Here is a 144,179-nt window from a genome sequence, read left to right on the forward strand (position 1 = left end):
AATTTTATTTTCTTAAGTGATAAAAACATAGAAGAAGCTATTTATACTAGACAGTTAAGTATTTACCAGGAGGTTTTTCGTCAGTATGTTAAAAAACAAGATAGTTTGTGAAATACTGTGTCCGACAGGGTCCATTTGTATCTAGTATAATTATTACTATACCACGAGATTGAGAATTTGTATATTGCCTCCATCTTCTTCTATGAGTTTTCCGGCGCTAATCGCCGCTTGATACGACGACGACGGATTCTTAAATAAAACAACATTCGGCTTCCGAATAAACTTTTATTGGACAAACGCCTTCCGAGGAAGTACCAGTACAATTTACATCAACGTCTCTAATAAAATACAATTAATTTATTAATTAATTCAACTAACTAGCTCAATATTACATATTACGCCTGCCTAACAGCGTGTATATCAAAGATCGTAAAAATAATTTATACGTTTCCTACTAGCTAAGGCCGCGTTTTGAAGAGATGCAGCGCGTAACGCGGGGCGTCAAGCAGAGCGGGGAGTAGTCGCGAGTGCTTGGAGCACATACATAGCCAGCCTTCTTTCCACACTATCAGCGCTAATAATAATTGAATCTTTTTATGGGTGATAAATTGTGACCTGAAAATACAATGTTTTCAACTGGTTTCTGTATGTAGGTATTTCTATTATGTAGCTGGTGCACTTATGATAAGAAAGCATTGCATTCACTTCACATTTGTTCGCCTTACGCTTGACGCTTCACGATAAGCGCGTGTCTCAATGTAACTCGGCCTTAGGAAATAGATTATTCTAGAAGGTGACATAGTTCGTAGAGCTATATTTGTACGTAATCTCAAAGGGATAGTAATATACATGTATATAGAAAAATACGATAACTGAAGTACTAGGAACTCAGGTCGTCGACTAATGCTTTCCACTGGTTGGGAGTGAAAAGAATTAGTCACCTTTAGGGTTAACATGGGGATATGACAAATAATGTTGTTCGAAGCGGACAGAGAGTATTGTTCCTACATGTAGATATGACTGTGGTGGCTAAGTATCTTAGTTATAATACAGTTTCCAGTTGTCTAGGCTTCATCCCGCGGCGCGCTGTTTTCTGTAAAACAAATACAAACATTTTAATACATACGAGTAGTGTTCTTTGGGTAAAGCTGATATACGCTCTCTGGCGACATACTTTATCACAGTTATTACGTTTCGTCGAAAGATTGAAGTGTAGTACTCCACACAATTAGTGACATCAATTATATTATTAACCTTCCTCTGTAGAGGGACATGTACAAAATAATGTGATCAGAGACAAAAACAATAAATAATGTCACTGGAAATCAATTATTTATGTCACTAACTCAGTACCTAATAACTAATCAATACCTAATACAGTAAGTATTTAGTTAAAAATCGTAAAAGTTCCATGCGAATACTAACTCTACAAGAGAGCGGCTATTAAGCATTAAAAATTTGAATTGTCTTTCTGATTCTTGATTTATATTGAAAACTTGTTTAAAGACAGTTCGGCATAAACATGCTATTATTTTAATACATTTGTAAAAGTTAAATTCAGATGTATTTTTAATTAACTTTGTCACTTGGTTGTATCCATATTCATTTTTGATGATCATGCCTTACGAGTAGAGTGGATAATTCCAATTGAATAAGTTTGTTTGAGCTGGCTCCGCGCGGTGCGGATTGCGGCCCAAATAATTAGCCGACGAACTTTGTCTTAATTAATTTCAATCGGCAAAACACTTCACTCTGAGGAGATGAAATATTTGTGGGCTCAACTTTGCATTGCAATGTTTTTGCCATTGATTTTCCTGTTGAGCCTGCGCTTCTGGAAGTACCTACCTCATTACGAAGTTGAGACAATTAATTTATCATTTTTAAGAATCAAATTGGATTTCAAGCTTGTTATTAATTATATTTCTTTGGAGAGAAAGTACAAAATTTAATGAAGACAGATATTGAAATGATGCATAGGTATTCTTTGGCTAAGTAGTAAAAGTTGAATTAATCTATTTACTTATTACAGAATGAGAGAACGCACTTAATTCATATACTTAAAATTACTTTCAATTTTAGTAGGTACCTATTAAGAATAATGGCAGGCTTGATTCTTGACTTAACATCGAGAGTTTTAAACGTCGATTCAGAATACGAGCCTTAAGATTTGAAAACACACGCAATATTACGATTTTAGCCAGTTACCCCAAATACTAAGTAAACAACGGTTCGGAAGGAAGCACTTGAATTAAAACAATGCTCATCTCGGCTGCTGACTTTGAGTTTTTATTGTTCCATCCTTTGGGAAAGTACAAAGTAAATGCTCAAAAGCTGGTGGATGAAGAGCGGCAGAGTTTATCGGAGATTAATATCCTCGATGAAGTCAGCTTCTTCGTTAATAAGAGGCCTAAACGGCCTTTGTTTCGTTTTGCGGCGAATTGATGCGTAGGCCGCCAACTTGCGAGACCGGGTATGTGTACTCGTAATAATTAACTCTACCAATGTATCAATAAAACGTTTGGTTTGCTTAGGAACGAAATAAGATAGCTAAGCACTTGATGTAAACGTGGAATAATATGTTCGAGTTAGACAACAGGGTTTTGGGGCTTAAGGGGAAAGGGGAATAATATAATCTACTCGTAAAACAGTGACTATTGTAAATGTGGCCAGCACACTTGTCATGATGATATTAAATGTGAAGCTATGTTATTTCATTTACAGCTAAATCGTCTCTAGAGATATTTTTTTAAACAAAGAAAGTGAATCGATGAATATTATTTTTTAAACAAATATATTTTTTTAAATCTGAAAAAAATATATCGTGGAAGATTTGTCTAATGTAGCGTATCAATAACTTATTTATTTTGATCAGTAGAGCTGACTCTACCTCACGTTTTACTAATCGTACGATGAAACGGTTTAGTAATTCGTAGTTACGTAGTAAGTATAGGTATAATATACCTATAGACTGAAAACTTACTTCAGCACGTTTTACACGCCGTAAAATGATCGTAAAAGTATAATATCACAGCCACGAAGAGTGTTCGGCGGCAGTAACAGTTACATTCGCACAGCGATATCTAGCCACAGCCCGGGAAGATAATACTTAGGTCAGACATTTTTGAAATGGACAGATTTTGGAATTTTATTACATTCAGTTTTTCTTAAATTTTCTTCTAATATTTTTTATAATATATTTCAATATATTTTCTTCTAATATATTCCAATGTATTTTTATTTGTTTACGTGATAGGAATATTTATATTCTATAAATTTTAATCCAACTACGCTAACAGATTCTAAATTATCGAAACTTGATTTAATATGAAAATTGATAATAATAATATGTTTTCCACTAACACGCTCGAAAATTGAGCTTGGGTAATTTGTATCTTTTGAGCTAGTGTCTGACAGATTACGGTCTCAGTCAGGTCGCGCCATTTTGTGGCTCGTCAGCTAGCCGCGATGGATTCTGGGATCCAGTAACATCATTGATAATCACCATTCATTCACGACATGACGACAGTCGATATAGTTGTAAGTTTCATTGAGTTAAGTAAAAATTACAAAAAGGGCATTGCGACAATCGCTGATACGCAGCCACTGATCTGATGCACAGGAGTTACATTGACTTGTTGTTAAGCATTCCAATTTTCACTGCTCAATGAACTTAAGCATTCAACGAGTTATTCTGTTAAGGAAATAGGTCGGCATAGAACTTTTCTTTGTATTTTTATTTTATTAACTCTTTCGAAGTTTAGACTAACTGGTATCTTATACATTGTTACAAAATAACTACTTGTATGATAGGGTTACCTGTATTCAATTTGGAAAATATTATTCCTTTCACATAGGGGGACGATGGTGGGCATTATTTACATTATCTATCATATTATTATACATTTAATATCTATACAAACCTTTTCACCGAAACACCAATACGCCAAACATGGAGAATAATGATATGATGACAGAAGATGTGAGAAGAAGATTTGGAAGAGGACTAGCTACTAGCATAGATCTAACTACACAGATAACAGAGATTCTACAGCGTTTGGAGAAATGGACAGTGGACACAGGTAGAGTGCTTTCGAATGTTGCTACGGAGTGAACATCAAGAGGGTGATCAGAGGACAGTGAGAACTAAACAAGGAAGACACTAGAAGATTGTAGAGTGATCTGTTGTATTATTATTGGCTGAGCTACATTACTTGTTTTATGCGCGTTTTACGAGTAATATATGTAGTTTTGTTACCAGAATTTGACCACAAAAAGTCAAAACACAAGTTAATAATAATTGTGTGTCTCACTAGCAGACTCTTTAAAAAACTATAAAAATTAAAAAAATGTTCACGTTAAATCAGACAAAAATCTTCTATAATATACCTACTATAGATAGGATAGTTATAGTCTTTATAAGATAGACAGCTAATTGCGTTTACATCTCAAAGGCAAATGTCAATTCATGATGGATAACGCTATCCATCTTGATGGGAGAAAGTGTCTTTAGTGTACTCATTCACATACAGGCACTTTCTTCAAATCGCTTCCTATCCCGAATGTGTCAGCCAAGCACTACAACAGACCCCCACAGAAGGCTAAGACGCAGCAGAAGGTTACCGTGTTCCTCGGGCCTGTCTAGCGGGTCCTCGGGTGGCGACCGCTTGCCCCACATGCCTCTTAGATTCGTCCAGGCTGGCTCCCGCTTCCAGTAATACGCTCCTGTAGGGTCACACAGCTCTTTTATTTTTGTTCTGTTTGTAATCGGTTTGTGTGTCACATCTTTCTGGGTTGCCTCGAGAGTGAGGCGTAGTATTCAATGAAAGATCGGCGTTAAGGTACGTGTTTTGAATAACCAAGTGATCATGTTTTTCTTCTTGAAATAATTTGTGTATTGGTAAGGTGTGAGATGTCTTGAGCTATTGTTTGCTGCATAAAGGTATAAGTATAAATGTACATATTTTATGTTTAAAGATACACATGATAGACAAAGGCCAGCCACTGGCCTTTAACTAAAATGCAATCAATAAACAGAAGTGACTCATACAATTTTTAAAACAAAATTGCATGTTTGATACTTTTAATTATACTCGTATCATTATTTGTTCTGAGCGAAATTTTAATTTAAATCTTGAAATATTAAAGAGGACTGGCCCGCACCGGTGTCATAAAATATCCTGGGGACATTGGTAAGATCACGAAAATATACGTCTACGTCCTTGTAATTTTTCATTAAACGTTCACGGTCAGATTGATGCGGAATTGAGGCCCTCAGTCACGAGACGAGTCGCCATACTTGGGTTTAATTTAAAAGGCGCGGAATGAACATTATCTAATTCTGTGTCCGGAGTGACAATTTACGACTTCTCCCCGCAAACAGCCGCCTGTAAGCACTGTTTGAACTCGACTTTTTGAAGATCTTATTTGAAGATATTCTTATAGCCCACTTTAATATCTACTGTTTTACTAGTAACAAAATTCATGGTTTTACATATACATAGGTGACTCCAGATTTTAAATATAAATTTTAAAGTGATTTTGTTTGAATAAAAAATAGAATGCGGAGGGCAACCAGTAAAATTTCTGCGCGCACCTTAAACAAATTAATCCGACAGTTCTGAAAATAGATGATGTTACAAGCTCGCTGGATTGTCCAAAATAGGCTTCGATTGAAAAGTCAAGGTTAACAAAATAAGGTACAAAATTAAAAAATAATTATACCGATTATTTGTTTTCAAATGTTTCTCGCGAGAAGTAGATTCATAATATGGATTGATCAACGCCGTCAATCGCATCAATATAGCGCGGCCACGCGGGAGTAATTCCACCCTACTTCTCGTTACGTGAAAAAATTCGCACAGATGAACAGTTAGTTTATTATACAACTTTTATAAAACCGTTCGATTTATTCAGTTTAGATTAACTACTCCATTTTTGGTATTGTTCTTTCAATTTGAAGCGTTAGATACATATCCCGCATGGCCGTCGTTGATTCTTGACCGTGAGCGGGCTGCTGCGATTTAATGCGGAAAGGCCAAACATTTGTTGTCTAAATTCGATAAGATTTTATTATGGCTTGCATCCTAGCCCGGCTGAACGCGGTAATCAGGGATGAGAGTAGTATTTGTTACAGTAGCAGGTGTTGTCGAATATTGTAGATCAATAAAAAGAGGAGAAGAGCCCCAGCATGAAGGAATATAGTGGATAATAGTCCTTTGTTATTTACATAAAATTACCTTACTCGGTTTCTCCCACTCAGTGTACAATGTACATACGTGTTAGCTTGAGTGACGTGTTCAGGCTTCCAATGAAAATTCCGTCGGAATTTAATCTGCTCAGTCACTTAAGCTCTGTTAGCTAATAGGTGTTGGCGGCGAGTAGCCGCGCGGGGCGGGAGTAGGTCCGACAGGTGCCATCGTTCAGCGAGGGTGCTGAAGGGCTACTTCGGGCTTATCCGAAGTTTCGAATGTTGCCATTCCTCTCATGCAAAGCGAGATGCCAGCATGAGCGACGGTGATAGATAGACTCAAAACTACATAAAGAGCGTTTCGGAGTAGCCCTGCTGGAACCGCGTGATGGAGTGACGAGCGATCGGTTCGGACGTTCGGGCCCGGATACGGCGGGCAGCGACGCGTACATAAACTAGTCAGCTTTGAGACTTACCAAACCAGGTTTGAGCCAGTTTTAGAATTTAATTTGAGGAGGCGGGCCTACTCTACACTACGTTTATTCGTGGGCTCTATTTTGACGCTATTGTGAAGTCTGTCTGGATGTGTTAGACTTTGAGTAGGTACGGCTGTACAACAATCGATTTAGATGGGCTCAATATTTTGATTCCTCGTTGGGGATAAAAAAAAATCATGCCTTCTTCGTAACGCTGCTCACAGATTGATTGTGTAATTTTTTTAAGGTATTTTATCAGAAATTTCTCATTAAAAAAACAAGTTTTGTAGCGTGATATAGGATAGAAAAAGTGTTTAAATTGTTCTAATAGAAAATAGTCTCCAAGTGAGTTATTCTAAATTTCTACTGATGCTGCAAAAGGTTTGTGTAGAGGTAATGATCTATTAGAAAATAGACACAAAATAAATGCCAATTCTACTAATTAGTGAGAGAGAAACATTACAGCATTTAAGGCTAAAATAGATTAATTTGCAAACTTCCAAGAGATTTATGCGAAAAGGGGATACTTGCGAAGGTTATTTCGACTATAAGTAATGTAAAATGTGTCTAGTGTCTACTTTGGAGTAGGTTCACTGAAAAGTTTAGGTGTTAAGACGTCGCGTTGATGTTTTCGATTGAGACGCATAATAGAGGTTGGAGGTATTCAACTGACTTGACGTTTCATTTAAAAATCTGTAATAGATTACATTACTGTTAATGATCATGGTATTTGTTACATTATTTATACAAAAACCAATCATCTGTTTTGCAACTGTTTTAGTAAGTAATATTTTAAAGAAGGTCTATTCTTGGTTAGCGTCTAAATCGATAACTCCGCGTTATTCCCAGCATTGTAGTGATATTTACCGCTGTTGATGTGCTGCTTGACGGGGCGCTTGCCCCAGGCGCCGTGCAGCGCGGACCATGCGCGCTTCTCCGGTGATTCCGCGATCTGCTCCGGCTCGTCCAGCTGAAATAGGGTCTAATGTAGCGACAGCAATGGGAGTTAGTTTCACGAGTGTAACGTGGGCGAAGTGATTTGATAGCTAAGTTCTTTGGAAGAGTTTGTCATCATTATAGATCTCTTAATTTTCGATCTTGTTCGTAAAATAAGAAAGGTACCTATCAATTTTCTACTTCGACGGACACGTCAATTCATCGATCACGCACCCATACCGTACTACATATCTCCTATTTAATGCTGAAAATATGTTAAAAACTAAAGACCGACATGACAGACTTCAGAACTATCATGACCTACGAGTATGTAAATGATTACTAATTATAGTTTATTCGTAACCGGGTCCTTTAAAACCTGCTTAATTAAAGATCTTAACTCTTCGCTCCAATTCAAACTAAATAATCAGCTTAATAAAAAAAGAGCACATATAATTCCAGTGAAATGGCAAACGTTATTCATTAATCTATATAAAATAAATGCTGCAAGCCGAAGTTTCGAAGTGATTGGCGCTAAAGCAAACTGAGCCGACACTGGGATTATTTCCCGCGGAAATTGCATTCGATTATTGTATTAAAATCTGAGCGAAGATTGATCTTATTCGTATCTGCATTTGTACTTGACGATTTATTTAATTTACGCGTATTTCTTCTTTATAGTAATTAAAATAACAAAATAATTAACAAGTAATTTTTCATGGTATGACACAGCATACGTATTTTGAGGGACTCAGGCAATTTTCACCTGTAGTATAAATATCAATTTGAATAATGAACTAAGCCCTCAAACTATGTTTCAAAGCCTACGTGTGCGCAACCCTTGTCTAATTTCACGGGACAAACACGTAAACAAGGCATCAGACCGCCGAGTGTTATTGCTCCTTGATAGGCGACACAGCTCGCTACTTGTACAGCACCTTGATGTTTGCGTTGCTCTGTTTACGGGCACGGTTACATTTCAAATATTATGTCAATTGTAGATATCATTAAGAGTGGGTGCGTTTATCTATCATCTATCAGCAATGTAACGAGTAGTTTGGTAGAGTTGGGATTTAAATAACAGTGGTGTTGCTTAAATTTTAAAGAATTCGCGCATTCTTTTGCTTCTTTGGTTTACGGTCAAATAATTTTAGTTTACGTTACATTATTATTTAACTTAGAAAAAATCTAATTTTTAAATCGTGCGTAACATTTTACCATCTGTGAAATCTCCGTAGGCGACCCTTTAATTCCCAAATGGGGCTACACAAAGGCGTTACGGACGATACTGCCTTTTGTAGCGCGGAATGATTCATAATAACCTTGCGTAAATTATAACAAAACTTCGGAGATTTGCGCAGAGCCCGAAATACGCGAAGAATGAATTCGACCCACGCAGGTTTTATTAGTGTTTTCGCCGAACTCAAATGGATTGTGTAGTTTAAGCTCGCAGTGAATAATAGAGCAGCAGACGGCGCGGCGTTTACCAGACAATACTGGTTAGTTATAATGCAGATTAGAACTGTTTACTATCCGAGAATGAAAATTATTTAAAATTCTATTAAGTACATTTATCACTCGTAGATCAAACTAGAAGTTGTTTCGTGCCGATATGCGCTATTATTGCTAAAAGCTTATTTGAAATTTATGCCGCTAGCTGTATGTTTTGTTTGCAAGTTATTAACGGATGTTATACACACAGTTTTAGACAAGTTAATGGGAATACAAATTGTGTATGTCAACCCTACATGGTTCAGCCTAGATTACGTGTGTAACGGCGGGCGGGCGGGCGCTAATAGACGCCCTATTCTTAGCCGATCACTTCCGCTGCGCGCTCATTTAAACGGATTAGGAAACTTCGAATTTAGTCCAATTTGAATTAAACGAAATAGAAATGTGGGTTTGCGAATTAAAGCAGATAAAAAATGAAAGTATTTTGTATGGGTAATATTTTATTAGAACTAATTTTGCATTATTGTTTGCGCCGAATTGGACCCAAAAAGCGTCAAGTTACTCGTGACTACGTTTGGAGGTTTGACGATAGTTAGTTCTATTTTTAGACTCTACCAGGTACAGTATGTTCCTTTTGTAGGGTTACCATTTAACTTATTCTACAAATAAGGCACATTTTTACAGACTTAAGAAAAAAAAAGAATATTGCATTGTCATTTCACATAAGTATCAAAAAGATTCATGTTTCAAAAATTAGGTACTACACCTGGCTAAAAGGCATGTGATCCAGTGACACCGTGAACACGTACGTTCACGGTCGGAGTCACGCGCCGGGTAGCCTCGGATAACGTAATACGTCTAATGCTGGCTTGAGTGGGAGTGAGCCTAAGGCCGAGAGTTCACGCACGCCCGGCACGAAAACGCCGTTTTCAATCGTACGGGAATAGAGACGTTGATTGAACTAAGTAAAGGCTTTTGGAAAATTTAGGTATTGATTATGCAATCGCTAACAGCTTGCTAACCATCACGAAAAGAGACCGAGAGGTACTTTATTATGACATACACACAGTCATTGTGTTTATTTACGTTATTTATTTAGAGTTAGTTCTATACCTTGTGCAAATAAAATAAAAGTGATGTGTTCCCTGTGCCTAATTGTAATGGAAGCGGTAGAAACACTCGCGCGTAACGTATCGTATCGTGTGTCGTCACTCAGCAGTCAGCGAGTTGGTCCAAGTCAATTGAAAGAAAAGAAAAGAAAGAAAGAAACATTTATTGCTATGGACATCACAAAAGACAGAGGAGGTAANAAATATTATTTTTATAATACCTGATATTCATATCATGTTAAAGACCTCGATGAATTAAAGTCGCTCCCAGAAAGGATACATCTAAAAAGGTTTATGACGGGGAAATGTTGGCACTGTTAGCAGTGTGTGCACCAGACCAATTACCATAGTAATTGGTAAATTCATCACACGTCCATTTCTCAACACTCACAGACAGACGTTTATGTGTTTTTAATTTATTCATATCGTTAACTGACGTTAAACACATTGTACACAGTTATTAGGATGTCTGTCTGTAGTCTGCCAAGATTAATAATGATTAGGGATTGTAATATTAGAATTTGATTATTGGCTTATTGGATTCAAATTGCAACATGATTGATCATTGATTTGTATTACCTGTTGGATCGGAATCAGTTGGTCAATGGTTTCAACATCTTCGTAGTCGGTCTCGGGTCCTGATCGCTTGCCCCATGATCCGTGGAAGTTCGCCCATTTTTCCTATTACAAATTAAATAGATATAGTGCCATTTTTCAAGCGGTATGCGAGGCATTTAAAGAGAGACATTTAAAAGATACGTATAATATAACTTTTCACTATACTATTCATATACTCTTCAACTTTGCTTATATCTGAGTTATTTTACTTCAATTGTGCTACATTTTGGAACTTACCGGTGCTCTCTTGCCCCAAGCCGAGCTCATGTCCTGCCAGCCGCGTTTTCCCCAAGCTGAGCTCATGTCATTCCAACCCCTTTTACCCCAAGCAGAGCTCATGTCGTTCCATCCCCTCTTTCCCCAGGCAGAGCTCATATCGTTCCAGCCCCGCTTGCCCCAGGCAGAGCTCATGTCTTGCCATCCCCTCTTGCCCCAAGGCATCTGGGACATGTCCCTCCAGGCGCGTTTGCCCCATGCGGAGTTAAGGTCTTGCCAGCCTCTTTTGCCCCACGCGGAGTTGAGGTCCTGCCAGCCCCTCTTGCCCCAAGCAGAGTTGAGATCCTGCCAGGCTCTCTTGCCCCAGGCGGAGTTGAGGTCCTGCCAGGCTCGCTTGCCCCACGCGGAGCTCATGTCTTGCCACCCGCGTTTGCCCCAGCCTCCATGTAGATTTTGCCACGCTTGTTTTTCTTCTTCTGTTAGTTCTAATTCGTTGTCATTCTGTAATAGAAGATTAATTTTAATTCACATCCTTTTTAGAGAATAAAGTTGTTGTGCATTTAGCTTGTATTTTCATTTAATGTTAGTTCAAAAGAACGAAGTGATGGTAACTTATATGACTCAATTTAGATACCAAGGCTACTTATTAATTACTATAGACATACATAAAACAAAAAATCAATCTCAAGTTCTCGGTTTTACCGGGAACAAACAAGCATGAAGCCTGCATCTAACGGCGCCTTCCCACTTCGGCAGTGAGCGGGAGCCATTGTTCAGTGATGAATGAGTGAGCGTCCCAGATGTGGATATAATTAGGTCATTTCCCGCAACAGACCTGCTTATGCGGCTCTGTTTGGTATATTTCCCACAAGTACAATAAAATTATAATTCGTAACATCACTTTTTTTTTTCTTATCATATATCAGTCTTAGTTTCAGCCAACTAATGAGAAAGATAGTGGGATTCGGTCCCAGGACTGTGTCAACTAGCGATGTAGACTGCTACAAGATCAACCAGCCAGGTGGCCGCAAAAGTTAAAGCCAAGTTGCTCGCAAAGTTCGTGGCAACATTAGTAACGAGTCGGCAATTGGCAGGCACATTACCAGGCCTAGTTCTGCCAAGTAATCTCAAATTTATTTAATGAGATTTTAATGATGCTTTTACAAACTCTACGTATTTGTTTACTTTGGAACTGAGGGTACCTTTATTATTTGATAAAAATGTTTACTTACTTATATATGAAAAATGTATTTTTTATGATTTTCATGTTCTAGTTTATTTGATTTAAAACATACATTATTGCAGATAGTATAAAGTTTTCCTATAACACAAAAGCGTTATGGTGCCATTATTAATTCGTGGCGAAGGCTAATCTTGTGGCAGCGGTCTCTAAAGCCAAGGACTATAAAGCGTTTCTATTTTCTATTATAAGCGAATTAGTTTTAATAATTCGCTTAAGTTGAGCCCAAACAACATGCCGGTGAAATCCCCGGCGTTTTGCGACTTTTATTAGGGTTGTCACACACCTATTTTTTCACATTATTCCATAGTACATTTCCTCATGATTTTTTCTACAGTATTTATTATGTCATACTAGTCTTTCCATAAACAGTTTAGTTTTTAAACAATATGAGGATCTATGCCATCATAACAAGTGTTAAGAACATAAATAAGTTGTTGCAATTCACGCAGAGACTGCAATGTATTTCTAATTTTGCTAAGAACTATGTAGGTACCTACAGACTTTGACTTTGACTAATTTAGGCCTTTTTGATTCACTTCAATGTATTTCAAATAAATTAAATATTGATATCTACGAGGCATCAGTACGATTCAGTAGCGAACTGATGCCAGCCGTTTTTGGAAACTATCTTATTGAATTGGTTACTCTCGCATTATCTTATTCCATTTCAGTGATTACAGATAGGTATTATACCTAATATGTACCTACGTAATATCCCTTATGTCTATTGTAATTGATACAATCTTTGATTCTACTTAGTAAAAGAGTAAATTAATTTATTTTTAATAATAATAATTATGTTTAATACATAATATGTATTTACTAGAAAAAATGGCGAGAGTCTTTTTGTTGGTGATACTTACTCGTAGGCTGGGTTACACCATCTTACTTTAACTTTGAAAAAAGTCAAAAATCTGTCAAAATCCATACAAAAAGCACCGGTTATCGTCAAAGTTACGGTCAAGGTTAGGTGGTGCATCTTAGCCTTAGTAATTTTATGGTGCACTTTTGTAGATTTAATTGGATTTACTAATGCTGCTCATCTACTTGCACGTCTATAACCAAAGGAAATGTAGCACCCACACATTAATTACTGATGAAAATGAGCTCAAATAGCGTTGCATTATACTCGTAATTTCACTAAGGCAAGTTGAGGTTATCGCGCGGCGCAAAAGTCAGTAACGAAGTTGAATATGTTCCGAAGTTAGTTGCAAGGAGCGGCGGGTGCAACCAACTAGTGCTACTGTGTTTGCAACTTGACGGTGTTAACATTGTTATGTGGTTATGTCTGCCTTATGCCAGGTACGGGAATGGCAGAAGACTTTGCTTTTGGTTTAGGTATCTAAATAATATTGTGCATATTATGACTGCAATGTCTCTATTAACAACTTTGGAGAAACAATTAAACACTATTATTCATGACATCATCAAAGTCCTTAATCACGAACAATAAAAAAAAATCTGTCACTTAGTAAGTCTCCTCAGTTTTATATTTAACTAATAGGTATTTGTTTGAAACGACAATATATTTGGATCATTTATTTACTAGACGTAGTTTTATATACTTGTTGCGCCTTAACGAGCATTCCCGCTGCCAGTGGCGCCCCGAGTTAAAAGCTCGCAAAGTTTTCGTGGTCGGGTCCGCGCCTTTTTGCGCCTTGTCGGCCGATTGTTCTTTCAGCGCTCCACGCGGCTTAGAAAAGTTTGCTCCTGGATTAAACATTCATAAATTGGAATTTTATGGACATTATTTGGAACAAACCAATATTGTTAGCTCAGAATGGTTCCGAGCCAGAAACAGAGTAGGTAAGGCTAGTTGACTAGATATCGAGAAGTGTACTGATCGGCCTTCCATAATAATGAAGCTTTTTTTAAACTTTGGTGCCATTTAGGCAAGTTCTATTTATTTGCCAATTATCTGCCGGCAGTTCAGTTGGACCGGTGAATGATAATCGATTTCTTCACGACGCATTAGATAGGAATTGAATCGTTCTTGATCGTAGAGCCACCGGCGACTAAAAAGCACTCTTGTTGTGCTTAATGATATAAGTAAAACAACAGTTAGAAAGTAATTACTATTTTAAATTGTAACTTCTGGGGACTTTGGTATTTTTGAAGCGGCTATTGAGGATGCTCTTAATAAAACTTGTAACAGCAACAAAAAGGTCTTAGTTTGTGGAGATTTTAACGTCAATTTACTAGATAGCTCATCATCATATTCTGTAAGACTACTTTCCCTTTTTCAGTCATTTAACTTGTTTAGTCAATTTAAGGAAGCAACTAGAATTACGGAAACCACAACTACTTGTCTAGATNGAAAAAAGTACAAATCAACTGTATTTACGTTATCGAGAGAGACAGACAGAAATTAGTTCATAGAAACGCGCTAGAGGCGAGCGAGTCATCCAATAACAAAACGCTTCGACGTTTTGTTTCTTTTCTTTACACGTAGGTTTATGTTCATATTCCAATACTTAACATTACAAGAAAAAGAACAGAAGAAGTTTATCGTTATGTATTTTAGTAAGCGATGGTAATTGAGGAATTTATGAATGTTGAATAAACCACGGATACTCTCGGCGCACTTAAGGGACTCTTATCTAGGTTTAAATAAGACGTCAATATATAGGTGACAATTTAATGCTTGACAAAGGTTGTCAAAGGTTCATTCACAAGTGTTAAAATACTCCAGGTATATAAAGCCTTAAGTTAAGCCGTGTGGTGACGGCAGAGTAGAATACATTTGTCACCAACCCCTACTCTTCCCGCGGGTGTCGTAAGAGGCGACTTAGGGACTACACATCAAACAGAGAATGGGCAGCAGCGCTCTCTGAAAAACATCAATCTTTTAAACTGCGATCTCCAACCCGCCTGCCTAGCGTGGAGATTATGGCAAAACCCTCCACTATAGTGGAGGAGGCTCATAGTCCAGCAGTGGACTGTAAAGGGCTGTTGATGATGATATAAAGCCAGGGAAAAAAATCTGGACACCGCGGTACAGCTTTACGTGTCTCAAAGAGCAGTGACATCTCTCGGCAAATAACACAAACAAGTTTCATGGAAGGTTTATACAAATGTATTGATTGTCATGTGGTTTACTTGTCAAAAATAAAGCTTCCGTAAATTGTTCATTCACCGCTAGCAAGCTTAACAATCTTAAAAAGTGCTTTTTTGAAGCCAAGTGTTTTGATATTTAGTAGTCCCTGTGCTCTCCATTGTGACGGGGTCCAGTGCAAGCTAATTAGCAACTCGCGTACTAAGTCGCTTGCGCATTAATATTTAGAATTCACAAACAAAACCGCGCCCAAAGCTTTCAGATGAAAAATACTTTCCTGAGTTGTGGAACTTTGTTCGTTAATTATTCTCTCGTCTACTTTTAAATTTGCTTCACAATGGTACATTTCCTGCTGTATTTTTATTTCAAATGAGATTTAAAACTACATACTGGCAATTATTTCACGTTTTTATTGAACTACATATATTTTTGTCTTCCAAAGCTTTTGAGAAACAATAGATATAATTTTTCGTTTTGAGCTGACGATATAATTTGTCATTGTCATCAATAAAGTTGTGACAACCCCGTTATCAAGCGAAGACTATTTTTCTTCATCATCATCATTATTTCAGCCAAATGACGTCCACTGCTGTACACAGGCCTCCCCCAGTGATACTGACCGGTCGGTAGCGGCTTGCATCCAGTGCCTTCCTGCTACCTTTATGAGGTCGTTGGTCCAACTTGTGGGTAGACACGCTGTTTTAGGTGTTTTTGCATAGCATAACACACATAATATCCATTTCGGAATATGTACAAATAAAGCTGATAAAATAATGAGTGGGCATTTACCTGCGCGGGAGCAAGGTCGTGCGGCGCGGGCTCCGCGGCCGCGGCGGCCAGCGTGGACAGCGCTGACAAGCACAGCGCTACTACGCAGCAACGCATCTGTCAACAATGATACATATTTCATCAATGATATGGGTAAAAACATTCTACACTGCATCTCATTTAACAGGGTGAATNTGTGTTTGGGAAATCGACCCAACAACAGGTGTGATCGCAGTAAAATTGCTACTTCGTGCTGCATAAAAAAAGAAGAAGTAAGAGTACCGATCGCCATCATTTTCAAAAAGATCTCGTAAAAGCGCTACGTAATTTAATAGTACCTACATATTCATTTCAAATATCGTCATCAGTCTCTCCTAACTCTGTCATAGTCTCATCTCTCAAGTCTCTATCGTTAAATGTTCTCAAAGCCCTTGCATCATCATACGTTTCAGTGTACGCAAATAGGGATATTTATAAAACAAAATAATATTATAGCGCATTGCCGGCAAAATGACAAGTGTTTAGTTAAGGGAGCAGAATGGGCGGCGCGATGACAAACAGACCATTTAGCGCCCGGGCGGCCATGTGTTTTAATTTCGATATAGTGGCACGCGCGAAATGCCAGCCCTCATATAGGGCATAGGTCAGGTAGAGCGGACGTGCGGCCTGCCTGCCTAGCAGTGTCTTCAAACTTTGTGTAGTCAAGATCATGACGTTTAGTCGTTTGTAACATATTTGTATATGCATGTATGAAAGGGTAACATATTTACCTGTTAACATAAACTTTCAAGTTATATCCAGACACACGATCCTAATTTTAGCTATAGCAAAAGCTAAATATAGAAAGGATCTAAAATAATATTTTAACCAGCTCACAATTTTAGGCGAGGATATAATATCGTTTCTGCATTTGTACGGATTTGTAAAGATTATAGTAGATGTGTCTATATTTCCCATTTTCCAGAACATCACTGTCTTCATAGCATTGTCTTTGTGTCTTGTCCCCTTGGTTTTGCGTTCACCCATGAATATTTGTAAGTTGTTAATTTTAGGATGCTTTTCAAAATAAAACAGTATCATCCGAGTATCAGAACATTAGTTACGGAACATTCATTTCATGAAACCCACAATTCGTACATGAATTGAATTGTGTGGTTAGTTTACGATCGCTTTAAAACAAATTCGTTTAATTTGAACTTTGCTTGAAATGTCCAAGTGTTTGAAATCGCCAATTTACTTATGAAAACACCAATTCAAATTTTGTGGAGCGCATAGTAGAGTACTTGAAAGGAATAGAAAGTAGGTACCTAACTGTTATTTAAAAGGTCACCCCATCTATGGGGAAAGGGACTATTATATGCGATGATAGGTCAGCTCAAGCTCAAGTTTTAGCTCGTGTTTATTTTTGCTTTGAGCGGTCAGCGCCCATTCAATATAATGAATAGGTACTAAGCAAGCATTAAACCGAGGCCAACTCTATCAAATGTCTTTTTTTCAAATCAAATCAAATCATTTATTTTGCGAAAATGGATTTACATCAGTAGGTGTTAAATTCTCAGGTGTTACAGTCTCAAAATAAAAGATTACCCACATTTCCATTTAAACTAGATAGGTACTTTAAAATTATCACTTTACGGGATTTATTGCAACAATATCTATTTTAACGGTAAATAAAATATTTCGTCCATTTGCGACGACAACGTGACATCTTCTGTGTTAATCTAATTGACGATGTCACACTGTCGTCGCAAATGGACGATTTACCCTCCCGAAGTTTCCCGTAAAGTGATAATTTTATAGTAAAAATGCAACATAATAGTTTAAAATATTAGATAGGTACTTAATTTGAACGAGCTGACCCGGCGAACTTTGTTCCGCCTTTTAATGGCAATAAATAACGGGATAAAAAGTATCCTATGTCCTTCTCCTGGCTCTAAACTACCTCCCTGTCAATTTTAAGCTAAATCGGTTCAGCCGTTCTTGAGTTATAAGTGGAGTAACTAACACGACTTTTTCTTTTATATAATAGACTAGCTGACCCGGCGAACTTTGTTCCGCCTTAATGGCAATAAATAAGCAGACTTTTTTTTATTTCGAACGGGATAAAAAGTATCCTATGTCCTTCTCCTGGCTCTAAACTACCTCCCTGACAATTTTCAGCTAAATCGGTTCAGCCGTTCTTGAGTTATAAGTGGAGTAACTAACACGACTTTCTTTTATATATATAGATATAGATATATAGATTTTATGTAAGTGATACTTATAGAACCATAAAATATTCCAGATATCGTAGCAAGTATCAAAGTAATAAATTTTCATTTTAGTAGGTCACATGTACGTACCTACTTACAATTGTCAAAATTCTTAATAATCGGGGCACGTTTGAGCTGCCACGTGCCAGCCCCGAGGCTCCTCAATGAGTCACATGTTCAAAGAGCCGCCTTCACAATGGAATCCTTGATTGATACAAGACGATCGCGAAATGATTCATTGTGTATATGTGTATGTCATCTGCTTATGACGTAAGACTTTTTAGATTACACCTATCAACAAAGGAAGGTATCAATTCATTGCTAATACGTACGTGCAAGTCTAAAAAAAGTTTTTGAACACATTACAAAAGGGTAATTATTAAGTACTCGTATAAATTATGATGCTGTTAGCGGTCTCAAAAAGAACAGAAATGAAAGAGCAGTGTTTATTGTCTAATCCTCAAACTAAGTAGAGCTTGAGCTATGGATTTCACTTTCATGCGCTATTTTAAAAGATTATTATTTACGTAATGCTTTGTGAAAATACTCCATTATTTTAAATTGTCGTCTGGCTGGATCGGGTTCTGAAAAATAAACTAAATTCCAGGAAAATTTACAGCGTCGACGCAAGCTGACTGAAGCGGCGAGGATCTCTGAATATCGAAAATATTTTACGGTTTCAGTATGATCCATCTCTTTCATTTACACCAGTATACCGAGGTGGGGTGAAAGAGACGAACAAGCGTGAAATATCAATGTTTTTTTAGGGTAGGCCCCTAGACTCGCTGCCGCTGCAATCCGACCAGCTGAATTATATTAGCGCTTAGTGCCTTAGGATATTACTGAGGGGACACTTATTTAGCTTCGTGGAAACTCATTGGGTCTCTTATAACCTCATATTTATTGGTAAATTGTTTCTCATCAATGAATCGTTATTTCATGCTAAGCATGGACTTGGACACTACATGTCTATGAAATCCATCATCAGCTCACAGACAACATTCTAAATAGTTTAAATGTTTTATACCTACTTAAAACATGGAAAAAAGTATATTAATAAGTTTCATTGACCTCACCTTTAAGCATTAGTTATATGGTATTTAAACGGGTGCTTATTAAAACAGATTTCCTCCGTGGTTGGGGATTCCGGATGAAGCTCGCTTCCACCTTCGGCCTGATCATCACTTACCATCAGGTTAGATACAGGTCAAGAGCTTCCTCGTTGTGGTTAAAAATAATAATTAACAAAGCATATAATAATATTGTTAGAAATACTAGCTTTTGCACATTATCGAATTTCCTGTTTTTTTTTTCATAAAGTCTCAGAAACACTAGAGTGGGCATTATTCATTTCGTGCACAATAACAAGCAGTGAATACAAAACCTTTCACACTAGTGATTTTCAGCGGAAACGATCCTAACTATTAGGCCTCTACTGGCAGGCCTGTATTAGAAACATCTCGGAGGCATTCTTACGACGTAAGCCTTAAAAAGGAATTCTTGATTGAGTGTAGGAAGTGATTTAGCCTAAGTAGAGACAACATTCGTATGGGACTTATACACACGTCCCGAGGGAGAGGGAAAAAAAATTCAGGAGTTTAAAGTTAGGAGCAGCTTCTAACTTCGTTGGGGTTGTTATCAATCTTTTAAGATAATTATGTTTTAAACGATGAAGGTTGTGAATCGATATAGGTTTTCAGTTCTGGGGTCACCTTAGGTTTCTGGGATAGATTATTGTTCAATTGGCCAGCCGCCAACACTTATTAATAATTCACTCCCTATCTGGAGAGTGAAAATAATGAATACATGTCAGTACATAATTATGTTTCGACCAATAACTTCGACCACAGAAAGATTGTTTATTATGGAAACCTTGCGATCTTTGCATATACATAGGTAATTTAAATAAGATTTTCTTTGTATGTGTAATTGTGTATGTATCGGGTATGTAAAGTAGGTAGGTACAGTTTTTGTGCCTGTGTTGATGTATCAGCATCCTAAATCGTACGAATTTTTTGGCTCTGGCTGTACACGTAGGCCCTGACAGACGGGGGTTACATATCAATCAGCCGTAAACACGCGGCTTATGGAATATTTTAGTGGAGTTACAGGGTAATCCCCCTCAATATCTATTAGCAATCGGGTCGGTAACATCTGAGCAGTCGGAAGTGGGTCAGTTAACCGCGAACTGGGGGCAACTGGGACAAACTAAACTTTACAAGGGCTATGAATGTTGCGATTTGTTACTAAAGAATGCAGGGTGAATGCAGGGTGGCTCAAGTAAAGATAAAAGGCAAAACAAGATGCCATCAACGGTATTTGGCTTCAGAGTTTGGCCTCCTACTCGTGGCATATTTTCTGTATTTTTTTTAGTGAAATAGTATGGGCGTGCTCTAAATTACAGTTTCTTCCTCCGAAAACATTTTCTAGAGGAAGTTATTGGATTTTCTTTTTGACGTCACATGAAGTTATTGTAAAGGCTCATTATTGAAAGTGAATTAGGAAAATAAAAGTGAAATAATTTGACTCCTGTGCGAATGTCGCGGACCGGACCCCGAACCTTTGGATCTAGAGGCAACTTCATCACGTCAGTCAAACAAGGAGGAAAACAAAGTCACTGAAATTAATATTTGTAACTGGAGCTGACGCCAATTCGGGGCGATGTATTGCGGATCCATAATGAATTAAATTGATCCCGACAGATCCAACAATTACGGAGGATTAGCCCATTGGAATAACCTTCCGTGTTTGTATTCGTACACTGTGTTCGCAGATAACTTGCAGTTATAAATAGATAAAGCTATTTTTGTACTGGTGCAAAAAGATTCAAAGTGGTTCTGAATCTACTTTTTCTGAATTACAGAAAAGGTAAAGACATTTTAAAAGCTCTGATTTTATATCAAAAGATAAGATTTAAAGTTCGAACAATTTATCACCACCATCTTATAAAGTACAGTTGGTCAGCAAGCGAAAGTTCTTGTGATCGCAACAAACGGGACCTGTGGCTTATTTCAAATGAAATTCAAGAATCAGTTTTTTCTTCTTTGGCAATGTAAATACGTGGAATCCTATTCGCGAGCAGTTTCCGCGCGTTTAAGCAGGCATTGCGCGCAGCGTGCAGGCGGGTGCAGTCCGCACGCGTGGCTACACGCGCGGCATTCCGCCCGGCCGGCTGCTCGATACATGGGAATTATCGACAACAACTATCGATTACAGACGGAAAATGTATTTTATTATTATAGTAAGTAGATGAAGTTGTATGACGTAGGTAACTACGTCTTGGTAATTATGAGTGAATGATTGCTGAAATTATGTTGTTTGTATGTTAAAAAGTATTACATTGCAATACACATGATAGCAATGTAATGTTTTAATCGAGAATCACGCGATGTAAGGTTGGGTTCGATGTCAAACAGAACAAACATCGATGTTAGTTCAGATTTGTCGATATCCGCTGAAAGCTTTAAAACTTACTTCCCTAGTGGAGCTGAACCGAACTTGTGTTGTAGTTCGCGCAGTAATTAGCGAACTTTGTTTGTTTGCACGTTTAATTAAATGAGCACATCGGATACAATGTCTTTGAAGTTGAATGAAGGAGGTAGGTTGTGCGGTAACCTCGTAGTTTGGTGGAGTTACTTGAAAAAGGTTGGCAAATCTCGTTTAAAGAAGTTCAACGGAATGAGGTCTACAAACATTTACTTCGAAGCGAAATCTTGTGGTCTAATTACAGCTTGAATAATTTGATTTCATTGAAACTTGAGATGTATTCAAGAGTTGAAAAATCGAAAGTATAATTATCTTTCCAAAAGAATGATAGATATAAACGTTAAGCTCGTAAATCTATATAGAAAAGAACATGGATGAAAATATCACATGTTCAAACAAAGTTTTATACTTTTTGTGATTAGAAACCAAGTTGAGACAGCAAAACTTTCCCGTAGTCATTAGTCGTAGGGCCTACTCGGCTCGCAAGTTCCCACTCGAGTGTCAAACCGCACTGGTGTCATCGGTTGTGAGACATGCAAACTATTTACAGCTAGAGCGAGATCAAAAAGCAAGTTTCCGTAGTCGGGTTAGTCCGTGATCGAACTTGGTGTAAAACGGCTACAGTCCCTAGAAATACGGTCGAAAGTTTCACTGTATTAATAGTTTGATTTCCTTGTGGCCTTTGTACATAACTAGCGGCTCTAATTAACTAAAGCGGCTAAAATTATACAATGTTAGGCAGTTAACCCTCCGAGCATAACAAACACTGGAGGATCCGAGTATTGACACGGCAGTATTCTAATCGTTGGTGCGACTGTTTGCACAAGTGTGTCCTTTCAAATGCTTGCACCTTCACCCAGTTTGGATAAGTAGGCCAATTAATAAATATGCCGAAACTAATTGAACACAATGACGATTTCGTTCATCAACAAAAAAGTGAAATATATAGGTAGGTAGGTATGTTATGATTTTTTCAGATTCTAATTTTAGAGTCTCTCATCCCACTTTGATATATTCAATTTTGGATTGTTACAAAACCGTTAGTACTTCCAAAGACACTAATTGGTAAATAATAATAATCAAATTGATTGGATTTACTCTCTTTGAACGGGTGCACTAGTCACTTTATCCAAGTTTTTCCAAATTGTTTCCCCCTGCTCATAAAGGATCTTAGTGAAAGGAATGCTCATGAACAACGAGGATCTATCACTCCTAACACCCAAATCGGAATGAGCAGCTCGATTGCCTCCAACGGCTTTATGTTTGGTTACTGAACGGATCTCGCTTGATTGAGAGGCCGACCGCGTGCGATTGGCCAGTTAAACAGTTTGAAAGAAGCATTCAAATGGACGATCGGAAAAGTTTCGATGAATAACTACCTAGCTATTGTATTAAGTAGTTTCCATTGAAAAGTTTTAAATAGGAAACCCTTTCTTATTAAATGAAAGAAACTCCTCTTTGTGGTAGAGTGTAATTATAAAGAGAATATAGCATTTTCAATCAATCAAGAATCAGTCATAAATTATTTGGCAAAATAAATTTCCTAAGCCAGTAAAACGTTTCTCTTTCTAAATAGGCATCATAAATAAGACCCACATTTTTCTACAAAAACTCACGTGTTTAGAAACTCACTATTGAACGAAATAGTGAGGGTCGATTATAACCACTTAAAATGTCTAGAGTCAGCGGTTCTAGCTAGTCTTCAACAAAATATAGGCTTCAAACTGCCTTGGGAATTTCCGAGAATCAGAACCTGTTTCCAATAAAGACATTTAAAAAATATGACACAACTCGTTAGTTCGTCACTCGTTTCCACGTACTTCAGCCGCTCATCCAATTAGCTGTGACAAACTAGGCTCTTGATAGATCGATAATGCAGTATAAATAGGCTATTGATGCGGTGACCTGGCCTGCGCTAGTCCTCCCGGACCCGTCACCCCTCCCTCCTCAACTATAATAACAGCATTACGAGGACATTTCATTGAAGTTGGACAGCTCTACTTTCACTGGCCGATAAGCTACAACGTGGCTACAACGTTTGATTAGGCATTTATACGTAGTTTGCGTCATTGTAGGGTCTTGGTGTCCACTTTTAGGTGGATATTCTTGGCGGGCTAAATGTAGAAAGACATTTAAATAGTAAAAGAATGATCGGGGTTATTTCATGTCAGTTGGATATTATTGAGTGTCAACTTTGATGTATGACGGGACATTTTTCGTTTATGAAAGGGTATTTTTATGCTTCAGAGTCTTTGTTGTCTCGAATTTATATGTGGGTAGGTAGGTATGGGTGTGCTCTTAAATCTCGTTTTGTTTTTGCTCTTAGCATGTCTCTATTTTTTTTAAACTGTCATCGTAATTATTCTAAACCATCATTCTTTTGCATTTTATATCTAAAAATCATATCAATTTTGTCGTAGGTTTGTTAGACTCGGTATTCGACTACAAAATAAAGAAAATCCTATCTGGCTTTACAGCCCTTCCATTTCGCCGCGCTCCGGAGTCGATAAAGAGGACAAAGCTAATGCAGGTGCAGCTCAGCGCCGCGCAATCAGCAGTAAAGATGGCAGCCGAATGATGGCCGCGCTGACTCGGCATCCTGCGGGACCCATTCCACTCTACTGACGACAGCGTCTATTGTTGATCCCTATCCTGAATTGCATCGTTGCAAAAGACTTCTACTTGTTACATAAAATTCATCGACTAAACTAACTAATGCCATTCTGCGGTTCGACAAAATACAGTCAATAGATATTTATTTCTCACATTTACTGACTTCTCCCACAATCCTACAAAATGCGCGAAACTTCAGGTTCACTAAGGGCTCCGATATATCAATATTAATGACGATTGAGGCCAGTACAAATAATGCGCGCTCTAGGAGTTACACCATTATAAGTTTTGAGACCACAACAACAAGCTTTTGAGATTTGATGGTAACCGCTAGTTAGTTTGAGTTTAAATGTCAGTGACGTCAGAAAAAAGGTTCGGTTCTAAACAAGTGAAAGTGTCGTGTACGAGTAGCTAGGTACTATGAGAGAAAAAAAAACACTCTACACAGTCTGTAATCTAACACAGCTGTAAAATTATAACTTTGATAGAGTAATGAATTCGGTTATTATACTGGTAGCTCTCCTGATTGGCAGGGTTAAAGTAATACTGGGACGTGTTATTCGCTTTTTAAAGGCCTATTTGCTGGAATTAAATTACTTTTTTGACTTTAATTATAATTACCCATACGAGTATACGCTACCTAGTATACCCACTAATAATAATCATGCCTTTTATTTTATGAATAGCTAAAGGAATTTTATTATAATGTTACGAGTTTACCCAACAATAAAATTAGGGATGATATGTTGATTCAATTGGGCTGTAGACTGATTCAGCGATCTTCATATAAAGTGTGAAATTAACAAAGGACAGAACGCGACCAAAAGCTGGATGAGGATAACCATTTACCATAATCTGGCAGATTATGTAGATCCAGGGTCACTCGATTAATTCAGATCTCAACTCACCTTCGCTGCTTATCCTCGGATAATTGCTTTATGTCTAATTAATTGGGATACGAATATCACTCGGGTATAGCAAACATTTTGTGTAATATGAAGCTTAAGACCACTTATTTTTATTACAATCTATGATCGGTAACTTAGATAAAATAAAAAAATATTTGCAAGATGTTTAGATATGGCTATGACCTATGTCCACCAGTATTTAAAGTCATAAAGGTAATTAAGTTATATAAAATTTTATTTACTACTGCGTTATCGAACCAAAACGTTTTTTGGACAATGCAAACTGACTACCTAACTGATGAGGGAATTATAATAACTTGGTCTTACATGATATAATACATTCCTGTATCGTTCTCTGATTCACTGACAAAAGACACCCGCTGAGACATCAAATCAACCCCGATCAGTTCAGTTCCACCTCGCCAAAGAGTCCCTCATACGATGAGCGTAATCAACGCGATTATCCGAGTGTGATTATCAATCGATCGAGGTACGATTGACAAAATGAGGGATGTGTAGTGTAATGATATTATCTAGTCAATGAGAGTTAGGGAGCATTTGCTAAAATTTCAGGAATTCCCAGAAAAGATTTGTACAATAATTATGCCCATTATAAAATTATCACTTCACGGGATTTATTGCAACAATATCTATTTTAACGGTAAATAATATTTACCCTCCCGACGTTACCGTTAAAATAGATAATGTTGCAATAAATCCCGTGAAGTGATAATTTTATAGTAAAAAATGCAACATAATAGTTTAAAAAATTATGCCCATTTTCACCATCAATCCCTAATTTTTAAGTGACCCATATGAAAACAAAATGCCTGTTATGTGTTACCATAGGGGTCACTTAAAAATCCCAGAAAAGATGCGTTAATTAGGTACAATTACGAGTAGTAACTTTAGATGATAAAATATTTAGGCCTTATACCTACTTGTTTTCTCTGTAAAATGATGTTACATGTGACATTATATTCTGTTGATGAAAGTCAACTAAGTATTATTTATTGAATACGTTGAACATCTGTCTTAACTTGTCTGTCTAAAGCTGATTTATTGTTTAGACCTTATATTGTAGTGGATATTGATTCTGTCGCGGAGTTTCGCTTACCTAAAAAGAAGTAAAACCGTATTAATTTTATTTTGTAAAAAATTACATCTAAATTATTTAAGTTATAGTTTTAAAATTAACTATTGTGGTTATTCTACAGACAAAATAGTTTCATCAAAATGTAGAGCATGGATGAATTTAGTTAGAACCATATCGATGTAACTGCAATTTAAATGCAACTTTTAGGAGCTGCCGTTTACGTGCCAGAACTCCAAATGAGCGTGTAATTCTAAAAAAAATAATAGTTGAGGCTTTAGTTAGAGCCTAAACTATTGGCAAAGACAACAACTACTGTAGGTAGGTTAGTATTTTAAAACCTTGACCTAAAACTTTTTTTAGTATCAATACTTAAGTGTTTCCGAGAACTTTGCAAAATTTTATCAAGAATTGCGAAGGAAGGGTGTCGTAGCATGGAGCAGCGATCGAAGCATATCTTTTATTCACAATGCACATTTGTATTATATACTGCTTGTATTTGCAACTTGCAAATATTCACATATGAACGATTTATTGAATTTTGCGAGGAAACTAACATGGTTACACATTACAATACAATACTACCGTGATTACAAGTATTTTATTAATTTATGGTTATTGGATTTTATCCGACATTCATGTTTACAGATTGATGAACTGCGATGAGGTGAAGTTGTAACATTTTGTGGTGATTTTATACCATTGAGATACTATTATTTAATTTCTTGATTATGTGTTATTAATACAAGTATATTATTTTAACAAACTCGATAAAGATTATGATATTATCAAGTTTATAAGATATCTCAGCAAAGTAATTCGCGAATCGTGTAATCGCCGACCAAACCAGCCACCGTTATATTCGGGACGCCCACGCGGGATAAGCGCGGGAACGAACCCGCGGCCCGTGTTAATATGCTCAGTAGAGTGTGCGGGCCAACTAGCAAACATTATCATTGTAATTGGAGCCAGTAAATTGATATTGTTACCATTTCAAATCGCCAGTTGCAGGAAGTTAAACAGTACACTTACTTCAATTAAACAGATTTAAGTATGTTTTTCGTCATATTGTTAATTTTATATGGAATATTCTATGTATATTGGAAGCTATTGATGCATATTGTCATGACGTCAAATTTTAACAGTTGGTTTTGAAGTTAATTATTTCGTCGTAAAATAATTGCTATATTGTGTAATGCCTATGTGCCAGCCTTTGTCCCATTGCCATTGCCGTGTTTTTGTTTTGTCCCTTGGATGTCTTTGCGGGGTAAATAACGAATTCTATTGTATTTCTAGTGGCCTCAAGTCAGGGCTGAGTTTAATTGTATTTTCGAGACTAATTATGTTAGGTTAATTAGTTTCAAACCGATACTTATGTATTTAGGTTGTCGTGGCATCTGTGCAAACTGTGTTGTAAGTTGAAACATACGAGACAGTGACAACATATAAATAGTATATTGTCGTCCTTGATATAGTGTGAACGTTTGTGAGTTAAAAAAATAAGATAAAATACGAATTCAGGAATTGTGAATAAACAATTTTATACCGTGAAACCAAACGTGAAAGAGTCTGTGCTAATGTTACTGTGTACATAAAATATAGCTCTACAGTTTCTAAAATGGACTGAAAAACGTTTCTTTGAAAGTTGGGTAGAATAGATTTATTCCATTTCCATCAAAACAGCTAATCAAACGAATATATTTGGGAAATTCTTAACAAATATAAAAGGCGTGTGAAAGTTGGTTCCAAAATGAGGCCCTTTTGAAGCCCAATGTTAATTAAACCCACAGAACTAAACAACTATCTTACAGGCCATTGAAATTGTAAATGAAATTGAAATTTTGTCTCGAATTGCGCGAAAGTGGTCGATAGGCATTTAGCTTAAGCCTGAGGTTTTCAAACTTCGTAGATACCTAATATTTGTTTTGACGGTCACATCCAAACATTCGTATTCATCTCATCTTTCCAAATTCATTTAATTAAACAATCTTTCAAATAAAATAAAATGTGCTGTGTTATATAAAATAAAATATTACTGTGCATAGCATTACTCTTTGTGTACATGTTTTCCGAAGTTTGAATAGCACTGGCTGAGGCGCCTATAATCTGCCTACTGTAGTAGATTGCTGCTAATACCGTAGAGTTCTGTTTGAGTTGCGCACCTCGATATTACGCCGCCCGGCTTTAAATTTAATTACGACGGGAAATAGTTATAACTCCCTTTCAGGAGATAAATAAAACGCAGCATTTTGATAAGTTTTAGTTTTAGTATCAGCAATTTCAGTAACAATTTCTAATTGAGTTGAACATTGTTAGTTTGTTTAGGACGTGGATAGTAAGTAGTGCACATTAATACGAAACGACACGGAACTATAAATATTTTTTGATTGTGAATAAAGTTCATACATAAATAAATAAAGTGATAAAAATAAGTAACCAATCACAAGTTGAAAAAAATACGAATCGTGAAACTGTGTAAAAGAAATGTTGGCAAAATATTGCTTATTTCTTCTCATCGCTATAAATAAAGGTAAGAAACATAATTTAGTGCTTGCAAGTTTTAAATAGTGTCAATATTTAACTAGTCCAAAAAGTTCAGAGTTAATCCAAGCTGTATGTTCATTTCAAGATGTGTCAAATTACTAATTTTAGAACATCTTGAAATGAACATTGCTTTAAAGACCTATAAAGGGAATGTTACAGAAATCCTACAAATATGATACAGGATAGTCATTTTGGCAGTTCAATTGATTCTGTCACTTTCACATCTCATGTTAACGATGTTATAATGTGCCAACTGTACGTTGAGATACGAGTATGTTGCTGGCACAATTTGCAAAATTAATTAATGCGATAGTAGCTAGCTAATTAAGCCTAAATATAGGTTTGGTTTAGCTTTGATGCGATTCAACTATCACTCGACAAAAGCAGTAATTACAAATTCGTATTAAGTACGGACAATGAAATTTCCGGGCCTTTTATTAATGTTCGATTCAATGAAATCAAATGTAAATCTATCTATATTAATTAGTTTATAGAGGCAAGCAGTAGTTAGCACTATTACTAGCCACCTACATTAGAAATTGATATAAGTAATTTAGTTTTTAGGTTTTTAGTATTTATATGTTGTCTTTTCTTCTATTCTATTTTATTAATTTTTTTCAAAGGAAGCAAGCATTCACCGTGGAATTTCGTACAACTCAGATAAAAGTTCAAATTAGGCTGTCAACAATTTTATTTGCTTTTTGTTTGTCGCGAAGTAAACAGGAAAATGTATGATTCCACGTTCCGTGTGAGCCCAAATCGTGACTCATTATTATCCCTTTCATGAAACCCGGCACATGTGTGTGCATTCAAATGTTTGCTACATTATTTATAAAGTACCACGAATATGGGCCTGTAAGTAGAAGTTTAGCTCTTGCTTTTGGTAAATATAAAGGTAATCAGGAAATCATTTACTTACTCAAGAGACGTTTGATTTCAACAGAAAATATGTATAAAGAAAGAAATTAATGTAACGTTTCCGTATTTAATAAACTTAGTTGAAACAGAAGCAGATTATGTATAAAACCAAAAAAGTTTTTCAAGTAGTTAATGTATTTCAAATTCAGCCCTGTCTAGTATTTCACCGAGCAACCAAATAAATTTTAAACGATTTACTTATTTTATGTTACCTTTATAATTCACTGAAACGCTAGGATTGATATCTTTTCAAAGGGTGACTTGAACGAGTAATAAAATGGGATACTTTAAGCGAATGGCGTGGTACAGAGCCTCTATGCGGAAAGCTCCGGAAGTAGCGCATATAAATAAAGCGTACGGACAATCTTATTTAACTAAAGGATTTGTAAAACGGCGCACTCGAGGATACGTGCGCTGGTTTTCTGCTTTTGTTTGTATTTCTGCTGCTTACTAGAATCTGAACTTTATCTGCAGAATGAAATAACTTAACTTTAGAAACTCAGCGTGTCAAACTTTTTTCGGGAACTAGAAAAACTTATAACCATAAAACGTTTGTTCATTCCCAATCGAATCCACAAATATTGTGTGTTTTATTGTCATCCCTTTGAATGCCGACAGGAACGTAAAAGTGCAAATAAACAAACAGATTGTAACGTCTGTGTCCACGGAAATGCACGATTACATAACAACAGCAGTATAATCCGCCTCGAAGTTGACTACTGTAGAGATCACACATTGGCAGTGCCAGCTGTGACAGTATCGTAAATGAATGTAACATAAATTTTGAAACTTGATTTTTATCTTATCGTTTCGTATTTTAAGACGTAAACCGAGCAAATCCTCGAGTAAATGTAGACACATTCTCCATCAGTGGCGTAAGAAATGCATATTACTTTCTTGTGAGACTCCAATATCGGTGCACCGCCGAGAGCTTGGGAGGGGAGGGCTGGCTAGCGAGGCCTGATTGAGCTGTCAGCGGTCGCGGTGAGCCGGGAGACGGTCACGTTCTAGCCCATCTTGTCGGGTGGAATGTTTGTGAAAGAATTCAGAAGGAATCTCATTGAACACACGAAAGTAATGCCACGTTAAATAAAATTATCTAAGCTTTAGGACATTTATTTTTCAAGTACTTAATTTGAGTTATTCAGGTAGACAGTCTTTTTGTGTTAGCAGCGATGGAATATTCAGTCACGAACAAGGTTATTTATAGCCTGCTGGTTTACAATAATCTGTTATTAATAATACTTTGACGAACAAAAAGAGGAAGGCATGCACATTTACAGTACATGATGATGTTTGGCAGCTGTCATTGATCTCGTTTCTCAAGACAAAATGATTTTAGTGCGACGACTTAGTTCGAACAGACAGCAAACTGTTGAAAATCAAAAGAGTTGTCGTCAGAGTAATCAGCATTCAGCGCGGATGATCGATGGCTGCCATCCCCAACTTTGGAGATTATTCTCGGAATTTCCAGATAAAGCTTCGGACACTCGCCGGTTAGGTTCCGAGGACTCAGCAGTAATAGAGAGTGATTTATAACTTGCAGTTCGTTCAAACATAACTCCAGTCAATCCTTTGACATTGGCTTAAAAACCAAAATGAATATTGTTTGTTAGCTATGTTTCAGGATGAATGAATATTTCATTTTCTTAGAGCATTTTTAATAATCCGAGTTGGTAAAAAAATATATCATGCAAGATAATAATAATTATAACTGTTTCACATATTTTATCCTTATGGTGATATTTACTTTTTGGGCAGGAGACTGTATAGTGCAAGTAAATATTATTTGGTGGTGCAGAACCTTGAGGCTATGCGCTGGCATCGGCAGGAATATTAAAAATATGAGTTGGTGCGACGCGCGTCTATTTTCAGGGAGAGAGCTTCCGCCCAGGGCTGCCACATATTAAAGTGCAACTTCCGGAAATGCACTCTTATAACGTAAAATCCTTTATTTGTATAGCTCACGAATATTTTTTATAAGTTCAAAGTTAATTTGGTTTTTACACAAAGTATTAGGTTCTGAAAATCTGAATAATAAATTAAGGTTTTAAATCTGATATTTATTTAATTATAAGACAATACATATTTAAGGTCATTTTTAATTTTAATATAATTTATGGAGCGAAATCTTTCTGAAAATTATAGCTATCAATGAATAGAAATTATATTGAACTACAATTTTAGTTTGGTGGTACTAAGTTAGTAATCAATTTAACCATTTCGACAACAATTCAACTTGCCACCCTAGTTATTTTATTCAAAACCTCTCAACATACAAAATGGCTCCGTCATATTGCAAATAAATGAAAGTTAAAAAAGCGAGGTGGCAGCCCTCGCGGACCTAATGAGCTGGTAATGAGGTCGGCAGATTGCGCCGCTCTAAACGAACCTACGTACAAATATACAGCTTTTAACTCAGCGACACGCCGGGGCCGAATACCTGGGGAATATAAACTTAAATCGAGCGAGATGTTTCTAACATTTTATTTTATTAAATTGCCAAACTGTTGAATACCTATATCTAAAAAAATTCACTCGTGAAATCAGCACAAAAGGAAATCACGTGATTTGGCTTTAATATGTTATTTCTCAAGGAAATTGGGGTACTTTTATACCAATAAGTAGAGCACGTGAAAAATAACTCTAAAGAACGAAATCCATATTGAGGACATAATAATAAACTACAATTTGGACTTCGTAGAGTGAGTTAGGTACAATGTGATTTTTCTTTCAACGTCGGTACAAACTATGAAAGACAGAAAAAATACTAGTGTACCTAAATCAAGTAGGTACGAGTAATTCAATGTGTATTTGGAAGATTTTCCATATTAATCCAGAGTTTTCAATATAAACTGCTTTTCATCAGAGCAACTGAGTTGCGCTGGCAGATGTTATTTAACTATGTTCTCGTACCTACTACGTAGCTTAGTCGCGAAACATTTTAACGATTTCTGAAATCATGAAATAAAAATGCAATATAAATAATTATGACAGACTTCTATTAAAGGGATATTTATGATACAAATAGCGAAATTAATATTTTAATTACTGGCTGTTTTAAGTTGAACTATCTTTGCTAAAATAAAAAAAAAAACATTACCCAATGTCCAAAAAAACTTATACATTTTGAGATTAGCTGTTATCTAGGCCTAACTTCTCATTAATATCATCTGTCTCCAATCTCCATATTACTTGGCCACTTCACACTTAACGTCCGATTATTCCCAACAACAGTGATTAGGCATCGAGCGAGCCCTTACATTAGCCTACTGCACAGTAAAATGGTAATAGTGCATAATAACATGTTGAGGATTTTCTTGAAACGTAGGAATGGAATCATTGTTTCTTGAAACGTAGGAATGGAATCATTGTTTCTTGAAACGTAGGAATGGAATCATTGTTTCTTGAAACGTAGGAATGGAATCACCTACATATAACATCAGCTATGGTTTCAATTAATTTAAGCCTAGTGCTGTAAAACCATGCAAACTCTGTGCAGTGTAACTAGCATTGCCATTTGCCACAGTTACAACATGGATCATTGTGTATCAATCATCTATGAATATCAATAATTCTATAGATTAGGTACAGTTATTAGTGCAAAATATAGCGCCTCATGTGTAGAGATGGGTTTCCACCCGGGTAAAAACCCAATAAAAACCCGTTTCATTCCACCCGTGGGTGTTTACACCGGGTGAAAACAAATAACTTTATAATTATTTCAATTGGTATCTTTTCTTTATTTTTATTACATTTTTCTCATTTAAGTTTATTGATTAATAAGTTATAAGTCAAATTTAACACTAATATGCATTTATATCGTGGCCAAATCGTAAAATGGATCACGTTATGATGATGTGACCAATTATTTTATAAAATGGTGTTATTTCAAGAATCGTTGAACCGATTTAGAAGTAACACAATAATTTGTGATCATGGCAAGGNTTCTGCTTAAACACTTGAAATCGAACCGCCCTTCCGCCACTGTAACGCATTGTAACGTTTTTCAAGACCTCCTCTCCCCCCAGATGCATTACGTAACACTAGAACACCCCCTTAGCAACAAATACCACTTCTCACTTAAAAAAAAACGTTATTTGTTTTCACCCACCAGAATGGGTGATAATGGGTAAAAACCGGGTTTTTACCCAAATCACCCAGTTTTAACCCAATCGGGTGAAATGGGTTTTTACCCACTACCCATCTCTACTCATGTGTCGATGTATTTCTGTTCTCTTTTACTATGCTCAGTCGAGATAAGAGGCATGTCACTCGATGTTAATAGTCTCTTGAACAGCTGTCTGTAGAGAAATTATTTCATATCTAGAGTGACAATATTAACTCTTATGTAGCTAAGCTAATTAAATAAACCTACATAAAATGTTAAATAAAACGGGCAAACATTTTTTTAATTAACATTTTATGTAGGTTTTATTAGACATACTTGATTAATAATTAGACAGCATAATTTTCTCAGAATTGTAGCTCCAATTGATTAACATGTAATGTAATGTAGGTCTGTTACCTTTGAATCTTGCACAAAACATAAATTGTTCAAGTTTAGCTTGCTAATGCGACTGTCATCCCAAAATTATCTGATCTTATAAAGGCGAAAAGCTACTTTATGAGAGAGGACATCACTGCCGTGTTTATATCGGAGATCAATAGCGGAAGGGACATGTTGACCGACAAGCCAGCGGAATGGACCGAGGAACACGCGGCTTTTAGCAACACTCTCGTGTGGACCGATTATGTTTCTGGCAACAAATCGTAAAAAGATATACAGTTACCTACTAATGTTCCTAGTAGGTAGAGAATAAATATACAAATTATAGATTTTACTCTCGGACTTAAAAAATCGCATAATTAGTAAATATTAGACATTTCGAAACTAATAATTTAGGTATTTACCGTACCTATCCCAAAAACTTTCAAAACAAAGATTAAGTTTATAGTTTGTTTTAGCATCGAATCTATTAACGTTTTTGAGTTCTCATTCAATGAATTAGCGAGAAACTTAAGCAATTTAACTAGTTTCGGCAACACATTCCTCGCATCATCAGATTTAGGCTTTAGAAATAGCATTAAGTAGGTAATCTTAGAATCGTTTGAAGATCCCAAAACGAGTTACACTCGTACTTATTCAAGAAATATGTGGTCTAAGTAGGCATTTAATGTGTGTTGAATGTTTGAAACGTACTTATAAATATATTCTAGATGTGCCAGGTGCTTTTGAGGGTAAACTATAAACCTCATTTGTAACGTAGATACGAGTATAAACTACTAACATAAACGTGTGACGTTGGTAAGGGAAATTGTAAAACGAGGTTGCTTTATCGTTTGAAACCCTATGAAATCAATTGTAATTAACCTTTACATTATCGCAAATGTCGTATTAAAAATTGAGTTAACTGTTTCATGTAAACACGTTGCAGATTATGTAAAAATATTGATTTACCGCGACCAACACGTTATTTGTCGAGTTTTCAATTTGTGTACACAACGCGACGCATAGCAATGGCGACGGCTCCGACGGGTTCACAATTCACTTCGAGAGTTATGCTAACTCGCTTTGTTGCGATTAACGATTGTAATTTGTGCAAATTGTTACGATTATTTATGCTCGTAAAATTTGGTTTAAAAAGTTAAACAATTTTCAGAAGAAATAAAAAGCTATTCATTTGAACCATTTCACTGCCCCACTGGAAATTTAAAAACATACAAATACTTATGCTGAAATACATGCACCGTTTTTAAAATACTGATAGAGGAATAGTGAACTGGTGAAATTAATTTAAAACCGACAAGGTATGAAAGATATCGGAATATGTAATGAAAGTGCAATTTCTGCTAAAGCTTGATCACCGCCCACCGTAATCACGCGCTTCCCCCGAGTTTAGAGAGCCTTCATAAAAATCGAGGTTTATTAAAAAGATGCGGCCATCTAAGTATTACAATATTGCACAAGCTTATAAAGATAGAGCCGAGGTAGTTTTATGGAAATGTGTATAAACAGACAAGCACTCCCGATCCCGAATCTATTTTTATTCTTTTTTGGTTTGTTATTTCTGTTTGATTTATTCTTAAAGTTATTTATTGTTCAAATTTAAAATTTCCTCGGTCGAGAATCGAGTCCATTGCACCAATGTATCACTGTACCAATGTGTTATTAGCATTACGCAGATAAGTGAACGGATTAAGTGCATTTCTGTGATTCTTGGAAGCCATGCGAGTCGGGCTGGTCTATCATTATAATATGCTACGTGCTGTTTATGTTTACATCTACCGTAACGTTTAAAAGATTATCCTCAATTAACATTGTGTGATGAGCTCGTTACAAAAACGTGTTACTATGCGGCCAATATAGGCTTTATTTGTAGGTTTGGCCTAGTAGAGCACACTCTACACTTTAAAATTATTTTCAGTCTTCAAGCCCCACAAGTGGATTCCCTTATTAGTTACAAGAAAATACATTATTTTATTTATTCATTATAATACCACTTGAAATTATAATTGTCAAAGTTATCGTACACTTATTTTGTTATCTCAATTTGTTGATTTTCTCTAGCATGTGTGGATCTTTAAACACATGTAGCCTGTGATTAACTTCGCCACATTACAATCTAGATAGTTAGCCAGCGTACACACCGTAACGCGGCGCAACCGCGGCGCGTGTCGCGGGCCGCGTGCGTGCCCGCGCCGGCTCCGTGCGGATCACGAACGGCAATCGTAATACGCAAATAGCAGCTTTTGCTTAATCCTGCGCAAACATGTTTTAGTAATATTTGAGCCTGAAATCTTGCTTGCTCTGCTGCTGATATAAAGAAGGGGTGAATAACACCTTTGCAAGTACGCTACATAAAGTTGTAAAAAGTTTATGTCCGTTTTCGTGCGGGCTTTTATTGTAACTGAAAAATATAGGTCATTTAAAGTGTAAAAGGTGGAGCGTACCAAAAATGCCGTTACACAATTTGTGATTATGTCGGAACATCCGAATATTGCCCCCAAATTGGTGAAATACGCCGCGAGCACCCGCGGGACGACCTCTGCCGCGAAAATTAAAAAAATCAATCCTGACCCGATTTTTACAGAGTTTTAGACTTATCGTTTCACGTACAAAGGCTGCACGTGATGTACGAGCGCCAGGGGAACCGACTAATTGTAGGAAATTGGCAGGATACTTGATTTGTTGTAGATTTTCGTGAATTGTAGATTAGAACTTTTGAGGGTTCAGTGTTTGTAATCTCACATTTGGTTTGATAAGAACGTATATCATATACAGTGCTGAAATGTACACCACATCCTCGGAAAAAATATTTTATTGTTTAGTGGCATTATACATTATAATTAGTTATTTTATTTACTTTAAAAGAGAGCATTGGGGTTGGCAACAGGTGACAATAAACGATCCTGTTAATTAATGTCCGATGTTAATTATTGTCTTTGAATAATTAAGGGTACAAGTTTTAATTACTTTTAGTTGCTTGTAAGTAATTATATAAGTAAAGTTGGCATGGGTATTCCACAGTTTTTCAGTAGTATTATTTTTTGGGAATCACTTAATTTTTTTTTTATTAAATTTCATTAAAGTATAGCTATATGATAATATGTCCGCCGGCACGGTTGTTTAATGTATCATACTTTCAACATTACAAGACCTAATATCTACGAGTACCTACTGCATCGATCGGTGTGAGAAAATGGCAATTGTAAGTAAATTATGCTATAACATACAGACAAATTATATTAATCACTAGCGGCNTTATAATAGTCTCTTTGTATTATGACCGAGGTCACCTTACAATCATGGGACATTCTTAATGCCTTGTAAAATATTGCTCCTTTCTTGTGACAACCGAATGGAGTCACCCGGCTCATTTCATAAACAGGCTTACTTGATAATTTATGTTTTGACATAGGAATCAAACTAAATTTTACAAGATAATATACATTAGATCACAATTTGGGTAAACAAAGAAATATTGCCCGTATTTGTTATCGAATGGATCAATAAGCGAGCATAAAGATTGCCACCCGTCAGGCGTGAAATATTGCTGAACAAAACGCCTGTCTACTTATCGCCGCCATGAAGTTGTAAAAGTTATTTTATGTAGGCTTTGCACACAATAGCAAGTGTTACGAGCGAAACTCAATCGTGTGTAACTAACGGTATTTTATATCACGAACCAAAATTTTGAAAAGTCTCAAATGGCTAACATTAAACATACTAAAGAAGCTCAAGGATACTACAATTAGATTATTTTACTGTAGAGTCATCGACAATTACCAAGCTTGATAGACAAAATAAACATTATACCAACAAAATAATTAACTTGGAATATTACAAACCTTTCCCCGATTGACTTATAGGTACTAGCTTTTAGATCTCACAAAGTAAGATTGCACTTATACATTGCAAATTGAAATTGTTTTGAGAAAAACAGCTGCAGTGAGCGATTGATCAATACAAATGTATCGAGTGGTTCAGAAGAATTGAAGAATCTTGGACCGCAACGTTCCCTATTCCGTGAGATCCTTTAATGGATAGATTACCTCGTCACGGGGCCGGGAGATGAGATCACTCTCATTTAGCTGCGTAACCGCGCGCAGTTGATTGTGAAAATGCTATTTGACATTCGGGCTTCGCTATTCCATTTTCGAAATTAAGCATTATGTTTGTGTTCAGTGTGTCAGCGGGATCAAAATTTTATTTAATACGAGTACGAGTCAAATACTTTCGTGTTCGTTCGTTTCAGCCAAATGGCGCCCACTGCTGGACAAAGGCCTCCCCCAAGGCTTTCCATAACGACCGGTCCTGCGCTTCCGCTGCTGCTGCTGGTACCTACTTTAATTTGTCAGTTAAAACAGTGAAAACTTCGTTAATTAGATTGCTTTAATTTTAAATTATTTCCATTTGAGAACAGTTTAATAATTTTTCTATTGTAAATACAGTATCAATCCGGTTTGGAAAGAGTGGAAGGGTTTAGTTGAAATCGACCATAATAGATTGTGATGTAGGTTAGGTCCCCACATTTTAGTCCGGGTAAAGTCTCAAAGGATGCACGATAATGTTTTCACGAAGTGGCATTATTTAATTTGCTCACAAATAAGCAATTTGCTCCGAGTGAGTAGACGTGAGAGTTACTGAACAAATAACATTTGCATGTCTGCGAGCGCGGGCCCGGAAACAACTGTAGGGTTATATTAAGCTGTTTTGAATAAAAGCGAGTAAAAATTTTGCGTTAAGTTAAAATAACATGCCAAAATAACAGGAAGGGAAGTGTTATTTATAATCGCCTTTAGCGTGACATTTTCATTTAAACGTAAATTAATGTGAGACAAAGCGAATAATTTCGGGACACGGCAAGTGCAGAATTAACAGGTTAAGTAATTGATAAATAGTTTNAAACATTAAACATACTAAAGAAGCGCAAGGATACTACAATTAGATTTTTTTACTGTAGAGCCATCGACAATCACCAAGCTTGATGGACAAAATAAACATTATACCTACGAGGAATTAAACCAAACCTTTCCCCAACCGAGACTAGTTCCTAGATTGATTTGTAGGTATCTCAGATCATAGGAGGTAGGTACCTACCTAAAAGTAAGATTGCACTTATACATTGCAAATTGAAATTGTTTCGAGAAAAACAGCTGCAGTGAGCGATTGATCAATACAAATGTATAGAGTGGTTCAGAAGAATTGTAGAATCTTGGAACGCAACGGTCCCTATTCCGTGAGACCCTTTAATGTATAGATTACCTCGTCACGGGGCTGGGAGATGAGATCACTCTCATTTAGCTGCGTAACCGCGCGCAGTTGATTGTGAAAATGCTATTTGACATTCGGGCTTCGCTATTCCATTTTCGAAATAAAGCATGCTTATTGTGAATGTTTGTGTTCAGTATGTCAGCGGGATCAAAATTTTATTCAATACGAGTACGAGTCAAATACTTTCGTGTTCGTTCGTTTCAGCCAGGAAAAGGCCTCCACCAAGGCTTTCCATAACGATCGGTCCTGCGTTGTCGCTTTCGTGAACTTAACTTTAATTTGTCAGTTAAAACAGTGAAAACTTCGTTAATTAGATTGCTTCAATTTTTTAACTGTTTCCATTTGAGAACAGTTTAATAATTCTTCTATTGTAAATACAGTATCAATCTGATTTGACTATAAAGAGTGGAAGGGTTTAGTTGAAATCGACCTAAATAGATTGTGATGTAGGTTAGGTCCCCACATTTTAGTCCGGGTAAAGTCTCAAAGGATGCACGATAATGTTTTCACGAAGTGGCATTATTTAATTTGCTCACAAATGAGCAATTTGCTCCGAGTGAGTAGACGTGAGAGTTACTGAACAAATAACATTTGCATGTCTGCGAGCGCTGGCCCGGAAACAACTGTAGGGTTATATTAAGCTGTTTTGAGTAAAAGCGAGTAAAAATTTTGCGTTAAGTTAAAATAACATGCCGAAATAACAGGAAGGGAAGTGTTATTTATAATCGCCTTTAGCGACCTTTGGTACACGGCAAGTGCAGAATTAACAAATAGTTTAGAGTATAATTAGTGTAGAGCTATGTCGTTTATGCCAAGATATAAAGGCCAAGTGTATCCTTAGCATAGCGATAAAATTTTATGGGGAACATCGACTTCCTTATTCTTAATGAAAATGCCCCACCAAATCGACCACTCGGTCCCATCATACTCTACAGTGAAGTGCAGAGCCGCTGCGAGCTAATGTATGCAATATTAAATTAAAATTCGCTTAATATTTGGCCGGAGCGCTTGCAATTTGTATGTAAATCTCCGAACATAGTCGTGGACCCATTTTTGGCGGGTGTTATTGTATGATCGTTGTGCGGTGGCGGTTGTACAAATACTGCTCGTAATGGTTTTCCAATTGGTCCATCTGTCGGTTTTAAATTTTACTATTAATTAGTTCTGTATCGTTTTTTTACGGGCACAAGCGGGGTTGTGGATTTTTGTTGGTTTTTCGTTTTTAAATGCAGATACCTTTTACGATTATTGTAATTGTTACTTTCTGGCAATAAATGGGCCAAAAAGAAATATAAAAAAGCTTACGCCAGTTCACTGCCGAAAATAAAGTAAAATTACATTTACCCGCCTCGTTTGCTGAGCCCATAACTGCCAATGAGCAATCTAAGGCATAGCACACGTGACGTCATCGTCGGATTAGTGTGCCCTCGGCTTTATGGGCTAATCCAGATGTTTATTCCCGAATTTACTGCATTATATTTCGCATAATTTGACGCTGAATATTAATTTTAGGGCGTGTCATAATGTAGAGAGGGAAAGTAGGTTTATTTGTATTTACCATAAATTTTTGTATTTCACGGTCTGCATAGTTATGAATTTCATTACATTCACGAAATTTTGAAACTGTTTTGATAGTTGGAAAATATTTTAGTATCAACATTAACTAGAAAAAGCTAATTTTAACGTCATGTAATGAGAGTTATTATGTAATATTCCAGGTGTTTCAGCTCATTACAATGTCCAAAGCCAACATTTCGGTAATCAATATTATAATTCTATAGTTTCACTCAGGAATAGAACCTTCTGAACGTGTCTCAGCCGTGGCGTTATTAACAGTGATTAACATTTCCCAGTGTTCTGGAGAGTCTGTAATTGAATATTTTTGGTTAATCTATACAAATGGGCTTCGGAAATTTGCATAACCCGGAATTATTCTCCGCTACTCGTAATTTCGTGCTGAGGTCTCCCTGCGGTCAGGCACTAACTAATGTTTTCATGTCATCAATGATTGTATTTTTTCTGCTAAATTACATGTTTTATCGGCTCCGGTTTAAATAGCAAGAAACTTCTAAGATTCTATTGTGCATTTTTACTGCTGAGAATATTTAACATAAAAATTTAACTGTCTGGTAAATATGGGAAAAGGAGCTTAACAGACCTAAATAAGGCGTAAAACCCACATTAGAAATTAGAATAGTCCGACTAAAATCTAGCAGTAAGATTATCCCAGACAGGAATGAGGATTAGGATAGTACCAAAATAAAAGAGAAGTAGTGTAGGTACCTATTTGTAATACAAATCTATTTTTTTTTACAATGTGCCTAAAATAAACGTGTCCGACACAATAGAATCGAATACCTATTTCCAATTAACGAAATTGATAAGCAGGATTGGAGGTGTGTTCCCGCGGGCACGCAGCCGGGTACATTAGGCCGCCACGTACCTTCGGGCCTGTCCTCGGGGACGCACAAAACGAATAAAAATTCTGCCAAACCGTACATTCAATCCGTTTTAAATAACGGCAAAAATTTTGTACAGCATTATGTAGGTATTGTTACTGCGGTGGTTATAGGTAAATATACCTGCATGTTTTTTTATTTTATTTATTTTTTATTTATTTATATGGCATACCAACAACATATATATTATACTCTTATGATTAACATCATAGCATGTTCGGAAATAATGACTCTACCTTTCAATAATTTAAATGATGGTGCTTTTTTGTTTGGTTTAGATAATCTTTGTGGCCCAATTTCAGAGTGGTAGAGGAATTATGTCATAAAAAATTGTATAACAATAAGCAAAATAACAGACATGTACTTACTCCTATTTTTTTTCTATTCTAGCTTTACCTAACTTCTATTAGAAGATACACGAACAAAGAAATTAAAACAAATCTCAGTCCCCATTTTTGTTACTAGATGACAGTAGCATTCCGACGACTCGGGCGGTGAGGGCTCCACGTGAAGCGCGCTACTCTAACTATTCTCGCCACCAGACCTTAATGGCTCCGACTGTACAGACGCGGCTCCCTACACAAAACCCGTGACCATTGCGCTTTCCCATTCGCGAATCGCTAAAGTTTCGCTACTGAAACTGCAGTGGGTAACGAACGTTTAAGATTTTAGTGAGATCCCGGAATACGGTGGTAGCAAGATGATATTCTCTCATTAAAACCGGTATCCGCACGAAGTTTGCAGAAATGGAAACGCTATATTTAACGTCTTAATAGCTATTAAGGAATTCGTGGCTTTACTTGTTATTTAACGATAATTAGAATGATTAAAACTTAACTAAATATAAACCCGAAAACGTCACAAACTTTTTACAGAATTCACATCGAATTTGGTAGTACTGTTTTGCGCACATGTTACATCCTTTTGTCTACTCGACTATAGAAAAGTTCAGCTCAACTTATCATAAAAAACGATCGCAATCGTGATATCAGATAATATTCCGAATTTGTAATTTATTGTAATAATTAATACTTTAAAAGGGGTTTAACAATTTGTTTTCGCAATCGGATCTGGGTTCCGTGGAAGCCTTGAGTTTATGCAAGTATTTAGGTTAACCGTTCTTCATATCGTTTATATCGTTAAAATATCGCTTATAAGACTTCGTTACGGTCACTAGCTCATGAGTAGGCTTCGGCGTGAGATATAGCAGATTATCCAGATATAGCAACCACCTGTCGTGAGAAAAGGCTTCTAATGTTGTATCTTTATTTTTATATCAAAGTAGAGTAGCCTCTTTTGCACTGCTAAGTCTAAGTATAGTTTAAGTACCTAAATGGAGTGCGTTAGTGTACAAGACTGCTTTTCCTACTAACTCATTGTTAGTCTCAGGTTAGTTTTAATTTAATAGAGTTAATTTCTAAGTTCACTAATCTCTGCATGAAGGACATGAAACTATTTGAAAAAAAAAAGAGCCCTAGACCAGTTTGAAGTGTCAAAAAAACTTTGGCTTAGAGGAATCTTATTAGGTATATTTCTATAAATAGAAAACCTATTTGTTGTGCGCTTAATAAAAATTCAGTGATTCTAGAAATCAAAGAAGTTAAGCATGTATAGGTATGTATTTATAAATTGGAATGAATAATTTAGAAATGTGAATACCTACATCATAAACATTTAGGTCAACCGACGGAAATTAAAAGGAGCCATCGGAAATTCGACGCATGCCCAAATTAAATAAACGAAAATTAAATTATTTATCCAGAACCTGTCAGTTAGTAACTACAGACGTTTGGCATAAAACGATCGCTTTGAGAAACGTTCGGAAATTAAATATCGCATGGGCTCGGTGTGTTGACAAATAGACCCGCTGGATACATCGCACGATATTAAAGATGAGCGCTCTTTGAAGATAGAGCATTACAGAATCTTAATAACATTGAGCTTATCGGTAAATAGTGAATCAAGATTATATGACTATTTGACTGAGGATGGTAGATAGAGACAAAAGTTTAAGTTTTCTTTACTGTCAACTTATGTAGGTAAATAATCAAAACGCTTTGTAGGATTGTCTAGTTTTATAACTTCCAAAGTTCGCATTTTATTTGCGTATTTAGGGTTACATAAGTATTTCGTTCCGATACTGATGATAATCACAAGCACTGTTACAAATTTGTGTACAGTAATTTACAATTTAGTTTGGATTATTCAGAGCACAAAGTACTAATCGTTGTCTGGCACAAAAGCCGCAAAACAATAAATTACACAAACAGACGTTTATCGCCGAGATAAAATTCGAAGACGGGCTGTCAGTGACAAAAACCAATACTAATCTACGGCGCATTGTTCTGGGCGGACAATTACATCGGGAAATTAATATTTGGACCGAACAGGCGCTTGCCACCGCCATTGTCACGAGCCTAACCTGTTGAGTGGCGGAATAAAGTGGAAAATTTGCGTGCCCATGCAAAGTTGGCTGTATAGGCGATGACGTAGATTATCTTAAGTTACGAGTGTAACTTTACTAAATTAATCGTTGCTTAAGGCTGCTTGTCGCACGACTTTTTCTCTTCTAAACAAGCAGTGAACTTATTTATTTATGAATCTACATAATTAATTTCTTAAAAGTCACTTTGTGCAAGAGACTTTATCTGAAAATGACGTGTAGGAATTTACAAATGGACTTGGCGATAACTTGATTAATTCTACTAATATTAATTATACGATTGATCAGTACAAAAATATAGATGTTGAAGTACTACTCTACTAAGTAGAAATTAAGTCTTAATTTAACTACTAGTCTGTTAATATACGAGTAATTTCAATCGTTTCTAATATTATGCCAAATTAATCAAGAGCGTGATTACCGCCGCTACAAATATTAATCTCTTCGATTAATTATGCTGATTGGTTTCACGTTTCTTCATTATTTTTTAATTACGCACTCCTCTAGCGTTTTTTAATATTAAATGAGTTTAGATGTTATTAAATTATATTATAGAAAAATGTATAAAATGAAAGAATTAAATCTAAGGATTAGAAAAAATAATTTTATTTAGAAACTATCGTTTTTATGTGAGTCGAAAGCTAGATCTATTGTGCTCAATGTATTACTACTTCATTCAGTCAAATTCAAAGTAAATAGTCGCAAGCAATTTAATAATTAAATCCAATATAACTTCCATCCAATGCAATTGCCAAAAGCCGGGTCGTTAACGCGAAAATTAAAATAAAGCGTGATTAATTGTTTGAAATTCTAATGAAGACATTATACGGGATGCAAAGGACTCCAATTAATGGGCATCAGCGCCCAGCGATTATCCCAGTACACTATCCGATACTAAGCTCCGTTGAAGAAAATTGTTTTGATTTCTATGAGTGGTGGTTACTTTATTAAGTACCTAGTTAAAAAAATACCTGGCACAAAAAAAAATATTTTAAAGGTGCCTGTCAACGCTTTTTTAAGTGCTAAAACAAATAATTGGAATTGATTGTAAATAGGTATTTAAAACATGTTTGAAAATTATGCCATCTCTTACTTGAAACGTCTACTTACTGAAATAAAAATAATTTACTGGGCACACGCATTATTTTGTAAAGTTGGATCCATTTTACCCATTTAGATTAAGCTAGCTTGATAGTTTATTCATATCCATTAATCATGGTTTTAATAAAACAGCTCTGAAGTGTCAGTCATGTTTTTGATGACTAACAAACTATTCATCCAACTTTAATTACAATCCATTTGTTGGATTTGATAAGTTTATAATTAAATTGAGAAATACGGCCTATTATGAAAGTATTTATAGCAGTGCTCACATAATACCTACTAGTACTTACATAATCGTATATTTAGTCAATCCTATGACTAAGTTTTTATGCACCCATTCCCTGAGACAGTTAGGTATAGCAAGTATTTTTACTAAAAATAATTTATAGTTCACAATTTTAGTTTGTATGTAGAACAAGATAGATGTCTATCTATTAGTTTTAATACATAATACAAAACGTTAGTATAATACTTAGTCTGAAACCTGAACTCTGAACCAACCAACTATCAGTAAGTACCTCTAGTACGAAAAACTTTCGAGTTCGTTTCGTTGCGTATTCAAAGTGTCATCGAAAAATTTTGTATGAAAAATTAAACAGCGCCCCCTAGGGCGGCTATAATATAGGGGGCGCTGTTTAATTTTTAATACAAAATTTTTCGATGACACTTTGAATACGCAACGAAACGAACTCGAAAGTTTTTCCTACTAGAGGTACTGGTCTTGCGGAGCCATCAATAAGTCCGCAGCCAATACAGCATTTAGTTCATTTTATTATGTTTCAATTCAAGTACTTTTATAACGCGGTTCGATCTTATTGGTAAACATTGGGTCGCGCGGTTCAGTGCCCGCGGCGGTTCACGACATGCTTTATTCAGACCAGCACCCGCTATACAGCCATTTTGTCTACAATAAGAATAGCTTACCTAGCACGCAAATATTCTGGTATTGACGAAAATGACTTAAGTCTCTACATAACTGTTGATGTTATAAGGAAGAACTTACATAAACGCGTAACTCGTAGTGACATGCTTTGTGTTAAAAAGTTGCGATCAATAAATGAAAGCCCATCAAATATTTATAGGCGACAAAAATATGACATAGTAAAAAGTTTATATCAAAATTATCATCATCCGATAAACGTCGTAAAGGATGATTTTGTGCCATACTTACGAGGATTAAGTTACAGCATAAGATTTCACGATCATAAGTAAAGTAAATTTTTTCAGATCGATAATAAAGGCTACTTTGTAAATGGCATCTGGTCTACTATACCTACCCATAAAAAAGAGCTTAAACTTTAGTTTTTTTTTTACATATTTAGCCATAATTGAAACTTTAAGGTCGTCGCGCATCGGATTTTAAAATGTGTAATGTGTGTAAATCCTCTAAACGTTATAATACTGTTCGCTTTTTTCAAGTACTTAGCTACGGTCTTACATCGTAAATACGTATTGTGATGAATAACTACGATCATTTATAACGTTTAGCACTTTTGTTACCTACCGAAAATAGTTCTTGGTTTCTCTGACTCCAATTTGCACTTAGACTAGGCATTACCGTAAGACAGATTTAAATCGAATCGTAACGCGAAGGCACATCTCCCCCATTGACTGGGGCCCTAACAAATTGAAGCGATCCTGGTAATTGTGCCATTTGTTGCTGTCCCCCGAACACCTTCAAATTGCGATATTAATACCAGAAACTTCCCTGGCTAGGGTTGCGAAGGGAACCAATTAAAAGCAGTTTAAAGTAACTGCTTTGCTGTAGGCGTACCTATCTTACGACTGGAGTAATAGGATAATTAAAATAAGAGCTTTTTTTGTAAGTATTTTACTTAAGAGTATGATCTCCAAATATTATGTAACACTTAAATGTACCTACTTAAGGAAGCAATAAACATATTGAGTATTGAGAGTGAAATAAATTAATAACTTATGAATGCTAAATGTTTTACGTCCAAAACAATTCCACGAAGCAGTAACGATTTTCAAATCGTCTTAGCAACAAGCTTTCAAGCTTGTCTTGCAAAAAACGCTGTAAAATCCCTGTCTGATTCATTTATTTAGTACTTTACTTAGTAGGTATTTTAACATTAATTTTAAAGTCAAAAACCATTTTTGCCGTTCGATCCTCAAAAAAATATCACTAACCTATCTCAGAAATTTAAAATCTTAGTAACGTAGGAAGCTAGTTTCCTTAACTCACGGGATTGGAGTCGTGCAGCTCGCAAGTACCGCAGCTCTCACAGCCAATTACATTTAATAAGGCTGCCCCGCGCACTCAGTAGGCATAATTTAACTGGATATTTCCGCACATTTTAGTATTTCGCTCAACTTTCGGGGCCAGAGGGATTTCAGGGGGCATTATGAAATACTTATCAATTAAATAAAAATCTAAGGCTGATGTTGGTTAAAACTGAAAATTTGTGAAGTATTTGTTGAATGAATATTCATAATTAATCATGAAATGCCAGATTTTGTTTATCGAAAACCATAAATCTTGATGAAAAGGTTTGATAAATAATTGTAGAGTTTTACTCCAAACGTCAAATAATTGAGCCGCTTGCCTGGAGCCAATTTAAAAGTTATTAAATATCTCTTGGAAGGCCTCAAATAAATTATGAAACAAGTAAATACAGTTGTAATGAATACCACTTGTTTCTGAAATTGAGAGGAGGAAAAACTTATCCGGCGTAGACAGGTGCTCGGCAACTTAACGAACTCCGACTCATTACGGACGGGCTTAAACGGGCCTTCGTTTATGTTGAGATTAGTCTAATAGTCATGGATTGTTTCAAATTCATTTATGAACAACCATTCGACGCTCTATCATTCAATGTTGTACTGAGAAGGTAGGTACTGAATTAATGAAGCTTCAGAATCGCTTAAGGTTGCGTTTCTTCTAAAAAGAAATTTGATTTTGAATCGCGACACATTTCTGCAGGTTCACGTGAAAGCACAGTGCTGAAGAATTATAATTTCAACTGAATTGTTATATTAATTTACTGTTTTGGTAGATGTTTCAAAAATCGCTTTTTCTGTAAAAAAAAGACTAATATGCTTTTTATAATTGAAATTAAAAACACATAGCTCAGATACTAACACTAACAAGTTAGTTACATAAAATTATAAAATATTTTACGAAGTCAAATGAAGTAAAGAACATTTTCAGTAGGTATTTTATGTCAGAGCCGTAGGATAACAAATTAGGAGCATACCTGCCTTGGTACAGAATATCTTAAATGAAATTTTAGTATGAAGCTCATTAAAGTAAAGTATGCGTAAGTCTTTGGCTAGGCCTATGAATAATTTCATTTTAAATTTTGTGCCTCATCACCAACATACATTATGTATTTGTGGGTAAATGGAGAATGTTTTTGATAATTGAAATTGTGACTTGTGTCACGTGTAAGTCAAATTTTAACGTCACCCGGGAATGAGATAAGATTAGTCGCGGTATTTCACATCTCCCACCCGGGGGAACTGGCGAAGACGGTTTTTATCCCGCGCGCATTACAATAGCTAGGTAAGTACTCAGTAAACACACTTTTGAATGGTCACACACTACATACGTATCGTCGGCTTAGGCAGTTAATTCAGATCAACACGAAAAATTATCATCGTTGCATTCAATTGCTCATCAAATGGTTCGATTCGTTTGGTAACTAATCGAATAAAGAATCGGACTTAATTCTACGATCGAAAGAATTCATAAATTCTTTATGAAAAAAAATTTTCGATCTGAAAAGAGGTGTTGTAAATTGCCCAGTATTGTTTTAGCGAGAGCTAGACTTCTATCGATCACTGCATCGAGATTTAACATTGATGAAAAAGCTGTGCCGGCTTTTGGGTTAGGAGTAATCTCTGTTATAAGATTTCTTTGAGCACTAAAATCTAGAATTATCTAAAAAGTGATTTACTCGCACGTCTGTCTCTGTAATCTAAAAAAAATCATAACTCTTCCGTGGCAGTCATTCAATGTTTAGTTCTGTCTTTGGTCGGAATTAAATTCTCTTTCGATCATAATAAGTAGTAACCATATTTTTCTAAGAGCTAGGAAAGGGATAAGAATAAATAAATGTATTCAGTAAAAAGGTGCAAAATGAATCTCTATTACTGTTAGATATGTGAACTAAAGTAATTAATCTTTTAACAAATAGTGTGCATCATGGCACAGTATTGTACAAGTTGATTATTAAATAACGCGGCAAAAGGCATGCAAATAACAGCATTGAATTCACCCGGAACAAATATTCATTGCAAAAATGTTAATTGAAAATATGTTTCAATACCTCTCAAAGAAATCTTTGCCCTGCTCAGTTTCCAAATAAACAATTTTTAATTTTCTTCGCGTAATTAACAAAGCCAAAGAAGGAATCTCATTGTAAATTATGAAATAAGTGCAAATATTAATTTGCATTTGCATTTTCATTGTAAACTCGCGTCGGGCAGTTTTTGTTAGTGTTCATTATTTTTATTAGCAGCGCTCAAAGGAACAATGCTACGGGCTACAATGGAGGCGCCCGTAGCCCGTAGCGCTACGAAGCCGTAGCGCGTAGCGACTTAGTAGCCGTCGTCCATATCATAGCGATATTTATTGAGATTTTGTGATTTATCTTGACGAGTACTGTTATTTAAAAGAGAATTGATTAACATAAAAATATTAGAAACTGTTACCAAGCATAGATTAATAATTAAAACATAGTGACTTTGTCTGATAAAGTTTACAGAGAATTCACCTATTTAATATTTTAAATCTTGGTTATTACCAGCCCTGACTTCTTCTTCTAGACCTATGTTAGTCTATGCACTCTACCCTGAACAGAGCGAATACAATCTGAACTTCCTTTTTTATACCTCGATGAGCGTAGTAATAGAAAATCGATTGCGTTTGCTTTGTTTGTAATCGTTTCATTTTATCGATCGAACGCATAGAGGAATTATAAAATCGAACGTGACAGGCGTTGGCTTCATCTCAAGTTATTATTTTCTGTTGTATCACTGCTTTTTATCATACTATCGCTCACCATCATCTTGTATCACAAAATCAACATGTTCTATTGTTTTGATTCTTATATCACCAGCATTTGATAATATGTAGATAATAATCTCCACGCGTAATAAATTGATAAAAAATGTTAACTAGGAAAATTAGGCTGCTGGTGGTTCAAACAACTATCATTAGGAATTCTCGTAATGACGCGTGCTTTACTTTTAACACCGAGCATTTCGAATATAATAACATTTAATGTAAGTACTTTTATTATTTCGGCCACAATTACACAAAGGCAAGTTCACTACATTTATTAGTAAGCTTTAATGCAAAATCGACTGAAATCATAGTTTATTTCATTTGAACGTATTTCACGCTTGAAACTGTTTGCGGGACATCAGGGATCTACCCTGTAACCGCTGTTTTTGAACAAAATGTCAAGACTTGCTTTAATGAAATATTCGTTCTGTTGTGTTAAATTACATGTCACTGTTTGTTGAGTATAGTACTTAATTCGATTTTAAAACACTTACACTTGACTAGAATAGGTACGTAGTAAAAGGTACAATCAACACCTTACAATTTTTTTGCAACTAAATATTCCTTTGCAACTGTAACTGTACTGAAATTAACATGTCACAGTGCTTAGCTTAATGAACTGTCGTTCTTGCAATGTTTTTTGGCAAAAGATTGAATGAATATGCAGGGAAAAGAGAAATACAGAAAATGAATGGTCTCGAAGATACTGTTACATTTTCTGCTCCGGTACACCAGTAGATGTCACAAAAATGTAAAAGAGAAAAACTGCAAGTCCGTCAATTGCAGGCGTGGCCAGGTATTCTTGACGTTTAAGCAATTGTATAGGACTTTGTGCTATTTTCATGAATTTTGTAGACTTTGTTGTAAAAACGGCGCTGAATATTTTTTACTGTTGACACCAAATAAAACAAAAACTGTTACTGATAAAAACTGACTCTACGTATTCCTGAAAAGGTTAGCACATAAGTTTTAGCTNTTTCAGCTAAGCCTAATGTATCAAGTTGATTGTGTTTTTCCGGGAAAATATTTAGATACAGGAGGTTTATCAATTAATCTTGCTTTGTTAACGGAATAAAGTAGAAATAAATCCTCGTAGAGAGGGCGGATGACGGCTCCTAAAATAATCGTCTTAATTAGGATCTGTTCTGTAACCAGAGCAAGCAATAATGAACTATGGCTAAGATGAAGTGAATCTTTTTGACTTACTACGTTTAACGATGTTCAAAAAATATAAAGCATTTTATTTCCATTATCGTTTTTTAAAGCAGAATAGTGTGACGACGGTCTACTTGACTTTATGAGATTCAGATAATCCGTACATTATCATTTTAGTAGAGCGCTGATTTATGTGTGAGGGTGAATAAATTATTTGTAATTTGACATCATAGAAAAGGTGATTTGATTTAAATATTTTAGATATTTCAATAATCTGCTGCACCAGTCTGCTTTTAAGTGTGTAATTTTTGACTGTCTAAAAGTCTGGCTCAGACTTAAAGGTCACCTCCAGCTTAAAATTTTCGCAGTTTATTTTCAGCCGTTGTCTATAATTTCTTCAGCCCAACTAAATGATTATTGCCGATGAACCTGCAACGGCAGGAATTTCTATTACGATTTATTATTTTATTGAAATGATAGATGATTATTTATTTGTGTGTAACTTTATATGTTTTTTTTTTAATCAATTTTCTCTTTCCTCTTGCTGTTATTCGATCGATTTTTGTCTTTTTATATGCATTTTTGGGAATATACCATACATTAATTCTTAAAAGTATTTTATAAATGGAATTTACATATTCCTACGTATTATCTGACATATCCGAGATAAAAACCTACGAGAAAACCATGAGAGAAAGTGTTTACTCACCGTGATGGGTTTCGACGTAAACTTTGCAGAGACGGCGACAAACTCCCTACTCGCCCGTCAGGTCTCCACTGGCGGACTTTCGAGCCCCGAAGCCTTATATACGACTTCGCGGGCTAAGGGTGAGAGGCGGAGCCTATCCGCGCAAGCTCCTCCTACTTTTGACAGCTGGAGCTGTGACGTCACGCGTGACGTAACGAAAAACTCTTAGCGTCCAATCCTGGCCAAAGGTTAAAGTTGATAAACCACGCGTTGTTTAAATTCATGAATCAGATTTGGGAAGTTTCAGGCTTCAGCATAAATGGGACGTAATGATGTGGTTTGACGTATTTTAATTAGCTTATTAAGATGAGTCAGAGGGTAATGCAAAGTTTTAGTTAGACTTGGTAGAGTAAAACTTTGTAAAGAATTGAAAATTATAATTTAAATACGTTAATGTCATTCACTAAATTCGTGCTTCATAATGAGAATCCTAAGAGCTGAAGAGAATATTCAAAAGATTTTCATTAATTGATTGTGTACCATTGCACAGTCAACTTATCAAATAACTGCACAAAAATTAAAATAACCCATTGAGATCGTTATACCTTAACCAGTTAGTACTTTTAAAAGGCAGACTCAATCCATTCATGAAGGAGCTCGTGTTCACTGGAAAACAGATTCTTAAGACAATATCAAAGTCTAAAAGTGAGTTAATAAGTATTTTCCAAACAAAATGTGTAAAAGTGCTTTTTTAAGCCTATTTACAGAAATAAATGAGTTTTACTGAGTTTTTTACTAAACCATAACAGTTGATTAATGATTTGAGTATGGGCTGTGACAATACTAGGTATTTCAGTAATAATCGACATCGACAATCTTAGAAACATACAGGTTAACTAAACCTATAAATTATTTGGTTTTAGTTAGTAGTACGAAAAACAGTATAATTTAAATAACAGTAGTGGTCGTAAAGTTCAATTGTGAGCAGTTAGGTCGGCAGTAACACTTTTGTAGGTGTAGTTAGCGCTTAACTTGCCGATCGTAAAGTTAACTGTTCGCCAGGGATGAGGCCTGGCGCCGGTTAAGGTTCCGTATGTAATTTAAATTAATAATAGAAGACCAGTTAACTAAAGTGTAAGATGTAGAAGCAGTGAATACTTCTGTAGCATTTACGTTTTTCCCAACAGTACATTGCTGGTAATCTAAAGTAACAAATTCTCAATCAATTACAGCAAGAACATAACAATACATTTACAAGTCGACTTTCTGCCACCCAAAAGATTTAATTTTGAATGTAAGTACCTACCTACTTAAACTGGCAGGAAAATTCATAGTGGTGGTAAGCTCTTCCTACTAAATACCAATTAATACCGTACCTACCTAATACAATGTCACCTTAGCTTTTCGAACATAATTAAAATACATATATTAATTTATTTAAAATATTTGAAGTCTGTTGAGTCTCAATACTTATATCGATCAAGGATGTGTCTAGAGGCTCGCTGATACACGTCACCCCACTAAACCGTAATTCGCTAGGAAGTATAAAAGTCGTGTAAATCCAAATTGGCTGTAACGGCCTCCCCCCGTAAAGTGGGGGGAATATCGTAAACATGCAATTAATAGGCCAGCTAATTGACTGCGATGGCTTGACGGACAGCTGACTCATACACTTGTTGATTAGAGTGCTAAAAGACTAATTTATTCATAAAATTAAATTACCTACATCTAAGATACAAAAATAATTTGTTCGAAAATAGTTTTCATATTAAAGTGCAATTAAATTCTTTAATTCTAAAAATAACTATGGTATTTACGTAAAAGACAATTAATCTAAATATATAAAAGGAGAAACTGACTGACTGACTGACAGATCAACGCACAGCCTAAACGGCTAAACGTAGGCACTTGAAATTTGGAAGGGACGTAGCTTAGGTACCGTAGAGGTGCACTAAGAAAGGAATTTCCGAAATTCCCACGGGAACGGGAATTAGCGGGAAAAACGGGATTCACGCGTACGAAGTCGCGGGCGGCCGCTAGTTCAGTATAAACGTGATTAGAACTTACAGTAAAAATTGTCTGTGATCAGAAATTAATAGATTTGAATTTGACACGTTTTGTTACTTGAGTGCTTGAACTAAAATACTACCCTTAAAACCCTCACGACTATTTCTGGCAATTACGCTAGGCTTCGATCCTTTACATATTAATTTTATTACCAATAGGTATCAATAACGAAATCATCAGCGTTTATCATCAGGAAAAATATTGTTAAAATTTTATTGTTTTGCTTGTTTAAATACATCTGTAAAATGCAACGCTATCACGGTACAGTAATCAGTATTATTGCGGATATATTAATTAATACGTACAATCGCAGCTGATGTTGAATCGCATACATTGTCAACACAGCGTGGGTGCTCAACTGCTCAAACATTGGCTGTTGACTGTACAGATTGAATGAAGATGACCTCGGTCCACCGCTCGTTGCTATGCACGTTGCTCATGATACAGACGAAACTCTCGCGAACGTAGACTGAAAGGTCAGACTAACTAAAATGTTTGCGACCGTGAGATACCTTAAACTTAAATGTGGGATATAAAGGGTAAAATACAGTCTAATCGAGATTATTTGTGTTATACTTAATGTCAAAACATTAGTTCTGCGTCAATGAAAAAAAAGATATAATTTACAAACATTGCCTGATTAATTCAGAAATTTTGTTAAGGTCAAGTTTCATTTAACATTCGCTTGACGAGTTAAGTGGCTGTATCGTGAACGTGCACCTTAATTTAGACTGTAACAACTACAGTGATTGGCGTTAAACGAAAGCTCTAACGCAGATTCTGTTTAGCTCCGAACATCATACCTACTATTAGGTACACAAACCGGTGGTGTATCCAGCTGAGGCAATTGATTTTTGTATTAGATTTGATTTCAAATATTGGACAACTCATTCAAATAACAGACACAACCTTAATAAAATTGGTATTGTTTAAAACTTTAGAAGAAATTGAAGAAAATTTATAGTTACTATTTACAGGATAAACTACACAGTAAATTCACATTTTTCATTGTTTTTGTACGACTATGTATGATTCTCCTTGCCTAGCATCTGATCATATCGAACCTTTATTAAATCAGTCAAAAGCTGTCGTTAATATCCAGGCAATGCAGACCTGTTCGGCGAGTGGGCGGAAGGCTGCGGGTACTTGCTGAACACGGCGCTGCACCCGGTCGCGTTCGCCGGCAAGGTCATCAGGGACGTCACCGACTTTGCCACCCTGCCCGACAAGTCCTTGGGGGTATGTAGAGAAAATAATACAGATGAGATAGCTGGGACTTGGACAATTTGACTCCATTCCCCAATAATTCGAAATTACAACTTTTTTAAAAGCCACTTCATTCTGGTCTTTAAAAACATAATTAATTTTAAATGACCTATAAATGACGATTTTGGGTTGCATTAAAATCAAATTAAAAAATTGCAAAAAGTAGTTTCATTGAGTTGACAAAATAGTGACGTAGTGCTATACAAAATCTATGGAAGAGTTAGTTTTAAAAAGTACGTCAATTGATTGGTGGTATCAACACGTCTATTGAAGTATGATTTTATGAAATTAAAAGCAAGAAAAATACCTAAGTAGTATATACAAAAATTGCTGCTGAAAGAGCATGAAATGATAGTCAGGTTGATGAAAGTCTGCAGTATAAAATATATATAAAACAAACTGTTTATCGATTTGTGAATCTTGTCTGAAATTTTAACTTGCGGTTTGAGTGACCAATCTCTAGAAACAGTTCAACTGAAGTCACCAAAAGGAGAGAAAAGTTATCATAGACGGCGTTTGCCATTATTCTTTGACTTGTAATTCATAGTATGTTCTGAAACTCCATTTATGACTTACAATAAGTAAATAAATTGCCAGCCTCAGAAGGTGTTCACGCTGGAAGAGGTGGCCGCTCTGGACGGGCAGGACGGCCGCCATCTTTGCCTCATCATCTGCGGCAGCGTCTATGACGTCACGGACTTCGCCGACTTTGTGAGTATTTATTACCTACCTTTTGTAAGTAAATCAATTTTAAATTATAAAGTGTTTTTTTTTATTTGTACCAAAATAAAACGTTTCCAGTGATTGTATTGGTAATAAAACATTCCTATTCTTAAAGGTCTTGCCGTTTGAAGTCTGTAATTGAATGTTTTAATCAAGTAAATCCAATTATAGTATTTTGTGCTGAAAACTCAGAGCAATGTTTTATTGGCAAATCGATCTGATATTGCCACATTACCTACTAACAAAAGATTATTTTATTCTAATAAATCCACGCAGCTTGATTTTGCTATTGTACTCGCATCTGAGTTGAGAAGTATAAGGCTTTTGGAACAAAGGAGAGACTTAATCTTAAAGCCTAAGTCAAGATACTTGTCTTATTGTTTGCGATTTTGTCTTAAAACCGAAGTTTCGCATTGATATTTGAGATTAAATTAATAAATGAGAAACTGTAAGCTTAAGGGAAAGGTTATGTTCCACTTATAACTGACAATTGAATATTGTTTTAAAGTAAACTATTGGAGAAAATCCTAAGTATCAACGAGATTTTGGGTTCAGATTCAGCATGATAGTGTGATATTGACAATGCGAAAGACCGGTCGGTTATGGAAATCCTTGGGAGAGGCCTTTCTCCAACAGTGGACGTCATTTAGCTGAAACGAACGTTCAAAAGAGTATGCGAATTTAATTATTCAATTTAAGTGGTGCTAGGTGATCGGCCTGAAGAACTATCTTCTTTGTAAGCTTGTACCTCCAACACGAAAAACTTTAGACTTCAAATCGTTTGCGTGTTCGAATCGCCATCAAAAGATTTAATGAAAACTTAAACAACGCCTCTGTGAATGTGACGTAAAGTGAACTTATTACAAGAAATGGTAGCAAGAAACTAATTTTGATAATGAGGGTTGTCACGATATCGTTAAAATCGAATTTTGTCGAATACGCAAACGATTCGAAGACGATTTTTTTGCTAGCGCCCTGTTTNGTAATTATTCATAATAACCGGCGATTATTCATAATTTTCACATTTATCACTTTGACCGTAACATATACAAAAATTGCTGCTGAAAGAGCATGAAATGATAGTCAGGTTGATGAAAGTCTGCAGTATATAATATAAAACAAACTGTTTATCGATTTGTGAATCTTGTCTGAAATTTTAATTTGCGGTTTGAGTGACCAATCTCTAGAAATAGTTCAATTGAAGTCACCAAAAAGGAGTGAAAAGTTATCATAGACGGCGTTTGCCATTATTCTTTGACTTGTAATTCATAGTACTCCATTTAGGACTTACAATAAGTAAATAAATTGGCAGCCTCAGAAGGTGTTCACGCTGGAAGAGGTGGCCGCTCTGGACGGGCAGGACGGCCGCCATCTTTGCCTCATCATCTGCGGCAGCGTTTATGACGTCACGGACTTCGCCGACTTTGTGAGTATTACCTACCATATTTGTAAGTAAATCAATTTTAAATTATAAAGTGATTTTTTTTCATTTGTACCATAATAATACGTTTCCAGTGATTGTATTGGTAATAAAACATTCCTATTCTTAAAGGTCTTGCCGTTTGAAGTCTGTAATTGAATGTTTTAATCAAGTAAATCCAATTATAGTATTTTGTGCTGAAAACTTCAAAGCAATGTTTTATTGGCAAATCGATCTGATATTGCCACATTACCTACAAACAAAAGATTATTTTATTCTAATAAATCCACGCAGCTTGATTTTGCTATTGTACTCGCATCTGAGTTGAGAAGTTTAAGGCTTTTGGAACAAAGGAGAGACTTAATTTTAAAGCCTAAGTCAAGATACTTGTCTTATTGTTTGCGATTTTGTCTTAAAACCGAAGTTTCGCATTGATATTTGAGATTAAATTAATAAATGAGACACTCTGAGCTTAAGGGAAAGGTTATGTTCCACTTATAACTGACAATTGAATATTGTTTTAAAGTAAACCATTGGAGAAAATCCTAAGTATTAACGAGATTTTAGGTTCAGATTCAGCATTATAGTATGTGTGATGAGTATGCAAAGGACCGATCGTTATGGAAATGCTTGGAAGAGGCATTTCTCAAGCAGTGGACGTCATTTAGCTATTAAACGAACGTGGAAAAGACTATGTGAATATAATTACTTACATATTCAATTTGCTTATCATCAGCTATCTAATGGCCAACCAACTACGGTCTGTGGTGCTAGGTGATCGTCATGATAAACTATCTACTACTATTATCTGCCTCATTACATCCTGCATGAAAAACTTTCGTCTTTGATCGTTTGCGTATTCGAATCGAAATTAACCATTGAGTATGAAAAGTTAAACAACCCCCCTGTGAATGTGATGCAATGTGAACTTAAACCGAGCAATGGTAGCACGAAACTAATTTTGCCAATCAAGATTGTCATTATCGTTGAATTCGAAGGCTGGGTATCAAATTTTGTCGAATACGCAAACGATCCAAAGACAAAAGTGTTTGAATATGAAAAAATTTAACATTTTATTCAGCGATACAAAACAACCTCGGACAAACGAATATAGAACTAAATAGTGTAAGTAATATAATGTTTCTTGCTAGCGTCACTGTTTCCAGCACCCGGGCGGGCCGGCGCCGCTGAAGCGGTACGCGGGGCGGGACGCCACGGCCGCGTTCCGCGCCGCCGGCATGCCGCGCCAGGTCTTCGACGTCTTCCTCAACAGGTTCCGAGTGGGGACCGTTGTATGTATACTATACTATCTATAGGAATGTTCAAGGGGTAATAATATATTACTATTCTGTATTCTATCTGGTTGTAAATGGTCGAAATAAGTATTGTAAGCAAGCTGTAATGAGATATCTCATTACCTTTGCCTTTTGAAGAAGTTCATATTAAGTGGTACTGGTAGATAACGTGATTGCGTCAATTTCAGTTTGAAAAATACTTTTTTTCAGGTTGGCGCTGAATTTTCCGCTTCAGGATGTATTTAAGTACCAACTCCTTAAATAATATTATAAACTATATTTTATATGGATTACCTAAGTACTTTTTATAATAAAAATAATAATGTATAACTAATACTTAATTTCTCTAATTTATATAAACTCTACCTCTCTTCTAAGTAACTTCCCTATTGTACACGAATTTATTTGAAAACTTTCATTTAAGTGAAAAATATTTACTTTTTTTTATTTCACTACTAGCTGACCCGGCGAACTTTGTTCCGCCTTAATGGCAATAAATAAGCAGACTTTTTTTTTGTTTCGAACGGGATAAAAAGTATCCTATGTCCTTCTCCTGGCTCTAAACTACCTCCCTGACAATTTTCAGCTAAATCAGTTCAGCCGTTCTTGAGTTATAAGCGAAGTAACTAACACGACTTTCTTTTATATATATAGATAACCGAAGCTTCTTCCAAGTCCCAACCCAACACATCTTCGGCCAAAGTCAATACTTAACTTTCTTTTAATTTTACCCTGCCTGAGAATCGAACAGGAACTTTCATTTAAGGTCATCGTGTCATAAAATTTTGGCGACAATTCCTTTGCATCACCGGTCCAGTCGCAAGCGATACCACACAGTCATTTCTATTTTGTGGAAATACGTGATAGTGACGTGCCACGCATCAGCGATACGTTATCTGGATATCGACACGCGAGATACCGCGATAGTGCAGCCCCGACAGCCGGCTTAGCTCGACTTGCTGTATCTCAGCTACGATTCTAAGGTGAGTACGTATTTTGGATTAGTTCTAAATATGAAATCGAATTATGCCATAAATATTATTTTAATAAAAAGCTAAAGTTCGTGTCGAATCGGGAAAATAAGCTTCTGGCTGAAAGCTATTTTTTTTTATATTTAAGAATATTTTTTACTAGCTTTCCGCCCGCGGCTTCGCCCGCGTGGAATTTTGTCTGTCACAGAAAAACTTTATCGCGCGCGTCCCTGTTTCAAAAACCGGGATAAAAACTATCCTATGTTCTTTCCCGGGACTCAAACTATCTCTATGCCAAATTTCATCAAAATCGGTTGCGAGGTTTAAGCGGGAAAGCGTAACAGACAGACAGACAGACAGAGTTACTTTCGCATTTATAATATTATAGTTGGGATAGAAAAGAACAGTCAAAACACGTCAAAAGAAATAAGTACATTCAAATTGAAACATGATTGAAACTGATCAGATAATAACGCTTTTTACTCTCATAGTCCTTATTAGTCAAAATGTTGCAAATGTTCTGTCCCCTGTTATGCAATTGATGCCGACTTTGAAGAGAGTTTCTAATATCTTTGAAGACGCCGCGTCTATGACAGACGTGTTTAAGTCGTTAGATACACCGTACCGTATTTAGAAATAAGAGAAGTTAGCGTATGGAGAAGACATTTTTCCATATTGTTTATTCTGATTAAAAATTAATGTATGTACCATAAGATTTTGTACTGTACGTGTGTACTGTGTACGTCATGCATATAAGTAATAGATCTAATTATAAAATGCCTCGCAACTGTCGAGAATGTTGGTTGTTGCTGCTGTAAAAGGGCAGCATTTTTAATATTCTCGTTGAAGTTCAAACAGTTATTATATGTTTTGTAAAACAACTGAATATTTTTTGCGTTGAGCGGAACTTCAGCTATTCGCGTTGTTAAACATTATTATTGTGCACATACTAGTAGTATGGCACTGGTATGCACGACTGCATACAGGGTGGAATTTTGTAATGCCACCTGGAGGGAAAGTAGATAGAACTCAAAGAAAACATTCTTTTATTTTTGAAAAGAAACAGAACTGCATTCAAACATTTTCGAAAATTTTACGAAAATTTACCACCATACCATACAATTTTCTGTAAATAATAACAATAATTTAAGATTTCATGGTTTTCCTTTCATTTGATTTATCAAGTTTGTTCGAGAGCTTTCATCCTTAATCTTAACCCTAACGATCGATGCAATAAAAATACAGGGTGTAATTTTTAACAGATTTTAGTTGGTTCGATTTCCGGGTGTAGCAGGTAAATTTTTAGAAATCATTGAATGCAGTTATATTTCTATTCAAAAATAAAGGAATGTTTTCTTTGAGTAAAATTTTCTATCTACAGTATTAAGAGTAGGTACTTTCCCTTCAGGTGGCATTACAAAATTCCACCCTGTATATTGATGTACACTGTGGTAACTTAGCACTATACGAGTAGAAAGATCGATTTTGAAAAAAAAAATGTGTAGGTATAATTAACCAGTTGAATATCAGTTTGTATAATCAAAATTTTTCACATTCACAAGTGCTGATACTTTATCGATATTTAATAAGGTATCTTTCAGCATATTTTTAAATTTCCGCGATTGTTATCAAATTATTCGCCTGATTAAACATTTCAAATTATAATATCTACCTAATGCCGAGGATTTAAATAATTATAAAACTAGTTCGTACTGATAGTTTCTATATTGATTTGTCATGACACGCGCACGGCATAGTCAGAGAGATGTGACAAAGCAAATTAAAATAATCTAATCACTGTCATGATACGGATGAATACAGTTAAGGTATTAGAGACACGAGGTATATTTTAAATCTACCTATTCTGGCCGAAGTATTATTATTTGTAAAGTCCAGGAGGTAGAGTCTGGGGTACATTTTATTTCTATTCTTTGGTAGATCCGTCTCTCTTTTCTATTCAAATCAAAATTTTAATTATGTAAGTACTTACCCCCTTACTAATAAAACTTACACACTCGTTGAACACTGTTTTAAAGTAACGTTTAGTATGGAAATATCATTTTAAAACAGTGTTCAACAAGTGTGTAACTTTTTATTAGTATGGGGGTTGGAATCCTACTTTATTACATAGGTACTCGTATTATCACAGAATACTTAATAATAAGTGTATTATCCCATTAACTTTTAATGAACAGCAGGCATGCCACTTTTCATTATGTAGGCCTATCTATTTTATAAATAGGAACGTCAACTATGTACCTATCATCTTGAAGTAGTCGCTTATGTTGTAGTTATCATTTAAGTGGTCACGTATGGATTATCTGAAGTGTTCAATGTAAGATTTGTTTGTTTACATTGTCAAATAATTGATTAGAAGAAGGGTTAGAATTTTAAAAATATCTTTAGCATCTCGTGAAATGGATTTTGCTATGGGTTTCTTTCTAACATTTTCCTTAGTTTTCTTACATGCAACTCTCTTTTGTACTAACACAAAACATCATTTCTTCCGGTTAAACTACAATGACTTCTAAAATTAACCAAATTATCGCTTTTTGTGAGGATTGAGCTGCATTCTGCTTTCATTTCTGTTTCAGCCACATCTGTGATGTTCTTCTCTTTTTTGACTGACCACTAACCGCAGACATACTACAGACGCAACATGCAAAGTCAAGGCTTTTATTACATAATGCCAATTATTAGATTACACACTGTACAAGTGCTGGACGTTTAGCGATACATTAACATTGTCCAGTTATCAATAACAATAGATATGCAAGCACTCAGTCGCCGACAGATAACGCGTCCCGCGTCGTTGCACGCTCTTGATAAAGTTTCAGCAATAAATTGGGCGGAAAATGTTTTGTAAGAGTCATTAAAGAGCCGATTGTAGTAAAATTTAATCTTTATTTGTTTTACGTGTGAGATTTACTTGAGGATTGTCACGGACACATGACGATTCTGTATAAAACGATTTCATGTTCAGTTGTCAGTACTTAATTATTAGCCTTTTGGTCATTGCAGCTTAACAATTTGTCATAGCTGGGCATTAACTCGTTAATCCGTTAATCGTTAATTAACGAAGTTAACATTTCTATTAACGGATTAACTTTTAAGTTAACTTTAAAAAATGTTAACGGACTCGTTAACTTCCGTTAAATTATCCTAAGTCCGTTAATCGTTAATCCAGTACTAGTCCAGTCAATGAATTCCTTAAGACGACGGTGTAGAGAGAAATCCGTGGAACACAATTTCTGACCTCGGGACTTTATTTAGCCTAGTTAGGTGGTGAACATAGCAAAAGTCCCTGCCATTAGCCCTTGAGCCGGCAGGGAGAGGGGGGTTTAAAGGTACCACTTTTCGGTTTTTCGCTTAATCCTCGGAAACTATGCTTCCTAGTGACATGACTACTATGAACCAAAAAAAGCTTATTTAATTTGCTACAGGCGAGACCGTCAAGTTTTTCTATATCTTGTATAGTTTTTGCGGCATTTGCTCTAGAAGGTCTGTAAAATTGGAAATTTAATTTTTGTCTTACATGTTCCTATCAGGAGAAAATCGACTAAATCAACATTGAGCAAACACTATAGACATGCGGGAGCATGTTAAGCCTAGTTCCAGGGAGGGGACTGCACCGTGCGTATATTTAGACGAACCAATTGGAGCCACTTTTGACTCCTTATCATTCAAAAACTACTGTGCATTAACTCTTCAAATTTGGCTCATGTATTGAGACTTGCAAGATATACATCAGCTTTAAATTTTATAATAATAACTAATAATAATAATAATAACTTTATTTATTTCTCTCTTTACAAAATACATAAAGTCACAATTTGTAACGGGTAATTATAACAACAAGGAACAAAAATAAGTATTTCGTAGAGACTGGTGTCCGTACTAGGATACCCTGTGCTACAGCACACCAGGCCTCCACCACCGGCTAATCGATACTGCGTGGTTGTGTTAATCTATTTAAGGTAAGTATTTTATATTAGAAACAAACTAAAAATAAAATAAAAAAATAGAATGATAACATGTGATTTACATAAATATTACATCAAACGGTTATTTAGGTATTGACGTTCAAAAATCGACATTTAGAACACTAAAATCTATCTATCACCTGTGAAATGTTAAAATTTACTGGTTTTTTATTTGTTCCTTTGTATTTACATAACTACCTTTCTGGATGCCAAATTTGAACCTTCGAGGTCATCTGGAAGTGGTTAGAATTTGGTCTATAGGGCAGACATGTATATTTTTGGACGTCAATACCTAAAGAACTGTTTGAGGCATATTTATGAAATTTGAAGCTGATGTATATCTTTCAAGTCTCAACACATGAACCAAATTTGAAGTGTTAATGCACAGTAGTTTTTGAGTGATGAGGAGTCAATAGTGGCTCAAAGTGGTTCGTCTAAATATACGCACGGTGCAGTCCCCTCCCTGGAACTAGGCTTAACATGATCCCGCATGTCTAGAATGATTGCTCAATGTTGATTTAGTCGATTTACTTCTGATGGGAACATGTAAGACAAAAATAAAATTTCCAATATTACAGAACTTCTAGAGCAGATGCCGCGAAAACTATACAATTTATCAAAAAAGTTGACTATCTCACCTGTAGCAAATTGAATATGCTTTTTTTGGTTCATAGTAGTCATGTCACTAGGACGCATAATTTCCGAGAATTAAGCGAAAAACCGAAAAGTGGCACCTTTAAACCCCCCTCTCCCCGCCGGCTCAAGGGCTAAGGACGGGGACTTTTGCTAAGTTCACCTCCTAACTAGTCTAAATAAAGTCCTGAAGTCAGAAATAGTGTTCTACAGTTTTCCATCTATAATGCTTTATTGACTGGACTATACCTACTATTTACCAAAAGCACGCTGAAAAACGCGTTCTGACAAGTAGGTAGCTACGTTCGGGCTTTCAGAACTTTTAGAACCCAAAACAACAGTTTTTTTAACCAGATCACTAACGAACGACTCTTGCAACTGAATTTAAGACCAGTTTTCCTCAACCGATTGAGCTGAAATTTGGTTTACTTATGTAAGTACGATGACAATGCAATGTTATGGTACCATTGAGCTGGTCTGATGATGGAGTCATGAGGTGGCCATAGGAACTCCTAAATGAAACGGCGGCATCGCATCGAATTTGGGTTCGTTGGATTTGTCTTTTCGAGCACTTTAGTACTAGATGATGTCCAGGGTCCTGATGATGGAGTCAGGAGGTGGCCATAGGAATTCCTAAACGAAACTGTAGAAACTTATCGAGTTTGGGTTTGCTGGATTTGTCTTTTCGAGCACTTATTGTAATTGAACCAAGGCTCTGAGATTGAGATACTACTACTAAAAAGTGTAAAAAAAAAAAGATAATAATTAAAAAACTTTTTTAAAAACGAGCTTTTATTAGGACCTATCCAACGATACCCCACACGATGGGGTCGAAGATGAAAAAAAAATCATCCCCACTTTACATGTAAGGGAGCTACCCTAAAAAAATTTTTTTTTTACTAAATTTTATTCTACCGTTTTTCCGGCGTGATTAATATACAACAAAATTACAGCTCCCTAGTGCCAATAGTTTCCAAGCAAAACCTCGGACAGACAGACAGACATATCGAAACTAGGGTTCCTTGTCAGGACTACGGAACCCTGAAAAAGAGGAATAAATTCCATGCGCGATACAAGCTTTCGAAGTTATTTGAACCTTGCATACAATAATTTTTTTCGTTTTATTATCATGTGTTAACGGATTAACGATTAACGTTAACTTGCGTTAAATCTTGTGAAATGTAACGTTTTAACGTTTAACGAAGTTAATTTTTTTATTAACGGTTTAAATATTAACGAAGTTAACTATTTGATTAACGGTGCCCAGCTATGCAATTTGTGAATGAAAATGATTTAGAGAAGCTACTGACCAGGATGATTCTTATTTTAGGAACACTTGATTAATATCGTCTTGATTTGACTCTACTATTTACCTTCAAATGTTAACATGATTGCGACAAGCTTTGCTTAGTACTATACTTTAATGTTAAGAATGTTAATTCATCAATGGAAGTTGGAAGTGAAGCATCTACGTTATTACGAGTACTACACCAACTCTAACTTGACCAGCAGCATGGGCACTCCCGACGAGGTGGCGCGGTACTCGCTGGCCGACGTGAAGGCGCGCACGGGCCGCAACGGGAGCGCCGTCTGGATCGTCTACAGGGACTCCGTCTACGACCTCACCAAGTACCTGGATGAGGTTCGTGCGATTATCCTGTACTAGCCACAAAAGGGGCTCACTCTGAGCTTGCTAATAATGTTGCACCTGTTTGAACTATCAATGTGAATCGAATTATCAAGAAACTTGGTAAGTAACTACTGAAAAGTTTACGCTTGGCATGAATTTTTCTTTGCAGGCTCTACGGAACTATGAGATTGTTTTTAAGATATACTTACTTATGAACTATTTAAATGATTAGTGGTAAAAAAGGGATAAATAAAAGAAAAACACTTATTTACATTAATTTTATTTTATTTTTCTTTATTCAGAAAACCATAGCTCTTAAATAATAATAATACAAACAGGTATTTTTGTTCTAATTTTTTATAAATTTGTTTGTATTAATGCTGAGAAGTGGTAGGAAAATCGACAAGTACCAACGTTGTGTAAAATGATAATCTTAAAAAACTTGTGTTCATCTAGAAAATGGACACTAAAATACCATTATTTGTCAACCTGTAGCATGCCTACGTGTTGTACTATAATTTTAAATATTGCAGCCCAACACCAGCAATTGTAACTTATTTTGAAATAATGCAGTACATGAACTCCCGACACAGTGAGTTATTATTATCGCAATCGTTCCAGCACCCCGCGGGCGGCGACGTGATCCTGGAGGAGGCAGGCACGGACGCCACCAAGGCCTTCGACGAGTCCGCGCACACGCCCGACGCCAAGACCATCATGGCCAAGTACAAGATCGGGGAGCTCGTGGAGGTGAATACAATCATTCACTCTTTTCAATTTTTTCCTAGAATATTAGTAATTTACTAGCGGCCGCCCGCGACTTCGTACGCGTGGATCCCGTTTACCCGTTTGACCCCCTGCATCTATCTTACGCGGTTTAGATTTTTTCATACAAAAGGATTTTCCCGCTAATTCCTGTTCCCGTGAGAATTCCTAAGTATACTATAACCTACCCGGGAGTATGAAGAATAATTGTACCAAGTTTTGTTAAAATCCGTCGAGTAGTTTTTGTTTCTATAAGGAACATACAGACGTACAGATTGTCAAAAATTTTACTGATTGCATTTTTGGCATCAGTATCGATCACTAATAACCACTGATAGTTATTTTGAAAATATATTTCATGTACAGAATTTACCTCTCTACATTTATCGCACAAATAAAATACTTAGGCTGGGTTGCACCACCTAACTTTTAACGGCAACTATGACGATAACCAGTGCTTTTTGAATGGAGTTTGACAGATTTTTGACGTTTGTCAAAGTAAAACTAAGATGGTGCAACTCAGCCTTAGTCTCGTTTACCCACCCCTTATAGTAACGGGACTATTCCCACCTCTCTTTCCCATCGCCGCAACTCTGTGTACCCAGATCTACAGCTTGACCGCCAATAAAAACATCTGTGTACCCAGATCTACAGCTTGACCGCCAATAAAAACATCTCGTGGTAAGCTAAATAATGCTTGTGTTACTAGTGCTGGACGTAAACCTCCTTCAAAGAACGCTACAAACATGAATTCTAACCACTTTCCCAAGATCATCGGCCCATCAAGCAGGTACATTTGCCGAAACGTCGCGGCAGAGGTCTCTTAGTAGGGTGATTAGTAAGTTCGAATTTTAACGCCTAGATTTGATTCCTCGACGAGGCAAACAAAATGAGAGTAAAGTTAGTCAAGCAGAATATTTAGAATATCAAACTAAAGCCACACTAACGAAAGCTCTGATGTATGAGAACTACTTAGATTCTAGTTGAAGATAAAAGAAGGGTGAGGGTGGATCCTATTACCTAATGCCAACGCCAATTCCTAGTTCGCAGAAACAGCCTTTAACATCTTTCAGTTAATCTCGCGTATATGGCTCGCAGGACAAAGAGCCATTTATTTATCCCTAGTCCCGGGGCTAGACTTCCCTTCCGCGTAACTCAAGAAGAGTGAGATTAAGAGTGCTCCTCTCAAAAGAATACTATGATAAGACATAACGGATTCAGTATTCCATTTACAGTCAGTTCAGTGTAGATTTATTATCACACACTATACCTACCTACGTGTCGAATTAATTACCTCTTTTTTGGAGTCGGGTAAAAAGTAATTAAGATTCTTATCTCAACACCTTCATTGTAATCACATTTATTGTAGGGTATGTATAGAATGAGATAATAAAGCGTATATTTTTTTATTGCAATAATATTGGATGCTTTTGAATTTGCAAGGGTGGAGTACCTTGGCCTCTTGACTACGCGTTTAGGACCGTTTCCCTGATAGAAAACAAAAGGCTAATAATGACGTAAGGACATCATGATTACTGTAAGTGGCGGGGAGGGGGATACGCCATCTGGTGGCGAAAGGGTGTTTAATTCACTCCGTGAAAAGGGTCACTGAGAAGTATTCACTCCCTTACAATACAAGGCTTTGAAGGCTTGGTACTTTTTTTTAATAAATAGTAAAAAGATTTCATTTGTATAAAAGTTCTGTTTTAAATTTGTGTTTAATCCATTTCTAGGCATATACTCGTAATTGAAAAACCTGATACATACTTATTCGTATATTTTACATGAAATTACATAATCGATCTTCTATCTGATTTCAGGAAGAGAAAAGGTACGACGCAAACGGCAAGAAGAAGAAGAAGGTTGTCAAAGCGGAACCAGAAGAGAACAGAAGAAGTTGCATAAGCATCATCACTTGTGGGCTTGCTGGATAAAGCTGAGCCTACAATTTAGATTCACGTTGGAAGAACCCGGATTTAAAATAATTGACGCAAAAGTTGTACAATTGAGAGGCTTTACTTAAATTATGTAGGTTAAATTAACATTATTTCAGTGCTCGACTGCAAAGAACGTGTAAAAGGATGCATTTTGAATTAATTAAGTTGATACCTAGAACTACTATTTATTTATGAGTAGTAGTTTTGTGTGTTTTTAAAAGCTTTATATTGTTTAATATTAAGTGGAATTTTGTGTTGTGATTCAAATCTGATAAATTATTATTTAAGAATTAAAATTATAAATTAAATCTATGTTGATATAAAAAACATGGGAGATTTTTTAAAACTGTGTTGGTATCTAATCCATCATCAAAAACCGTATAATTCTCAAATAGTTTATGTGTGAAAGAGTCAACAAACATTCATCCATCGTCACAATTATTTAATTTCTTATTAGAAGGATTGGAATACATTTAATAATATTTCCATAATACCTATACTTATTGCTTTAGCTCTTAGCTCAGTCAGCGAACATTAATCCAGTTGTGTTAGTTCCCACAATAGCCGTTATTGGAAGTGCAGAGGGTGCTTCGAGCGCCGCGTGCGACGCGGAGGCAATATCGCGGCAGTTGGCGTAACACTTCATTTTAACATTACTAGGGACTAGTGCCGACTCCGTCTACATAATTGGTTGTTTCAGCTTCTAAGGGTCATGACTTGAGAAGCAATTTTTTTCATTTGAACTACTGTTACAGATGCGTACCTAATTCGTAATTCCATATTTGACTGCGGGTAATGAGTGTCATAATATCTCAGATTCTAGACTAAGTACGTAAAGTCGTACTATAGTGGAAGAGTTGTTCAGAATAATAACTAGGGTCCATTCCTCATTCTCTGCAATTGACTGACAATTTATTAATTGAAAACCGAATGGATCACACTCATTGATACGTTTTTGTCATTTATTAATTTAAGACTGTTGCACACAATATCAGGATACAAAATGCGAACTTAATGCCATATCGCATTCTCTTCCAGTCAACCTTTGGGCCAAGCAGACAATTATAGTAGGCGGCACTTGCCATTGCAAAGAAATAATTACCTATTATAATATTATTAAGGCAACACAGGAGCCTCGAGCCCTCGACAAAAAACTTCAAGAATGAAAGAAAATTACGTTATCCCTGCATGAATAGAAATCTTTTTAATGGTTTGTGCATAATGTCTGGATCGTGCTCCTGCATATTTTATAAGGAATGAAATTATGTTATGAAAATGTAGCTACTTATTATGTAAGTATTACTGGCTCAGAGTGTGGGGTGCTTTTTTTACTTGTGTCATAATATTCATAATAATATTTGAAATATTTCTTAGATGGAGGTCCCTCTTTCCCACTCTCTGGGCATTTTGGGCACGTGTCATCAGGGTCTCACGATCGAGAGGGCCCCGACTGCTCCAAACAAAATAATGTGATTTATGTAAACAGATTTATTTCTCATTTTTAAGGAATGTAGTATCCCTTGATCCTTTGTACGTTAATTTTATATACCCGATGTACGTTATNTTTTTTTATTTCTGTAGGTATTGCACCGAGAGAGTTACTTCTTGTTCTTTCAAACATACTGGGATGAAATGTTTGTTGTATTAAATTATGTGTTTTGTTTGTGTTAGGGGCTTTTGCATTTTGAGAAATCATATGGCTCCCACGAGTATGGGGGAAAACATGTTTGCTGCCAGTAGTATTCACTGTAATGGAAGCCTGGTCGCCTACTTCCATTAAGTCTTCGGTAGCTAATTTCACACTCTCCAGCCCGGGTACCAGAGAGCGCCGGGGGTTAGCCGGATCGCATGACGTACTAACTCGCTCATTATTTGACATTTCCATAAAAAGGGGTTTGGGAGATAACACAATACTACTTTCCCAAGGTAGCATTGCAGCTATTTTAGGGGGCTAAGTGGTTAAGGTTTAAGGTTCAAAGTCACTTGAAGAAATTTAACGTTTCGTCTCAGGTTGATGTGTGGTCGACCCTAAATAAGACGGGTCATTCCATGACAAATGTTACCGAGGGTGAAAACTAAATATGTTCTTTTCGCATTAAATCTGATGGATTTTGAAAGTAAACATTCCAAATTATAATGTGCAACAAAAAAAATCTGAAAGAAACAAGTAATTTTTAAGTTATTAGTCTTCAAAGTCTATACTTAAGTCAACTGTCTGAATGATCATTTTCTCTCTAATTATTGGTAATACGATTTAAAAAAAACTATCAATCTGTGAAACGTTTTGCCACTATATGATTCGAGGGTATTTATCATAGTATTGGTAGATAGCGTCATAGTCCCAAAAAAAATGGATAATTATCAAGTTTTAAGTATGTTTTCTTGTTAATTCGGCGATGTAACACCCGAAACAGAAAAACAGGTATTTGTTTTATTATTGTACCTTACACATGGATTAGGGTAACAATATTTGGTAAAAGTAAAGCCATGGTAGTAATGATTTCAAATACTAACTAATATCTGAGCATGATACTAATTTAGTATGTTTCTTTCTTGATTAAAACTGTAACACCCGAAACGTTTCGGGTATTACATTTTTATTTGTATGTCGATAATGTGTGTATATTGCTTGGAGAAGTGAAAAAGTATTACTGTGAGAGTCCTTTGACCGCCCACTAGCGCTGGCATCGGAAAAGGAGTCATATTTCTCAATTTGAGACTTTTTTGAAATGTCGACTTAACACTAAAATTAAGGTATTGCTAAAAAGTGTCGATGTTTAACATTTCCAATAAATATCGTAATTATAGATGACTCATCGTTACTATCCTGTGAAATAATCGAAGCGAGAACATTTAGATTGGTAACTTGGTCCCTTAATTTTCGCGCGTGTAAATCAACTAACAGTTTGAAATGGCTTAAAAAGTCTGCCCCAATAATTGGCTGCTTTACGTCCGCTATAATGAAAGTCCATCTAAATGCTCTCCTTAGATTTAAATTTAAAACAAGAGTACGCGTACCATATGTCTTAATTTCAGTACCATTTGCAGCATATAACTTATAATTACAATCATCTGAAAGAAGACACACACTTTTTAACTGCAGGAATCACAGATACGTTGGCACCCGTATCAATTAAAATTTTAGTCTGCTATTTCGGTCGAAAACACAAAGGCGGTTATTATGCGATTCGATACTTGCCCCCGCCACCGGCTGTATCGCGTCTAGTTTCCCTGCGTAGATGTCGGTTTAGCCCCCTTCCAATTGCAAGGCTCGACGCACTTCACAGCCTTAGCACGGTAACGGTGATGATAAAAACATGACCAATTTGGTTTTTTTCGGGACTTACTCACGTCACGCTGACCCGATCGACTTGTTCTCCCTCGCGCAGTTGAGCTTTCCTGTTGTTGAGGTNCTTGTCGATACTTGCCCCCGCCACCGGCTGTATCGCGTCTAGTTTCCCTGCGTAGATGTCGGTTTAGCCCCCTTCCAATTGCAAGGCTCGACGCACTTCACAGCCTTAGCACGGTAACGGTGATGATAAAAACATAACCAATTTGTTTTTTTTCGGGACATACTCACGTCGCGCTGACCCGATCGGCTTGTTCTCCCTCGCGCAGTTGAGCACTCCTGTCGTTGAGGTGTTCTGGACCGGCGTAACTCAGCAACTTCCACTTGCAGTCGGTTAATCATTTCCGATAATTCGTGAATGCTTCCCGGCGTGGAGGTTTTCATTTCGGCTATTTCTGTATATTCTGGCCTGGTTGCCTCCATAACCTTGTCCGCCACCGTTGCCAAGCTCTCCAAATCCTTGACCTCGGTGACAGCAAGAACAGCCTGAACTGCCGACGGCAAGTGTCTGGTCCACATTATTTGTAGCGTGGAGTCTGGTAGTTTGTTTCTAGCCAAGTCTCTCATCCGACGGAGAAGTTGCGATGGCTTTTGGGTGCCCAGTTCCATTTCCCCCAAAAGCTTTTGAAATTGCCGCGTCTCAGACTCTTCAAACACTTGTAACAGACGGTCCTTCAATGTCTGATATCGTCATTCTTGTGGTGGTGACAGCAGCAGGTCGCTGACTTGCTGTATGGCAGATTTGCTGAGTTTTGTAACGACTAAGTTTTGTTTTGTTACATCACCTAGTCGTTGCGATTCTATTACGGCCTCAAATTGGATAACCCAGAGTCGCGGTTGGTCTGACCAAAAATCAGGTATCCTTGACGAAACACTTATACTCGCCAAAGTATCCGTCTCCGTTAAAGAAGGCGCCGGCGTATTAGGCGCGGCGTAAATAGGTGCGGGTCCGTCTTGAGGATTCATATTCACAACTTGCACTGTCCCAAACGTAAAAAAAAATGTTCAACTGGCGTCACCAATGTACGTATACCTAATGATCACGTCGGGGTCACAAATGTACGTTAATTTTATACCCGATGTACGTAATTATATTAATATACGTTATGTTCAGGTATATTATTGTTGTTGTCCACTTATAAGTAATGTCCACTTTATAAGTTAAATCCACAAAACGTACGTCAGAAGGTTGGAACAGTAAAACATGTGATTTCTTTAAAGGTGTAATTGCGACTAAAATAAAACTGGCGGGCTCAGCCGCCGACACATACAAGGAACAGTATAACTATTGTTGATTGTATTGGGCAATGATGTGGGAACGCAGGACGCTACTCAATACGCTCTGTTCATTCATAAAGTTAATTTATTACTCTGATTAATGTGTACCTACATAAATGCTATTTCAAGCCAAAAACAATAGAAAAAGCTATATTCTGAGGAAAAATTAAACTTGAACTTTGTATATTTAAAAAAAAAGTTGCTTCGTAATTTCAAACCAGAATTCGCTCTATTTGTGTTTATTTGTTGTACTCCTTATTTTGTAGTACCTAGAGACTAATAAAACACCGATTTTATCGATAAAACGCGTTGAATTTTCGTACTCGTAACACCCGAAACAGAACCATTGTAACACCCGAAACAAAGAAAAAAATTATAAAAAAATAGTAAAACGTTTTATTTGACAGTGATTGTATGTTACATGGTTTGTAAATGTCATACTTTAGAAGTCCTGTAAGTTTTAGGTATGATTCCTTAAGAAAATTCGCTAAATTTCGAGTAAATGCAGCAACAGTCAGAACATAGAGGCAAAATCTCGTAACGCCCGAAACGCACACTTTTCGACTCATATTTTCGTTATCTTACATTCTAAGCTGTACAAACTTTATTATTTAGATAAAACAACTAAAAACGGACAAATTAAGGCACTAACATTATTAAAATACTATTTCAAAATACATGAAATTGTTGAATATGTGTGTACGAACGTAACACCCGAAACGATGGAATGACCCACACGCAAATAACAGGTCTATTGATGGGTTGGCGAGTTTTTTATTCTAAGTTATTTCTGACGAACATTTACGTCGACTTCCTGTCTATGAGTCACCTAAGCTACAAGCTACGTCATTTTAGAATTAGATACGCTCTATGATAAAATCTTATTAACGATTTTTTACGACTAATCTATGGGCTTATCGCACAAAATCGATAAAATGCCTCGATAATATTTTATCAATTGGTAACATTCAAATGGAATCTATTGTAAATTTTTCAGAAATTATTAACCGGGAGATGGGGCTGACATACCCATGTCGCACGACCCAATCAGACCTGAAGTTCGAGCAGAAGTTCTACGGTTCGCTACACGTTGTTTATAGGATGGAGAAGCTCCACCAGCTGACTCAACATAAAGGCTGTGTGAATTCCATAAATTTTCACCCACAAGGTTTGTATGAATCCATTACATTGACTTGAAAATCTTTATTCATCTTTTGACCTTGTCACCACTGCGCTGGGGTCGAATAACAAATGCCTAAAGACATCTTAATATGACAACATATTTAGACAAAAATAATAGCTACATAGCTGTAAAACATCATTTTTAAAGATGTTGCACTTCATAGAACTACCTTTCTAACAAAAAGAAAGTTGCAAAACTCGTCGCACGCGTTCGCGCTACACTGCGCTGTCCATACTATTTTTCTAAAGCCTCTGGTTCGTGAGCACGTAGAATTTTGTCCAATGACCCCAAGCTACCCATCCATATCGCTCGCGCGTAATCATGTTGCTGTCGCGCTCGCACACTCACTGCGGGCGCGCGTCGCACACGTTTGTGAGCACGTAGAATTTTGTCCAATGACCCCAAGCTACCCATCCTTAACGCTCGCGCGTAATTATATTGCTGTCGCGCTCGCACACTCATTGCGGGCGCGCGTCGCACAGTCGCGTTGGACAAAATTCTACGTGCTCACGGACCAGGCTTTATATAGAAACGTATTCGTGCGCCCACGCAAGTTAGCATAGACTGTTAATGTTACAGCCCTGTGTATATGTCGCCGTAAAATTGTGAATTTCGTCAGATTATAATCTGACGTAGTTAAATTACGATCTAACCTAACCTAACCCACTGTTTGTTTACAATCTAACGCGTTATATTATAAACTGACAGAGTTCACAATTTCACGTTGACATATCTACTTCATCTGGTCTCCAGGCCACCTTCTGGCGTCGGGGTCGGACGACATGAACGTGGTGGTTTGGGATTGGGCGCGCAACCGGCCGCTGCAGACGCTGCGCACGGGACACAAGTCCAACGTGTTCCAGAGCAAGTTCCTGCACCTCAACGCACAGAGCCAGCTCAACATAGTCACCTGCGCTAGGGACGGCCAGGTGAGCGACTGTCGCCCTTGTTGCCGTAAGGACACGTGGCGGTGACTGGGCACGGGACACAAGTCCGACGTGTTCCAGAGCAAGTTCCTGCACCTCAACGCACAGAGCCAGCTGAACATAGTCACCTGCGCTAGGGACGGCCAGGTGAGCGACTGTCGCCCTTGTTGCGAACGCCGTAAGGACACGTGGCGGTGACTGGGCGCGCAGCCGGCCGCTGTAGGCGCTGCGCACTTAAGATTCTTTGTTTGTACCAAAAACACATGTGGTGGAAGAAGGGATGGATGAAAGGGAACGGAATCTGGAAATCATTGGAAGAGACCTATATTCGACATTGGACGTTCTGTGGCGGAAATGATGATGATGGCAGTGGCAGTGGGGGCAGATTTTTCTGTTCGGTTTGGTTGGTGGTAGTAGGGCTTGTTCTAAAGTCCGTCTGGCTAGCTACCACCATCTTACCTAAGTTTGTCGCTATAACAACAATGTTAATAGCATTGTTGTGTTCCGGCAGTTAGAGGTAAGATAGCCAGTTCCTCGGGTGGTTGAGGATTCCGGGTGAAGCTCGCTTCCACCTTCGGCCTGATCGTCACTTACCATCAGGTGAGATACAGGCCAAGACCTTTCTCGCTGAGGATAAAAAAAACATTCATCTGTCAGCGCTGACGATCAACAAAGTGGTCACGCTATTTTAATAAAAAAAATCTATGTGAATGTACCTTTGCATTGTATCGCTATAACTATGTATACTATAGTCTGGTCCGTGAGCACGTAGAATTTTGTCCAATGACCCCAAGCTACCCATTCTTATCACTCGCGCGTAATTATGTTGCTAACGCGCTCGCACGCTCACTGCGGGTGCCAGTCGCACAGTCGCGACAGCAATATAATTACGCGCGAGCGATAAGGATGGGTAGCTTGGGGTCATTGGACAAAATTCTACGTGCTCACGGACCGGGCTTTAGAGGGGTAGTGTAGAATGTCCAAGGATATTTATTATCTATATACAGTCGTGGTCAACTAATTAGGGACAGATAGAATACTAAGCAATACTAAGTGTTCATATCTTATTATTGTGAGCTTCATTCAATATTACTGGCTGTTACTTTGTAAACATATTGACTATCAAGTACTTTATTTAACAGAATACAATAACAACAAAAAAACTTACTAACTTAATAAAAAATCTTAATCAATTCACATGAANGTACCTACATCCTTTAACTCCCACGCCCAAGTAGGATAAAGACGGTCCTCGCTGGAGATCATAATTCAACGGGAACAAACGAGAAATCAGTTATTGCAATGATAAAATTAATTGTTAATCTTTGTTCAATGTACTTTATTTTTAAGCCATGATTTGCAATCTGTTGCTGTACCTTAATAAATAAATAACCCCATTTTCAGCAATTTCTTGAACTAACCTACCTGCTATTGTTTTTATACTTAACTACTTAATTATTATTATTATAGGGTCTTATAGTGACATCTAATGGTCTAGTATAACATCTAAAGAAGTGATAGGAGTCATCTATCGCATGTACAGTGAATCACTTCGTAAAAGCCTTGCTAGATATACCCAGACAATTAGGTATTAAAAAAGTTCGCTAGATGGCGCTGTTTCGCAACGACAACCTTTTTGACCGACTGCAGAAAAGGTGATGAAGGTTTATTTAAAATGAGATTTTTATTAATAAAATTTTTGATCTTGTGATACCTACTCATTATCTCAATGATCACTTATGTTAGCATGCGATAGTTATTGAAAAAGAAAATTATTGCCATTGTTGTATGATCTTCACTACATAATCCTTCTACAAGTCAGATAAAAACGTGCAAAATTATATATATATACTCTGTGGAAATCATTTGAAATCCAATAGGAATTTTATGAATCCAAGAATTTTAAGAAACATGCCAATTATGCAAGTTTTATTAAAATCAATTCATAACCAGTGGAATAAGCCCATGTTACACACATACTAGGTCCTATATTTAATTCAGCAACTTTATCAATGCCTAGTAATAAATTCTCAAGGTCTGTTTGCAAAATCTGTCTGCTAGTGGAAGCAACCGAATAGGTATTAATTTGGGGCTGTTATATAGTGCATTATGACGTGGCAGTTGAAATTTGGAATTCATGTTGTCTCTATCTTCTCAAATGCCAACAATACCACAATACATAGAATAGGTATATTAGATGTAATTACTTTTTCGCAATGGTAGGTATGCAACTAAATGAGGTTAAGGGGTCAAATAGCTACCTGTTCAAACTATTTATTTTCTTAGTTGCACTATGACAAATGAAAGTCGCACTTATCCAAATCGTTTATTCAAGCAAATGAACATAATATGAACAAACTATAACATTAAATTTATCTACTTAATGATATTTACATTCCATACCTCGCTTACTTCAGTACTGATTAATCTACAATACATAACTCTAGGACGCTTATCCTATATTTTATAGAAATGCAGAATACCATTTCACAAGATCTCAATTTATTGTTGTATCAATGAATTAGAAAATATAATCAAATATTACATTTGACACAATCTTGTGACCTAATACAATCTGATTACATTATAGGACTTACCAAACAATATTCTGCATTTTTATGTCAATTATTTCTTACAGAACAATTATTGATAAATTATTTATCAATAACATTGTCATAGTTAATTTTATGCCCATTTGTTGATGTTTTTGAGTACAGTGACATGATACAATGAGGCGGGCACAAGTTCACATGTCATTAGTAAAAGGCATCATTATTGCGTTGACCGGCTGCCAGGATCCACCGTCCATTGAAATAGCCTCAAGTGACTGGGTACAAGAGCAGACATGTGAAAATAGGAACAGACAGCTTCACCCACAGACAACCATCAAAAACACCAAATGGAACATCAACAACATTGTCATTATAAAACTTAAATAGTGCTTATGTTGAAATTCAACTATAACTAATAAACAGGCTGTATTCAAATGTTCTTACTTGCTGCACTCAAGCACCTCACTTTGTGACGTGCAGGACACTCATTGCACACCCATATTTAATAAAACTAGCTTTACTTTTACAGCTTCCAACTGGAAATAATAAGTTTAAACTTCATTTAAATATTAGTGAATAATGCTAGTGTTCATACAGCAAATAAAAACATAAGATACTTAATAATATATTAACTGTTGCATCTAATTCACCACACACTGTTTTTGTCCCACATGGTCAGGCACGTAGATTAAAACCAAATTACTGAAATGAAACTTTGACAGCTCTTTGGAAAATTAAGTCACGGAAGACTAATCAATGGAACAAAATTTCACAATGATATGTAATACAAAATTTTGTTCACAGTGGCCACAATCAAAGAATGAATTTAAGGCATCTACGAGGTATACCATCCATAAAAAATATAATTTTGAGCTTCATACACAATCTATTATTTTCTTCTATTAAAACATTATTAAAATCTATGTATATTATTATTTGATGTAATCCAGTTTACTTTAAAATCTAAGCATTATTCATAACTATGTAGACTGCACACAACAGGCACTTTAGCATAAGTTGGTTAAATAAAAATAGTAGTACATTTATCAAGATTTCTGTAACATTGAAAGTGCAGGAAATGATGTGCTTCACAAGACAAGATACAACAAACAGCTACAGCATGACAGATCATGAAATGGCTTCACTCAGTGTGTACATTAGACACGAATATTTAATTATATTCTATCAATAATATTAATTTTAAGAGAGTAAATAAAATATTTTAGAAAAACTCTATGAGGACACTTTCTACACAGACCCATGTAACATACAAAAACTCATATAACTATAATAATTATGATTTTAAAATATACTATCATTACAGTTCAACCGACTCACTTTAGTGTTTCACATTAAAATTTACATTCGTCATACCACTGCTGTTACGGCCGTCGCCACCGCGACCTCGCACGGACGGGCGCCACGAACACTGCAGTCCCGCGCCGGGAGCCGGCTCACTGCGGCTGGCTGGGCGGCGCGGCCTGGCTGGCCGACTTGGTGATGACGATGGTCTGCTTGCCGCCCACGCCCGCCTTGCCCAGCTGCAGCATGTTGGACGGCAGCGTGATGATCTTGTTCCCGCCCACCGTGTTCGCCGACACCAGCTTCACGATGGTGGCGCCGGGCGCGATGTTCTGCGCCTGCCCCGCGCTCGCCGGCGCCACCGCCCGGTTCTGCATCATCGCCATCTTCGGCACCGTCGCCACCGTCATCCCCGTCGACGTCTTCACCAGGGTCACGTACTGCGGCGCGTTGCTCGCTTGCGCGTTCGCGCCGGGCGTCTTCTTGATGATGACGGGGATGCCGGCGTTGCCGCCCGCCTGCCGCAGCACCGTGGTGCCGGCGGCCGCGCCCGCGGACGTCGCCACCGTCGCCGTCTGCTCGCCGGACTTGGCCGTCACGATCTTGTACACCGGCGTCTTCTGCCCGCCCAGCGCCCCGCCCGCGATCTGGATGGCGCCTCCGCTGCTCGCGATCACTGGCAGGTTGCCCGCGCCCAGTTTGACCGGCACTCCAGCCGCGACCTTGGTCTGCAGGTTCGCGACGCCCGCCTGTATGGGCACGCCGCCCGCCGTCTTCACTAGCACGTTGCTCGTGCCGATCTTCACGTTTCCGGCGCCGAGTTTTAATGGTACGTTCGTTGTGGCGACTTGACCCACTTTCTGTACGCTGTTCGTCGCTATCTTACCCTGCAAGTTGGCCGTGCCGATTTTCAGCGGCACCGCACCGCCGGCCAGTTTGACTGGGACGTTTCCCGCTCCCAGCTTGACCGGAACGGCGCCGCTCCCGCCAGTCTTCACTTGCACGAACCTAGGCGTGACCGCGCCGGCGGTACCGGAACTGAGGACGATCTGTGCGTTCGATTGCGCCGTCGACACTCGAACGGTTGTCGGAGTGGCGACACCGCTGACGATTCTGGTGACGCCTTGAGGAGTAACAGCGGCGACTTTGATCTGTTGCGAGGAACCTGGTGCAGGAGACTTGACCACAGTTTTGCCTTGATAAGTAGTGATTTTCTGAGTGGGCGTATGAGGAGATATTTTGACGGCGGTCGGTTGCGTCGGGACTTTGATAGGTCCGGAGACGATTTTTTGTGGCGTAGAGACGATCGGGGTGGCGACAGGCGACGCGGCGACCGCGACGGGCCGCGCGGGAATGTCCGCCGGCGTGGGCGGCAAACCGGTGGACACGGGCGACGTGAGACCGAAGGCTTTGCTGGCTGCGTCGGGCTGCGGGGTCACCGGAGACGCCGGCGGCGGCGCGGCCACGGGCTCGGCGGTGGCCGGGAAGCGCGCCGGGGTCACCTTGCCGCACTTCTGCACTTGAAGGACGTAAGTCGTGATGGTGTTCATCGCGGGCCAGCACAGCTCCAGCGACGTGGTGCCGGCGCGCACGAGCGCCACGCGGCCTGCTTGCGGCGGAACTCCGACTTCCAAATACCAAAGGTCTTTACAGCAGATTTGATTGTTCCAAGTTTTCCTGTATCCGTCACGTCCAGACCAAATGTACAGCCTTGTCTGAATGGCGACAGCGCTGTGACCGGCTCTAGCTCTAGGTACGCACTCTTCAAACTTATCCAATGCAATGTTATCCCATGTCATATTTTCTAGATTGAGTGATGCAAGAGTGTTAGTGCATTTCCATTCTTTTTCATGAGTGGCAAGTTTAGATTCATCAGGGACTAAAGGCACCCAACCTCCATACACGTACATGTGTTGTCCGATCACTGTTGCAGTGTGGAGGGATCGGGGAAGTGGTGCAGGCCCTCCAACTTCTGGACGTGACCAAGACATGCTGTCCACGTCTAGCACCCAGAGGTCACCGAGGCGAGATCCACTCATGCCACCATAAATAATTAGGGATGATTTGCCACTATTTTTGTCTGTGTAGGCCACACCACTGTGCGATTCCCGCGGTGGAGGTGACTGGCCATAAGTCAAAGGTATGTCCCATACCGTCATTGACGAATTGGGGTACAGTTCTAGAGTGTACAAGTCGTTGAGATACCTCGGAATATTGTTCTTGGGATCGTCACTTTCATTCGCCAGACCTCCAAAAAGGTAAACTTTCCCATTGAGTAGGGTGAAGCTGTGACCGAGTCTGGGGCACGGCGGGAGTCCCTGCTTGGGTGGTAGAGGCTTCAATCGCTTCCATTCCCACCGCGAGGCCTGCAGTTCGTACAAATCGTTAGAATACTTGCCGTACTCGACCATGCCGCCAAACACCAGAAGTCTCGTCCCGTCGACCACGAAACCGTAGGCAGCGCATCCTGGAGGCACTTCTCCCTTTGTGACGGGAACAAACCATTGGTTTGTGGTGGTGTTGAAGACGTGAAGCTCATGAACTATTCCTTCGTTTCCGCCGCCGAAAACTATCATCAAATCTTTGATGGCGACCGCGCGATGGCCATGCCGGGGACGTGGTTGAGGGCCGGTGGGATTGAAGACTTTTTGCCACTTAAGTACCGCGTTTTCCTTCATTTTTACTATACATTTGTCACTAAAAGCTTTACACCGTATGTATCGCTCGGGATGCGTATCTACAGCATAGACAATGAGAAACGTCGTAAATAAGCTTTGAAGAAAATATTCGGGTCACTTGCAGCTACATAGGAAGATCCAATTCATCTTTCTCTTTCCCACTTTAGTGTTTCGCCTATGAGTAAAAAAAGATCACCTTATGCAGCTTACAGCGTACAACAAAAATGGCGTTAGCAACAGCGCTACCAACCTTAAATAAATAATAAGATCGGCGTCGGACGTCAAGAAATTGTCTATGGGTGACTTTAGTTTTAAAAAAAGAAAAAATCAACCAGAATCATATTACAAGTTTGAACTCGTTATCTATATCGTTATTTATTCATTTACTGCAAATACCTATTTTTTCTTTTTCTTGCAAAAACTCATTTACTTTTAGGTTATTGCCAAATATTTTTTCTATAGCGATGGCTCCTACGTATACTGGCGTAAGTGAAAAAAAAAGATTTTACAGGAGAGCCATTTAAGTGGCCAGAACCATATTTTTGGGTCATATCTTCTGACTTACTGAAACGAATTTAATGAAATTTCACATTTAGCCTTAATATGTAATGCTTTTGCTACTGCTGTTATCAATTTTTATATTTTTCTTATATATTTTGAGATTTTACGCATTGCCCTTTTACGTCGTCATATTTTTATAATTTCATGTATATTGTTCAACGTAAAGAGACTTAAATGACAACGTAAATATAATATTTTAAGCGATTACTCTCTTTTTTTATGCATGTAATTATTTTAATTGTTATCATGTGCTATATCAATAAATAAATCAGTTAGAAAAAGTTGTTTAATGTATCGTTATTACGTTTAACAGCAATACGCCCATATACTGTGCTCGAGATTTAGTTAGGCCTTTTAACATAATGTGTCATATCTTTAAAAATTATAAATAACTTGAAAAAATCGAACTGCCTAAGGCGGGAATTAAACCCACGATGCCTTAGGCAGTTAGATTTTTTTAAGTTATTTATAATTTTCAAATTAGTTTGAGATGCAACTCTTAACGCTAAAAGTTAAATAACTATTAATGTGTCATAATTTATAAATAAAACAATTTGCTAAATATTTTCATGGCTTTATTTAAGATTTGGATTATAAAAAATATATAATTTATGTAAGCAACTACTCGAATAGATGGGAGTATCGAATGATTGGGCTATAAAGCCCATGGCGTAGTTTTGCACATACGCCTATTTGCCTAAAATTTTATTTTGTATCTAATGGAAAAAAAAATTTTTTTTTCTTGCTGATGCTGATTAGAGCAAAGGGAAATCATTGCTTAAATAATTGGAAAAAGGCGTAAGCGGCAGTTTCGCCCTTATACGTAGGAGCCATCGATAGCTAATAATTATCAATATTTTTAAGTAATTTGCCCTAATCTGCTCCTTTAAAGAGTTGCACTTTTTGATCTGTTTTGACTTTTGACCGAATCGAAAATCGAATCCGACATAACCCCATACAAAAAAGGCCTTATTTTTCGACTGGTTTGCGAATAATGTGCACGTTGTCTATACCCACTGACCTTCTATTTATTTATTTTTTGCAAGCAGGCTTTTAAAAGCGATTTTGCACATCCCAAATAAAACTTGCCTAATGCCCGTTTCCACCATCAGTCCCTAATTTTTAAGTGACCCCTATGGTAACAAATAACATGAATTTTGTTTACATAGGTGTCACTTAAAACTTAAAAATTAGGGATTGATGGTGAAAATGGGCATAACACAATAGGGATGATGGCTGGGTAATGAAATCGAAATTCTATTTAGTCCGTCAGACAGATAATTAGAAAATATTAGACTCATATTTTTTATTTTTTTCCATAATCGAATAATTACAGTATTAAATTGAGTTAAAATGTCGCGTGACGTCACTTTTGAGTAAAAATTCTACTCAAGCGTGACGTATCGCGCCATTTCAACTCGATGTAGCACTGTTATTATTTAATTATGAAAGAAAATAAAAAACATTATGAGTCTAATATTTTCTAATTATCTGTCTGACGGACAATTGGGAACGTGCGAAGTGGGTGGAAGGGGTAAAGAAAACGATCGCTGCGCTCGTCGCGGCACAAATGTGTAACATTATGGGCAAGGGAAGCAAACAAACTTGTCTTGTCATTGTCAATGTTGTTTTGATTTTAATGTGATTGTGTTAATTTATTCAATTTTATTGATGATATTGTACATGTATGTTGTGTTTTAGTTAATTTACAGCCTCCAATCTTTTCCAAGAGTAATACTGTTGTAAAAGGTAAATAAAATTCAACTGTCGAAAAACATAACTGTTTTTTATTTTATAAAGTTCTGCACTTATATTTTTATCATTATAATATTAAATTAACACTTTCTTATCAGTATCATTACTGCAACACATCCAAACATAAGAAGTTAGCATAAATTGGAGATATTTGACGTAGTATAGATTGTGGTTCACAATAGTCAGTCTTAGATACTGATCCAAACATATCTTGAAAATAGCTTCCTTTGGAATATTTACAAGCTCCAAATTGACGAATAATGGGTTCTCCCCATTGATGTTCGATGCTCGTTTTTAAATTACTAACTTTGTTGTTAATGCAACATATTAAAGCAGCAACATGTTTGCACTTGCTGCTCTGGTTATAAACGCAGCTGCATTTTACTCCTGTGACAACCCTAGCATGATCGATCTGTAATAAATGCAATGAATATTAATTTTATTACTTTCTCTAAATCTTTAGTCATATTTTTAGGTTAGGTGAGTACTTACGTTTAAACTTGTTTTATAGGGTGTCGAGGTCACCGATGTTTGACGAATGATGGTGGCTCAATAAATAACTATTGCCATTAGTTCTCAGCTCTTCTACATTCCTCACATGCTCTGCTAGCACCAATTTTTTTCCTTTTAGCTGAGTTTGGGGTTGGAAACATATGTGTGTTTTACACACTCAAAACCAGTTTTTATAATGACGTCCATTTCTCCGTAAACAGTTTTTATCAAATTCCATTCAACGTACCATTTATTGTCTTTTAAAGTATATTTTATTTACTCTAATCAATAAAAATAAGAAAGCTGTTGTTATTTATTTTTTGACATATGCCCCTTAAAGTTTCGTTGGCAGATGGCGCTAGTGTCGTGCACGTTCCCAATAATAATTGAAATTTTGTCATCTAGCCTATTATTACGAAAATTGCAGGTTTTGTATTTTATCTAAAGTAAGTATATTAGCAATTTATAAATATGAAAATTACTAATAAATAATCCCGTTAATCCTTCGTGATGATGGCAGGAGCGTATTTTTGCGCGAATTCGATCGAATATGATAGTGTAAACTTACGGTTTAGTTCGTTCGTTTGTTCTGTGCGCGTTTTCACGCGTGTTCAATCAAGTTCACGCTTATTGTAACTGCTTCATAAAACATAAACTATTATGGTAATGGCCACTTTTTAGAGTTATTGTACCTTCTCCTTACAATATTAATTACTCCAAGGTTTATGTTACAGAAATATCATAACGTTAATACGTTATTTTCTCACCCATAGACTAATGCGATGGAACTTTTTTTTATAATTGAGAACATACTGATAAATTGTTTAAGTAATGTTGGTAGACGTGCTGAGAAAACGCGGGAAGTAAAAAGGGATGGTATTCTCAGTTATCAATTTAATGATTTTATATTTTCGAAATAACCCTCCTTTTGGCGCAGTCGGATAAAAATCATTGTATATTTTTATTGTAACAAAATAATTATTTTATAAGAATCAGTATAGATTTAATTTATTTTATAATAAGGAATACTTTATTAAAATTATGATATTGCAATTAGTTGTCTATGGTACGGTTTAGGCGGAGAGAAAGTTTAGTCTGCGTTCGCGGCAAAATTAAAAATGGCGGGTACTGTTTCCAATCAGCTTTGAGGATACCTTTTTAATTTTACCTGTAACTAAACCTGTTTAGGTATGTGTATAATGTTTTAAACTTTTGCTATAATGTCACTACATAAGTAACAAAGTATCGTAATTACGCTGCGCCAGGAGGGTTATAAGTAAAATTAAGGTATTTTTTTTTAGAACTTTACTATAAAAAAAGAAAAATAGATGACTTATATTACTTAATACATTTTTCTGCTTTCTTTCTTATATTTTGATAAGAATTTTACCCGTTTAGCAATTTTACTGTTTCGGATTTAATTGCAGGTTTGAAAAAGTAGTAGTTTATGTTACTAGTTAAGTAGGAGGCAATAGAATGTAAAGGTTTTCAGTGAAGATCTATGACTTGCGTGAAAATGTAATTACTAATATTGAATCTTGAATTTGTTTGTGGAACCCAGCCAAGAACTAGCAGTGTCCAATTTAGTTCAAAACAGTAAACGTATAATTTGTAAGTATAATAATTTAACCTGAATAATTTAAAGAATTAATTTACTAAGGCACTAACCTAGGCAAATTGTTTAAAGTCTAAACGCAATACCTACCCACAAAAGTACCTAACTCAAAACACGGAAGTCATGTCATTTGTGTCTGATGTTTATAAATGACGTGTTCGTGCAGTCTATCTCATAATAGCTACCATTTATCAGGCCTTTGGGGCTAAGAAATGCTTACGAGGCCATAACGAATACCATACCGCTACCAAAAAGGCAGCAAGATACTTAGATAGACTACACAAAACGAGGTTTCTTCGGTGCTGTTTGAAAAACTTTGATTTTTCATTTAATTTTATTCGAAGAATTATTTAGATTGTATGCTGTATGAGTTTCATGTCAATGGCGGATAATAATAATTTAAACAATGGGATTCGTCTATCTATGCTTAAATTTAAAACTCGCATCTGGAATGTTGGCAACCTTGTGATAGATGGATGAGTGAGACGGTAGGTGGGAAATTCTTAGCGACAGCGTCCAGCGCACGCGCTTTTAATTAAATATAGGTAAATAATTTGAATTTGAAAAATTCAAAAAGTACTTATATGCACTTATGGATTGTCTTGTTTTTATGGAAATTATTAATCAAGTTAGTGTGATTAAAAAGTGAGGCGTTAAAAATCGATTATTTACATGACGGACAGTAATCAAATTGGTGGCGATATGAGGCGACCCGAGCGATGAAGTGGTTTGGGATTAAAACACTTGTTGTTTTATTAATTCATTTTCAGGTGAGCTTATTAGGCAAAATTTTGTTTGTTCGAAAAGGGTCAGATTAAGGGACAAAATTGGTTTAGAATTACATTTTTAGCTGTAGCGGAACAAAAAATTTGAAGGAAAATATGTCAGTATGTTGAGGAAGGTAGGGGCACCTTTGCCTCCTGCCAGGCTTGTCAAGAGTGAATACAGAGATCCCCTTTGGTTCGTCACCAAATAACACACGTTATACTACAATAGGATAGGTAAAAATAATGTCATTCTCTAAAAGTGTGTAGTACCTTTTTTGAGTTTAATCAAATGTTTTCTCTTTTTACAGATAGCCACGTGTGACTGCGATGCTTGGGTAAGTTGTAAAGTAAAAACCTACCTACAATAATTAAATTTTTTGACTTGGGTTGACTAAGACAGGGATTTAACATATGGGGAAATGCGCAAAAGGTGAAGAAGAAGTGAAGAATTGATGGGTTTGGGTATAAAATTGAGAATGTAGGTGTAATGTAAGTAGGTACAATCAACTTTTTTTTCAATCATCCTACTCAACCGAACAGATCTGGGGGCACGGCAGTGCCCCCACCAAGTCGAGCAAAAAAGCGGCACGGCCGTACCATCCTTTTCTCGAAGCAATTCAGGCCATTTTCGACTGCCTGTAACTTCGTTGTGGATAAAACTAGAAGGCTGAATTTTCATTAGCTATGCAGGCATTGTAAAGACACGGTATATTTAAAATTTCATTCAATTTGAACCAGTAGTTTAAGAATTATAACGGGTCAAAGTTACTTAATTTTGTCACTCACTGACTCACTGACTCACTGACTGACTCACCGATCATCAAAATTCTAAGGCACTTCTAGCAGACCTAGAAGCTTCAAATTTGGAATATAAGTAGTGTTTGGTGTATGAATCAAGGAAAAACTAAAATATTTGGGGGCACGGTAGTGCAACCGCCAAGTCGAGTAAAATTTTTCAATTTCGGTCCAGTTTTCTAGATACNATAAAGTTAAAAGAAATGTCCTTGCCTACAGAATAAAGAATAAAGAATACTACAAATATTTACATTAACACACTTTATAACACAGAAAAATTTAACAATTTTAACAAACACAATAGGTTTACCGAATACATTTTAAAATTATTTACAAGGTTTACAAAAACAGTATTGCCGCTTACACATTGAGGTAAGTGTTTTATTCCTTGCATTACTATGCATTACCGCAATGTTTGAAAATGACACTGTCTTAGTTGGACAATTGGTATCAGCGACGCCTGAAAATACCCAACCTAACGTTGTATCCTGAGCTAACATACGCCTATCTCTACTGCGTTTGATGCTCGCTCGTATGACCTGACTGTATACCTCAGCACCTAGCAAGACATCAACTTTGTGAGGTCTGTAATACTCAGGATCGGCAAGGTCCTCTGTTAGTAAGTAGATAGTATCTATTGGACGTGCCTCTACCGAAGGAAGGACAGATGTGATGGATTTCAAGACAAACGCGTTTACCTGCATACTGAAATTTGGGTCCAATCTAGACTTAATATTTAAAGTCACAGTAGATTTCGTGGATAAGCTACTATCCCCGCCTACACCTGTCACGGCGTGTTCAATTGGTTTTTCTTTCAGCCCTAAGCGCTGAACCATCTCTTTCGTTATAAAAGATCCTTGCGAACCCTGATCTAGCAAGGCTCGCATGCCGCGGTAAGTACCATTTTTCGACTCTGCTTTAACTAAGGCAGTTGGTAATAAAACCGTTTCATTACATTGTCCTGTCGAAATACATGTTACTACCTTTTCATTATGCTTTCCTACTTGTGTGCCTGAACTAGCTTTCGTACCTTCCGCCCGCATGGCAGAATCAACGCCCTTCGCGCATTTATCTCCCGTAGATTTCGATAACCCGCTGGGATGTAATAACGTATGATGACGTTTCTTACAAATATGACATTTGAAGTTGGTTTTACAAGCCTTGGCAGAGTGATTATTATACAAACAAATAAAGCACAACCCATTCTTCTGAGTAAAACACCGACGAGTTTCATTAGTTTCGTGGGCAAACTTTTTACAATTTACAATCTTATGACTAGCTTTACAATATGTACAAATTATATTTCGTGAATGAAAAGATTGTGAGCTTCTACCTGTAACCCGCTCAGAATTAGTCCTTTCATTCAAGTTTTCTAGGCCTCTGAATCGTCCAGTTAAAAACTGTGAAAACTGATCGTAGGTCGGCAGTTCATCAGTCCTATCCGATGAAATGTTTAACTCCCATGCCTTCCTAGTCTCCTTGTCAAGGTTCCCACTGATTAGGTGAATGATAAAAATATCCCAAGATGAGACATCCACACCTAAGTTCTTAATAGACTCTAAGCAGTCAGAAGTAGTACTTAACAAGTGTTTGATTTCCTGAGCTGATTCTGTACTTGAGCTTTTTTGATTAAACAAACGTTTTAAAATATTATTCACCAAATACCTTTTATTATTGTACATAAGCTCGAGTTTTTCCCAGCAACTTATGTAATTTTCAGCTGAAACTGAAACGTTATTTAAAAGTTGTGCAGCCTCTCCTACTAAATAAGCTTTTAAATAATACAACTTTTGTGCTGCATCTAACGACTGATTGTTGTGGACTAGTCCTATAAAAAGCTCTCTAAAAGTTTGCCATTCTATGTACTTACCTGAAAAAGTTGGAATTTTAATATCAGGCAATTTAAACTGAGTTGAGTGTTGAGCTGGCTCTGTGTGTGACTCTAAAATAGGTAGTGAATGAAATTTAAGTTATCCTTGATGTGAGACTTGTACTCCATATAAAGCTCCTCAACATCATCAAACACACTTTCCCTATAATAGTCTGATTCCTGCCATTCATCCTCATCGATAGTGCTTACAATTTCCTGTTGTGTTTTGAAAAAGACTCCCCAATGTTGCTCTAATACCTCAAGCCTGGTCTCAAGATAAGCTTGAGTCAGTCTATCTTTTGGAGACTTTTTGAAATTCGTGAATGCCCTTACAATTGCTGCCTTAGTGGCCTCCTGGAGCTTTACTAGCGGCTCCATAGTTTACAAATTAATTTACAAATACACAAAACAAGCAAAAATGAACAAATATACAAACTACACAAATACAGTAACAGAAATACAATCAGTTTAAAAATTACAAGTAAATATGAAGCAAAGTTACTAATGTAAATGTCCCAAATTTACGTTTTTATCTTCGTTTCAATAGGTAAGGTTTAAAGTACTCACGATTTTACACTTCACAACACACACTATGACGATGATACGCACACCAACTCCGACTCTCCAATTCACGTTCGCCGTGCTCGTTCTATGTAGCGCTCCCTAGCGCTCCTCGGTTGCCGCCAACCGCTGCCAAAGACTCTCCTCTGCTCCTCCCGTACGCCTTATCCAGCCTTCACCAGAGACTGGACCCTTCCGCTGCCGTGTAGTCACCGCTGACACCACTGCATGGACTCCAAAATAGCACCTTTGCTATTCGGTAATTTTGTACGGGCGGTACTCCGTAGTATGGACTACCGTAATTATCCTACCATTTTCTTCAAAGCCAATCCGACTCGTAGGACCATGAACGAAATACGTCACCGACACTACGAGAGATTATTTGATTGAAAGGCTTTTTGGTGTAAAAATAAAATTATATTGTAAAATAAAATCAAATTACATGTTTTAGTTCAGAGTAGAAAAGTCAAGAAAGAAGAGAAAAAAGTGACAATCGAAAAAGAACACGAAAAATAAAAAGAAGTTTCTCGCCAGCCAGGCGCGCGGCCAAGGAGTTTCGTCACACATTTGCGACCTCTACCATTTTTTCCTAGGCCGTCATTAGACAGACCTGTACAGTTGGTACCATTTTATACGGATCGGTGCTCATCTAATAAGTGTGTGGCGTTACGTGCCAACTTGCGTGATGATCATATTTACTTAGTACCTACCACAGATAACATAATGCTAGTTGGAACTTAGTTTCGCCTTCAGCCGAGCTGCAAACTAAGTATCTGCAGTATCTGCCTATTTACTTACTACATACTTAGGTATGTACCTTCCGAGTATAGGAAACACGTGAAAGGTTAAACACAAAACTTTTTTTCAGATGTCCGAAGCCCAAGAATGTTTTTCTTTGGTAATTAGTACAGATTCATATTGTTAATAATATTATATTACTGTGAAAATGCTTACGTACATAATTACCTACTTAGGTACCTATCTACTTTTTTAGACATTTAGTTAAAATACATGTTTTTATTCCAGTGTGTAGATGGGTCATGCAATGCTGTTGTAAGTTAATTTAATATTTATAAATCGACCAATTGAGTCTAAGCTATAAATGTTGCCTAAATACCTTGTCTTGTATCGATGTTACACATCAACGTAAAAAACCCAAAATGAAAATCCTGCGCCATATTGGCAACAAAAAGTGGATAGTATTAAGAAAGCGACACTACATACCTACTTATTACTCATATTCCATGAGTAATCTGTGATTACTCCCGACATCATTCGACCGATTGCGCAAAGTTATTAGTTGGCNCAAGTCAATAATTTATGTAAAACGTTAAAGATTTCCTGGCCTGGACTTGGTATTACATGGATCTCACAACTTTTTACCGTAGAACAACTGAGTAGCGAGACTTGGTTTTTTTGACAAGTATTGTTTTTGATGGGATATTAATTTCTTCGGCGGACACGTTAAGCCGTCCCGGTTTGACTTTGAGCTATGTTAGAATAGTCATGACAGCAGTGTTGTGACTTTAGTTTTGTGCTTTAGTTTTGTTACAACTCCATAAAAAGGAATGAAAGTCGATTGATTTTGAACCAACTTCATTACTTTATGAGAAATTTAGTAGGTACCTACGAATGCCTGCGTATCTTGCCGAAGATAAATGCATGCAGGTTCACTTGTATTGAAAATTTGAAAAGCAATAAATTTATTAGAATTTTATGTTAGGAAACTAGGAAATGTAAATTTAACAAAAAGTCAATTTCTCACCAATTTCCGGATCGGCTCCGGATAAATTATTTATTGGAATTCGTTAATCCCATCGAACCCTTAACATTTTTCTTTTTGTGTGGGAAAAGTGGCTAGGATCTTAACACTTGTTTACAAATTGGAATAAGTACCTACGTCTTTCAGGCATTAATCAAACGGCTCAAAACGTAACTGTGTTTGCCCATACATTAGTTGGGCTTAAATGACGGGAAATCTACATTTTGGGCACTGGAAACAATGGCCTTCAATAATGATGATGATTATGTTCGTTCGTTTCAGCCGAAAGACGTCCACTGCTGGACAAAGGCCTCCTCCAAGGATTTCCACAAAGGCCGGTCATGCGCCGAATGCATCCAGGCACCTCCCGCGACCTTCACCAGATCGTCGTCGGTCCACCTAGTGGGAGGCCTGCCCACGCTACGTCTTCCGGCTCGTGGGCTCAAGAACTTTTCTGCCCCAGCGGCCATTAGCTCTACGAGCTGCTTATGATTAAGTAGTTGCAATAAAAACTTAGGTATTCAGTATATTTAACTAAGGTACTTACCTACTTCCCCAAGGTAGGCCTTTGTCCAACAGTGGACGTCATTTGGCTGAAACGACGACGACGACTTACCTACTTATCTTTTTTACAGTGCACCGGTAGAAACTGCACATCTGGGGTAAGTGTTTTTCATTATTTTATTTATTTAAGTATTTAGATTTAGCGGTCGGAAGTTGGTGAACGAAANACCATTTTATACGGATCGGTGCTCATCTAATAAGTGTGTGGCGTTACGTGCCAACTTGCGTGATGATCATATTTACTTAGTACCTACCACAGATAACATAATGCTAGTTGGAACTTAGTTTCGCCTTCAGCCGAGCTGCAAACTAAGTATCTGCAGTATCTGCCTATTTACTTACTACATACTTAGGTATGTACCTTCCGAGTATAGGAAACACGTGAAAGGTTAAACACAAAACTTTTTTTCAGATGTCCGAAGCCCAAGAATGTTTTTCTTTGGTAATTAGTACAGATTCATATTGTTAATAATATTATATTACTGTGAAAATGCTTACGTACATAATTACCTACTTAGGTACCTATCTACTTTTTTAGACATTTAGTTAAAATACATGTTTTTATTCCAGTGTGTAGATGGGTCATGCAATGCTGTTGTAAGTTAATTTAATATTTATAAATCGACCAATTGAGTCTAAGCTATAAATGTTGCCTAAATACCTTGTCTTGTATCGATGTTACACATCAACGTAAAAAACCCAAAATGAAAATCCTGCGCCATATTGGCAACAAAAAGTGGATAGTATTAAGAAAGCGACACTACATACCTACTTATTACTCATATTCCATGAGTAATCTGTGATTACTCCCGACATCATTCGACCGATTGCGCAAAGTTATTAGTTGGCGCCTTTTCCGTTTCCCCACACTTCGGGGCCGATTAGATCAATCACGGCTAAAGTCGCGACTCATTTGCCTTATTGTAGGGTTAAAAGAGCGATTACCTGTCAGACGTACTCCTATTTTTTACACGAATTTCGCTATCCAAGCGAGTAAAAGCCGAAGTGGGGCGATATCCTGCTCTTTAATAGAGTGTAAAGAAATAGAAATGTACATAATAGCTAAAAGGATTTAAGCCTTTGATGGCGAAAGGAAGTTTATTCTACTTGAACCTTAATACAAAGTAGTGAGGTTCAAAATATGTTGACAACTACATACTGCTCCTGCCTTGTAAAAAATAAACACCTCAAAAAGGCAGTTCAGAAATGTTTGCCAAATATCTAGGTTTTAACTTAAGTAAACCTAAACTGTTTATGATTTTCGGGCTACTTTCTACAAACTTTTAGTTTCTGTGAACTAACTACCTGCACAACCTAACTGATTTTAACAAGCTGGAGTTACGTTATTATAATTAGTGAACATAAGTCGAATTCTGCTTAGTTTGCGACTACACAATTAGCGTGTAGTTTAAAAATAAAAAGAACCAGTCGTAACGCCATCGTCTAACTTCAACAGACTTTTAAAAATATTAGGTATCTTTGTTGAGAATACGATAAATTGAAACGCATTAAGTAGCTCCCTAAGTATAATGTAAATACTACATCTTAATGCCGTGCTTCTTACTAAATGGGGCAATAAATAAGATGCACAGCTGTGTTGCAGTGCAATTTGTCTGACTTATTTCCCATTTAGCTGTAAATACCATAAATTCTTGTTAAACCCTTTAAAAATTGTTTAGGGTGAAACTGTATTATAGTTTTTTAAATGATTTTGTTTTGAATCATTACTACTTAATGTTGAAAATAAGACATTATTGCGTTACCATGTGCTTACCAAGTTACCAAAAGAGCTAGTAAGTAGGTACATTAACTAACGCATGAAAATAGTTTGATATTGCTGTTAGCTTATTTACTTATTGCCTCATAAATTATGAACATGAAATTAAATTTTGGATTTGGTAGAGCATGGATACATGATCCTACTAATATTATAAATCTTTCATAATTAACTAACTAGGATTGTACATTATCTAGAATTGTAATTCAATTATAAATTGACGCTCGATGTTGTTTGCAGTGTCGAGGTGAAAACTGTACCGCTACGGTAAAACTGATCCCTTTTTTACTTTATTTTTGAACTTTATTTAAACCAGATTAAATATAAATAAATACTTTAAACTTCTAGTGTAAAGGCATAAGATGCATGGCGGGAGTAAGTAAAATCTTTTAGCTAAAAGTAATAAGTTATAAAAATATTTAAGATATAAAGGAAAACAGAGGGACTGATTTTCTCCTAATTATTTTAGTGCACTGGCCCAAAGTGCAAATCCAAAGTGAGTAATGTAATTTATCTAAATAGCACGCTTTAATACAGTTTCGGGTTCCTATTTACTCATACTAAGGGCGTTAACTTTAAACCGAACATTATGAAAATATCTTAACGCTGAAAAAGTAACTCGCATATTTCAGTAAGAATTATTTGTCTATTTAATAATATGCCTTTCCTCAAAGGTTACGTTATTTTTCCACAGTGCATTGGCATGAACTGTGATGCTTGGGTACGTACATAAATGTAGCCTTTAAGTTTAATAACTTTTGTTAAAATGTACCTATCAAAAGTTGAGAAACTTAGCTACACAGTAAATATTTTGTTCTTTTCAGTGCCAGGGATCGCACTGCGACTATAATAGTTTGATATGGTGATTTTAAATCTCTTTTTGATACGTTAATAAAAGATAATAAATAAATACGTTAATAAGAAATACTAATTTGTTTTGTACATTTGCATTTTTATTAGATAACCTAAACTAGAATACACAAACATTTCCACATCGTTTTCAGCCTGAAAATACCCCACGCCGTTCTTGAGGGTCGAAAAGTTCTTTGCCTTAACCACTTGATGGCAGAGAGGTGCCTTTTTACGTGTGTTTGTCATAAAAAAAGTCTGTTCCTAGGATATTGTCGGTCGGGCGGCCTAGAGCGTAATATGGACCCAAATACATCCTGTGAACTTAGGCTGAGTTGCACCAGCTAACTTTGACCGTAACTTTGACGATAACCGGTGTTTTTGGTATAGAGATAACAGATTTTTTATGTTTGTTAAAGTCAAAGTAAGATGGTGCAACCCAGTCTAAGTATATCCGCTTAACCAGGCTGGGCATTTCAAATGTTTGTTTAGGTTTTCTCAAATGTCAACAAATACTGTTTCTTTAGGTGTTGTTACACCAACAACTTGAGTGCCTAATTAGTCGGTCATTCTCACGATCAGGCGTTCTCAGCCTAATTACCATATCATTTTTGAAATTTGGCTTAATTGACTTAAACGCATTTAAATATGAAACACATGAAAAGTACGAATTTAACAATCGTTAAGGCGTCAAATTATTCCAAGCGGTTTTCGCGTAAATGAGACCCAAAAATTTTATGGTCACGGTAATTAGATAAGGCTAATACTTAATCTAATGGTAATTAGAAAAAATATATAAAATAGCAAGAAAACAATATCTTGCATTGATAAATTTGTATATAAATATATAGCGTCATAAAAAACGCTGTAGGTACACTTAATAACCCTTTAAAAAAAGGAAAACACTCATTTCTATTATTTATTGTATCAAGATATTTTCAGTATACTGCAATAATCGAGGCTATAACAGGAACACTTAGTTTCGGGCAGAAAGGGCTACGTGTCACATTTCATCAGAATCTTTATCATCATTTATTTGATTTCAATGTGGTACAAACGATTTAACGTACAGATAATGGATCAGGAGATCTCACAAATTTGATTTTTCGGATATGCATATATCGAAAAATTAATTAATGATTTAAGTGATTTTTCCTCTTTTTTATCTATCTGCGATCAGCCATCACCCATTATCAGATTAAATTGAATTTGTAATAATGACAGTTCCAGCTCAGCATATCCCATGATTTAATTTGTCACCTCGATTCTTTTACAATAAGTTTTCAGATTGATCCCATTCGCTTTCTCCTGAGCGTAAATGCAGAATTCTTAGAATTTAGAAGGGATGCAGCAAATAGATTGCATGATAGTCTAGTCTTTGGTTGTAAGCTTTACAGGATTTTCCACACCCTCTTTGACGTTTGGTATCACTTCAGTGGACTTTGTAAACCAAGGTGCACAGCTCAAGATTTTTAAAACTTTATTTTGAAAACGTTAAAGTATTTCTACATTTGCGAGGCTAAGTCGATGCCATGTCTACATGGGTTTTAGGATCCATTTGTATATAGTTTGTTCTCCAAGCTTCTTCTGTCCAGTACCCATTACATATCACGAAGTTTTTTCTATGCATAACAAAGCAGGTAGGATGCAGTTTAGGATGGTACAAAGTGCCTATACACTCTTGCCTTAAAAAGTCCCATTGTCTGTTGATTTGTTCTCTTTTGTTCTTAATGTGATCACGCCAGGTAAGTGTTACTGTTGGAAAATCTCATCTTCTTAGGGCAAAGGTATTATAGATAGATGTTAATGGTATTATATTAGAATTAATTAATGATTTAAGATGTTAATATCAATTATACCAATAGTAAAAATAAATATCTGGTACGAGACATGTTTCATGCAGAGGTGACATCTCCTGGCCATCAGAAAGCCCCGATTTTACTCCAGGTAACTTCTTTTTATGGGGTCACCTTAGGGGTTAAAATATACTCTTAAATCCAACAACCATGCAGCAACTGAAGCTGAACATTCGTCATGAAATCGAATCTATTTCGAGGTTACTCTAACAAAAGTTTTTTAAAATTTTGATTGTCAGATTGGAAGAAAAGTCCGTACAGTTGTTATGCGAAAGTCTAGGTATATTTCATATTTTATCATCATACTTATTCAATCGTGAGTGCAATTTGTAGTTAACAATTTCATACAACGGTGATTATAAATATACGGTAATTAGTACATGGAAATTATAAAACGATAGTTTTTCTTCAAAATTTCCAAAATCTTCAGCGTATGCAAATACTGTGTTACTACAACGTATGAAGGCCAAAGTACTGAATCTATTTAAATTAACAACGTGGATCTACCTTCAAATATCGAGTATAAAAATAAGGACATGGTAAATAGAAAAATTGAAAACCAAAGATATGGTAATTATACTCTTACGCAATTCATCGACGGTACGCCAACGCAATAGACGTCTACTTGCTAACAGGTCTTAGAACTAACTAAGGGCTCGCGCCGCGCGCGTAAATGATGTGTCAAATATTATTATTTAGGCTTGTGTGCCCAAAAACAGAAAACGTCACGGGAATTAGGACTTTCGCTCGGACAAGCAGTTTTTTAATTCTAATTATTTACAGAATGGTTCTATTGAATAGATATTTTGCTATGCGTAAGACAATCTTTTGTACTCTTTAAAATGTTGAATGGAGTAAACCAAATCTATACGACATAAAAATTACAGCCAAGTTTTAACATTAAGTCGGTGTGCGGACGCGTAACGGTAATTAGAGAACAGAGGTTCATGAAATTAATTAAGTCACAAATACTTAAAATAGAGGCCTATGATTTAATGCACAACTGGATGGGGTTGTTAAGTAACATATAAAAATACTTGCATGTCTCTAATTTGTCATTTTTAACGATTTAACAGCCCGGACACGCAAAAACTAGCTCATCTGAGAATGGCCGTAGTATAAAAATCTCTACGGAAATCTTGTGACCTTCATGTTACTAGTCTAAGGTTATTGTAATTTGTGCTACGACACAAATTATCAGACTACACCCAAATAACATGGACTTTCAGTAACTAAATTCTTGTTTTATGAGGCATGACCTAAGGGATTTCATTTTATACCCATCTATCTATTCAAATATAGATAGAAGTTCACCCTATTCTAGGGTAAACCAGAGAGTTATTGCCCACTGGTAGTGATTGCCCGCTTTAAGAATAATATTGTCAGGTGCTGACTTTGAATCACTCTAGTTAGATTTGAATTTACTAAGTAGATGGCTCCGTGATTAATGTACAGTAGATTTAAAATTTACAACAGGAAACACTAAAAAAAACAGTTATGGCGGATTTTGTCAAGACGGGTGAAAATGTTACTCAAACAGGTAAAGACTTTAACAATTTTACTAAGGAATTACTTGCTTAGAGGTTAATTTTTNTTTAAATTCATTCCATTGCGTAGAGATTGACTGAATCATTTTAAGATTGGATATTAAGTACTTCTCTTTCTTTTACCTACTTATAAACTGAAGAATCAATCCCATCAAAAACAATACTTGTCAAAAAAACCAAGTCTCGCAACTCAGTTGTTCTACGGTAAAAAGTTGTGAGATCCATGTAATACCAAGTCCAGGCCAGGAAATCTTTAACGTTTTACATAAAATATTGACTTGGCCATCGCACTAAATAATTTAATTTACACGTGTTTTCATGCGATGGCCAAGTCAATATATTTATGTAAAACGTTAAAGATTTCCTGGCCTGGACTTGGTATTACATGGATCTCACAACTTTTTACCGTAGAACAACTGAGTTGCGAGACTTGGTTTTTTTGACAAGTATTGTTTTTGATGGGATCTCATTTCTTTTTGTATTTTGTAGACAGCAGTTATGTATCTAGAAAACTGGACCGAAATTGAAAAATTTTACTCGACTTGGCGGTTGCACTACCGTGCCCCCAAATATTTTAGTTTTTCCTTGATTCATACACCAAACACTACTTATATTCCAAATTTGAAGCTTCTAGGTCTGCTAGAAGTGCCTTAGAGTTTTGATGATCGGTGAGTCAGTGAGTGAGTCAGTGAGTGAGTGAGTCAGTCAGTGAGTGACAAAATTAAGTAACTTTGACCCGTTATAATTCTTAAACTACTGGTTCAAATTGAATGAAATTTTAAATATACCGTGTCTTTACAATGCCTGCATAGCTAATGAAAATTCAGCCTTCTAGTTTTATCCACAACGAAGTTACAGGCGGTCGAAAATGGCCTGAATTGCTTCGAGAAAAGGATGGTACGGCCGTGCCGCTTTTTTGCTCGACTTGGTGGGGGCACTGCCGTGCCCCCAGATACAAAAGCATAAAAATACTACTTATTATTACAATCTCTGCAAAGTTTAATCTCAGCAAGTCCTTGACCTTTTCAGTGTGAGCTTCGGGTTTCGATAACTTTGCATTAATTTTCTAAGAGGAAATTTGTTCACTCTGATAAAAATTACAGGAATTTTCAGGAATAAGGTGTTTATATCAAATTTAAAAGTCAGTTTAGGAATTCAATATTTATTTTAATAATACAAGTGCAAACATTTAAGATTCTTAGATAGACACTTAATTACTGGATTAATAATTACATTTCATTCTTATACTTATGATACTAATTATTTAAAGTTATTATTACTATAATACTTATAACATACCTTTGATTTCATAATACTATAGTCAACTGGGTTTATACGTTGCTTTGGTTGGTTCATAATAAGATGGAAGGTAATTCTTATATTAAAAATTTGCCTCGCCTTAATATCTAATAAAATTAGACAGTATCTATTTGGTTTTTATCAGTCCTTCAATTATTTACTAAAACTTAAAGTACTAATACTTATAGTTAGTTACGTACTTATTGAATACACGCATACAAATGTTTATCTTATTTATTATACATGTTTTACTAAACTACTTGTATTGAAGTTATATTACAGTAAGTAAAGTAAAATGCTTAAAATATTGTAAATTAAAAAGAATTGTTTTTTTTAATGGTAATAACAATTTTGTTCATTGGTAATTTTGTGAAGTTAATAATACAATAATATAAAACAAAATCGATGAACGTAATACCCCGAATTTAAATACATTTTTTTAAATTACATTGAGAAATTAAGCATTTACATTTTCACATTTGTTATTATCCACTCCTAAAAAGCTTTTATTCCCAAGATACACTATACCCCAGGATGTCCAGGAACTCTCACATTTCCCTAGAGATGCACCAAAGTTATTCTGCCGAGTGACCGAGTCCCAAGTGACGCCGCGGGCGCAGCCTAGTGAATAAGGCTGCGCTGGAGTAATCTGAGGGACCTCAATGTTTAATTTCGTCATCAAACCACAGACCGCGAGTGTTTATAATACAGATTGAAAGACTTTGTAATGAACGGAAACAACGTAGAAGTACTATGGGAAGCACTTCAGACTGTCAGTTTAGTTACAAATTATACCAGCCACAAGAAAAGCGTCAAATCTAAATAAAAATCTTGGAAATTTTAAACTGCGTCATCCAGTTCCAAACAAAACAAAGCTTGTACTACAGGTGGTACCAGACAAAGGACATAAACATACTAATGTTTTTTCGTAAATACATGTACATCTTAAGCTTAATACATAGAAACCTCTGGAATAGTAGTCCGGTACGTGAACCACAAGGCTAAATAGGATTTGTATGTAAAGGGGCTTGTGTTGTAGGTAGACTGTTTAATGTCTTCTACGCTTTAGCGTTTCCTAAACTTACTGATTTACAAGCGGCCACAGTTGGGAACATAACTTCATTACCGCGAAAAGAAAAAGCGGCTTTAATAACAAACTGGGTTAATACGAAAAAAATTTCACTGTTCTTATTAATTGCGACTTTGAACTACAATAATTACGGATCTAATTTCAAAATATTGTCAAAAAGAATAAAATTATACGAGGAATAGAATTCGACCAATCGAAAAATGCCCATCTAAATTTAATTTCAGTAGATATTATGTTTCATTGTTCACTTCAGCTTTTGCAAGATTGTAATATAGCCTCGGTCCTGATTGGATATTATTGGGAATCGCCCTTAGGGCGTACCCACACGCTGCTGGTGCGTTGTCGGCATTAGATCCCCGCATTTTGTATGCGAACTCTACGGGCAGAACGCGTTACTGTGATGTTCTAATTCTGTCATACAAACTATGATGTGAGAGGTCGCCTCCCAGTATGAATGCAGTATTACTACAACATTCCTTATTTCTTGTCTTATTTTATGCGTTAGAGAGCCCTTTTTGCGGGCTCTACATTCTCAATATTGCCGGATTGCCCGGCTTAGTCGTTCGCGTACTGTTCTACCGTTCTCCGTTGTGGACTCCAATCCTGCGGGGGGCAAATAATATAATGGTCATTTGACGAGCAGGAGAATATACGAGTGCTATACTTTGAATCATTGTGGTATGAAAGTATATTCACATGTATCTCTTTTGTTATATTTAAAGTCAGCTCTGCCTGTTTGGGCAAAGTGGATAATATAAGAGGGTGCTACTAAATGCGCTCTAAATAAAAGGTCTTCTTTGTGTAATCGCCGGCGAAGAGAGAGTGGGCTTAGCGATGGGAATGTTGCCAGGTGCTTCATTTCAAATAGGTACTTTTTGTGGGAAATTATCAAATTAAGCACGTAATAATCTTTCAGGAAGTGTTTACTGAATGTAATCTATCTGTATCTACAGACCAGAAAGACGCATAGTGTGGCCGCCCCACCATATTATCTAACTTCAAGTGATTGCTTATTAGTTTATCTTCTTGTTGGATTATAGAGATATTATCTCTATCGGGTGAGATTTTATTTCATTGCGTGCTTACTGCTTATTTTGCAAAGAAAGTATTTAGTCTGATGTGCTGTCTACTGTACACCATTAGTGATTCCAAAATAACAATACAAGCGTGCGACTTAACAGTAGAAAAATAGTAAAAATATCACCATCTCGATAGTGTCTGTCAACATAGTCAGTGTCTAATAAAACGAATTCAATGAATCCAAAATGATTTTTCTAAGGGGTGGTTTGAAATCAAATTACTTTATCATCGAATAGAATTCGAATAGGCGCAAAGGAGATACTCTGATTCCATTGAAAAAGTTCCGCTTGTAGGAACTTCCGTAAAAAAAATTACTTGTATGCCTACCCAACACGATTACTTGTGCAAATGTATCGAGATGTTGATATTGATGTTGCTGTCATCGTTCTCCAAGTCTGAATCGAGTTTGTAGTCCTCCTTATCATTGAAGAGGACCTGGTTGGAGTCGTTGTTGTTGCTGGGCGAGGAGGTGGCGCTGGTCCTCTCGCTCCGGAGCAGGCTGCCCCTCTTCCTGTCCTTGTAGAAGTCCTTCCACTTGTCGCTGCAGAGAGACGTGGTCTCCGTGCCGTAGTAGCTGCACCTCCGGAACACCTTGTGGTCGAGCCGGTTGCGCCGGTCGTGGCTCTGGGACCGGACTCTGGCAAAAAAAAAATGTAACCTCAAATGATATTGTGATGTGTACTATTCCTAAATAAATAAAAATATATTATTATTGTGTAGGGCGTAGGCTGTTATAGGTTATAAGCTGGGCATTACCCGAATTTCTGATTCATTCCTTGAACACTATGGGCCTTTTCAAGGCGAGAGTGAATAAGCGCTTACAGGGCAGCTATGTACCATCCTAGACAGTATCTTATTGAACAACAGGTGCGATGTTCTGCATAAAAAAAATCAAAAACAGTTTTTTAAAGGTCGTTTCCATCTCTGTAGTCAAGGTGCACAGTCTGTGAAGATTGAGTAATTCAAAGCACAATACTTAATTTTTCCACGAGGAAATGTGTATCTTGGGACCTTCAATAAATTTAATCAGGCTTAACCTAAATAAGGGGGATTCGAAGTTTAAGATCGATTGGAGAAATCCGTGCAAAGTGGAACACGATGAAAATAAAGCAACAATTTAGCCTTCAAGATAAGTTAACACTGTATGTAAGTATGTGTAGTTTAAGATATATCTTTGCATTGCGACTTTAAGTAGCCCAAGGCTAGAGTTTATGGTAATGCCTCACCTGACGAGGTGGGCGCCCTCCGAAGTGTGGTTGACCATAGTCTCCCTGATGCTGGAGTGCTCGCGGTACTTGCTCTGTTTCCTTCGCGCCTTGCTGCAGCACAGCGTCTCTTTGAACGCGAGCCGGTATCTAAGGAAAACAGTCAAAGCTTTTATAAAAAGACGAGTGGTGCTCTGATTCAATTGGGTATTGGGCCTAATAAACAATCAAGTATCAATATAAGGTAAAATTCATTCAAATGCTACTTTTATAAGCACTTAGCACGTGCCAAAAATAAAGTAATATTTCAGTAATCGTCTTACAGATATTATTATACACGTCATCGCGTAATACTTATGAAATTACAGCAATATTATCGTTCCGCGCCACCAAAACATTCGCCGATGTTTGCTAATAAAATAAAGCTTAGCAGTAATTGATGTGTGCGACTTATCGACAGAACTTATTCGGCGGGAAGAATGTTGCTTGCAGTAACGAGCTCGTGAAACAATCTACAAATAGATGGGAACAAATCAGATACGTCTAGAGTTTAGATGGTTGATTGTTTATTTGGATGTCAGGTTTCCATTAAATCCAACAACATTTAGGAATAGTATGTTTAGGACTTTAGACACAATTAACATAATTGAACTAGTTGTGCTAAGCTTAGGTTTATTTCCCAAATATTTGAGTTTTGTGTGATCGGAATTCACTGTTATTGTAATTGTATGGTTCAATATTTATTGATAGGACTTTAAATTGATAAGGTAAACGGTGGAGCTTAAAAAGACTCTACCCTCATTCAGCAAGAAGCGTTAACCCAGACGTTCATTAACACAAAGTTATAATCAAGATTAGCATTTTCCACCCGATTTTATCATTAGAATAAGAGCCTTTTTCTGCCAATAGAATATTGATGGGCTTCAGACTAAGCTAACAGGACTCCCTTCGAAGGTATTGGAATTAATGGCGAGACAGTGGAAGCGTCGGTTAGAACTTGGATAAAGCGTTTAATTTCGACTTCACCCCCAAATTACTTTCGAATATCAATCTAACTAAGCCCCTTGAAGATTCCTTAATAAAGTTCTCAGTGTGCAGGTCAATATTGAGTTGGATGAGATAGTCTTGGAATGAGAATGCGAGTCTAGGATACGGAAATCAGTTGGAATTTTCGAACTCAGTTAAACAATATCCTATTTGTATGAAATATCTCATGGTATTGACGTCTACTCCTAAACATTCCAATTTTCCTCACTTTTGCTACTTTTCAAGCGAATTCCATATTTTTTCCAATTTATTAAAGTTAATCTTGTATTGAGTTGGAGACTGTTACTCGTACATGTGTCTAGTACCGAGGGGTGTTCAAATAGTAATGAGAATGGGATATTTCTAGCAATCACAAAAATCTGTAAAAATTGGGTAGGTACTGCTTATTTCTTCACTGGGCGTGGTGAATGTGTTCTTAACCAAAATGGTAAACTTAATGATTTTTTTACCAATTTCTAGTGAAGATTAAGCTACCCAATGTTTTTCAGATTTTTGTGATGGCTAGAAATATTCCATTCTTATTACTTTTTGAACAACCCTAGTACTACGTTACCTATTTCCCCTGCGGGACTACTAACGTCAAAAATAGAAATATAAATGTGCGTAATAATGTAAATAGGTTGAGATTTTTTAAAGAATTTTTTTTTTCTAAATTTCCATAGCTTATCTCTAGGGAAATTACTGTATTTTAGCATTACAATATATCTCGTTAACTAAGATGGATTTGAGCTTTGTACCTACCATAGGTACCTACTCGTAATAAGAAAAATGATTTTATGCGAAGATACTAGGAATCATTCCTAATTTTTAGGGTTCCGTACCTCAAAAGGAAAAAACGGAACCCTTATAGGATCACTTTGTTGTCCGTCCGTCCGTCTTGACTCAAGACCCTTTTTCTCAGGAACGCGTGGAGGTATGAAGCTGAAATTAAGTTATAAATAAGTAATACCTTTAAGTTGTAACAAAATCAAACTTCTATGTCAACGCAATCAAAAGAAACAGCAATTTAAGCTGCATATTTTGAAACTCGCAAGTACTCGCAAGGGAATCAAAACCTAAAGGGTACTTCCAGTCGACCTAGAATCTTGAAATTTGGCATGAAGCAACGTTTTATAGCACACACTAGCTTTCCGCCCGCGGCTTCGCCCGCGTGGAATTTTGTCTGTCACAGAAAAACTTTATCGCGCGCGTCCCTGTTTCAAAAACCGGGATAAAAACTATCCTATGTTCTTTCCCGGGACTCAAACTATCTCTATGCCCAATTTCATCAAAATCGGTTGCGAGGTTTAAGCGGGAAAGCGTAACAGACAGACAGACAGACAGACAGACAGACAGACAGACAGACAGACAGAGTTACTTTCGCATTTATAATATTATATAGTTGGGATGAAGGAAAAACTCCTATAAATTTTTAGTTACATTACAAAATATATGTTTTTAAATAAATATAAACTTATGAATTTCATTTTGCAATAAAAATACCATAGTTATGACTCGATTGTCGTAATGAACGAACTTTGTTAACCTTGCAGGTTTGTACGGAACCCTCGGTGCGCGAGTCCGACTCGCACTTGGCCGGTTTTTTTTGTAAAATAATTCTTCAGACGGCTATTGTAGCATTGTTCAGTACCTATCTACTGCTAAGCTATGTAGTAGCTTTCTCTATGGACCGACGAACTTATAAAATAATAATCGTCGATTCACTGAATGACGTTTTTCAATTAGCTGGCATTGCCAACGGAGTGGCACCGTTTCCGACGCAACGTCAGTGTTTGGACTTTCCACGAGACGACAGCAACGTCCGACTTTTGACGTTGATGGCGGAAAAGCAGCTGTAACAATAATATAATAACTAGCTTTTGCCCGCGATATCGTCCATGCAGAATTCGATGGAAAATATTGTAGAAGGCATAGTAGGTATGTAGTAGTCCCCACTGATTCTAACTTGAAAATCTGGAAATCATTATTTTTATGTTCAGCAGTGGACATTCCGTGACTGAAACAATGATTTGATCCACCACACAGACAATCAAGACTATCTAAATTACCTGTGGCTCATCAAATTGTAGAGAATTGGGTTGACAGTGGCGGAGACGTAGTAAAAGGCCCCCGCCACGCTAAAGAGGTGCTTGTTGATGGTGTGGTAGTGCTTGGACTCCGTGCCGTAGATGAAGAACAGCCGCTGGAAGTGGAAGGGCGCCCAGCACACGAAGAACGCCACCACCACGGCCGCTGTTGATACAATACTCTAGGTTAATAATGATGGTGTAGTCACTAATGACTAAGAGCTAACTCAACGTTACTTTAAAATTTATTTGAGAAATCTCCAATATTTTGTTGGTTGTCCGCAGTTCAGTCGTTTATGATGACCGTAGTGGTATGGTGGTCAACATGCCGACATACCACGCAAGAGGTCCCGTGTTCGATTCCCGGCCGGGCAGAAATTGTTTTAATTTCTGTGATGGGTCTAGGTGTTACTATAAAATGTATAATAGGTATGTACTGTGTATTTAAAAATCTTACGTACGTAAAATAACATGAGACTAGAAACACTGGGACAAGCTACTTATCGTCTTACATGCTTGAACTCTCTGTCATAGAAATCTGATTAATAATTTAATTTATAATTAAGTGCAGAATAAAAGCAGGTGGTTTTTAAAGTACCTACAGTGATTCCAGAAAGCGAAAAGCTAAGCTGGTTTAATTACGCGATTGTTAACAAACGCCCCGAAATTAATTTCAACTGGCTACCGCACGTTTTTGTTCAGCTCGTAGCCGTAATAAAAACACGCAGTAGGTGCCATTGGCTATTGACTTAAAAACATTTGATTTTGAATTTAATTAAGTCTCGCAAATCTAACAAAGAATCAGAATTAAATAACGCGTAATTATTATTCTTAAAAAGAGAAAATTTGCTAAAAATATTTTTTCTATCGTACTAATCTGTTTTAAACATTTTTCCAAGTGAGGAAAAGGCAGTGGGAGAAAATATCAAGAAAACCTTGGTCAACACACTCAACTTCCTCAAATATTAAATGAATTGTTATTTTAGTAGAAAATAACTCGAAATGTTATTCGGTGTATTGTACGAATTACATATTTACTGAAATCAAATACATATTCCGTAAATACGGTCACTCTGCAGAATGTCAGATCCTGATCAAATAGCTCACAGGCAAATCCTTTTGAGAAATTCCGAGAGCATCTCCTTGGGTTGTCACGTGTAAGCTTGTTATGCACCAGGTCCACGTGCAAGGTCTCACACTAAGTTTACACTCTACAGCTCTCCGATATAATAGAATCAGTATCTGTACGTACAGTTCAGGGAATCCCAAAGTGTGCTCCGTAGTAGGAAACAGGGATGTTATGGATATGAAGTTTCGGTTATGAATACGGTTACGGATATTAGAATAATATTATACCGGTTTCGGTTACGGTTAAGGATATGAAATCATTTCGGATTATGCGAAAGTATAGTAAGACACGGGTCTTAACGCGACGTTTATTAATGAGTTACATTATAGTACTCACGGCTTGTGCCAGTCTACTTGTGACCACTGCGGTGTAGATAAAAGTAAACGTGAAAAAAAATATCAAAGAAAAAGTTGTTTTCTGAATTTGATTTTTATTTCCAAAGTCTTTTGTGTTGTGGGGGCACTTCTTTTATGAGTTAAAAGTTTACAAAGCCTTGGGCATTACAAGTGGACCCAAGATACTGCATGTACCTTCATTGTGAAGTACAATTTTAATTAGATGTAATGTTATAATTAGCGCGTTTGGATTTGACAGATTTAATTGATGAACAAACCGCCGCGCTTAACTAAGGAATTAACAATGTCTCAAGGCGTAACTCACTTTACATTCAAATTGCTAAGAATACAAGCCTTAAATCCAAACACGGTATATCTCGGATCCAGTAATGAATTTCCCGCTCCTTAATTAATAAAACATGTAAACTTAATTAAACATGTGAGTAGGTGTACTAAAGGTATTACTAAATTATTTTTAGACGATTTTAGATTTACGAGTACTATAGTAATGTAGAAGTTAGGTATTTAATTAAGAAGAGTGGGCGAAACTTTATTTTACCAAAGTTGTTTTTCTGTTTTCTCGCTCAATAAATACTCTTGAGCAAATATTTTTCTCCCTATACAATCAAACTGCTATGGCCTTCAACTTTATTTTTTTACTCACCGTAATGTAACGGACAACGTTTAGGTTGATAAAGGTTGGTTCTTTGTTGGTGTATTTATTTAAAGCTCTCATCAATTACTTAATAAGTAATTTCCAGTTCTATTTATTTCGCGAACCGAAACTAGTGTATTTATATTAGGGCGTTAATAGTAGATTACAGGGAAGAGGGTCCTTAGGGAAGAAGCAGAAGGTTAGGAGGAGAAGTCTATCTAAAATTATCGTTAATAAAGAAACGTGGTACGGGCGCATTGGGACTTTTTCCAGTGAGCTAGGTGGGTCGCCAATAAACCCGACAAGTGACTAAGTACCTAAGTACTAGTCTCAGTGCGTCCCTAGGTAGTGTTAAACTCCTAACGAGAGCCAATACTGTGCTAATGGATTGGTCATTTGTGTGTGTGTTGTAATCTAATTCTTATAAGCGTGTCCTTTTTTCCCACCAGGTTAAATCCATGCACTCTCGTCATTGAAATACTCCTAAGTTTTGTTTATAAACATTAGTGGTTATGGTGTCATACCCAACATCCTGATGATGGTCTTCCGCGACTGCGCCTGGCGCGCCTCGCCGTGCACGCTGCCGTTCACTCCGTTGAGCGTCCCGGGGCTGCCCGGATTGTGCGCGTGCGTCGATCTGAGGGCAAAAGCTTAGATTATTTACATTATAACTATTTGTTTCTTTTTTTCAATATGGACAAATTCATATGATGTGAACTTATACTATCGACATTATAATACCTAAGCCAATTTCATCGGTTCCTGGAATAGTTTCAGAGAGCAATTGGACCTTTGAAGCCAAAAGTTGTAGTTTACCTGACAGACAATTTCCTAATAGCCTAAGTAAAAGATGTTAGATATTTCAGCAAGTAATGAGATTTCTGAAAATTATTTACTTTATAGGCTATAGTGAGTCTAACACAAGACATGAATTCTTGTAACATATCACAAGGCGCCCGCATGTATAACTATAAATCATGAGCGTGACATAGGCTCAAGACCTATTAGGTAATCTGTGTCCTACGCACCGGCGTGACTGGCGGCGCTTGCCCTTCGAGGTTATTTATTATCTATCTTTCTGACTGCCTAGGACGAGCGGAGGCTGAGCTAGACACCGAAATTAATGGATTTTTAAAGGATTGTTATTATTATCTATCTAAGCAACAGGGCTGAAGTGTACTTGAGATTGTAATTGTTTGCTTCGACCTCGCTGGTCCGGTCTATTCTTGAATGTAGGTAATTTTGTTTCTTTAGTGGCTTATTTTAAGTATATTACGAACCGTCATCGAATTTGTGTTGTTTACAAGTCTGTTTTTAATGAAAATCTCTTTTTGTTACTATAATACTTTTCATAAAATCGCTTTCTTAAAGTCTATTAATGTTTCTGTCAAGCCTCAATATCCTGGTCGGCACGTGAGTCGTGTTTCAATTCGGTATCAAGCGTCAAAAAGAATGCCAAAGCCAACGAAAGTGCCAAGAGCACGTCCGATACTCAAACGTTACTCGTTATTGCGGCTCTCTTTAATCCAGCTTCAATAAGTCGTGTCGAGGAATAAGGTCGCCAGCACTAATATGACCCTCGTCAGTGACACTGTTTGTAGAACGCGGACAAACGTTTTGCCGTCAAATGTGTTCGAGTTTTACTCATTTTATTATGAAGTAGTAGAGATATATCCAAGTCATTTCAGTCTCTATTCTAATTGCATACTCTACTGTGCCTGTGCTGTAATTTTTATTAAATTCGACCATGAAAACGCCGGTCCTTTTCGATAACGGTATCACTGAGCGCGATCCTCGCCTATTCTTTTCCAACGGCTCTCCAAAATTTTTACCGTAAACCCTGGTTATTAAGTTGCGGTGAAAAGGCAAAAGTCGTACAATTTTAGGTGCTCCACAGCATTACACAATACCCTCATAAAGGCACGCCCGGGTCAGTTCCGATTAACGCAAATGTAAATGGGGAAATTCCTAAACTTACTCGGGGACTCATTTCTAAAAGTCCCCAAAAAGTAATAAGAAGATTGGGGCTTATAATCCTACCAATCTGTATTTGGGAGTTGACGGAAAGTTTTCAGCCTTTTTCGGGAAGTCCGTTATTTGGTTGGGGCACGCGCGGGAAGTAATTACGCAATTAATGTGGTTGTTTGCCCGGGGGAGTTGGATATTTTTAGTTTTTATTTACGTTACTCTATGTGTAATTAATACCTACACAGAGTTCGAGATTAATTAATTAGGATTTAGATTCTGGAAACTGTTTACTAAGTATTAGTCTACTGAATTTCAAGATCGATCTCTAACATGGAGTGTGATACAGTTACGAAACTTCTGAGAACTTTGCGTAGTGTTTAGATTGGGAAATTGGTGAACGCACCGCTTGAGCCTGGGAGAACTTTCAATTTGTCGAAATTCGGTTAAATTGACCATCCTTTTCCCTTTTACCCTTAAGATTACAAGACAAAAGTCGGGGTGTGCGTAATACACTGGTCCGTTAAAATCTGAAAATGGTGTTTGTTATATGTAGAGTCGATTTTATGTAACTTCGGAATGTCTTCAAATAAATTAATTGCAAAATATCATTAATTCATCATCATAATGCATCGTAAATCGCAAATAGTACGTACCTACTCGTATATTCCGTCAGTAAAGGCAACCTCTAAAGACTACTGTAGCATTCTTAGTTGAATGCCCTCAGAGCTGTCGAAGCCAGATGAATATTTCACTTATTCGGTAGCAATTGCTACATTCAGCGCCGAATGCCTATTTAATTCATTGCCACCAATTGATCAGCTATTACAGGCTCCTGAACATGATGGAGATTTGCATTTAAGGCTTCAACCGCACTCAGTGGTTCTATTAACCATTTAATTGTAAAGAAAATTGGGTGGTTTAGTACTCGAAATTGCATTTGAAGAAGATTTTACTCGTACAATAAGACCTAAGTTCGTTGGTCTGGTGATCGAGGCAATCAGTCATTAAGTATTTCTGTTAGAAACTTGATTGAACATTTGAAGGACCTAGGGAGCCATTCAACTTCAGAAGTTTTGTTTTCATTAATTGAAAACCAGTTTCAGTATTATTTGAAGTCCTCTGCTACATTTATATCGGCTNTTTCGGCTTGTCTCGTTTCAGTCTGTCATGTTTAATCTTAGAAACGAAAGAAAGTAGGTAGGACTCTTTATCACTTTTTCATCATTTTGGTGGTAACAGAAAATCGTTGAAATAGCAAAAATTAAACGTTCCTAATGCGATATAGCATCATGTTGGAAAGAAATAGCCATTAGAAGAAAAAGCTTTCGCCTTTAGTCGAAGATTTTAACAAGTAAAAAAAATACTTAAATTAACTTACTCTCTCAAAACTTACTGAAAGGTAAAACTTATAAAGATCTTGTATAACTTTGCTAAACAAGTTGTAGTGTGTTTTTACTGCAAAGATATTTCCAAAGCTTATTTCTCTTACTTTTAGTTGCGAAATTTTTCCTAACTTAGTTGTGAGCAATATGTGTTTCAACTATCTATAGAAGCAGTCCGTTACGAGATCGAGATGAACGTAGTTTTATACCTATTCTGATATTTATTTTAAATCCAGCTGTAACAAACGGAAAAATATCATATATGTAGTATTATTTTGCTTATTCACTTAGGTGTTAAATTATTGATAGGTATATTAACATTATATCTATAGCACATTTTCTATTCAAACGTTATTAACGAGTTTTAGATAGTTGCCTAATTGCCTTTATTAAAACTTTAAACTTAGACAAGTCTTATAGACATTCTCTAGACCGTTTCCAAATTGATCTAAATACTTGTTGATTACTTCACAATTGAAAAACGATGCTTAATTTGTAGCTTAGGCCCCGTGCACACTAAACGTTTTCTCAGCGGCTGGCTATGAACGCCAGACTGTTCTTTAATCATACTATGCTGATAATGTGCCTACCCTTTAGTTTTTGTGATCTCTGGTACCTAAAGCTAACCAGTAAAACTTAAAAAATATTTCAAAATAGTACATAATATTATTGCAACTAAGTATTTTCGATGCCACAAACTCCATGTTGAAAAATACTTAATAATAGATATTACATTCAACTACCTATTTATTTCTATAATGATTGATATAAGAGTAAGTATGGGTATGAACTCTAATGAGAATAATTTATGTCTTATAGCTGTCGAACTTACACGTGCGTTAACTTTAGTCAGATTAATAGATTATGTCTTATTGGTCGTTACCTTCGAGTCGCGAAGGCGTTGACTGCTGAATTAGTCTTTGATCGTTCGGAATAGTTACAAAGTAGCGTTTAATTGCGCTTCTATAGTTGTTCTGAAATGTCAAATGTATTCTAGAGAATTTGGATAGAATTCCAATAATTAAATCTATGGGCAATACGGCTAAAGCATTAGTGACGACTCAAGGTATTCTACAAGTAACTTACGTAATCTACAAGTTACTTTACACGCTTAACTTTTATTAAAATAGATTATGTAAGATAACAAGATACATAAAAGAACTTTATAATTAAATCAATAGTTTCATGAAGTTTCTTCTATTTTCAAAATTAGTTAGCATAATAAAATTGTATTTACAATGTTCGAAATTATTTGAATTGGAGTTACTCAAAATCATTCGCGAAGATTTCAATTTATGGTAATAGTTATAACTAAGCGTAAAGTTTGTGCGTAACAAACAGCTGTTTCAAAAGTAGAATTAATTTTAAAAACTCAATATTATCTTGTTGACCATTCTAGTGTGGAACAAAAGCCAGGGTTCAACGCTGACTGCGTGTTTGCGGGTTTGAATCCCCGGGAAGTCATAAGTAACAAGTACGAGTGTTGTAACAAAAATTTTGAGTACTACACCTTATTACCATTCTTGTGTTGCAACTTCGAGGTACCAGATAAGGGAGAATTTACTGTAACCGTATTCCCCAAGTATTTTAGGAATTTAATGGTAACCTGGAATTTGGAGATAAGAGCAACAAAATTATATTTCGGCGCTAAGACGTAAATGTTAATTGCGTAATCTTAGTAGATACCTTCATTTTTGAGGACACTGTAAAGTCTAGCTAAAATTTCAAAGTATAGTAGACATCTTATACAAAGGAGTTGGCATTCAAGGAAGTCTAGATAAGTTTAGATGTACTTATAGGTTCTGTCTTCAGACATGCAATGTACACTTGACCAAATCTTCACTCATACCGTCCCATTGTTGGCTCGATTATACAAAACTAATTGAACTTGTGTGACATTCCAACCATGAAATTATAATTATTCCATAACAGCGAACCAAATTACAATGTTCAATACCCCATAGGATTAGATTATCCAGCAATTGCTTTAAATTGCGTCGGTGTTTACAAGAAGATTTATTATTGCCTACTTATTCAGGGTATACGTGCGTGAATTTCCAATTTTCATCGGTACATAATTATTTGATATTGATTGCGTTCAAGTTTTGTTAAAATGATTAGGAATTACAAGGAGATGGATAGTAAACATATGGTTACAAGTATAGTGACAAAGCAATGAACAGTATAAGGTTTTCGACATAGACTTGGTGAAGTCTGTTGATGGACAGGCGACCACACTAACGATTGCAAGAATCATAGGTGGAGTGCTCTAATTTGCAGTAAAATAAAATGTTTAATTGATCATTATCATGACGTCCACGAGAATTCTCAAATTAAAATTATTTATTTTTACGAGTGCATACTCATTTGTCCATTTCAGGATAATTACCTACGAACCTCTCTTCAGAACTCCTGGGCTAATTTGGAATTTGTACATTGTAATTAATAATTAAGTTGTTCCTTGTGGGAATACGTTACTATAGTAAAATTATCATCGTTTTAAAGAGGAACTTGCTAACCTTCTAGGAAACGTTAACTTAACCGAGGGATTGGGTGATAGATGACAATGATGTACAGTTTTTATAGAACTTAATTATCTTGGCTTATTCGCCAACTTAAATATTAATAACTCTAAATCAAAACTTTCTTAATATACGTGGACTAAATGAATAAGTACTTTTAAGTCTCCTTAAGAGCAAACTTAAGGAGCCTTTACAAGCATTTGGCAGGAGCTGAGAAGAAGCGCTTCAAAAAATACAGTCACTACTTACTTATCCTGTAAAATCAAAATATGTTTTTTATTCCACAACGAGGATGCTCCTTGTAGGATTGAGTGGTCTAATGCTTGTTAACGTGATAATTTGATGTTCGAACAATCAATAAAACAAGGGCTTTCACGTAATGACACGTAGGTAATACACAAAGCTATGCGATATTAATTACATTAATTCTAATTATCTTGCCTTACATGTCCGAATTCTAGTGCGCACGAGGGCAGCGCCCGCGTCAACCGATTTGGGAGTTTAATTCAATCTGATTACCAATGCCGGCGAATCCAGTTAGAGATTTACTCCTGTAATTGTATTACGTACTTCAGTAGAGGTAATAATTCAATCTCCGCGTAGTACGTCAACACGGTAAACTTTTTGATGCGATTTCATCAATCTACATTTAAATAAGTTGTTTGTGACTGTTTACGTAAATTAACGCTAATGCACAGCCGTGACTTTATTCGCAAATCGTTCGGATAGTATATAGGTAGGTACTTTATTAAAGTATGTTTATTTCACGACTACAAAACTAGGAATCAATCTTCTCATACGAAGATAATAAAATGTAAACATATTTTGTTGATACTTACACCCTAATAAATAACTAGTTTGCTATTAGTTTAACTCCCACGCCGAAAGTTTCATACACCTTCGATTAAATTATACAAAAGTTTGAATGGACATTGTAGGTAAATTAATTACAGGCTCAAATACATCCGGTATGAGTTGCACTTTTACATAATTATGTTCAGGTCATGTGATTAATTATAGTTTTCAATTTCATTTGCTGCGAATAGGTTGTTTGTCCCACAAAAGGTAAGAATCCGGAATAGGTCAGCCCTTTCTTCACGCGTGCAGAAATCTAATCACGTTGAACCAGTGGTTGTCAACCTTCTTTGATAAACTTCTCGGATAGATAATAAAGTCTTCCAACCATCATATTATACCTCGAGCAGCAGAAAGCGTACTTGTAAGGCTGGTTTTAGTGTCACGCGGACCGTCCGGTGCGGACCCGCTCCGCACGGCCAATCTGTATGAACTTCTAGGGAGCGTTTTAGAGTAATGCGGTCCGGAGGAACCGCTCCGCTCCCTAGCAGTTCATACAAATCGGCTATGCGAAGCGACCCGCACTGACAGTCCGCGTGACACTAAAACCAGCCTAAGCATTACCAAAGCTGATGTTGAGCTACTTTACAGCGAAGAGCTATTATTTTCGTCTTTTTGTGGTGTCTTAATAATAATAACAGCATGCAATTGATAAAAAACAGTAAACCATTTCTGAAATGGATGAACTATATTTTCTCGGTTTACTGAGTTATGTCCAAATGAGAGAAATGCAACCACAATAAAGAAAATGTTGAGTACCTCTGTGTTTGGCGAGTAATTTGCGGCGGGCTCAAACGTCTCGGGTAACAAATTATGGCGCTCGAAGAGTTTCTTGAATCAGTTCCAACTTTAAATTGAAATATTTTTAGCTCATTGACATCGACACTTTCAAATTCGTTCTCCAAGTACGTTCTTTGAAGACATTTGTCTATTTCGACTCTCAGAATACAGAACAAACCAGAAGGAGTGTTCGATAACATTTCTACGCGGCAACTTGTGTCCAAAATTCTTCCTACTTAAGTAAACAAATCGACAACAAAACATTTGTTTACGGCGCAGTAGTGCTTTTAGTTTAACTTTTCTTGGAGTCAAAAACAGAATCNTATCGGCTTGTCTCGTTTCAGTCTGCCATGTTTAATCTTAGAAACGAAAGAAAGTAGGTACTCTATATCACTTTTTCATCATTTTGGTGGTAACAGAAAATCGTTGAAATAGCAAAAATTAAACGTTCCTAATGCGATATAGCATCATGTTGGAAAGAAATAGCCATTAGAAGAAAAAGAGAAGCTTTCGCCTTTAGTAGAAGATTTTAACAAGTAAAAAAAATACTTGAATTAACTTACTCTCTCAAAACCTACTGAAAGGTAAAACTTTTAAAGATCTTGTATAACTTTGCTAAACAAGTTGTAGTGTGTTTTTACTGCAAAGATATTTCCAAAGCTTATTTCTCTTACTTTTAGTTGCGAAATTTTTCCTAACTTAGTTGTGAGCAATGCGTGTCTCATCAACTATCTATAAAAGCAGTCCCTTACGAGATAGAGATGAACGTAGTTTTATATTCTGATATTTATTTTAAATCCAGCTGTAACAAACGGAAAAATATCATACAGTATTATTTTGCTTATTCACTTAGGTGTTAAATTATTGATAGGTATATTAACATTATTTCTACTATCACATTTTCTATTCAAACGTTATTAACGAGTTTTAGATAGTTGCCTAATTGCCTTTATTAAAACTTTAAACTTAGACAAGTCCTATAGACATTCTCTAGACCGTTTCCAAATTGATCTAAATACTTGTTGATTACTTCACAATTGAAAAACGATGCTTAATTTGTAGCTTAGGCCCCGTGCACACTAAACGTTTTGTCAGCGGCTGGCTATGAACGCTATGCTGATAATGTACGTACCCTTTAGTTTTTGTGATCTCTAGTACCTACAGTCAACCAGCAAAACTTTAAAAATATTGCAAAATAGTACAGATTTTCGATGCCACATAATTACTCCATGTGGAAAAATGCTTAGGCTGAGTTGCACCACCTAACTTTGACCGTAACTTTGACGATAACCGGTGTTTTTTGTATGGAGTGTGACAGATTTTTGACGTTTGTCAAAGTTAAAGTAAGATGGTGCAACCCAGCCTTAATAATAGATATTACATTCAACTACCTATTTATTTCTATAACGATTGATATAAGAGTACGTAAGTATGGGTATGAACCCTAATAAGAATAATTTATGTCTTATAGCTGTCGAACTTACACGTGCGTTAACTTTAGTCAGATTAATAGATTATGTCTTATTGGTCGTTACCTTCGAGTCGCGAAGGCGTTGACTGCTGAATTAGTCTTTGATCGTTCGGAATAGTTACAAAGTAGCGTTTAATTGCGCTTCTATAGTTGTTCTGAAATGTCAAATGTATTCTAGAGAATTTGGATAGAATTCCAATAATTAAATCTATGGGCAATACGGCTAAAGCATTAGTGACGACTCAAGGTATTCTACAAGTAACTTACGTAATCTACAAGTTACTTTACACGCTTAACTTTTATTAAAATAGATTATGTAAGTTAACTAAGATAAATAGGTAAATAACTTCATAATAAAATCTGTAGTTTCATGAAGTTTCTTCTATTTTCAAAATTAGCACAATAAAATTGTATTTACTTTACGTTACATCCTATCTGTGGACAATGGTGCTGGTTGCATTGTTACAAAATTTTCAAATTATTAAGATTTAGTACATAAGCCCTCAATGTAACTGTTTGTTGTCCCAAATAAAGAGAAAAAAAAATTTACAATGTTCGAAATTATTTGAATTGAAGTTACTCAAAATCATTCGCGAAGATTTCAATTTATGGTAATAGTTATAACTAAGCGTAAAGTTTGCGGCGTAACTAACAGCTGTTGCAAAAGTAGAATTAATTTTAATAAATAAAATAAAAAGTTTTTATTTCGAACAACTCATAGTTCATAGTGTGGTTAGTAAACACACCTTAAATGCTAATGTTAGTAAATAAAAAAATAAAAAAAACTCATATTATCTTGTTGACCATTCAAGTAAACAAAAGCCAGGGTTCAACGCTGACTGCGTGTTTGCGGGTTTGAATCCCCGGGAAGTCATAAGTAACAAATATGAGTGATGTAACAAACAATTTGAGTACACCTTATTTTCCATTCTTGTATTGCAACTTCGAGGTACCAGATAAGGGAGAATTTACTGTAACCGTGTTCCCCAAGTATTTTAGGAATTTAATGGTAACCTGGAATTTGGAGATAAGAGCAACAAAATTATATTTCGGCGCTAAGACGTAAATGTTAATTGCGTAATTTTAGTAGATACCTTCATTTTTGAGGACACTGTAATTTCAAGAGTAACAATATTCTAAATACGAAAGTATAGTAGTAGGTGTCTTATAAAAAGAAGATGGCATTCAAGGAAGTCTAGATCTCGGTCTAGATAACTTTAGCTGTACAGTTTCTGTTTACACTCTGTATGCGAAATACACTTGACCATATCTTCACTCGTACCGTCCCATTGTTGGCTCGATTATACAAAACTAATTGAACTTGTGTGACATTCCAACCATGAAATTATAATTATTCCATAACAGCGAACCAAATTACAATGTTCAATACCCCATAGGATTAGATTATCCAGCAATTGCTTTAAATTGCGTCGGTGTTTACAAGAAGATTTATTATTGCCTACTTATTCAGGGTATACGTGCGTGAATTTCCAATTTTCATCGGTACATAATTATTTGATATTGATTGCGTTCAAGTTTTGTTAAAATGATTAGGAATTATAAGGAGATGGATAGTATATTTTGTAACCATATACAAATATAGTGACAAAGCAATGAACAGTATAAGGTTCTCGACATAGACTTGGTGAAGTCTGTTAATGGGCAGGCGACTACACTAACGATTGCAAGAATCATAGGTAGCTCTAATTTGCAGTAAAATAAAATGTTTAATTGATCATTATCATGGCCTCCACGAGTATTCTCAAATTAAAATTATTTATTTGTACTAGTGCATACTCATTTGTCCTTTTCAGGATAATTACCTACGAAGATGCACGTTCTAAAATACAATTGCCTCTACAGAACTCCTGGGCTAATTTGGAATTTGTACAATGTAATTATTAATTAAGTTGTTCCTTGTGGGAATACGTTACTATGACGTTTTATTATAGTAAAATTAACATCGTTTTAAAGAGGAACTTGCTAACCTTCTAGGAAACGTTAACTTAACCGAAAGATTGGGTGATAGATGACTTTCACCACTTTTTTTATAGAAGTTAATTATCGTGGCTTATTCGCTAACTCAAATATTAAAAACTCTAAATCAAAACCTTCTTAATATACGTGGATTAAATGAATAAGTACTTTTAAGTTTCCTTAAGAGAAAACTGAAGGAGCCTTTACAAGCATTTGCCAAGAGCTGAGAAGAAGCGCTTCAAAAAATTCAGTTACTACTTATCTGCCAAATAAATAAATACAAGTATAATTATCTTTTAAAATCAAAAATATGCTTTTTATTTCACAACGAGGATGCTCCTTGTAGGATTGAGTGGTCTAATGCTCGTTAACGTGATAATTTGAAGTTCTAACAATCAATAAAACAAGGGCCTTCACGTAATGACACGTAGGTAATACACAAAGCTATGGGATATTAATTACATTAGTTCTAATTGATCTCCCTTACATGTCCGAATTCGAGTGCGCGCGAGGGCAGCGCCCGCGTCAACCGATTTGGGAGTTTAATTCAATCTGATTACCAATGCCGGCGAATCCAGTTAGAGATTTACTCCTGTAATTATATTACGTACTTCAGTAGAGGTAATAATTCAATCTCCGCGTAGTACGTCAACACGGTAAACTTTTTGATGCGATTTCATCAATCTACATTTAAATATGTAACAGAAATGAGGAGATCCGTAGGAGAACCAAAGTAACCGACATATCTCGCAGAATTGCTAAAATCAAATGGCAGTGGGCGGGGCACATAGCTCGTAGAGACGATGGCCGTTGGGGCAGGAAAGTTCTCGAGTGGCGACCACGGGCTGGAAGACGTAGCGTGGGCAGGCCTCCTACTAGGTGGACCGACGATCTGGTAAAGGTCGCGGGAAGAGCCTGGATGCGGGCAGCACAGGACCGTTCATTGTGGAAGGCCTTGGGGGAGGCCTTTGTCCAGCAGTGGACGTCATTTGGCTGAAACGACATTTAAATAAGTTGTTTGTGACTGTTTACGTAAATTAACGCTAATGCACAGCCGTGACTTTATTCGCAAATCGTTCGGATAGTATATAGTGTTAATTGTGAAAAATATAAAACGTTAAAATAGCGGTATCGTTATAGCCAATGAGATGCTGTCATAGTGACATTGACAATACGTCAATGTCACACGAGTATCAAACGTCAGAATAGAGGGACGCGCGGAGACGACTCCGCGCGCTTTTGTGCTAAGTGATGAATTGTATCTAAAATAAGGCAATATAATGTGAAAGTTAAGTATCCAGTGTTTTATTTATGAGAATAGATCGACCGGCCTTTAATAGTTCAGAAGTGAGATCTGAAACCTATGATAGTAACGTGATTTCAAAGTGTTCCAGGTGACCAATGTTTCGTGTTATTTGTCACGAATATTAACACAAAACGCCCACGATTCTATGATTATAATTGAATATGATGAAGAGAGAATGTCAAGGAAACCACGCTGACAAAGGTGTGAGATGCAGAAAAGTATTTAAGTACGAGAAATGATGGACGCAAATTATGAAGATACTCCCTCCGTAACTTGGCTTGTGGTCACGTAAGTGGTGAACAATTTGACTAACGATGGCCCCAGAGCAGGTACGATTTATTATTATTATCGATTAGGTATTCCAACAGCAACTATATTAACACATTTCCTTTTTGAGCAAAATAATGCATGGAAGTGAATGATGCATCAAATGTTATAGGTATTGTTAGTCTTTACTGATAATGCCAGGAATGTGTGTGAAAGCTATGGTATGTGCTCACTTTAATTGCAATGTCCAATAAACTNTCAGCGTGTGGTGCGAATGGTGATGGAGATGGCAGAGTGGATCTAGCCAGGTGCTCAGCTGGATCCTAATACGAGGCGTCAAGTGTGCCATGAGCAGACCTTCGAGGGCGAAGGAATTGCAGGAAGGCCGAACTGTTAATTGTGAAAAATATAAAACGTTAAAATAGCGGTATCGTTATAGCCAATGAGATGCTGTCATAGTGACATTGACAATACGTCAATGTCACACGAGAATCAAACGTCAGAATAGAGGGACGCGCGGAGACGACTCCGCGCGCTTTTGTGCTAAGTGATGAATTGTATCTAAAATAAGGCAATATAATGTGAAAGTTAAGTATCCAGTGTTTTATTTATGAGAATAGATCGACCGGCCTTTAATAATAGGTAGGTACTTTTTTAAAGTATGTTTATTTCACGACTACAAAACTAGGAATCAATCTTCTCATACGAAGATAATAAAATGTAAACATATTTTGTTGATACTTACACCCTAATAAAAAACTAGTTTACTATTAGTTTAACTCCCACGCCGAAAATTTCCAACACTTTCGATGATATTATACAAAACTTTGAATGGATATTGTAGGTAAATTAATTACAGGCTCAAATACATCCGGTATGAGTTGCACTTTTACAATATGTTCAGTGATTCAGGTCATGTGATTAATTATAGTTTTCAATTTCATTTGCTGCAAATAGGTTGTTTGTCCCACAAAAGGTAAGAATCCGGAATAGGTCAGCCCTTTCTTCACGCGTGCAGAAATCTAATCACGTTGGACCAGTGGTTGTCAACCTTCTTTGATAAACTTCTCGGATAGATAATAAAGTCTTCGAACAATCATATTATACCTCGAGCAGCAGAAAGCGTACTTGTAAGCGTTACCAAAGCTGATGTTGAGCTACTTTACACCGAAGAGCTATTATTTTCTTTAGTGTGGTAAAACTTTTAAACTTTTTGTGGTAACTCTTTTAAAAAGCACTTTTACACGTCCCAGTATTAACACTACCACTGCTTCGGGACAACAGGTGCCTTAATAATAATAACAGCATGTAATTGATAAATAGTAAACCATTTCTGAAGAGGATGACTATATTTTCTCGTTTTACTGAGTTATAAAGAAAATGTTGAGTACCTCTGTGTTTGGCGAGTAATTTGCGGCGGGCTCAAACGTCTCGGGTAACAAATTATGGCGCTCGAAGAGTTTCTTGAATCAGTTCCAACTTTAAATTGAAATATTTTTAGCTCATTGACATCGACACTTTGAAATTCGTTCTCCAAGTACGTTCTTTGAAGACATTTGTCTATTTCGACTTTATTTAAATAGAAAAAATACAAAGTTTTCCACTACTTCTAAATTACATTAAAATTGTACCTATCTAATAGGAAAAGCTTATTAAGACTTTCAGCGTGGTTCCTTTCTACGCTAAAAGTTTTTTAATATTTTAGTTTGCAATACTATGTACACACGGCCACACTGTTAAATATCCATTTCCGTTTTTGCTCTCGCTCTTATCAAATGGAGATTCTTTGCGATAGAACGACACGACATGACAGGCAATGGATAGTTAACACTGTTGCCGATGGTACATGTTAAATATCTTCAAAGCTAACTCTCCTTCACAGATGTCGTAATTAATATGGCTTCTTCATTGAATAATTGCGTTCAATCACACATGTCCAGAGGTTGGCGAACTCTGTCAGTCTCTGTATTATTAACTGTCAGACGCCGACCATGTTGATGTTAATGACATTGCATGTCTTGTGTTGGATAAAGCTGTTACGCCAATGATCAGTGAGCTGTGACACTTGAGAGAAATGTCATCACTGGTTACTGCTTATTAACTCAACCTTTTCAATTAATTACCCAATTTTGATTACTTAAATACTATTATGAGGTGATTAAGTATCGCATTAAATTAATTGAAATACCTTTCAATTAATTGAAATACATTTTCGTATTAATATTACAAGCAGAAATAAGTACCTAGTAAGTATTTCACTCGTGAATGTTGCTTTTTTGGGTGAAAGGTAAAATATAAATAGAAAAGTTTTCCTCGGCAAATTTACTACTTACTCAATAGTTTCACTAACAAATGAACAGAGTTATTTTCACACTGACGATTTCAATCAAGCAAATCTTGATAAACTTACATATTTTGAGAAACGCCGTAGTTCGTAGAGTTCAGACGGCGTACTCGAATTGCAATACGCACCACTACCGTAGGTATTTCGGTTACCTATTCATTGCCAATCTATTGAACTCAATATACCTACAGTTAAAGCTTGGCTTAGCCTCAAAATAAGATAATTTATCGAATATTTAAAATTAATTAGCCAAAATTAAATTATGCTAAAGTTTGTTATGAATTTCTTAAAATATCAGTAATAAAAACTGTTAAAATATCAGTAACTAAGCACCTTTACTAGTTTTAGTAACTAATGATTATGTAGCTTTGAAGTATCAAACTCCACCTTAATACAAAAATGTTACGAAAACTTTTTGCTTTATGAAGCAGAAACATAATTTCAGACGGTGTATTCCACTGTTAAATAAAATATAAAAGTTTGAACGTTTCGCCCGCTGTAGCAAGCATCAAACGTTTGTTTCTGATTGCACGTTTGGAATAAAAGAGCTGCATACCAGGCGATTTACCTAAACTGAAACGAATATTGCATTCATGAAACTTTGGAGCTTTGCTACGTAAAGTTTTAAGTCGGTAATTTTACAGTTTGCCCGTGAAATCATGTTATTGGTTGCTAGCACGTTATGACTGCTAAAATAAATTTTCCACTATGAAAATATTTCATGGTACACTTGTTATATTGTTACATTTGGTAGTACAGAAATAACGATGTTAATTTGTCTGTAGGAGGTAATTTATTCAGACATAGCAAGTTATTTCTTTGTAATTTTCAAAGAAAGCGCGAAGATTTGTGTTGAGTGAAATGTTGGTCCCTAGTTGCAATCAGCAGTAAGATTGAACATAATACCAGACCACGCCAATTTACGTAGTTTCGACAGTTTCGATCTTTAGGACGAGTGAACTCATACCTTCAGCCATCCATACGATCTTTAATATAAGAATTCCTAAATTATACACCACACCCGATGGATCAGATTCACAAAATGTGTGTTTTGAGCTTAAAATCATGTGGTATTTGCGATGTAATGTTACACAATTTGTTTCCCAGAAAGCCTTACAAGCGTCTTTTCATCCACCCTATGTTGTGGCGAAGCATAAACATAAATTGTTCCTAAGAGTCTTTTGTTGAATAACTCCAACGGTATCAATTTCAATAACGGGAAGAATGTCAGTAGAATACGAGAACTTCTGGTTTGTTTTACTTCGTGTAAACGATAATCTTGAATAAAACAATCAAACTTTTCTCTCGTAATTAATTGAAGGTTAGGTATTAGATAGAACACAAATAAGGCATATTTCCAGTTAAACGTAGTAGGGGAGACTGGGTACGGTTGAAACAATTTTGCTTTTATTGTCCATAATTTTGTTGTTTAATAACCAAGTGACGATTACGATACGTGAAATTGAAATTTGAAGTTTTAGCTATGATATGGCTATATAATTATAGTTCCCGGGTTACTATTTATAGAAATATACGCGATTTAAAAAAAATGAAATTTTGTTTCAACCGTCCCCATGCCAGGGGCGGTTGAAACAGCGATTGGGATCTGTTGAAATACATACAAATAATACAATAAGTACTAATAAAACGTGTTTTATTTATCATTAATAATACGAATATTAAAATTATAGTACCACAATACGACATTAATCAGTCTAAGTATTTAATATTTCTAAAACATTAATTAGCCTTTGATTAGTAGTAAACATTAAAAAAATAACAGAAATATGATTAACTAAATGATATTTCCAAACCTAATAAACATTAATAATAAAATAATATTAAAATTCTGAATAAAATTAACCTTTTTTTTNCAATCAGTACCTTCATTAGCTTTGAAGTATCAAACTCCACCTTAATACAAAAATGTAACGAAAACTTTTTGCTTTATGAAGCAGAAACATAATTTCAGACGGTGTATTCCACTGTTAAATAAAATATCAAAAAGTTTGAACGTTTCGCCCGCTGTAGCAAGCATCAAACGTTTGTTTCTGATTGCACGTTTGGAATAAAAGAGCTGCATACCAAGCGATTTACCTAAACTGAAACGAATATTGCATTCATGAAACTTTGGAGCTTTGCTACGTAAAGTTTTAAGTCAGTAATTTTACAGTTTGCCGAGAAATCATGTTATTGGTTGCTAGCACGTTATGACTGCTAAAATAAATTTTCCACTATGAAAATATTTCATGGTAGGTACACTTGTTATATTGTTAGTACAGAAATAACGATGTTCATTTGTCTGTAGGAGGAAATTTATTCACACAGAGCAAGTTAGTTCTTTCTTCTTCGTGTTAATTTTCAAAGAAAGCGCAAAGATTTGTGTTGAGTGAAATGTTGGTACCTAGTTGCAATCAGCAGTAATAAGTTTGAATATAATACCAGACCACGCCAATTTACGTAGTTTCGATCGTTAGGACGAGTGAATGTAGTGTGGCTCACTCGTACCTTCCGCCATCCACACGATCTTTAATTTAAGAATTCCTAAATTATACACCACACCCGATGGATCAGATTCACAAACTGTGTGTTGAGCTTAAAACCATGTCATATATGCGATGTAATGTTACACAATTTGTTTCCCAGAAAGCCTTACAAGCGTCTTTTCATCCACCCTATGTTGTGGCGAAGCATAAACATAAATTGTTCCTAAGAGTCTTTTGTTGAATAACTCCAACGGTATCAATTTCAATAACGGGAAGAATGTCAGTAGAATACGAGAACTTCTGGTTTGTTTTACTTCGTGTAAACGAGAATCAAGAATCTTGAATAAAACAATCAAACTTTTCTCTCGTAATTAATTGAAGGTTATTAGATAGAACACAAATAAGGCATATTTCCAGTTAAACACGTGTAGGTAGGTATATTGCATATTTTAATACGTTAATGTTAATACTCGTAATTACAGTGCCAGTTCTTCTAGATAAAGTAAAATCAGTGACAGTTTTAGTTTACTTATTTCCGTAAAGCGATTTCGGAATTAAATCTGGCACGAGAGTTGCTTTGTCTCAACGGGGTTACAGCTCCAGATAGCTGATCATTCCTGATCCCAAGCTAAGGGCAATAACTGATTATTTTGTACTACCTAATTGTATCTTTGCACTTTATAGAATCAATAAATATGACAGATATATTTACTATAAACGCACTGAACGGTACTAGGCATTTGTCTGTATTAGTTTATGAAAGATTTAATTTACACAAAAGATTTAGTTTCAAAATAAAACATTCCTTTGAAAATATCAACTTACATTGTGTGTGTACGAGTATATTAAGAGTAGTACGTAGAGTTACTTTTCTCGTGTTATAAAGCTTCGTTATTTAGAGATTAAATAGGGCGTTACTGTGCTGATGTAAACCTCCATTTTGTTGCTTTATCAATATGTCTCTACGCGAGGATAATGAGGGCGGGTTCTTTGAAAGATATGGCTATACATATATCTTTGGAAATATTTAGAATTTTACTGAGAGCTTCTATTCACGGGTACATGATCCACATCCCATGTCTCGTCACTTCAATTTCTATAATGTCAATGTAGCTTAGTAAAGCTCATAGTAGAGTGATATTGGATTTGTACCAACACATCTGTCAATTTCCTGTGAGTTTAAAAAGCGTGTGGAGTTTTAAAATTACAATTAAGAAATGTTGATTACCATTACATGAATCATTAGATCTAATTTTGTTGTATTTGAGTCTTCAAAGGTTCATCACCCCTGGTATTTTCACAAAGAAAGTAATTTGTAATTAAAAAATTCCTTTCGTTCAGGTTGATTTCGTTACAAAGCTTTGATTCTGTTATTATTGCGAGTCGGGGTACATTTTTAAACCTTTGTCGACGAAGCCTAAATGTTTGAGGGGCTAATAATAAACCTGCCGTAATTAGTTTTGGGTCATTTCGCAATGCCGCGGCGACATAGTTACGTTTTTGCTTTTTGCCTTTATTATACCCCTTTGTATAAAAATATCTCTCACTCCCTTAAAAATAATATTAATTCGAACTCAAAATGTCAAGGTTTAGAAGCTAACACACTGAACAATGAGCATGAATAATTCTCTTAATCTTATTCTTTATTGTTATTTGTTAAAGTAACTTGACAAGTTTTACTTGAAATGAATTGAATAAAAATAAGGAAGGAATCTTTAAATTTACTTAAAATTGAAAAGAATTTAATAAAACATCGACTTTTATTCTGATTATACCTGCTCGTAGTTTTAAAGCTTGCATGTTTAAGCTTGATTCATTTGACTAAAAATAGACACCGATTACAGTCGTCATGACGGAAAATGAAGAAAATTCTCAATTGCCGCACCCACGCTCCCTTAGCTTTTAAAATAACTGCTTACAAACGACTCAGAGTAGAGCCTACAAACGAAAAAACTTATTTAAGGATCAGTATCAAATCCTCTAAATTGTTACAAATGTCAAGCTAAAACTACGAGTAGATGGAATTAAATTGCGAATTGAAGAGGAATTATCATGTTTTTAGCTAGTTTAACATTTACTAACCTTCTTTGATATTTAGAGTACCTAGTAAATCTTTTAATTAATAATTGTAATTAAATTAAAATATTAGAAATATTCGGCTTTTATAACAACAACTATGGAATTCAGTGTCTTTATACATTATGAGAGGCGACTATAGCCCAACGCGCGATCGAGAACCAAGGAATGCTGGTTCGAACCCTGCCGCCCTTTCGAACCTTTGGGGTGAATTTACTCGTTTGCAATAAGCATTATACATATACCTTAGCATGAGGGGTTATTGCCAATCAGAGCAAGGCACATTACTAATCTAATGTCTTCTATACTAATATTATAAACGCGAAAGTAACTCTGTCTATCTGTTTGTCTTGCTTTCACGCCTAAACCACTGAACCGATTTTGATGGAATTTGGCATAGAGATAGTTTGAGTCCCGGGAAAGGACATAGGATAGTTTTATATCCCGGTTTTTGAAACAGGGACGCGCGCGATAAAGTTTTTCTGTGACAGACAAAATTCCACGCGGGCGAAGCCGCGGGCGGAAAGCTAGTATTCTATAAAAATATAGAGAGCAACATAACTTATATCAAAATCAAATGATACCTACCCCATAACGTACCTAATGCGCAAGCCCATGCGGACGTAGAGGCACAGGATGATGAGGCCGGGCAGGATGAAGAACAGCAGGCTGCTCAGCTCGCACAGGTACCACGACGGCATCTCCAGCATGGCGCAGAAGGCCGACTCCAGGGACGAGTTGCCGGAACCTGGATATACAGAATTATTTATCATTCAGGGTATAAAGGCCTGTCAAAATCAAAATCAAAAATATTTTATTCAATTTTGATCACTGGTGGCACTTAAGAAAGTTAAATAGGCAGTAAAAATAAATTAGCCCTTAAGGGGAACTTTACATGTCTCCTTATCTTTTGGGCCCTACCAGCGCTTCGAGACAAACATAATAATATGGCAAGTGTAGTCATTATAAGTCATTATATGTCGCATACATAATAATGTGGGTCTACGCTAGATGAGCCGAGAACGAGCCGAGCCAAAATTCGTGTAGTGTGGATGTATCTTATGAGCCTTTTCGAGGCTAGGAACGCGCTTCAAGCATTTGGCTCGTGCTCGACTGTTCTCTGTTGTCGGTTTTTTGACGAACACGAAAAGATTTGCATAGCGCAAATGAGAGTGATTGTAGGCTTGTTATACGTCCACACTTGACACCGCGAGTAGAGCGGCTCGGTCGTGCTCGGCTCGTTAGCATAGACCCTATATAATAGTGTTGTAAACTCAAAAATTACTTGACTTTTTCCAGAATTTACGATAATATTGACTATTTTAATAACTCAACTACGCGATCTCTTCAAAACAACCTGGGAGAGGACAGTTTTACGGTTGTAGTAAGATACACATACAACCTGGCTAGAAGGTCAAAAGTTAAGGAACGACTTTGCCGTATTTAATAGAATTGCTTAAACCGCCTTAGGTTACCTACCTAGGATACCTATTTCAGTGTTGACTTTCGTCCTTATGAGAGAGTTTACTAAAGTTAGGTACACAACAGAATTCCAGATCTAGTAAACGCCACAAATATTTCATAGCCTTTGCCAAGCTCGACTGGTCTAATGAATAGCAATCCAGACTACAAAGATAGTGGCTGTGATTTGGTATTGAACCATCTAAATCTGTTATTAATTTAGACGACCTTTGTTCAAGTATCTTAATTACTGAGTTAAGTTATAATATCTTATCACTGTAACCCATATGTAGCCAGTCTAACTGCTTGACCAGGTAAAGCCAAAACTAGGCGAGTTAGTTCGGGTTAAAAGTTAAACTGTCGGATGTGGCCGAGAAGGGTTACGGGTCAAAAAGGCCACTTAATGCGTTGGAGCTGGAACGATAGCAATAATACTTTTCGCAAACCTAATGTTTAGTGTAGCGCCAAGCCCGTTCTATTTTTTCGGCATTTTATACACTTTATTTAGTCCATGACTACTAAGCATACAAATGCTTAGTCGTCATGGACTAAATAAAGTGTAACTAGAAAAACGTGTATCGATCTCCACTATCTTTTCATTTTTGACCATCCAATGTCGTGTTCAAATATTGGCTAAGGAATTGTTTACATTTCCTGGCTCAAATTTATATGTACACACGTGGTAACCTTTTTTAGGACACAGTTTACAGGCGGACAAAATATTTAGGCTCAGTTGCACCACCTAATTTTGACAGTAACTATGACGATAACCGGTGCTTTTTGTATGGGATTTGACAGATTTTTGACGTTTCTCAAAGTTAAAGTAAGATGGTGCAACCCCGCCTTAAAATATTGGTAAATCTCAGATACATTTTCCCGTTATTTCACATCCTGTGTTCATGACCGCATAAGTCAGCGAAGCGACTTGAGACAATGGATTTTCTGTCGCATAAATTTGCGACTTATTTACACAGTGGTAATAAAACGGTGCAATATTTCTATTAACGTTAATAACGGAGACATTAATTTGATTTAGTATTAGACTGTATGCCCTTTCTGTTTACTCGTACTTTACTGTAAACGTGTATTGAATTTTTATTTTAAGCCGTATGTTTCTGACTGTTCGTGGCCGTACCTATGTCTGTGACACGATTACATCACTTGTGTAGAGCTTTTTATTCCACAATCTGCGAACAAAAGAAGCAACCGTTTGTTAAAATCGGGGTTTCAGAGCATGCAATATTGTCACGCATGTATGGTCGCGTTTTTTCATGGAATGCCATTGTCAAAATTATCTTACTTATGTAACCACTTAACTTCAAGTTGGACGAATAATACGGAATGCGGATCGCATTGTCATGTCCCGAGTGCGGTCTACTGACTACAATTTAAGATTAGGATACGCATCAACAAATAGGCAAGTTTGCAGGAAGGACAGAAGCCAGTAATGGAATTAATTTGTATGTAACTAGTGGGCACTACGCATCCGGTGGTAGGTTGCCAGAATTTCAAGCAAAGGTCTGACGATTAACTGCATAGGTTGACGCGTTATTGAGTTAAAAACACAAATCGCTAACCCGTTTTGATAATAATATTGATTTTTAAAGCTTTTTGTTTTTGCTTGTACTCGTAATTCCAAATAAGTAATTGATTTTGTAATTTTACTGCACAATAGGCTTTTCACGTGCCAAATGCGTCTGTATTTTTAACCTTTTACATCTATTCCAATACGTTTGTTTAGACTGGAGGTGATGCATTAGTATTCATCGTGCGCACGCTCGTCCAACGGTTCACGCATTGTGGGCAGCGGAAAAGCCTCTCCATCAAGTTGACTGGTCACACACAATGGCTGAAGAACATCCATTTGACCACTAAGTGCTTAATGTAGAGAGCATATGAAGGGCTTATAATTCCACTAGTGTCATAGATAAATACCTACATTCATTCAAAGGCATGGCTACTTGCTAAAAATAAAGTATACGTGTAACGAAAGCTCAAACTTATATTTCTCCAGCTAAAATGCCGATTGTAGCTAAGCATAATTCACTTTGTAATTAATCTCTCCCCCTTATGCAGCGTGTTAATTATAACTTACGTTACTTTGCGTTTCCTTTCATAGACCCTCAACACGCGTAGGTGCTTATCGCCGAATCGTTTTAGTCCGTGTCGTAATTTTCTAAGCAAGTAGCAAAGCTACGCAAGCTAAAATCTGCTATTGAACTTAGTTAAGCTAGATGGTTAGTAGTATGGCCTATGCTTAAAACCAAGTGTAGACACTGTCGCGTTACACGATTATTTTAAAGTGTTGTGTCAGTCTTGTAAGTTTCTTGCCATTTAATTGGGTTTGTTCGCTTAAGCCAACAAAGACGTGTCGCGCTTCGATACACACAGACAGCCCGAGGAACTGGAAGAGGAAGTGTGTTAATGGTTGCAAAAAGTTTTTGTTTTGTTTGGCCGACGCGATCCCACGGGCATTGCGCTGCGTTGCGTCGACACGTGTAGGTATGACGTACCTACTACGTTGTTAGATAAATGTAAAAATACACTGAAGGTTTATTATTCAAGCTTTTACTAAGTCTGACAAGCTTACAATTTGAATTTCAGTCCGACTGAGCTGAACGTATCAAAGTCATAACAATGCAACATTAAATAGTTACCGCAAGGCCAGTCAGGTTCAAGAAAAGATTATGTCGAAAAAAGTAGGTATTTAAATAAATAGATGAAACTTAGGTGATTGAAACTATCATCCGTGGGAGACGTCCGTGTGTGAAGACGTAGGTGTTGCAAATTGAATTGTTCTAACCGAGATTCGGTTAGAACATTGAGCTCTTGCTAGTTACGTACATCTTAACCTTTACTACGTGCACAAACTAACACTCCTATCATGTGGGTGGTAATTTTTAACTTCAGTAGTTAGGTCCTAACCAAAGTGGAAAACATAGAGTTTTTGTTATTGCGGGTATCATAACTGGGAATTCGACTCGGAACTTTCAGGATCAAATAAATCTACTACCTAACGTCCAAAAAGAAGTCTAATGCCCGTTTTCACCATCAATCCCTAATTTTTAAGTGACCCCTATGATAACACAGACGCGCTCGGGGCAGGGCACCGACGAGATGGTCGGACGCGGTGAGGAAGACGGTGGGCGGGAGCTTGCATCGTGCGGTCCACACAGCTTATGACCGCAGTCTGTGGAGGAACACTATCTGTGGTCGCGATCCTCATCAGTGAGGGAACGAGGAAGAAGAAGAATGATAACACATAACAGGAATTTCGTTTTCATAAGGGTCACTTAAAAATTAAGGAATGGTGGTGAAAACGGGCATAAAACACTCATCTGGACAGAAGTATCTTAACGTGGTTCCATCCGCTTGTGGTATCTTCTGTGCTAGTACCACTGCACCGTTTCCAAGGAGTCCAACTCTCACTACCGCTCATACCAACAAGTAAGATGAGACTTCGGACGAAGCCGTAGAAGGATTTCCCTGGGGACTTTCTACGTGACTTTAAGATACTACTTATTTTAATAATTAAACTCACACGACCACTTACTAAATGAAACTGCACAAAAAATGTTTTCTGTTGTGTTTTATTTAGCTGCGCTTTGTATACTGAGAGAGGTTATGCATATAACTATTACAGAAGCGCAAAAACTTACCAAAACTGGCTTTGACGTCAACTCCTGCAAATGATATAAAAAGAAAAGTTTTGGAGCCAAACAGAACTGAGTGTGTTTGTAGATAGCATATCGGAATATACGGCGGGGTAAACAAAACTTTACGCGCTATATGTGCCCTTTCTGGCGGAGACAACTGTTTGAGATTCAAATAGGGCACAGGATCTTTTATACGCTACAGAGTTGTCAGTCTTAAAAATAAATTGTTTGGAAAATTTTCATGTGTACGAAATAGGTAGGTAGGTACTTACTTTTTAACTTTTCCTAGCAGCTTAATTAATATTTTTATTGATATGTTTTGATGTGTGAAAAGTACAGTGAAATAAACTCCAAATCCTGTTTTTTAATAAACAGGCAACTCTCAAATATTCTAATCCAGTTACAATAAAAGTAAATAACAGACATTAACACAAATCTTCGCTTTAAGGAATAAATTACATTGTAAATAATTTTGTGGAAAGGATGTTAATATGCAGAGAGCAATTTACAAGAAGATTTTATGTGACAGTAAAGCCAGCTCTGCGAGAATAAGCATGTCAGTACTTACAATATTAAAATATGCTAACGCTACGTACACTCAGAAGCATGCGTATTAAATAAACATTCACAGAGTAAAGAAGATTATTTTTAGTTTGGGTAAACTTCATCTGCTTCAAAAGAAACATCCTTTTTACTTTGTCTACTTAGGTTGTCTCCTGAATAACTTACTATTTTCGGTCTTTGATGAGCTAGGTATAATTCAAATAAAACTTCTTAAAAATTACTTTAGTAATTGAAAAAGCAAACTATGGTAGTTTTTGTTTTCTTCCATATTTTTACATTCAGACGGTTCTTTTTTTATCGCAAGGACTTGTAATAATTCAGTGCTATCTTTTTTCTAATCGTGTTTTCGAAAATATCATCCCATCACACATACGTTCTGTAATACTTAATATTGAAAACAGTGCGAAATATCGTCAATTGCAGTTTTCACATACTAAGGGCCCATAATGAAATTAGTATAATGTTTGTTTATGTAATAAAATTTGGTTTGAAATACCTACTGAATTGAATTTTTATTTCTTACTAGCTTTTTGGCTTCGCCCACGTGAAATAAATTGTCACAGTTATGTGTGTTATAAAATATTTAGGTGCTAGCTCTTACACTATATAACTGGCGGCCGCATGTAGCTGCGCGTTGCCGCGAAGAGCAGTGAATGCAAGTGTGGTGCGCTAGATGGCGACACAGTAGCTTCTTGTAGTAGTCAGCCCTATGGCATCAAGACAGTACCGATCACTGACGTATGTCAACAAAACGGTGCTCGACTCTTAAGACAAGCTAAATTACACCATATTGTTGATGACATTGAGCATACATTTTTTTTAATACCTTCGCGAAGAAAAACTTCTGTACGTAGTACTTATTATTATTCTGTGGTGCTATCTAGGAAAAATATTACATATACAACATTCGCGGCCAAGTGTACACAACACCAAGTGTACACAACAGCGCAATAAATATTATTAAGAATTCATAAAAACAAGACGTATGACCCTAAAAGGTTGTAGGTAACTTTTTGTTTCATTTGTATATTACTGTCCGTTTTGGGATACTAAATAAAAGGATAATATTAATGGCAGCTGCCACTTTTCGAAACAAAGAATATACCTACAGGCTGTCCCGAAATTTTATGTTAGTTTTCGACTAATGTTTTTATTATAACATTGACATGATTTTCTACTCTATTGTCAGTGTATTGGCGAACAGGTCTAGGGCATAGCCTAGGGGTTACATGCTGGTATTGTTTCGAAGGGGGTATTTAGTAAAAGTATTTTTTAGTTATATCAGGATCAGTTGTTATGAATACCTAGATTTTTAATGCATATTAAGTCAGGTATTTGACCGCAGTCGCTTACTTAGATTACTAATTTAGTTTGAAAATCATTGTTGGGCCTAAAGACAGTGTGTTGTATGAGTGCTATCAGGTATACTCTTTAGTATCCATTTCTTGCATGGTGGAGAGCGCGAAGAGCGTGGCGGCCACCAGCGACAGTGAGACCACGATCCACAGCCCCGCCAGGTGTGCAGGTGCAGCGGGTGGAAACTGCCAGGTGCTCACCGGGTGGATAGTCGTGGTAGCTCACGGTGGTGAAGAGCGCGAAGGGCGCGGCGGCCACCAGCGACAGCGCTGCCACGATCCGCAGCGCGCGCCACAGCCCCGCCAGGCGTGCAGGTGCAGCGGGTGGAAACTGCCAGGTGCTCACCGGGAGGATAGTCGTGGTAGCTCACGGTGGTGTAGAGCGCGAAGACCGCGGCGGCCACCAGCCACACGGCCCACAGCGCCGCCATGATCCGCAGCGGGTGCCGCAGCCTCGCCAGGCGTGCACGTGCAGCGGGCGCAGACGGGTGCTCACCGGGAAGGTAGTCGTGGTAGCTCACGGTGGTGGAGAGCGCGAAGAGCGTGGCGGCCACCAGCGACAGTGAGAACACGATCCGCAGCCCCGCCAGGCGTGCAGGTGCAGCGGGTGGAAACTGCCAGGTGCTCACCGGGTGGATAGTCGTGGTAGCTCACGGTGGTGTAGAGCGCGAAGGGTGCGGCGGCCACCAGCGACAGCGCCGCCACCATCCACAGCGCGCGCCGCAGCCCCGCCAGGCGTGTAGGTGCAGCAGGTGGAAACTGCCAGGTGCTCACCGGGAGGGTAGTCGTGGTAGCTCACGGTGGTGGAGAGCGCGAAGAGCGTGGCGGCCACCAGCGACAGTGAGACCACGATCCGCAGCCCCGCCAGGCGTGCAGGTGCCGCGGGTGGAAACTGCCAGGTGCTCACTGGGAGGGTAGTCGTGGTAGCTCACGGTGGTGTATAGCGTGAAAGGCGCGGCGGCCACCAGCGACAGCGCCGCCACCATCCACAGCGCGCGCCGCAGCCCCGCCAGGCGTGCAGGTGCAGCGGGTGGAAACTGCCAGGTACTCACCGGGTGGATAGTCGTGGTAGCTCACGGTGGTGTAGAGCGCGAAGGGCGCGGCGGCCACCAGCCACACGGCCCACAGCGCCGCCATGATCCGCAGCGGGTGCCGCAGCCTCGCCAGGCGTGCACGTGCAGCGGGCGCAGACGGGTGCTCACCGGGCGGATAGTCGTGGTAGCTCACGGTGGTGTAGACCGCGAAGGGCGCGGCGGCCACCAGCGACACGGCCCACAGTGCGGCCACGATGCGCAGCGCTCGCCGCAGCCCCGCCATGGCGTACAGGTGCAGCGGGTGGCAGATGGCCAGGTACCTCTCCAGGGAAAACGCCACGATGGTCAGCACGGAGACGTAGGATGCCCTGTTGAACAACAAAAAAGAATTAAGACCATATAGCCTCATGTTTGAAAATCTTTTTGACTGATATTCTTTGGTTCTGTTCTTTCGGTTAAGTGCCAATTTTTTTCAGATATCACAAACACACATCGAAATATCCATGTTGTGACGGCATAAAAGTTAGGTCCAGCCAGAACAGACAGTAAAACGCAACTGCAACGAAACTGCAACTTTCTGATGATTCTGATGAATGAAACTGAAACTAAAAGTTTCAAACTGGTCCCGTCATGTGTGGTCTCTCAACGGACGCTATGGCAGAAACTTAGTTGCAACTCAAAAGTAACTAGCAGTTGCAGTTGCGTTTCACCGTCTGTTCTGGGCCTTATTGTTTATTTTTGCATTGCATCAAAACATGAGTGTAAGAACATTAATTCTCGATTTGATTCGTGTTTCTATTGTGTCCAGTATGACGAATGAGACGAGTAAAACAAAAAACAAATTAGAAGTATCCTTTCGGTTGCCATTTCCGGGGAACATATTAATGAGATCCTATTCGGGATAGAGGTCGGAACTTTTTGACTGTTTTTACCAATTGGTCCCTTTCCTTTATCTACACTAATACTAAGTGGGTATAGTAACATAGGTAGGCAAGTGTCTTTCATGAGCTGCGTCATTTCTAAGTAATAATAATAAAAATAAAATAACTTTATTAACACACATTATACAATACAATACAACACATTTAAAAGAAAGAGACGAATGCATGTTAATAGGGCGCCTGCTCAGTTTTAGTTGGGACACCTTAATAGGCAAGAAGCCCTATCAGCTACTGCGCATCCCTACTGGCGAGCCTGGTGTAAAAAGAAAATAATTATGTTAATTTATATTTAAAATTATAACAGCACAGATGGGATACGCAGCAACTATTAGTCGCAAAGTACGCAAGAGTGTAAGGGCCCTCGCCCACGGCGAATTTTTGTAGTGATGCTGTCGCGCGTTTCGTGAACGAGCGACAGCACCGCTACTAACGCGCTACAGCATCGCGACTGAATCGTTGCAAACGCGCGAACGTCGGACGACATCGGGGAAATAGCGGAGGGAGGATGGAGCGATCGCATGGTAATTTTGTGCCGCGCGTTTGAATCGCGACAGAAACGTGACAGTAGTGCGTTTACATAGCTGCTACTGTATCGATGCTAACGCGCGACAGAATCGCTACTGCATCGCTACAAAAAGTTGCCGTGGGCGAGGGGCCTTAGAAAAAACTTACTCCAGTTTGAGAGACAAAAAATATTTAAACACTTTTTGGGGCACTTAACTAATTCGTGACCATCCATTTTAACACTTTTTCTAACCCGTGATTTGCATTTAGAAAGCTTCATTTTTAACGATGTCGGGTTGTTTGGTTTGTGTAGTTAGCACGTAGTAACAGTGGTGGCACTGAGATAATAACGGATTATTGTGTAAATATGTGTACGATTTATGTAGTGTGAGTTATTGCCCTTAATGCCCCTGGTTTTTTTTATGCATAACGAGGCAGGTATTTGACCACCATCGCACCTGATGTTAAGTGGGATGCAGTCTAGGATGGTACATATCTGCCCTGTAAGTGCTTATTCACTCTCGTCTTGAAAAGGCCGTCTGGTGCTTGCATTAGAGATAGATAAATGTAAATGGTGTCAACATTCACATTCTAAGTACTACTCGTAGTAGTCGTATACAGTNTAGGAAAAATATTACATATACAACATTCGCGGCCAAGTGTACACAACAGCGCAATAAATATTATTAAGAATTCATAAAAACAAGACGTATGACCTTAAAAGGTTGTAGGTAACTTTTTGTTTCATTTGTATATTACTGTCCGTTTTGGGATAATAAATAAAAGGATAATATTAATGGCAGCTGCCACTTTTCGAAACAAAGAATATACCTACAGGCTGTCCCGAAATTTTATGTTAGTTTTCGACTAATGTTTTTATTATAACATTGACATGATTTTCTACTCTATTGTCAGTGTATTGGCGAACAGGTCTAGGGCATAGCCTAGGGGTTACATGCTGGTATTGTTTCGAAGGGGGTATTTAGTAAAAGTATTTTTTAGTTATATCAGGAGCAGTTGTTATGAATACCAATTTTTAATGCATATTAAGTCAGGTATTTGACCGCAGTCGCTTACTTAGATTACTAATTTAGTTTGAAAATCATTGTTGGGCTCAAAGACAGTGTGTTGTATGAGTGCTCGCAAGTATACTCTTTGGTATCCATTTCTTGCATGGTGGAGAGCGCGAAGAGAGTGGCGGCCACCAGCGACAGTAAGACCACGATCTGCAGCCTCGCCAGGCGTGCAAGTGCAGCGGGTGGAAACTGCCAGGTGCTCACCGGGAGGATAGTCGTGGTAGCTCACGGTGGTGTAGAGCGCGAAGAGCGCGGCGGCCACCAGCGACACGGCCCACAGCGCCGCCACGATGCGCAGCCCCGCCAGGTGTGCAGGTGCCGCGGGTGGAAACTGCCAGGTGCTCACCGGGAGGGTAGTCGTGCGGATAGAGAGTGAAGGGCGCGGCGGCCACCAGTGACACGGCGCGCCGCAGCCCCGCCAGGCGTGCAGGTGCAGCGGGTGGAAACTGCCAGGTGCTCACCGGGCGGATAGTCGTGCGGATAGAGCGCGAAAGGCGCGGTGGCCACCAGCGACACGGCAGACAGCGCCGCCACGATGCGCAGCCCCGCCAGGCAAGCAGGTGCAGCGGGTGGAAACTGCCAGGTGCTCACCGGGTGGATAGTCGTGGTAGCTCACGGTGGTGTAGAGCGCGATGGGCGCGGCGGCCACCAGCGACAGCGCCGCCACGATCCGCAGCGCGTGCCGCAGGCCGCAGCCCCGCCAGGCGTGCAGGTGCAGCGGGTGGAAACTGCCAGGTGCTCACCGGGAGGGTAGTCGTGGTAGCTCACGGTGGTGTAGAGCGCGAAGGGCGCGGCGGCCACCAGCGACACGGCCCACAGCGCCGCCACGATGCGCAGCGCGCGCCGCAGCCCCGCCATGGCGTACAGGTGCAGCGGGTGGCAGATGGCCAGGTACCTCTCCAGGGAAAACGCCACGATGGTCAGCACGGAGACGTAGGATGCCCTGTTGAATAATAAAAAAGAATCAAGATCATATAGCCACATGTTTGAAAATCTTTTTGACTGATATTCTTTGGTTCCGTTCTTTCAGTTAAGTGCCAATTTTTTTCAGATATCACAAACACACATCGAAATATCCATGTTGTGACGGCATAAAAGTTAGGTCCAGAACAGACGGTGAAACGCAACTGCAACTTTCTGATGATTCTGATGAATGAAACTGAAACGGAAAGTTTCAAACTGGTCGCGTCAAGTGTGGTCTCTCAACGGACGCTATGGCAGAAACTTAGATGCAACTCAAAAGTAACTAGCAGTTGCAGTTGCGTTTCACCGTCTGTTCTGGGCCTTATTGTTTATTTTTGCATTGTATCAAAACATGAGTGTAAGAACATTAATTCTCGATTTGATTCGTGTTTCTGCTGTGTCCAGTATGTTACGTATGAAACGAGAAACAAAAAACAAATTAGAAGTATCCTTTCGGTTGCCATTTCCGGGCAAAATATTAATGAGATCCTATTCGGGATAGAGGTCGGAACTTTTTGACTGTTTTTACCAATTGGTCCCTTTCCTTTACCTACACTAATGCTAAGTGGGTTAAGTGGGTATAGTAACATAGGTAGGCAAGTGTCTTTCATGAGCCGCGTCATTTCGAAGTACGCAAGAGTGTAAGTTCCCTCGCCCACGGCGAATTTTTGTAGTGATGCTGTCGCTCGTTTACGAAACGCGCGACAGCACTGCTACTAACGCGCTACAGCATCGCGACTGAATCGTTGCAAACGCGCCAACGTCGGACGACATCGAGGAGATAGCGGAGGGAGGATGGAGCGATTGCATGGTATTTTTGTGCCGCGCGTTTGAATCGCGACAGAAACGTGACAGTATTGCGTTTACATAGCGACCGCATTGCTACTGTATAGATGCTAACGCGCGACAGAATCGCTACTGCATCGCTACAAAAAGTTGCCGTGGGCGAGGGGCCTTAGTAAAAACTTACTCCAGTTTTGAGAGACAAAAAATATTTAAACACTTTTTGGGGCACTTAACTAATTCGTGACCATCCATTTTAACACTTTTTCTATCCCGTGATTTGCATTTAGAAAGCTTCATTTTTAACGATGTCGGGTTGTTTGGTTTGTGTAGTTAGCACGTAGTAACAGTGGTGGCACTGAGATAATAACGGATTATTGTGTAAATAGTGTACGATTTATGTAGTGTGAGTTATTTCCCTTAATGCCCCTGGTTTTTTTTACGCATAACAAGGCAGGTATTTGACTACAATCGCACCTGATGTTAAGTGTGATGCAGTCTAGGATGGTAGATATCTGCCCTGTAAGTGCCTATTTACTCTCGTCTTGAAAAGGCCCTCTGGTGCTTGCATTGGAGATAGATAAATGTAAATGGTGTCAACATACACATTCTAAGTACTACTCGTAGTACTCGTATATACCATAAACTGCAAATGTACCGAAATATTAGGTACTGACTCTTATTGAGATAGAATAGTGATGTACTCGTATAATCAATAGTGATGTAGCGGATATAGTTGTCAATGTCGACATTTAGCGATCGACAATCGGCAATTATCACGCCCTGAATGCGTTAGCGCTTAATGAAGTGCTCTATTGGTGCAATCATGGATTCACAGGGCAATCATTTAAATTTTAGGACTAGTAATGATGACTAAGTACTAGTAGGTAATTTTATTTTTAATTGTGATATCTAGTTAACATTCCATAACATTTTATCGTTATTGATTATTATGGTGTAATTTATTTTCATGTCTCTAACATAGCCTATTTTACTGAATGAATTTTACCTTGAAATAAAAAGTGCACTTCTCATTAAATTAAAGTAGAAAAAATCTCTTTTTTCTTGAGTAAATCCTCTTCAAGGCACAGCCAATTAGACAGCTTTATGCCATCCGTACACCATAGAAAACATGGTGAACAAGCCCTCATTAAAATAAACAGGCCACTAACGGAATTCTATTTAAAAACCGTAAAACGAAAACCTTTTTGTGATAAAACGAAAGTTCAAATAAAATCGGTTAATATAAATATTGTTACTTATCTGAAGACATGTTAATTTGTTATCGAAATAATTTCATTTATTTTAAACTGTAAAATTTTCAGTTAGCCTCCGTGATCATGGCGTTTGCCACAGTATCGGATGCTCATAATTAAACAGGCAATCCCGTGGATAACTATTCTAATGTTAGTAACCATGAAAGTTTAAAACAATATATTTAGTTGTCGAATTTTCATCTGTTAGTATTTTTGCAGTCGTAAAGATAAGGCTAAACCAACATTGTACGTTTGCGTGTCAATCTCGTAGCTGCTACGACAGGTGTACTACGATCGTAGCAATCTCGTAGCTGCTAGATTTGGTATACTACGATATTACGAACTGTGGGCACACGATGCTACGACGCCGTATTATATTTTTCATGGGGACAAGCTTTGAGCTGTGACGAAAGGTCAACCTTACAGTAATCATACCTATAAAATGAATGTTATGATGTGTGTATTATTTTAACATGATTTATACTTAAGTTTATTACCCAACTATTTTGGACTAGCTAACAAAACATGACATGCAATGTTTGTTGAAAGCACAAAGTTTGCCACAAATTAATAAGTTCTCAGTGAAACGGAACACAATGCAGTGCGCAGGCACATTCTAGTTCTGCGGCTAATTAATAATTAAAACTTTGCCTGGCGCGCGTGTTGTAATGTGAAACTTTGAAGGAATGTATGCTGAACATGTTTGGTGCTGTCAGCTGCACTGTAGGTGTTATTATCGCCGACGCACTGTCATAATCTATTCTACCATTATTATTATGTATAACTGCATTCAAAGAAAGACTTGTGTTTAATTTTGGCTTCTTAGTTCAGTTAGTGATTAATGGCGCAGCTATAATAATTTATAAATTAGGTTAAACAAACTTAAGCTCTGTGATGGAATGAGCCCTTGAGACATTAAACATAATATAATTTCAATATATTTTTGCCATTAAAAGACATAAAAAAAATCTCTATCAATTATAAAAAAAAATACCGAATGAATTTTTATGGTATGTCTTAGGTACATTGTATTGCAAATACATATTTATCATGCAGTTTAGCAAGCAAGTAATTAGCTATAATGTATAAAGATACCACACTTCTCAAAACTCTGGCCACACCATTATCGGAATCGGCTCGCGCCCGCACTCGAAGGCTCTGGTTTAGTTCGCGAGTTGTTTCGAGCCAGTCTCTCCTGATAGAGCATTGTCTGAGATCTAGCACCAGATGCGGTTGAGTTTAACCCGCGGTTAGTCACGCGGGGTCTTGGAAGCCTGGAATTTTTTAGTTTTTTTTAAATTATCCTTTACGCTTCATCAGTGAAAAAATTAGTGATGGCAGTTTAATTCTCGTATGAGGACTTCTTAAAACTGTGGGGTGCTCTTGATACTCCGCAAGCGTCCGGGTATAAAACAATTAAAAGATTTTATTGAGCTACTTATTATCCCCATCACATAAATATACTTTTATTAACAACTAGCTGACCCGGCGAACTTTGTTCCGCCTTAATGGCAATAAATAAGCAGACTTTTTTTATTTCGAACGGGATAAAAAATATCCTATGTCCTTCTCCTGGCTCTAAACTACCTCCCTGACAATTTTCAGCTAAATCGGTTCAGCCGTTCTTGAGTTATAAGTGGAGTAACTAACACGACTTTCTTTTAAATATATAGATTTTTATAACGGCAACCGTATCTTCACAAATCTATGGGTGGCAAAGATCCACGAGCGGTCGGTAAAAACCGCGCGAGTGACACAGGGTTAAACAGAACTTTGATTAAATTTAATTATTCACTGATAATAACTTCACTCTATTGTCCTGTGACAATTATACTAATTCTGTTGTGATCTCCGGAAATACAGTAGTACTTGACTAGTTTGACAGCGAGCTGGTATTTATTTTAGGATCATCATTTGACATTTCATTACATATTTTGTTTCTATAGTAAAGCCTGTTCAAACTTAAGAACTTAAATTGAATCTA

At 37.1% G+C, this 144,179-nt stretch overlaps 6 protein-coding genes and 1 long non-coding RNA gene across 10 annotated transcripts; 3 read left to right on the top strand and 4 right to left on the bottom strand.

Moving 5' to 3' along the window:
• Positions 1–271: 271 nt before the first annotated feature.
• PTSP (prothoracicostatic peptide) lies at positions 272–52,840 on the bottom strand. Of its 2 annotated transcripts, XM_028304816.1 has the most exons (7): positions 52,555–52,725; positions 16,082–16,177; positions 11,016–11,495; positions 10,740–10,841; positions 7,531–7,633; positions 4,621–4,722; positions 272–1,093 (listed from the first exon to the last, which is right to left on the bottom strand). In XM_028304816.1, exons 2-7 carry the CDS (start codon positions 16,175–16,177, stop codon positions 1,065–1,067), a joined length of 912 nt encoding a protein of 303 aa, XP_028160617.1. In that variant the 5' UTR covers positions 52,555–52,725; the 3' UTR covers positions 272–1,064. The 2 variants fall into 2 exon arrangements, with proteins under 2 accessions (XP_028160617.1, XP_028160618.1); XM_028304817.1 differs by lacking the exon at positions 4,621–4,722 and having other exon boundaries at positions 52,555–52,840.
• Positions 26,334–59,770, top strand: LOC114353017 (putative cytochrome b5 B11H24.095). The gene is made up of 6 exons (XM_028304818.1): positions 26,334–27,979; positions 28,729–28,942; positions 55,703–55,839; positions 56,464–56,577; positions 59,176–59,301; positions 59,515–59,770. The coding sequence occupies exons 2-6, from the start codon at positions 28,897–28,899 to the stop codon at positions 59,548–59,550; spliced, it is 459 nt and encodes a 152-aa protein (XP_028160619.1). The 5' UTR covers positions 26,334–27,979; positions 28,729–28,896; the 3' UTR covers positions 59,551–59,770.
• Positions 59,771–59,931: 161 nt separating this feature from the next.
• LOC114353018 (cytochrome b5) lies at positions 59,932–69,525 on the top strand. 2 transcript variants are annotated; one of them, XM_028304821.1, is made up of 4 exons: positions 59,932–60,287; positions 66,401–66,533; positions 67,143–67,271; positions 69,107–69,525. In XM_028304821.1, exons 2-4 carry the CDS (start codon positions 66,405–66,407, stop codon positions 69,218–69,220), a joined length of 372 nt encoding a protein of 123 aa, XP_028160622.1. In that variant the 5' UTR covers positions 59,932–60,287; positions 66,401–66,404; the 3' UTR covers positions 69,221–69,525. The 2 variants fall into 2 exon arrangements, with proteins under 2 accessions (XP_028160622.1, XP_028160621.1); XM_028304820.1 differs by having other exon boundaries at positions 59,936–60,287; positions 66,404–66,533.
• A 2,452-nt stretch (positions 69,526–71,977) lies between these two features.
• Positions 71,978–73,838, bottom strand: LOC114353023 (uncharacterized). Its single transcript, XM_028304829.1, has 2 exons — positions 72,692–73,838; positions 71,978–72,462 (listed from the first exon to the last, which is right to left on the bottom strand). The coding sequence occupies exons 1-2, from the start codon at positions 73,179–73,181 to the stop codon at positions 72,446–72,448; spliced, it is 507 nt and encodes a 168-aa protein (XP_028160630.1). The 5' UTR covers positions 73,182–73,838; the 3' UTR covers positions 71,978–72,445.
• A 980-nt stretch (positions 73,839–74,818) lies between these two features.
• LOC114353026 (DDB1- and CUL4-associated factor 8-like) lies at positions 74,819–76,157 on the top strand. Of its 2 annotated transcripts, XM_028304831.1 has the most exons (3): positions 74,819–75,018; positions 75,787–75,902; positions 76,047–76,157. In XM_028304831.1, exons 1-3 carry the CDS (start codon positions 74,823–74,825, stop codon positions 76,155–76,157), a joined length of 423 nt encoding a protein of 140 aa, XP_028160632.1. In that variant the 5' UTR covers positions 74,819–74,822. The 2 variants fall into 2 exon arrangements, with proteins under 2 accessions (XP_028160632.1, XP_028160633.1); XM_028304832.1 differs by lacking the exon at positions 76,047–76,157 and having other exon boundaries at positions 74,820–75,018; positions 75,787–76,040.
• Positions 76,158–78,272: 2,115 nt separating this feature from the next.
• Positions 78,273–82,675, bottom strand: Hcf (Host cell factor). Its single transcript, XM_028304792.1, has one exon. The coding sequence runs from the start codon at positions 82,489–82,491 to the stop codon at positions 79,966–79,968; it is 2,526 nt and encodes an 841-aa protein (XP_028160593.1). The 5' UTR covers positions 82,492–82,675; the 3' UTR covers positions 78,273–79,965.
• Positions 82,676–84,700: 2,025 nt separating this feature from the next.
• Positions 84,701–85,666, bottom strand: LOC114353025 (uncharacterized). The gene is made up of 2 exons (XR_003655909.1): positions 85,300–85,666; positions 84,701–85,219 (listed from the first exon to the last, which is right to left on the bottom strand). It is a non-coding gene; the product is annotated as an uncharacterized LOC114353025 (long non-coding RNA).
• Positions 85,667–144,179: the final 58,513 nt, after the last annotated feature.

Source organism: Ostrinia furnacalis, unplaced genomic scaffold (genome assembly GCF_004193835.3).
Source record: "Ostrinia furnacalis isolate ACB-3 unplaced genomic scaffold, ASM419383v2 OfSCF1534, whole genome shotgun sequence".
NCBI lineage: Eukaryota > Metazoa > Arthropoda > Insecta > Lepidoptera > Crambidae > Ostrinia > Ostrinia furnacalis.

What these genes read in the sequence shown, in the direction of transcription:
- PTSP (XM_028304816.1), bottom strand. Translation starts at nt 16,177, where the DNA reads ATGCGTTGCTGCGTAGTAGCGCTGTGCTTGTCAGCGCTGTCCACGCTG. An exon ending in ACGACCTTGCTCCCGCGCAG is followed by an intron (nt 11,496 to 16,081) that starts GTAAATGCCCAC and finishes CTTCTATTACAG; the next exon opens with AATGACAACGAATTAGAACT. An exon ending in AACTGATTCCGATCCAACAG is followed by an intron (nt 7,634 to 10,739) that starts GTAATACAAATC and finishes ACCCTATTTCAG; the next exon opens with CTGGACGAGCCGGAGCAGAT.
- LOC114353017 (XM_028304818.1), top strand. Translation starts at nt 28,897, where the DNA reads ATGTTGGCAAAATATTGCTTATTTCTTCTCATCGCTATAAATAAAG. An exon ending in TGCCCGACAAGTCCTTGGGG is followed by an intron (nt 55,840 to 56,463) that starts GTATGTAGAGAA and finishes ATAAATTGCCAG; the next exon opens with CCTCAGAAGGTGTTCACGCT. An exon ending in TCACGGACTTCGCCGACTTT is followed by an intron (nt 56,578 to 59,175) that starts GTGAGTATTTAT and finishes CACTGTTTCCAG; the next exon opens with CACCCGGGCGGGCCGGCGCC.
- LOC114353018 (XM_028304821.1), top strand. Translation starts at nt 66,405, where the DNA reads ATGGGCACTCCCGACGAGGTGGCGCGGTACTCGCTGGCCGACGTGAAG. An exon ending in TCACCAAGTACCTGGATGAG is followed by an intron (nt 66,534 to 67,142) that starts GTTCGTGCGATT and finishes CAATCGTTCCAG; the next exon opens with CACCCCGCGGGCGGCGACGT. An exon ending in AGATCGGGGAGCTCGTGGAG is followed by an intron (nt 67,272 to 69,106) that starts GTGAATACAATC and finishes ATCTGATTTCAG; the next exon opens with GAAGAGAAAAGGTACGACGC.
- LOC114353023 (XM_028304829.1), bottom strand. Translation starts at nt 73,181, where the DNA reads ATGGAACTGGGCACCCAAAAGCCATCGCAACTTCTCCGTCGGATGAGA.
- LOC114353026 (XM_028304831.1), top strand. Translation starts at nt 74,823, where the DNA reads ATGGAATCTATTGTAAATTTTTCAGAAATTATTAACCGGGAGATGGGG. An exon ending in CATAAATTTTCACCCACAAG is followed by an intron (nt 75,019 to 75,786) that starts GTTTGTATGAAT and finishes TCTGGTCTCCAG; the next exon opens with GCCACCTTCTGGCGTCGGGG. An exon ending in CCAACGTGTTCCAGAGCAAG is followed by an intron (nt 75,903 to 76,046) that starts TTCCTGCACCTC and finishes TTCCAGAGCAAG; the next exon opens with TTCCTGCACCTCAACGCACA.
- Hcf (XM_028304792.1), bottom strand. Translation starts at nt 82,491, where the DNA reads ATGAAGGAAAACGCGGTACTTAAGTGGCAAAAAGTCTTCAATCCCACC.